The sequence below is a fragment of the Rhinatrema bivittatum genome, chromosome 4 (assembly GCF_901001135.1).
Source record: "Rhinatrema bivittatum chromosome 4, aRhiBiv1.1, whole genome shotgun sequence".
Taxonomy (NCBI): domain Eukaryota; kingdom Metazoa; phylum Chordata; class Amphibia; order Gymnophiona; family Rhinatrematidae; genus Rhinatrema; species Rhinatrema bivittatum.
In genome coordinates this window covers 40854551-40998729 of record NC_042618.1, presented here as the reverse complement: position 1 = coordinate 40998729, position 144179 = coordinate 40854551, and the positions used below count along the sequence as shown (strand labels likewise).

General features: G+C 46.2%; 1 protein-coding gene and 1 long non-coding RNA gene across 6 annotated transcripts; one reads left to right on the top strand and one right to left on the bottom strand.

Moving 5' to 3' along the window:
• Positions 1-30920: 30920 nt before the first annotated feature.
• Positions 30921-141530, bottom strand: EXOC3L4 (exocyst complex component 3 like 4). Of its 5 annotated transcripts, none has more exons than XM_029597999.1 (12): positions 141272-141530; positions 102348-102763; positions 85368-86025; positions 75737-75854; positions 72197-72331; positions 68938-69038; positions 67971-68066; positions 59403-59520; positions 55670-55792; positions 48916-49068; positions 43839-43960; positions 30921-33959 (listed from the first exon to the last, which is right to left on the bottom strand). In XM_029597999.1, the coding sequence occupies exons 2-12, from the start codon at positions 102739-102741 to the stop codon at positions 33776-33778; spliced, it is 2202 nt and encodes a 733-aa protein (XP_029453859.1). In that variant the 5' UTR covers positions 102742-102763; positions 141272-141530; the 3' UTR covers positions 30921-33775. The 5 variants fall into 5 exon arrangements, with proteins under 5 accessions (XP_029453859.1, XP_029453860.1, XP_029453861.1 ...); XM_029598000.1 differs by having other exon boundaries at positions 141279-141530; XM_029598001.1 differs by having other exon boundaries at positions 141287-141530.
• LOC115089748 lies at positions 52015-74973 on the top strand. The gene is made up of 3 exons (XR_003856223.1): positions 52015-52321; positions 72111-72219; positions 74649-74973. It is a non-coding gene; the product is annotated as an uncharacterized LOC115089748 (long non-coding RNA).
• Positions 141531-144179: the final 2649 nt, after the last annotated feature.

The window sequence follows — 144179 nt, the reverse complement described above, 5'->3', positions numbered from 1 at the left end:
GTCCGCATTTGTACATGTTTGTATTTTTCTCTCACTCTTTCTTTCCTTGGCAGCCTTTCTATTGTGTTCACTGAAAACTGTATAGTCTGGCTAGATTTGGTGTTTTCTTTTGTTTCCTTGATGTTGATGTACTCACTTATCTCTTATGCATCCTGAAGCTTCTGTGCAAAGGTCCTGGTTGTAGCATGTATCCATTCTTCCTTGTCAGTGTTCTTCCTTCCTGAGTTTCCTACTAATCTGACTTTAAAAAAATCAAAGTCTATTTTTCCCCAGTGTTTCTTCCACAAGCTATGGGGCGGATTTTAAAAGGAGCGCGAATAGCCTACTTTTGTTTGCGCTCCAGGCGCAAACAAAAGTTCGCTGGATTTTAGTAGATACGCGCGGAGCCGCGCGTATCTACTAAAAACCTGGATCGGCGCGCGCAAGGCTATGGATTTTGTATAGCCGGCGCGCGCCAAGCCGCGCAGCCTACCCCCGTTCCCTCCAAGGCCGCTCCGAAATCGGAGTGGCCTTGGAGGGAATCCTCTAACGCCCTCCCCTCACCTTCCCCTCCCTTCCTCTACCTAACCCACCCGCCCGGCCCTGTCTACACCTCCCCCTTACCTTTCTCCGGGGATTTACGCCTCCCGGAGGGAGGAGTAAATCCCCGCGCGCGAGCGGGCCTCCTGTGTGCCGGGCAGCAACCTGGGGGCGGGTACGGAGGGCACGGCCACGCCCCCGGACCGCCCTGGGCCGTAGCCATGCCCCCGTACCCGCCCCCAAAACGCTGCCGACACGCCCCCTAAACGCCGCGACGACCGGGCCCGCCCCCCGACACGCCCCCCTCGGAGAACCCCGGGACTTACGCGAGTCCCGGGGCTCTGCGCGCGCCGGTAGGCCTATGTAAAATAGGCTTCCCAGCGCGCAGGGCCCTGCTCGCCTAAATCCGCCCGGTTTTGGGCGGATTTAGGCGAGCAGGGCTCTTAAAATCCGCCCCTTTATGTACCCTAATGAGGAATGTCCAACAGCTTGTTGAATTGTTTTACTAGCTATTCAAGAATGCAAAAGATAATTAAATGTCCCTGTCTATGTTTGTTTCCTCTTCTGTGTGGTGAAATTGCACACTCTCTTGCACTTTTATCAAGCATATGTAGGAGGAAGATATGATAAGAGTATTATTTTATAGCTTGCTCCTCTATAGGGGACATTTTAAGAGATAATTTTTATTCTATCAATGAGAATGCACAGTCTCACATACCAACTGAGCCAATCTTTAGACCTAGTCCAGACTGTAGTGTATCTCCCTATATAAAGTTTTTAATAGCAAAAGGGAGGTAAATTTGACCAGTCTGCAGGGAGGACTAGACAAACAATACCAGACTTTCTCCCTTTTTTGATTCGGCTCTCTTGGCAATGATGTTGTGACATTTTCAGAATACCTCAGTTCAGTAATTGCATCTTGAAGTGACCAGCCACCAATATTTAAGGAAGACATTTGCCATTTTATCACTATTTGGGCAGGCTTCCTGTTGTTTTTTTCTTTCTAAGAACAGCTCACTTTCATGAAAATTATGTCTCTCTTATAGTTTTAGGAGATAGACATGTGATAAAGCTCTTTGGATTCACTTCTGCCTTCACTTTCTTTCTCTCACACACTTTTCTATTTGAGTAGGGAAAAGTTTTCCTGCATTCCCACTCTATTTTATATTTAACTATACTGCCTCTTCTCGTTCAAGGATCAGGAACAATTCTATTTCAAATTAGCAAAATCACTTATGCACACCTCATTCTCACATACAAATTAAATCCCAATAATCTTGACATTGTTCCCCAATTTGTAACAGTGTTTTTTTATAACTTTTTTCCCAAATCTCATAGAGCTGTCACATTGAGCTTCGGTCTGCTTCAATTTCCAACTAGTCTCTCTAAACTTTACCAACTGTCATTTGTTTTTCTCAGCAGGATATTCCTGCTTTAGTGATGCATTAAAAAAGTTCTCATATTCCTTATCCATATGTAACCCCATCTTTGGGGCCATAAAAGTATTTGATGTATCTTTGGGACTAGAACCACTCCTGACTAGCTCTTCAGAGTCTCTCTTTTTCCCCAGGGTCGAGATTATTTGTTAGTGAGGAGAAAGACTTACAGTATCTTTCAGGGCTTGGAATGACAGGGTTATTTCTTTGTGTAACTTTTTTCCCTGAAAGAGGGTTATTTTTCCTTCACTATGGGTGCCGTAAGTGCCAAAAAAACCTCTGGAGCCACTGATTTAGTGTCCAAAATTAAAGTCTTTACTGATGGGTAATCAGGTGAAATATGGCACAATAAACTCAGTCCTCAGCACCCCAGCTGCATTTCTAAATTGTAGTTTCTCACTCTATCTGTGCAGGTGTCTCACATACCAGGGCATGGACAAACATTCATCCTTCAGGGCTTGGTTAAGTGGGGTTCCCCAAGAGGACAGGATACCCTTGTTGGGATAGGAAAACCCTTTCAAAACTGGTAAAACCCGGGTAACACACTGTCATTACACAGAGAGTCCACCTCCTCTCTCTTGCTAGAGGTGAAGACTCTAGATGGATGTCCTCAATGGTCTCAAAGGTTCTTGTTCACAGTTAAGTAATATTTCTCTCTCTTTTTTTCTCTCACAGATCCTACAATGGGAGGGATTCTCTATGGAACAGGCAGCTCTCTTTGTTCCACTGCAGGAAGGAAGAGCAGCCAAAGATCTTCCTCCTGGATCTTAAAAAGCAAAGACATTTTTTACCAAACTGAATTAACACTCGAGTTCTTCCCTGCTGCAAGTCATCACCATACTTCCTTCCTCATTGAGGGTATGGAAGGGCAGGTTCCCTACTATGGTCACTCCAGACACAGGGTTACCTGTGCCCTAAGTCCAGGTGATATCCGAGGGTCTCGCAAGGCACCTACCATGAAAATGTAAAATCCCAAAAAATAACCCAGAGGGAAGCCCAAACCAAGCAGTTAGTGGACTGGTAAGAACCACCTTCTGACCTTGCTTAAGATCCCCAGACAAGTTTGCCTGATTCCTTCAAGTAGGCCTGAAAATACAATGAAAAAGACAATGCTTCTCACAGCCACTGTTGTATCTGTGGACCATTGGGCTGAGGCAGGATACAGTCAGTTGTATCAGAGGTCCAGGCAATGGTCAGAGGCAAGAAGCAGTTAGGTGTATCTGAGGTCCAGGTAATGGTCAAAGGCAGGCAGTGGACAGGCGTATCCAAGGTCCAGGCTGGGGTCAAAACCAAGAATCCATCTGAGGGAGGAGAAGAGGGATGGATAGGTAGGGCAGGCAGTGAGGACAAGAATAGGCAGGCAACATAGATGGAGCAGACAAGGATGAAGACAGAAGACAAACCGAAGACAGCAGGACAAGGACAAGAGATAGGTGGTGAAGACTAAAGACAAGGCTGGAATGCTGAAGCAACATGCTGTATGAGAAGTAGCTGGACCTGTTGCTGAGGCGAGGAGAGACAGTCTGGGAGGCCCTTATATAGGACCCAAGCTGGTGATGTCATCATTGGGTGCCACGGCTCCTTTAAATGTTGGGCTGTCAAATATGTGCACACTTAAGGATGTCCGCGGCTACACAGCAGTCACTGCAATGTCCTGCTATGTGGAGTGGAGCAGCAAGGCCCGGTATTGGAGATGAGTAGCATGGCTCATGGGGGCCTCTGCGAGCTGCGAAATGCAACAGTACCTCCCCCATTAACCTCCCTCCCTAAGGCTTTGGGTTTTGATGGAATTCTTTCAACAGGTTGGGGTCCAGTATATTGGATGATGGCTCCCATAAGTTTTCTTCCAGGCCATAGTTTTTCTGTGAGATTAAGTATTCAACCTTTTTCCCCCTCCAGTGGGAGTCCAAGATCTCTTGGACTTCATATGTATCATCTCCTTCGACAGAAACTTCTTGAGGTTTAGGCGAGACCCTAGAGGGCCACAAAAATACCACTGGCTTAAGAAGAGAAACGTGAAACACATTATGGATCTTTAACATGGGTGGTAGCCTTAGCTGGTAAGTGACAGGGCCCACTAGATGAAGCCCCGGAAATGACCCAATAAAGTATGGGGCCAGGCGCATAGAAGGAAGTCATAGGCATAAGTGCTGGGTACTTAACCAAACTTTTTCTTCCACTTTGAACTGAGATGCTGGCCTTCTTCATGCATCTGCCGACTTCTTGGCTCAAGCAGCAGATCTGTCAATCAATAGACTGGTCCATTCCCATAGTTCATGCAATTCCTGGACAGGGAGTTGAGCCGCTGGAGAGGCCGCTGACATTGGTAGTGGCAAAGGAGGCAGAGGTTGTTTTCCATAGACCAGCCAGTGGTGGCATTTATGTGATTATTATGGGAGAATTCGGCCCATGGTAAGAGGGTAGCCTAATTATCCTGATGCTCATTAATAAAGGAGCAGAGGAAGGTTTTAAAAGTATGATCAGTATGCTCCACTTGTCTGTTGCCGTACGGGTGGTAGGCTTTAGTGTAGTCGAGAGTGATACCACATTTTTTACAAAGAGAGTGCCAGTATCTTGCTGTGAACTGGATTCCTCTATCCGATAGTAAATGTTTTGGTAGGCCATGCAGGTGAAAGACGTGAAGGGTGAAGAGATGTGCTAACTCTGGTGTGGAAGGAAGGCCTGATAATGGGACGAAGTGTGCCATCTTTGAGAATCGATTAATTACCACCCAAATTATGGTAGTGCCATTGGAAATAGGGAGGTCTATGATTACTTCCATGGACAAGTGGGTCCAGGGTTCCCTGGGGACTGACAATGGCTGTAACAGTCCTCAGGGTCAGCCATGCAGTGCTTTTTGCCGTGCACAAGTGTTTCATCTAGGGCCACCAGTAGTGTCATTGAAGCAGTTCATGCCTCTCCAGGGTAACCTGTGAGACAGAAGTCATGGGCTTATTTCAACACTTTTTCATGCGATCTGGATGGTCTTCCCTGGAGGTTCTGAAGTGGCCAGGAGTATGTTAGTGGGATCAGTGATGTGCCTGAGAGGATCTGGAACATCCTTGGTCTGGAAGAAGCTAGAGAGGGTATCTGCCATTAGTTCTAAATTGCTGGGCGATACCGTAGATCAAAATAGAAGTGAGCAAAGAAGAAAGATCAATAGAGCTATCTTGTAATACATTGATGAGCTTGATATAGATGTTTGAGGTTCTTGTGGTCCGTGTATATCGTAACAAGATGTTGAGCTCCTTCGAGTAGGTGGCACCTTTCTTTGAGAGCTAATCTGACGGCCAGGAGCTCTTGATCCCCAGTGCTGTAATTGTGTTCAGCTGAGGAGAACTTCTTAGAAAAGAAGGAATGTGGACAGTAGGGATGTGAATCATTTTTTGATGATTTAAAACAATCGTCAGATATATTTTAAATCGTCAAAAATCGTGAATCGGGGGAGGGGGGAGGGGGAGAAAACCAGCACACCAAAACAACCCTAAAACCCACCCCGACCCTTTAAAAGAAATCCCCCACTCTCCCGAACCCCCCCAAAATGTTTTAAATTACCTGGGGTCCAGTGGGGGGGGGGGGGGGGGTGTCCCGGCGCGATCTCCCACTCTCGGGCCACGGCTGCATTACGAGAAATGGCGCCGGTGGCCCTTTGCCCTTACCATATGACAGGGCAAAGGTAGCGCCGGCGCCATTTTGGTTCCTGTGACCCGACGTCACGAGTGCAGGAGATCGCTCCCGGACCCCCGCTGGACCCCCAGGGACTTTTGGCCAGCTTGGGGGGGCCTCCTGACCCCCACAAGACTTGCCAAAAGTCCAGCAGGGGTCCGGGAGCGACCTTCTGCACTCGGGCTGATTTGCCAATATTCAAAATGGCGCCGGTGCTACCTTTGCCCTCACTGTGTCGACATAGTGAGGGCAAAGGTAGCGCCGGCGCCATTTTGAATATTGGCAATACGGCCCGAGTGCAGAAGGTCGCTCCCGGACCCCCGCTGGAATTTTTGGCAAGTCTTGTGGGGGTCAGGAGGCCCCCCCAAGCTGGCCAAAAGTCCCTGGGGGTCCAGCGGGGGTCCGGGAGCGATCTCCTGCACTCGTGACGTTGGGTCACAGGAACCAAAATGGCGCCGGCGCTACCTTTGCCCTGTCATATGATAAGGGCAAAGGGCCACCGCGCCATTTCTCTTAACGCAGCCATGGCCAGAGAGTGGGAGATCGTGCCGGGACCCCCCCACTGGACCCCAGGTAATTTAAAACATTTAGGGGGGGTTCGGGAGGGTGGAGGATTTATTTTAAAGGGTCGGGGTGGGTTTTAGGGTTGTTTTGGTGTGCTGGTTTTCCTGCCCTCCCCCCTCCCCCCTCCCCCGATAAAATGATTTTTTAACCTAAAAAACTAAGACGATCAGATTCCCCCCCCCCCCAGCCAAAATCGATCGTTAAGATGATCGATCACACGATTCACATCCCTAGTGGAAAGCCCCTACTCCCAGGATAGAGGCATCTATCTCTAAGATGAAAAGTCATGTAGAATCTGGGTTACATCAAGGGGTAAAGGACTTATCTTAAATGTAAAGTCTTCCAAAAGTAGTGAAGCACGCTTCCAATAGATCCTCCGATCTTATCTTCCTCATCTATAAACTACAGGTGCTAAAAAGACTTAAGCCTCTTCTGCACTTTCACGATTTCAGAACTGTCCTCCAGGCCATTATATTCTCCAAGATAGACTATTGTAATTCCATCCTGCTAGGCCTTCCCGCCTCCTCCACCAAACCTCTTCAGATGCTCCATAACGCGGGTGCTAGAATCTTAACAAACACCAACAGAAGAGATCACATCACGCCCATCCTCAGAAATCTACACTGGCTTCCAATAAGCTTTAGGATCCTACACAAATCCCTCACCATTATTCATAAAACCATTTACAGCCAAGCCCCCATAGACCTACAATTCCCACTCAGACTCCACACCTCTTCTAGATCGATCAGGAAAGCTTACAAAGGTTCACTACTCGCCCCTTCTGCCAAGTCTACTCATCTTTCAACCACTAGAGATCGGGCCTTCTCGACAGCAGGACCAGCCATTTGGAATGCCATCCCTCCAGATCTCAGACAGGAATCCTGCCAGTTAAAAGAAAAAACTCAAGACCTGGCTGTTTCAGCAAGCCTTCCCCTAACTTAATCCTGTCGCAGAGATGCCACTTTTTACATTCTAAGGCCCCCCCATTCAGTGCTCGCCTTCTAAGACATTGTAATTGACCTGCTATAGTTACTGAGTTACCGCTCTCCTACTGTCTTCTTCTGCTCCCCAGTTCCATTACCCTGTTTTACTGTAACTTTTGCCCCCTCCTCTTTGTTTAGGTTAAGGTTAATGTTATTACCCCCTGTTCCTTGTAAACCGACATGATATGATTTGTATCATGAATGTCGGTATAAAAAAGCACTAAAATAAAATAAATCTGAAAGTGGCTTTTCAGATGAGGAAGAGAAGCGCTTTTCTGATGAGGAAGAGAAGATCGGAGGATCTATTGGAAGTGCGCTTCACTACTTTTGGAAGATTTTACATTTAAGATAAGTCCCTTTCCCCTGTTGCAGGGAAGACCGAAACATCAACTGATGTTGGGGTTTGTCTATGCATTGCAGTGTGTCTTTTTGGTTACATCATATGGGACATACTAGCAAACACTGTTGTTTCTGTTTCAAACATTGATTTTTAAATGCAAAGGCTAAAATATATAAAAAGAATATTTTCTACTATAGTTTCTCACTTTCTCTTTACACCTTTCTCTGGGTGGATGATTGAGAAGACCAGGCAACCACCCTAGAGATGGTCTTACACTGGCTTCCCGGCTTGCTGACATCCTTACTAGAGATATATATTAGACATATATCAGATATACATTTAATTTGGGCTTTTCAACTATTGGTGCTTGTCTTTTGATATTGGTTTAAGCATAGGATTATTGGGAACTGTTGTTTCTTAGTTGAGACCTTAGTTTCAGGCCAGGAACTGGTGCAGCCCCACGAGGTGATGTAAACATCAAGTGGTACCTATGCCAGGGACTACAGAAGCCTAGAAATTTAGCATGGGGTCTATGAGCTAGCTCTGCCCCTTGCATGGGTTTCCTTAGTAAAGGGAAGTCTGTGCAGGAGGAGGGGGTGAGTTCATCGCAGGATCTGTGAGCACACATGCTGGCTCACAGGCTCTGCACTGAATTTCTTGGCTTGGTTTTCCTACAGCCTAAAAAAAATCTTGGGCATCCACCCTAGGTTCATGAGCTGCTGGGGAGGGAGAAATATGGAGTTGGGATGAGGGGGTGGAAGAGAGAGAATGGGGATACTGCTGGGCAGGGAGGTGGGATACTGCTGGTAGAGAAAGGTGGATGCTATGCTGGAGCCACCAACTCTGAAGGAGGCAGCGCTGGGTCAGAGTCAGTTCAGGCAAAATCAGCGGTAGTGTCGGCAGTGGCGGGGGGAGGGCATAACTCTGAATCCCTGCTCTAGGTAAAGAAAAAGCTGGTCTCAGCCCTTCCCCCTCCCCCCTCAATTTCTAATTTTGTTTTCATATGGGATTAAAATTATAATTTAAATACAACCAAAGAAAGCTCAACATAATTTTGTATTGCTCCTTTCATTTGCAAAGCAATACAATGCCTAGATCTTTCCGGATTTATAGTCCAGAACCACCACCTGAAAAATGTCAGTCTTTGGGATTGTAAATCTCACTGGTTGGGATGGACCACACTTGATGCCCCTGCTATTTTTCTTCTCAAGCGAGGGAGGTGGGGATGTAGGGAGGGAGGAGTGAGAGGGTAGGATGTGAATATGGGTAGAAGTGGATGCAAGAGAGTGTAGAAGGGAAGGAATACATATTCACACCCCTATCCCACCCCCCAACTCTCCCCTTGCACCCCTATTCACTCACTGCCCCTCTGACAACCACACCCTATCCCCGGGTGAATTGCAAGTCACACACAATCCCAGAGCTTCTGTAACACACGTGTACAGAAACACACACACACACACAGCTGGAGCTTCTGTCATGCATACACACACTAACATGAGCATACCAAGAGCAACTGTAATACACACATGCAGGTCATGGAATCATAGAAGGGGCCTTTTCAAAGGGAGTTCTGCAGATGGAGCAATGTTTTACACTGGGAAATTGCCTTTTACAAACTTGCTATGCGAGTATTTCATGTTATGTGCTGAAGTTTACTTGGCTTGAGCAGAAGTGTTCTTGAGGATGGGGAGGGATTTGGGCTTAACGCACCTATTCTAGATTTCAAAAAAAAAAAAAAAATGTACATCAATTTTTAAGAAAAAATCTTGCACACATTTTAGCTGGTGTGAGTGTGGGGATTGATTTTCAAAGTGAGCTTATGCTCATTAGTCTGCTTTGAAAATTGCTGTAAACTATGTACATATTTGCTGGCTAACTTATGTGCAGTGTTATAAGATTGCCCTCAAAATGCACTTTAAAAAGTTTCCATGCAATTTTAGCTTTTTTTGTTTGTTTATTTATTTATTTATTTTGAAGGGTTTGAATTCAAAACCAAATTGGCATCAATCAACTACAGAAAATCTTTTATTTAAACAATGTTAAACTTTATTCAGGTCACCGAATGCTAAAACAATAATAAAAATAAATACCTCTTTAAACACACATGAAAATGAATTCAGTTTTTTCGCTATTGGAATGTGCTTTTTTTTGAGATATGGCGAGAATCCACTTATCTGAACATGTGGAAGGCAATTAAAACCTGGCTTTTTAACCAGACTTTTAACAGTTAGTTTGCAATTTATTAATTCTCTTGTCTGGGTTACGTTTTAGGGATACATTTGAAACAGAGTAGTTATATTGTTAATTATTTTTAATCTCACTGTTATCTTTTTATGTTTTATTTGTCTTAATGTTATTAATTTACGGAATTTTAATGTGTCTATGATGTAATTAATGCTTTATGTGTAGAATAGTATTTATGTTAATCACTTAGATTTTGTTTTTTTGAAAAACAGTAAAGTAAATCAAATAAACTGACCTACACTCAGAGTAAAGATGGTGCTTATGGTGAAATTATACTCATTTATAGGAAGAGCTACTTACTAAATAGGGAAGCACTAATTATAAACTTCCAGTTTCCATTGTAATTACAGGAAGCTAAAGCCTAACCACTAAAGATCTCACAATTATGGCATAAATGTTGTAACACCTCACTGCAGAAGATGGAAAGATCCAAGGTTGTGCTAACTTTCTAGAAAACACTCATCCCCCCCCCAAAATGAGAATACATTGAAAGAGGAAAACAAACACACATAAAATATTTCTGAGTGACTCCCTAGGTTCTGCCTCATGCAGTTTGAGAACTTAAACCTCACTGTAACAGTGAGGAGCTGTTAGCTTGTTTCACTTGTTAGCTTGTGGGTTACTTTGTTATCAGTACTCTGTAACCATTCATCCTGTGCATTTTATACAAGGATTGTACTTTGTCATATACTTGTATTAGAACCTTGCAATATGGGGCCTATTTATTTATTTATTTATTTAACACTTTTTTATACCGACCTTCATAGTAAATAAACCATATCGGATCGGTTTACATAAAACAAGGGTATAACAGAAGCAATAAATAAAAGTAATTAACAAGAGAAGAGAATAAGATAAAGTTACATTTAACAAGGAGTAAAAAACTTGGGAAGCTTAAGAGCTGGAAGGAAGTTAAAGGCCAAAAAATAATTAAAGAAGCAATTACTAAACTGTGCTACTGTAGCACCTATAATTGTTGCAGACTGGAGGCCGCTGCTGCTGCCGTTGTTTGCCCCTCTCTCTGCGGCCTGGAGGCCGCCGCCATCACCGCTGCTGCCACCGTCCGCAGCGGGCCAGCCGCCTCCAACCAGGTCTCCATGTGGCCTGGTTGGAGGCGGCTGGGCCGTTCCTTGTGGCTAGGCTGCCGCCGACCACTTCCTCCATGCGGCCTGGAGGCCGCTGCTGACACCGCCGTCTCTTCGCAGCTAAGCCGCCGCCACCGTCTCTTTCATGCGGCCCGGAAGCTGCCACCAACCAAGTCCTCTTCTGTGGCCTGGAGGCCTCCACAGAGCTCCTCTTCTTGCATCAGGGAGCCGCCATAGTCTCCTCTCTTCGCGGCAGGGAGCCATCAACGTCTGGGCCTTGCTTCGCGGCATAGGTGCTGCTGTCGCTATCCCTGGTCCTGCTTCTTCCTAGGTGCGCGGCCGTGCCTCTTCTGAACATTTAAAGGGCCCGCGGTGGGCAGAACCCCACGGCTCCACCTGATGACTTTTCCAAGGCGTCTCCTCTTCAGCCCTATAAGAAGGGCTTCTCTTCAGTCTCTCGTCGCCTTCGCATGGAGCTAGCTGCTCCTGGATTCTCTGTTGTTCCAGCTCATCAATCCAGGAGACTTCTGTGAACCTTCTTCACTTCTTCAAGGCACTCTGTTCCTTGTGGGAATTCCTTGTCTTCATCTGTGGTTCCTGGCCCTTCGTCTCCATCTTCGTTTGTACTTTCTGGTCTCTCATCAGATCCCATGTCCTTGTCTTCAGATGTCTCTGTCTTCAGATGTCTCTGATGTCCTCATCTTCAGATGTCCTTGATGTCCTCATCTCCAGAGGTCCCTGATGTCCAGATGTCCTGGTGTCCAGTGGTCCTGGTGTCATGATGTTCCTGATGTTCAATGTTCCAGTCCTGATCCTGATGTCCTCTTTGCCAGCTCTTCGTCCAGCTTCCAGGTTCCTCTCATCCATCTTTCCTGGTGTGCCTCTGTCATGGTCCGTGACCAGCCCATGGGGGGCTGTGTAGGGCACTTCATGGCACAAGGCCTACCTTCACTTCTGCAGCGCAAGCCTCTGGAAGACCCTTGCTTTTAATGTTTCTTAATCCGAGTTCCAAGTTTTGAATCCTGAGTATTGTATCATGTTCCCGGTCTTCGGAGTACCTCATGCAAGCTTCTGCCCATGACCTAGACTCAAGCCAGATCCTGCTCTGCTTCAGCATGGTCTGTGACCAGCCATGGGTGGCTGTGTAGGATGCGCCTCGGTGCAAGCTTCTCCTGAATCTCTGCTATGTTTCCGGATCCAAGTCTTCACTTCCTCACTGGAGTCTGCCTTGCTTCCGGCATGGTCAGCGACCAGCCATGAGTGGCTGTGTAGGGCACGCTGCAGGGCAGTACTCAACCTGTACTAGTACTCGTCTGACTATCATGAGTCCTCATCTGAGTATCTTGAGTCCTCATCTTCACCTGAGTATTCTGAGTCCTTATACACATCTGAGCATCCTGAATCTTCGTCTACATCTGAACATCCTGAATCCTCGTCCAAGTCTCCAAGTATCCTCGTCTAGTCCAAGTCTCCAAGTTCCTTCATCTCGTCCAAGTCTGAGAGTATCCTCGTCTCGTCTAAGTCTCCAAGTACTTGTTTCTTGTTCCAGTTCCAGTACCATCGCCTGTCCTCACCCTCTGTCCATCCTGTCACATCTGCCGTTCCCAGGTGGCAGGTCCGAAAGGGCTATCGAGTGGCCGAGGGCTACCCCAGAGACCAGCATTGCGTTGTTGGGTCTCTTCCGGAGCGTTCACGTTCGGCAGAGATCAGGGCTCTTGGTCTTCAGCCTGTCCGCCCATGCTTGGACACATCTTGCCTGCCTCGGCGCTTCCTCGGAGCTCCTCTGCAGTCGCGCTGTGGTCCAAGGGCACACCAATCTCCCTGGAATCGGGACCGCTCCCTAGCGCTCTGCAACAATAATGCGTATTAATTGTTGAAATTAACGCAAGTTAAAATATACAAATTATTTCTGGATTTACTAAAGCAAGGGGCATGATTGTGGTAAAGTAACCCAAAAATGCATCTATAAACAAAGCTAAGAATGCACTACCACATATCATAAGCAATGCATCTAAACAATGTGATATGCAATCTGATTTATACAAATTAGTAATCAAAATATTTCACAATCTATTTTAATCCAAAAGTATTAAAAATATTCACAGATAAAATCAATATCTCAGATACCAAGACAACTGTCTGAGACTTAAATGTGTCACACTTTTAACAAAATACACAAACATAAAATATATCATCCCTACTGCATCCAGTACATAAGGGGTGCAAAGTCTGTTATCACATTTAAAAAATATTTTTGAATAAAATGACTATAATCCAAAGTAATCCTAAAGAGAACACATCTTCACCATCTGTTCCGGGAGGACATTCCATGCATTTCCTCATGAAAGAGGCAATGAAGTGAAAACCAGTAATGGAATTCAAAAGGGTGTTGGAGAAACAAAAAGGTGATAATTGTTCTTCTCTTCACCACCTCCTGAAAGAGGTGGTGAAGAGAAGTTCAAAGAGGTGTGGGAGAAACACAGGACCCCTAGTGGCTAGAAAGTGAAAATGAAGAAATGGAGTAACCTCCATACAATTCAAAGTTTACGTTTCTGCATGGAAATAACCTGCATGGAGCAGCCGCACTACCCTTAATAGAAGGCATGTGAGTAACCTGCATGGAGCAGCTGCACTATCCTTAGTAGAAGGTATGGGAGTAACCTGCATGGAGCAGCCGCACTACCCTTAGTAGAAGGTATGGGAGTAACCTGCATGGAGCAGCCGCACTACCCGTAGTAGAAGGCATGGAAATAACCTGCATGGAGCAGCTGCACTACCCTTAATAGAAGGCATGTGAGTAACCTGCATGGAGCAGCTGCACTATCCTTAGAAGGTATGGGAGTAACCGGCATGGAGCAGCCGCACTACCCTTAGTAGAAGGTATGGGAGTAACCTGCATGGAGCAGCCGCACTACCCTTAATAGAAGGTATGGGAGTAACCTGCATGGAGCAGCCGCACTACCCATAGTAGAAGGCATGGAAATAACCTGCATGGAGCAGCTGCACTACCCTTAATAGAAGGCATGTGAGTAACCTGCATGGAGCAGCTGCACTATCCTTAGAAGGTATGGGAGTAACCGGCATGGAGCAGCCGCACTACCCTTAGTAGAAGGTATGGGAGTAACCTGCATGGAGCAGCCGCACTACCCTTAATAGAAGGTATGGGAGTAACCTGCATGGAGCAGCCGCACTACCCATAGTAGAAGGCATGGAAATAACCTGCATGGAGCAGCCGCACTACCCTTAATAGAAGGTATGGGAGTAACCTGCATGGAGCAGCCGCACTACCCTTAGTAGAAGGTATGGGAGTAACCTGAATGGAGCAGCTGCACTACCCTTAGTAGAAGGTATGGGAGTAACCTGCATGGAGCATCCGCACTACCCTTAGTAGAAGGTATGGGAGTAACCTGCATGGAGCAGCCACACTACCCTTAGTAGAAGGCATGGGGGTAACCTGCATGGAGCAGCCACACTACCCTTAGTAGAAGGCATGGGGGTAACCTGCATGGAGCAGCCACACTACCCTTAGTAGAAGGCATGGAGGTAATCTGCATGGAGCAGTCGCACTACCCTTAATAGAAGGCATGGGGGTAACCTGCATGGAGCAGCCGCACTACCCATAGTAGAAGGCATGGAAATAACCTGCATGGAGCAGCCGCACTACCCTTAGTAGAAGGTATGGGAGTAACCTGAATGGAGCAGCCGCACTACCCTTAGTAGAAGGTATGGGAGTAACCTGCATGGAGCATCCGCACTACCCTTAGTAGAAGGTATGGGAGTAACCTGCATGGAGCAGCCGCACTACCCTTAGTAGAAGGCATGGGGGTAACCTGCATGGAGCAGCCACACTACCCTTAGTAGAAGGCATGGAGGTAATCTGCATGGAGCAGTCGCACTACCCTTAATAGAAGGCATGGGGGTAACCTGCATGGAGCAGCCACACTACTCTTAATAGAAGGCATGGGAGTAACCTGCATGGAGCAGCCGCACTACTCTTAATAGAAGGCATGGGGGTAACCTGCATGGAGCAGCCACACTACCCTTAATAGAAGGCATGGGGGTAATCTGCATGGAGCAGCCGCACTACCCTTAATAGAAGGCATGGGGGTAATCTGCATGGAGCAGCCGCACTACCCTTAATAGAAGGCATGGGGGTAACCTGCATGGAGCAGCCGCACTACTCTTAATAGAAGGCATGGGGGTAACCTGCATGGAGCAGCCGCACTACTCTTAATAGAAGGCATGGGGGTAACCTGCATGGAGCAGCCGCACTACTCTTAATAGAAGGCATGGGGGTAATCTGCATGGAGCAGCCACACTACCCTTAATAGAAGGCATGGGAGTAACCTGCATGGAGCAGCCGCACTACTCTTAATAGAAGGCATGGGGGTAACCTGCATGGAGCAGCCACACTACCCTTAATAGAAGGCATGGGGGTAACCTGCATGGAGCAGCCGCACTACCCTTAATAGAAGGCATGGGGGTAACCTGCATGGAGCAGCAGCACTACCCTTAATAGAAGGCATGGGAGTAACCTGCATGGAGCATCCACACTACCCTTAGTAGAAGGTATGGGAGTAACCTGCATGGAGCATCCACACTACCCTTAGTAGAAGGTATGGGAGTAACCTGCATGGAGCAGCCGCACTACCCTTAATAGAAGGCATGGGGGTAACCTGCATGGAGCAGCCGCACTACCCTTAATAGAAGGCATGGGGGTAATCTGCATGGAGCAGCCGCACTACCCTTAATAGAAGGCATGGGGGTAACCTGCATGGAGCAGCAGCACTACCCTTAATAGAAGGCATGGGAGTAACCTGCATGGAGCAGCCACACTACTCTTAATAGAAGGCATGGGGGTAACCTGCATGGAGCAGCCGCACTACTCTTAATAGAAGGCATGGGGGTAACCTGCATGGAGCAGCCGCACTACCCTTAGTAGAAGGTATGGGAGTAACCTGCATGGAGCATCCGCACTACCCTTAGTAGAAGGTATGGGAGTAACCTGCATGGAGCAGCCACACTACCCTTAATAGAAGGCATGGGGGTAACCTGCATGGAGCAGCCGCACTACCCTTAATAGAAGGCATGGGGGTAACCTGCATGGAGCAGCCGCACTACTCTTAATAGAAGGCATGGGGGTAACCTGCATGGAGCAGCCGCACTACTCTTAATAGAAGGCATGAGGGTAACCTGCATGGAGCAGCCGCACTACCCTTAATAGAAGGCATGGGGGTAACCTGCATGGAGCAGCCGCACTACCCTTAATAGAAGGCATGGGGGTAATCTGCATGGAGCAGCCGCACTACCCTTAATAGAAGGCATGGGGGTAACCTGCATGGAGCAGCCGCACTACTCTTAATAGAAGGCATGGGGGTAACCTGCATGGAGCAGCCGCACTACCCTTAATAGAAGGCATGGGGGTAACCTGCATGGAGCAGCCGCACTACTCTTAATAGAAGGCATGGGGGTAATCTGCATGGAGCAGCCAGAAGGCATGGGGGTAATCTGCATGGAGCAGCCGCACTACCCTTAATAGAAGGCATGGGGGTAATCTGCATGGAGCAGCCACACTACTCTTAATAGAAGGCATGGGGGTAACCTGCATGGAGCAGCCGCACTACTCTTAATAGAAGGCATGGGGGTAACCTGCATAGAGTGGCAGACTGGCTGGACGTTTTTGGTCTTTATTTGCCGTCATTAATTATGTTACCATGTTGGTTGTTCCCATGAAAATTTACGGTATATACCAGTTACTTTCCAGTAGCAAAATTCATCAGATTGGATGAAAGTAATATCAGAAATGACTAAAAGTCACTAAGTAATTGTCCAAGGCCAAAACAGTTGAAAAAAGATGACAACTCCAAGAGGAAAACCCAAAAGGAAAGTACAAAGGAAAGATGTTTCACACTGTCCTTATTACTGCCTTCACCCGACTGTCACAACTGAAATCAAATAGAAGTAGAATGTATATGTATAGTGATCATGGATAGAACTGCTTATGAGCATGAAGTGTATAGACAACTTGCAGATACTAATTATTATGTTAAATTGTCATTTGATCCAACACAGGAATTGCTTGGGATGGTATAAAAATTGGTGTCTGAAGGTTGGTCAAGAAAATTTATTAGTGAAAGAGAAGCAGCATTTTTTTATGAAGTCCCCATGTATTCCATTTCTGTGTACTTCCAAAAATACATAAGTGTTTGATGGCACCACCAGGAGACATATAGTCTCTGAAATTGGTTCAGTTCTTGAACCTTTGTCCAAGTTTGTGGGCAAATTTCTTCAGCCTTTTGTTCCTATGGCTCAGTCTTATGTATGTGATTCGCCAAAATGTATTGGGCTTTTAAATACATTTCAGTTGTGTCTGTGGAAGACCTGCTGGTTATCCAGGATATGAAATCATTATATCCTACAAAGGAGAACTACAGAGTTGGTTTGGGGTTGTTTAGTTATGTGCTTAGAGCAGATTAGGATTCTCACTTCCTTTTTAGTCAACAGCAGGATGAATTAGCCAAGCTATTACCTTGCTATATCTTATTAGTTTACTAGACCTTATCTGTTTTTATTTGGTTTTATATGTTTTGATTTTACATGGTAATTGTGTTTGGTAGGAGTAATTTGTTGCAGATTTTAGAATCTAATTCAAAACAAGTGTCAATAAGTTGGGTAACTCGAAAGATATAGGCAGATAAAGACGTAGTATTAATTGTAGTGTTTTGAGTGTTACGAGCGTGCGCGGGCGCGGTCGTCTCGGGTGGGTGGTGAGCCCTTGGGCCACGGCAGGACCCCAGGAGGAGCCCAAGGCCACACCGTGGGAGGTGAGCTGAGCAGGCATGGTGAGCCAGGCAGGCAGGAACAGAAGCAGGAAGTCCGGCCCTCCGCTGGACCTGCATGCCCATGGTAGCCAACACGGGGAAGTTGACTAATGAACGGTCCTCCGACTGTTCCCGGCCCTTTTGGACCTGCCGCAGGGAACGGCAATGGGCAGCAGGCCGGACAGAGGCGAGGGCAGACAGAGTCCTTAAACAGACGACATCAGACAGGGCAGAAGCAGGCTGAAGCAAGACGGAGACATCAGGGCAAGGGCTGAAGCGAGACACTAGAAGGATCCAGGCGAGTAGGAACTCCGATGCTGGGATACTCACATCCGAAGCCCCCTCGGCTGGCAGAGGAAGACATCAGGGTACGGGCTGAAGCAGACACTGTAGACAAGGCTGGACGGGAACATTGCACTGTCCATCAGGGCGCCCTACTCAGCCCACCCGTGGGACTGAGTCACGGACCACCCTGTCCCAGACACGCCCTACACAGCCCTGGGAGGCTGGTCGCGGACCACGCTGAGAAGGAGGGCGCGGGGAAGACCCAGGCGAACAGGACTCCGATGCTGGGAAACTCACATCTGAAGCCCTTACGGCTGGCAGGCACAGGAACAAACATCTAGGCAGGGTCAGAGACAGACATCAAGGCAGAGACACTGGACATCAGGAACATCAAGCAGAGACAGGACAAGGCGCCATCAAACATGGAGGACCTGGATCGGCTAGGTTACAGGCGACTGTAATGCTCAGATCCAAGGCCAAGACACAGTGAACAGAAAGTCCTTAAATACTGGAGGTAGAAGGCAACTCCCTGGGAGGAGCTTGCCAGGACCGCCCACCGCTGGTCCTATAACTAGGGTAGAGAGCTGCGGGCCAGCCCCTAGGGAAGGGCGTCGCCCAACAGGAAGTCCAAACGCTGAGGCATGCAAGCCACAGGCACAGCTAGGCCTCTCAGGCCCTGGAGCAAGTCCTGGATGATGCGCAGGCGAGGCCCAGGCTTCAGAGCGGCCTCTGGAGGAAGGTAAGAGACCTCCTGCAGCGCAGCAGCAGGGGGGATCGCAACAGTACCCCCCCTCAAAGAATCCCCCCCCTCACAGAGGGACCAAAAACAAAAGCCAAGCAAGCAAACAACAACCACACACCACAAGCAAGCAAGCAAGCAAACAACAACCACACACCACAAGCAAGCAAGCAACAACCACACACCACAAGCAAGCAAACACACACCACAGGCAAGCAACCAACACGACGAGAGACCAACCAAACCCAAAGAAACACGGGACCACGCGAACACGGGACCGAGGGAACAAGAGACGACGTGAACACGGGACCGAGGGAACAAGCGACCGAGCGAACGGAGACCGCGGGAGCAGCGACCGAGCGAACGGAGACTGCGGGAGCAGCGACCGAGCGAACGGAGACCGCGCGAGCAGCGACCGAGCGAACGGAGACCGCGCGACCGACACACACAAAAACAAAAGAGGGAGCAAGGGAACGGAGAGCGAGGAAGCGGAGAGCAAGGGAGCAGAGAGCGAGAGAGCAGCGAGCAAGGGAGCGGCGAGCAAGGGAGCGGAGAGCGAAGGAGCAGCGAGCAAGGCAGCGGAGAGCGAAGGAGCGGAGAGCGAAGGAGCAGAGAGCAAGGGAGCGGAGAGCGAAGGAGCCCAGGAGCGAAAGAGCAGAGAGGGAAAGAGCGGAAAGCGAGAGAGCGAAGGGAGAAAGAGCGAAGGGCGAGAGACAGGAAGCAGGGGAAACAACGCGGGAACGAGGAGGACGGGAACCCACAAGCAGGAAACAACAAGCGGGAAAACAGCACAAACGAGCAACACAGGGAAAACAGCACAAACGAGCAACACAGGGCAAACAGACAACAAGCGGGAAAACAGCACAAACGAGCAACACAGGACCAACAGCACAGACGAGCAACACAGGGCCAACAGCACAGACGAGCACGCACGCCGCACACAGCACAGACGAGCAGGCACGCAGCACAGACGAGCACACCCAGGCACACAGCAGAAACAAGCACACCCAGGCACACAGCAGAAACAAGCACCCACGGCAGAAGCAAGCAGAAACAGGCAAAAGCAAGCAGAAGCAAGAGCAAGAACAAGAGGGGGGGAGGGCGGGCAGAAACTACAGCAACATCAGGAGGAGCGCAGGCGCCTCCTGCAGGTCGTGGAACTCCATCCTGGGAACAAGGAAACGATGGTTTGGGCGCAGGCGCCTCCTGCAGGTCGTGGGAACCCAAACAGCTGGCGCCTCCAGCAGGTCGTAAGCAAAAGCAGAAGCTGGCGCCTCCAGCAGGTCGTGAGACGAAAGCAGACAAAGGAAAAAATCCTGGAACTAGACAAGTCCAACACAAGCACAGCTCACCGAGCTCATGGCCTTCGGATTCTGTTACGAGCGCGCGCGGGCGCGGTCGTCTCGGGTGGGTGGTGAGCCCTTGGGCCACGGCAGGACCCCAGGAGGAGCCCAAGGCCACACCGTGGGAGGTGAGCTGAGCAGGCATGGTGAGCCAGGCAGGCAGGAACAGAAGCAGGAAGTCCGGCCCTCCGCTGGACCTGCATGCCCATGGTAGCCAACACGGGGAAGTTGACTAATGAACGGTCCTCCGACTGTTCCCGGCCCTTTCGGACCTGCCGCAGGGAACGGCAATGGGCAGCAGGCCGGACAGAGGCGAGGGCAGACAGAGTCCTTAAACAGACAACATCAGACAGGGCAGAAGCAGGCTGAAGCAGACGGAGACATCAGGACAAGGGCTGAAGCGAGACACTAGAAGGATCCAGGCGAGTAGGAACTCCGATGCTGGGATACTCACATCCGAAGCCCCCTCGGCTGGCAGAGGAAGACATCAGGGTACGGGCTGAAGCAGACACTGTAGACAAGGCTGGACGGGAACATTGCACTGTCCATCAGGGCGCCCTACTCAGCCCACCCGTGGGACTGAGTCACGGACCACCCTGTCCCAGACGCGCCCTACACAGCCCTGGGAGGCTGGTCGCGGACCACGCTGAGAAGGAGGGCGCGGGGAAGACCCAGGCGAACAGGACTCTGATGCTGGGAAACTCACATCCGAAGCCCTTACGGCTGGCAGGCACAGGAACAAACATCTAGGCAGGGTCAGAGACAGACATCAAGGCAGAGACACTGGACATCAGGAACATCAAGCAGAGACAGGACAAGGCACCATCAAACATGGAGGACCTGGATCGGCTAGGTTACAGGCGACTGTAATGCTCAGATCCAAGGCCAAGACACAGTGAACAGAAAGTCCTTAAATACTGGAGGTAGAAGGCAACTCCCTGGGAGGAGCTTGCCAGGACCGCCCACCGCTGGTCCTATAACTAGGGTAGAGAGCTGCGGGCCAGCCCCTAGGGAAGGGCGTCGCCCAACAGGAAGTCCAAACGCTGAGGCATGCAAGCCACAGGCACAGCTAGGCCTCTCAGGCCCTGGAGCAAGTCCTGGATGATGCGCAGGCGAGGCCCAGGCTTCAGAGCGGCCTCTGGAGGAAGGTAAGAGACCTCCTGCAGCACAGCAGCAGGGGGGATCGCAACATTGAGGGTCATTGCCAGACATATATATAATAAATCCATAGACTAAAAATTCTCTATTACATCCTTGCTCCCTTAGAAATTTTAAATCGATATCAAATCTAGAAAATTATGATGCAGGAAGTAGTCCAGCAGTGAGAGGGAAGCTTTCCAGTCTTTTGCACTGAGGGCCACATGTATGATTATCTCCCAGCTGGCAAGAGGTCGTATGTGTGCACTAAGTGTAAAGAGCTCCAAGCCCTCAGAGAATGAGTCCAATCTCTGGAGGCTAGAGTGGCAGACCTGGAGGAGCTAAGGGAGACAGAGAAGTATATAGAGGAGATCTTCAGGGACATAATAGAGAAGTCCCACCTCCAATCTGGTAGCCCCTGTGGTGCTTTGGAGGAGAAAGGTCACCTTGAAGGAGAGCATCAGCTTGATGAGGCAGGAAGCAATCCTGTAGCTAGGACCTGCCCTCAAGATGATGTATTATCCTCTCGCACTGAGGATGGGTCTCCAGGGGCATGTGCCCGGGAGGGAAGGATTAGGACGGCCGTTATAGTTGGTGATTCAATTATTAGGAAGGTTGATAGCTGGGTGGCTGGTGGATGTGAGGATCGCTTGGTAACTTGCTTGCCTGGTGTGAAGGTGGCAGACCTCACGCATCACATAGATAGGATTTTAGATATTGCTGGGGAGAAGCCAGCTGTCTTGGTACATGGGGGTATAGGAAAGTGCAGGAGGGAGGTTCAGGAAGCCAAATTTAGGGTTTTAGGTAGAAAGCTGAAATCCAGAACCTCTAGGGTAGCATTCTCAGAAATGCTCCCCATTCCTCATGCAGGGCCCCAGAGGCAGGCAGAGCTCTAAAGTCTCAATGCGTGGATGAAATGATGGTGCAAGGAAGAGATTTTTAGATTTGTTAGGAACTGGGCTTCATTTTGGGGAAGGAAGGCCTTTTCTGAAATGATGGGCTTCAACTTAACCAGAGTGGAACCAGGTTGCTGGCATTAACCTTTAAAAAGGAGATAGTGCAGCTTTTAAACTAGATGATGGGGGAAAGGAGATAGTCGCTCAGAAATGTATGATTTGGAATGACGTATCTTTGAAGGATACTAAGAGAACAGTGAAACAGGGCAGGAGGAGTAGCCTAGTGGTTAGGGCAGTGGGCTATGAACCAGGAGACCAGAATTCAAGTCCTGCTGTTGCTCCTTGTGACCTTGGGCAAGTCACTTTACCCTCCATTGCCTCAGGTGCAAATTTAGATTGTGAGCCTTCTGGGGATAGGGAAATACCTACAGTACCTGAATGTAATCCCCTGTGAAAAGCAGAATATAAATCTAAATAAATTAATATATGATAAGCGAAATATAAATAAATCCCAGTAGAGAGGTTGCAATAAATGCCAAAGGGAAACAGGTGCCTTTAAGTAAAGTGCAGAAAGATTCCAAATTACCCCTGTCAACTGATAAGAAGATACAAACAAGAAACATAGTTTGAAATTTCTATATACAAATGTTAGAAGTCTAAAATAGAAACATAGAAATGACCACAGAAAAAGACCAATCTGCCCAGCAAGCTTCCATACTTATTTGTTTCACCGACCACCAAGTTCAGGGCCCTTGTTGGTAACTGTTTGATTCAAATTTCCTGCCACCCCCTGCCGTTGATGCAGAGAGTAATGTTGGAGTTGAAACAAAGGTGAGCATAAGGCGTAATGGTTAAGGGTAGTAATCACCTCCTCAAGCAAGTTACCCCGATGCTTATTTACCCAGACTGCACAGATCAATGCCTTGTTGGATGTTGTCTGAATGTAAATCCTCTTTTCCACATTTCCCCCTGCCGTTGAAGCAGAGAGCAATGCTGTATATGCATTCAAAGTGAAGTATCAGGCTTAATTGGTTTAGGGTAGTAACCACCGCAATAAGCAATTTACCCCCATGCTTATTTGTTTGCCCAGACTTTGTAGCAAAGCAAAGATGGGAGAGTTAAGTGTATATAGCACTGGATGAAGAGGAAGATATAATTGGCATCTCAGAGACCTGGTGGAAAGAGGATAACCAATGGGACACTGTGATACCAGGGTACAAATTATCTTGACAGGATAGGATGGATCAAATTGGTGGAGGGATGGCACTGTATGTTAAAGAGATCATTGAGTCAAATGGGATAAAAGTTCTGCAGGAAATAAAATTCAATGTTGAATCTTTATGGATAGAAATTCCAGGTGAAAAAGGGAATTAAATAGTAATGGAGGTGTTTTACCATCCACCTGACCAGAATAAACTAATAGACAATGAAATGCTAAAATAAATTAGAGAAGCTAACAAAATCAGCAGCACTGAAATAATGGCTGATTTCAATTACCCCAGTATTGACTGGGTGAATGTCACCCAGGACATTCTAGGGAGGTAAAGTTCCCAGATGAAATAAATGACTGCTTCATGGAGCAACTGGTACAAGACCCAACAAGAGGGGAAACTACTTTAGACCTAGTCATTAGTGGAACAGAAGATTTGATGCGAGAGGTAACAGTGTTGGAGCCACTTGGCAATACTGATCACAACATTATCAAATTTGACTTAATAACTGGAGGGAGTGCAAAAAAGTAATCTACTATGACAACATTTACTTTCAAAAAGGTGACTATGATAAAATGAAAAAACTGAAAGGAGCAGCTGCAAAGGTTAAGAGTTTAGCTCAGGCATGTCATCTTGGAAGCCCAGAACAGATGTATTCCACACATTAGAAAAGGTGGAAGTAGGCTAAATGACTACCGGTATGGTTGAAGGGTGAGGTGAGAGAGGCTATAATATCTAAAACAACATCATTCAAGAAATGGAAAAGGGATCCGAATGAAGAAAACAGAAATAGCATAAGCACTGGCAAGTCACATGCAAAGCATTGCTAAGGAAGGCAAAGAAAGAACTTGAAAAGAAGCTTGCCATAGAAGCAAAAACTCATAATAAAAACTTTTTAAGGTACATTCATGGTAAAAAGCCTGCAAGGGAGTCAGTTGGACCATTAGATGATCAAGGGGTAAAAGGAGCACTTAAGGATGACAAAGCCATAGCAGAGAGACTAAATGAATTCTTTACTTCAGTATTCACTGAGGAAGATGTAAGAGATATACCCATGCCAGAAATGATATTCAAAGGTGTGTTGCGTGTCCTGCCCGCGGCAGGCCCATGACCGGGCCTACTCACCTCTGGTGCCTGGCTCCCGGACCTGACCCATCTTCACTTGCGGCTGTGGGCAGCCACCTGTGCTTCTGTACCCCGTTTCCTCCTCGGGTGTCCTGGTTCCTCCGGGGACCTCCCCAGCTCCCGGTGGGTCTCCCCACGTGTGCTGCGGGGAGACACCACCGTCCAGCGTCCTGCCTCTCTCTAGGCGTGCACGTGCGTGCGCCTTGCCGGCCTTTAAAGGGGCCGCGGCGGGAAACTAACCCGCAGCCCCGGATGATGACATCATTTGGCCCTGCCTCTTAAGGCAGGGCCCGCCACTCACTCCTTGCCTTGGCAACAGATCTCCACTCTAGTCGTGTGCTTCGTTGCTCGTCCTCGTTCCAGGTTCCTGTTCCTGACTTCATTCCTGATTCCTGTTCCTGACTCCGCTCCTGATTCCTTCCTAGCCATGCCTCGGACTGATTACTGGCTTTGATCCTCGCTACATTGGACCACGCTCGGGACTTGATTACTGGCTTTGACCCTTGCTTCATTGGACTACGCTCAGGACTGATTACTGGCTTTGGCCCTTGCTTCATAGGACCACGCTCAGGACTGACTACTGGCACTGAATCTTGCTCTGCTGCACCTCGCCTAGCTCTGCCGCCTGTCCCGTCTCCAGCCTGTTTTGGATCGCGCCTGTTTTATCTCCTTGGACTTGGCCTTGTCAGGCTTCGGCTTTCTGCTGCTACTCTTGTTCCTGGCCTGTCCTTGCTGCCTGGGCCTCTGGATCTCTGCCTCATCCGGACCTGCCTCAGTCCCTCTGATACCTCCACTGGTTCCTGGCTACCTGCTACAACATCCACTGGGAGTCATCTGACGGAGGCCCTCCTAAGATCAGCTGGCCCTGGCAACCAAGGGTTCAACCTGTGGGGAATGAGGACTGGTATTGGCGAAGCTCCAGTTGGCCTTCGTCTCCTAGTCAGCTCTGCCTCCCGATAGTGGGGACCCATGGGGTTTGCCGACGGGTAGCGTCAACCCCACCTCGGGCCAAGGGTCCACCACAGCGCAACAAGGTGATGATTCAGAGGAACTGAAACAAATCTCAGTGAACCTGGAAGAGTTACTAGGGCAAATTGACAAACTAGAGTAGCAAATCACCTAGACCAGATGGTATGCATCCCAGAGTACTGAAAGAACTGAGAAATGAAATTGCGGACCTGCTATTGGAAATTTGTAAACTATCAATAACATCATTGATGGTACCTTAAGACTGGAGGGTTGCCAATGTAATGACAATTTTTAAAAAGGGATCAAGGGGTAATCCAGGAAATTATAGAACAGTGAGTCTGACGTCAATGCCAGGCAAAATGATAGACACTATCATAAAGAATAAAATTGCTGAACATATAGATAAGCTTAGTTTAAAGGGACAAAGCCAACTTGGATTTAGCCAAGGGAAGTCTTGCCTCACAAATTTGCTACATCTTTTGAGGGCATAAATAATCATTTGGATAAAGGTGAACCAGTTGATATATTGAATTTGGATTTCCGGAAAGCATTTGACAAAATCCCTCATGAGAGACTTCTTCGGAAATTAGAAATCATGGGATATGTGGCAGTGTCCTATTGTGGACTACCAATTAGTTAAAAGTCAGAAAACAGAGAGCAGGGCTAAATGGTAAATTTTCCCAATGGAGAAAGATGAATAGTGGAGTGCCCCAGGGATTTGTCCTGGAATCGATGCTTTTCAAATGACCTGGAAATGGGAACAACAAGTGAGGTGATCAAATTTTCCGATGACATAAAATTATTCAAAGTTGTCAAATCACAAGAGGATTGTGAGAAATTGCAAGAGGATGTTGCAAAACTGGATATTGGGCATGCAAATGGTAAATTAAATTTAATGTAGACATGTGCAAAGTAATGCACTTAGGGAAGATTAACCCCAAATTATAGCTACAAAATGAAAGGTTCCACATTAGGAGTCACCTCTCAGGAAAAGGATCTAGGTGTCATCATTGAAAATACATTGAAATCTTCTGCTCAGTGTGCAGCAGCAGCAGCCAAGAAAGCAAATAGAATTCTACGGATTATTAGGAAAGGAATGGAGAATAAAACAGAGAATATCATAACACCTCTGTATTGCTCCTTGGTGCGACCTCACCTTGAGTATTGTGTTCAGTTCTGGTCAACCCATCTCAAGAAAGTTATAGCAGAATTAGAAAAGGTACAGAGAAGGGTGACCAAGATGATAAAGGTGATAGAACAATTTCCCTATGAAGAAAGGCTAAAGAGTTTAGGGCTTTTCAGTTTGGAGAAGAGACGGCTGAGGGGAGATATGATAGTGGTCTATAAAATAATGAGTGAATTGGAAAGAGTAAATGTTAATCAGTTGTTTACTCTTTCGAAAAGTACAAAAACTAGAGAACATACAATGAAGTTACTGGGAAATACATTTAAAACTAATAAGAGAAAATATTTTTTTTTACTCAACACATAATTAAGCTCTGGAATTTGTTGCCAGAGGATGTGGTGTAAGCTATTAGATTAGCTGCAATTACAAAAGGTTTGGACAAGTTCCTGGAGGAAAAGGTCATTAACAAATATTAAGGTAGAGCTGCAGAAATCCACTGCTTATTCTTGGGATAAGCAGCTTGGAATCTTTCTACCCCTTGGGATCCTGCCATGTACTTGTGACCTGGCTTGGCCACTGTTGGAAACTGTGTACTGGGCTTGATGGATCCTTGGTCTGACCCAGTATGGCAAGTCTTATGTTTTTATGTAACTACCTATCCACCTCCCTGGAGAATCGACTTAGCTATATTATGGACTGAGAGACCATACTAGGCAACGCCCTTGCTAGAATTCCCTCACATGCTCAGTAGAGCAAACGTTCTATGAGCTTAAAGAGAAGGGTCCATTCGGCACCGTCAGATGATGCCATCCGAGTGTCATGGCTGATTCATCCTGCTATTTGCATCCTATAGTAAGCAAACTTGCTTTTTTCAAAGATGTATTTTTATTTTAATTAAACAGGAACTAGGAAACTGGCTATGTGGTAACCATTACATCCCCGTTTTGTGTGATCTCTTATTTTGTGAAACCCTTCAGTCCACCAATTAAACACAATTTGGTAACTGGGGGTAGACATATTGGCCTTTGGGAGTTAGGCAGCCAAACCCAACATCTGAAAAAATGTCCTCTATTTTCACTATGCAGTTATATTTAGTTGCTTTAGAGTAGGAATTGCCGAGGGGCATGATTTCAGGAGAAACCTTGCCAACTAGAGTGAATTTTCACTGCTAGCAGGCTAAACTTGGCTGTCTGGCTCTGAGCACAGGTATAGCAAGCCGAAGTGTAGCCAGTTATTTTATGGCCAGCTATAGTCATGAACATTTTCAACTGTATGTTAGGTTGCACTTGAAAATGTTCCTAAATCTATAGGCAGCTATCTCACTGCTGAATGGTGAATTGAAAATTGACCCTTTTATATTTTATGGTCAGAGTTTAGTCCTTGGCTACAGGGGTGTGTCTCTCAAGTAGAAGGGCAATATTAGTTGGTCAAGTCAGTCTTTGACAGCATTTTCTCTCTGTGTAGGAGTATGGATCCCCGCTTCGTGCCCTACAGCACTACACCTTTCCCATACCTAACTACAAGGTTCTATAAAACACTTTTTTGATTTCCTTCATTTGTTTTCATGTGGGTCACAGACAGAGGAAGCAAATGGCACCTCCCAAGACTGGGAAGAGCCTGATTCACATAAGCTTTATCCCATAGATAAATAAATAAGGTTCTCACGCTTCATTTTTAACTTGTTTTTCTACATCTTTCAAAACTCTGTAATACTTGCACTTCCTCATCAAAACAAGTTCTGCAGCTTATTAGAGGAACTTGGATTTTCAGTTTCAAGATTACTTGCTTTAGAAATGACTACTGTATTGTTGCAGACTTTATCCGAGCTCTCCTTAAGAGGCTAATAAAAATACAATTAATGGGGGAAACAGGAAAATTAAAAATGTTTTTCATTTAATAGACATTATCTAATAGATATTATTTTTTCTATAGATAATTTTTTTTTAAATTTACGTTCATATTTATATCCTGCTTCTCCTGCAAAGGCTATTGAGCGATATACATCAAAACAATATAATTACAAATAATAATTAAAAACATAGAACAAATCTATATATTAACAACACTATAAGTACATCACATAGTAAAACCAAAATAAAATGAATTAAAATTAACTATTCTCAAAAAAGCATATCTCAAAACAAAATCTCAGAAAAGTATCAAATCTGACAGAGTGTGGAAAGGTTACCTATAGGCTGCTTGAAATATTTATTTATTTAAAAGTTTTGTAGCCCTCTCTAGACAAGTGTACATGGCGGGTAACCACTACAATCATACAAATGTAACACATAAATTAACCAGATCATCTGTACACCTTTAGAACTTGTAATACAAGTAACAATTATTCCATTATGGATAGACATCTTCAACATTAGCTTAATCAGCTGAGGAGTTCTATTGGGTTCCTCTGGGAACAAACTATTCCATCAGACTGGGCCTGCCACAGAAAACGCTTTGTCCCAAGTCTAGGCAAGGCATGCAGCCGTTAAGGAGGGAACATCAAGCAAACCCAAATGGGAAATTATCAGAGCATGTGGATGTTTATAGATCTTTAACATGCTGCTTAATCCAAGGAGATTTAATATTCCCTAGGAGGGCAATTTTCAAAAGGATTTGCACATGTAAATGTAACTACTATTGTAGCAGTTTCCAAAAGCCATTTACCCACACTTACCCACTTATACGGGTAAATCCTATTGACAATTCAATGGCATATATTATAGCAGTTTTCAAAAGCCCCCTTGCACTGGTAAAGTGCATATAAAACCAATTTTTAAGCATGTAAATGCTTTTGAAAATCGGGCCCTGTGAATTTATGAATTAGCATGGCTATTTTACATTTTTACCTTCCGTTCGACAGGGAGCCAATGGAAATAGAGTTAATAGTTCTCTGACATCAGATCCAATTGAGATTCGAGCAGCCGCATTTTTGAGTGAGCTGAGGTGCTCTTAGTGGCACTGTTGGGACACCAAGATAACTACCCTAGTCTTACTGAGTGGGAGATTCATCAAGCCACGGTAGAGCACTAACGCGTGTTAAACAGCATATATCTGAGGACTGGACCTCGGCCACATAGGCTGGGTCCAATCCCTAGACCTTGCCCCAGTCACGTGGCTGGGGCGAGATCAGGTCGGCACCATTTTGAAAAATTACGCCAACCGGGCTGAGGGTGAGAGAGCACCCCGGCCACACTGAGGGACCTGCTAAGGATTTTATGGTTTGGAGGGGTTTCCTGGGGATGTGGGGGGCCCAAAATGCCTTTTTGGCAATGCCACCACTTTGCATGGATAAGGGGTGGGACCCCTGAACTCCCAATGAGGTTTCTTGCTACATGTGAAGGGCTGGGCCTGGACTTTTTGTTTTACATCCCTTTGGCGGGAAGGGAGGTGGGGGCCCCTGAACACCAATGAATGCTTTTATCTTGGGGGGGGGAGGGGTTTGGGGGCTATCTCTGCATCGGTGACATCTTCTAATTTTAAATGTTTGGGCAGTCTGGGCTACTTGAAGTGATGGCCCTGGGTTGAGTCGGGGACCATACGTGACGCTCGCTCAGCCTTTTCTCGAGTTGCAGCAATTTTTTAGTGGTCGTCCCTTTAAAGTGATGTGGTCCCTTGAGACTGGGGGCCGCCCTCGTGTTGAAGGGCCACTGGCTACGCTCTTTTGACCCGCGGTGTTTGGCCGTGAGACAAAAGAACGCCCCACAGAGTCATGATGTTTTTTCAGGGGAGGGTTCCCACTATCGCTGCAACCCCCTCCCCCTGCAATAGTGGGACCCCTCCCATGAAAATACATCTCAATTTAATGGCTCTAGGCCAGAGTTTCCTAATGGTGGTAAGGTCTTTTAGAAATTTGAGCTCCTGTGGAGTAGAATTCCAAAAAAATCAGGCCTCACATGTGAAAATGCCTTTCTTAAAAAGTATCTGTGTTCTTTCAATTAACATTACATTTTAACATTCACAATACAAACAAGTGAAATAAAAATACAGTGGGAATAATTTAATTAATAAACAGAAAAACAGAGTTCAGCAAAAGATTTCCCCCTGTAAGTCCACAAAAAAGAAAGTGCAAAATTCAGAGTGAACAATTATACATTACAAAGCGAAGAAAGAAAAAAACCCAACCCAAAAGCCTTAACTATAACCTTGCGTAGTATAAAGACCAGACCAGTGCTTCCCAACCCAGTCCTCTGGACACACCTAGCCAGTCGGGTTTTCCGGATTGCCACAATGCATATGCACGAGATAGATTTGTGTACACTGGGTCTCACGCAGATTTATTGTGGAAATCCTGAGAACCCGACTGGCTAGGTGCGCCTCCAAGACAGGGTCGGGGAAGCATAAAATTTCAAAAGCACCCCCCCCCCCTTCACAGTACACTCCCACCTAAGTCTTCCTCCCCCCCCCCCTTCCTCTTAAGAGCTTCTGGTTGTAAAAGGGCAGGAGCTATCCCCACTCGTTCATGCCCCGCCAGCACTGTCAGTCCAAACGATGCCGGCTTACCCGAGCCTCCCCTTTCAGGAGTTTTTGGTGGGCAGAGCCAGGGTGATAGAGGAGCTGGGGGCTTTACCACTGCCTACTGGGCTGGGACTGGGTCACTTGTACAAGAGGACTTGGAAGGGAGAGAGGCGCTCCCATGGGTATGGGTGGGGGAGCATTTTATCAGCAGGGTTTCTGTGTGTAATTAGGGGAGTGATTAGAGGAACAGTAATTTTAGTTATTTGGTTTTCTTGTCCATCTTACCTACAAGTAACTCAAAACGGATCACATATTGAAAAGCATCAGTCTTATGACTGTACCTCAGCATTCGCTAAATCTTGGTACTCGTTATGGAAGTTTAATGAATACAGAAAACAACTCAGAGGTTTTACTGCAGCCTAGTAAATAGACCCCATAGTGAGCGGAAAATAGGGTGCAGATGCGGTCAAAGGGATCGCCAAAGCTCTTCTCTCAGATAAGATGAGTAGCTGCTGCCTTGTTGATTGTTTGTGGTGGTAGTGCTCTGAGAAAAACGAAAATCAAATGAAGGATTTGCAATGCAGCTCGATGACTCAATAGATAGGCAATGCTTTGGCTGATATACACTGGAGTCTTTGCAGGTTGTGATATATTTTATTGGATCAACATAAGAGTTCTACTTAGTTACTGTCATACATGAGCTTTCAAATCAGGGTAGATCCTTCTTCTAGATGTGCTATTTTGCAAACAGCTGAGGAAATCTATGTCATAACAAATGCCATCACACAGGGGGGGAGAGATCTTCCATGGAAAAATAGCATTTGTGTCTGCACTTTAATGAAGGCCTCCATGAATGACAAACCGAAAGGGTTTGCAAGCAAGCTCAAACGTGACTCAGTGTGATGTAGAGTTTGAAGTAGAAAACCAAATGTCTAATTGGAGAGGTAAGGATAATGAAAGTCATAAAATATTGGCCATCTACATACCACGTTTTCTCCATGCTGTGTGAGGAAATGAGAGCAGATCATCAGAATTTATTTTGTTGACTTGTCCAAGAAAAAGTTCTCTTATATGCATGAGCTGAGAATTAAGATCATTATTTTCTTAAATTTGAAGGAATCAACGTTAGAGATGTGTGAAAGTCTTTAAAAAAGGTTTGTCAAAATTTCAACAAAGCTAGAAAAGATCTGATGGCTCACCCAATTGGTTCAAACTTTCTTCAAGCGAATGTTTCCAAATCTGCTTCGGATTTTGAGAAATTCAAAGCCTGTTTCATTGAACTGGCAGATGAAGATGACTTTTCTAATTCCTTTTGAATTTTCCCAAACTCACTGTCAAAAATCCAACTGATTTCTCCAATATTGCTGGGCAAAATCCAAACGCCATCAAATCTGAATTAGGCTGAAGCCCACTTGGTTTGATTTTGGCCTTGAATTGTTCACACGTCTAGCCAACATACACGGATCTGATCGTTGATAAGGTAAGATACATAAAGCCTCCATAGCTGGCTGATATATTATATTTTGCTATTTCAATACAGTGAATAGAAGAGGAAATATCTCTATAGGACACTAGCTTAGTGTGGTTACAATCACTGGAGATCCACAACAGAATAAGCAGTGACTCAATTTATTGATTTGTTTAATCAAACAAATGTGGAGCCCCCTTGGGTCAGCCACTAGGGCCCTGTTTAGAATCTTCATCTCTGAGAGCCTTCCACCCTTTACAGCCCCTCCCAACCTAGAGGGCTGGGATTGGTTGCCTGATCCTGTTTAGTGAAGCCATTTTAATATTCAGTGTGGTTGTTTTGAGTCAACTTCAGGACAGTGAGGATGCAGTTTTTATACTCCCTGGTGAGGCCTCCCAGCCTCATCATGAACTTTACTTTTGAAGAGGTTCCTCTCTGTACACACCGTGCCAGAGGATTGTCTCCTAATTATTTACAGAGAGATAGATTTTCGCCGGATCCCTTTCAGGACTCCCATGAAGGGGCTGAAGACTTGGGAGCCTCACTCTACTCCCTAGGTGAAGCAAGCATCAGTGACAGTACTCACAGTGTGAGATTTTTCCAGAAGGCAGGTCTGCTTAAACCTTGCACCCTTTGGAGAAGGCTCCCCCCCAGGGTCGATGCAAGGGGATTAAGCGCCCTAGGCACCTTGCACCCAGCCCCCCGCCAAAGCAAGGGTTACACAAACATAAATAGCAGAGTTTTAATGTTATTGTAATGAAAAAGGATAGGGGTATGCATACATTATTTATTTATTTATTTTTAATTTTTATATACCGATGTTCCTGTATAGAATACATATCGCGCCGGTTTACAGAGAACTGAACTGTTGCCTCAGGGGCGGATACATTGGAACAATGGTTGAAACTGAAACTTACAGAGAACCCAGTGGAATGCAATTCAAAACATGATTAGCAAAAAGAAATACAATTCAAAGCATATACAGTTCAAAACATATTTACAGTGGGATTGGTGGACCAGCATCTGTAACACTCTATTCATCGGCTCTTAGCTATCAGGGAACGCTTGGCTAAATAGCCAAGTCTTTAGCTTCTTTTTGAATACCAAAAGGCAGGGTTCTTCACTCAACATTACTGGTTGAGTACTTGGCAGAATACATGCTGTAGCATTTTGGATGGCTAAAAATAAGTACAGTATGTACAAATTAATAAGCACTATTATTCTGCATACCTGAACTCTATGGTTTATTGTCCATATATTGCATCATGCAATGATGCTACACTCCTGCTGATTTCTCTTATGTTCTGTTGATTGCCACAGTCTTCTAAACTGACCATTGTGGAAGCTCATCCCTTGTGTTTTAACCAATAACTGAAAAACAATTAAAAGTGCTGGGGACCTCAATCTCAGCAAAGAGTGTTCTCTTGTCTTCATTTCCCATGTTTGGCCTTTCCTTCTGTAGTCTCTTGAAATATTCAACTATTGACAGTTTTTTTCTTCTGCGTGTTCCTTGAAGATGCAGAATAGCTAAAACATGTTCCTCACTGCAAAACAAAAATAAATGATAATGGGTATTAGCAACATAATAGGGAGAGAAGACCTATAAATCCAGAAAGACGCATTTCTTATCAGTGATGTTAACTGTGAAGTATATGCTTTCAGTACATCCGTCCTGATCATTAAAGACTGGAAAACAACTGAATCATTATGGGTCCTCTTCACACAGTTTGCATGTGCATGTTGGGGTTATTTGACAGCTGTATTGGCCAATTTGATCATTTCTGGCAAATACTGCTTACATAGATTGCTGTTGCTTGGCTGGGTATATATTACAAATCAGCTACCTAATGTGCATATTATCCATTTAAAAATATCCTGGCTTAGACAGACTGTACTGCTGATGATCAATAAGGATTCAAGATTAGCTCCAATATGTATCAAGTGCAAGGTGTTGCATATAGGGAAAAATAACCCTTGCTGTAGTTACACGATGTTAGGTTCCATATTGGGAGCTACCACCCAGGAAAGAGATCTAGGCATCATAGTGAATAATACTTTGAAACTGACTCAGTGTGCTGCAGCAGTCAAAAAAGCAAACAGAATGTTAGGAATTATTAGGAAGGGAATGTTAACAAAATGGAAAATGTCATAATGCCTCTGTATCGCTCCATGGTGAGACCGCACCTTGAATACTGTGTACAGTTCTGGTCGCTGCATCTCAAAAAAGATATAGTTGCGATGGAGAAGGTACAGAGAAGGGCAACCAAAATGATAAAGGGGATGGAACTGCTCCACTATGAGGAAAAGCTGACGAGGTTAGGGCTGTTCAGCTTGGAGAAGAGACGGCTGAGGGGGAATAAGATAGAGGTCTTTAAGATCATGAGAGGTCTTGAACGAGTAGATGTGAATCAGTTATTTACACTTTCAGATAATAGAAGGACTAAGGGGCACTCCATGAAGTTAGCAAGCAGCACATTTAAGACTAATCGGAGAAAATTCTTTTTCACTCAACGCACAATTAAGCTCTGGAATTTGTTGCCAGAGGATATGGTTAGTGCAATTAGGGTTGCTGGGTTCAAAAAAGGTTTGGATAAGTTCTTGGAGGAAATGTCCATTAACTGCTATTAATCAAGTTGACTTAGGGAATAGCCACTGCTATTAATTGCATCAGTAGCATGGGTTCTTCTTAGTGTTTGGGTAATTGCCAGGTTCTTGTGGCCTGGTTTGGCCTCTGTGGAAACAGGATGCCGGGCTTGATGGACCCTTGGTCTGTCCCACCATGGCAATTTATGTTCTTAAGTTCTTACTTGCAAACCTGCTGTCCTTTTGAGTCAGTCTGTGAGAATGCAAGCCCAAAAGGGAAGGGGTACTGAAAGCAATCCTAGCACAGGGGGCTGTTTTGTCAAGGCAGAAGTTTACAATATGACTCACTGACTGCACCTCTTTGCACAAATCCTTCATGCCCCATTTGTTTCAACAAACCAAAGTAATAGAATGCTACAGTGGGGCCCAGAGCTGGATTTAAAATTGAGGCACCCACAGGCAGAGGACTCTGGGTAGAATGATATTTTTCCCCCTAGAGAGTCCCAGTTTTCAGGTGAGATCAGAATTTGACATCCTAGGCACGTGCCTCTGTTGCCTTTGCCTAAATCCGGCACTGATGGGGGGGGGGGGGGGGCCTTATTTTACTCTTTTTCAAACAATTTTCAGATGGCAATCCCACAAGGTTCTCCCTTTCTCTGTCACTTGGAAATTCCCTCTCAGAACTGAAGAGGGAAATTTGGTGACCACATTCTTTAAACTGTGCTATTTCGTGAATCTTTCCAACCCATGGACTTTCACTCTAACATACCCAAAAAATGAAGTTCCTCTTCTGCTAAGCCTCACATAACATTTTGCAACATGCTGTATTCATCTAGAACAAAAAGTCTTGCAAAATGCTATGTAATCCTCAGGGGAGCTCTTCATTTAAAATGTATGTAAGTCTGAGAGGATTCCATGAGTATTATGAACAGAAAAATTGCTGATTGTTGCCATATGTGATTACACACAAATCTAAAAAACCAGCAACGTTTGTATGTGTACTATGACTAAACAGGCCCATATGGCAACTTAGGGCACGCCTTGCCACTGGAATATGGTCTTTCTGTTAAAGTAGAGATTTTAAATCAAAACAGTATTAACCTACCTATTTGTGACTCCGTCCTTCCCATTATCATCTTTTGCTCAACTCTCTTTTCTTTTTAGGATAAAGATAATTGCTTATGCATTTTTCTATTTGTTTGAAATTACAGGTGCACAGTTTCTAATTACAGTCAATGCATTCTCTTCTAAAAATCTTCTTCCCCGAGATTACACTTCAGCTTTGTATACTTAGAGCCAGATGGACTTGCAGGGAACCACTGAGATCCCTAATAAGGAGCTAAAGTGCAGAGTAGATTGGAGAACTGAAATTCTTGCTACAGCGCCCCCCCCCCCCCCCCCCCATTGGAGGTTTCTGCAATGAATTTTCTCCAGGTCCATTTTCAGCTGCTGTGCGGCTCAGTTAGTTAGTTGGATAAACACATCCAGCTAACTTAGCAGGGTATATTCCGTGGCTAACTTTAGACCAGCCCTACGGCCCGACCAGAGTTAACCACATAACTTATGCGGCCAACTCTGCTCCGCCCAGAAATGCCTCCCACCTGGAACGCCCCCAGCTTATGTGGCTATATTCTAACTGCATAACTCGTTATACAGATAGAATTTAGCCACATATGGCTCTTAATAAAGCCAGGTAGCCATTTAGTTCAGATAACTTTTCACTTCTTCGTCTAAAGGGCTTTTGAATATTGACCTCTTCTTGTCTCTGTATCAGTGAATGACCCCCTAATGTGTGTGGATTTTTGAGTTGAGTTTAGAGTTAAAGAGGTAGGAGATTTTCTTTTTAATTACCTAATATTGCATGGTATAGGCTAGGGAAGGGTGAGCAGAAAAACTGGTTTGGTTCATTCGCCTTCATGATGCACTTTGATTGTTTCAAACAAAAATATGTTTTTCGTTTAATAATGTCATTCATCCATTCATTTCCCATTAAACTCAATGGGGGAAGCAATGAATCTTATTTGGGGCTCTAATATTGGGCTTTTCTTTCATTTTAAAGAAACTTGCAGGCAGGCATTAGCAGGAGCATTCCAAAGCACCAATAGCAAGGCAAAGTGTGGCACCAAGAGGGTTAGGGTTAGGCCATCAATAGCTCAGGGCACCATCAGAAGGGCAAAGCAGAATTAACAGCATCATAAACAGACCAAAGCAACCTGAGAGGGGCAAAGGAGCACCAGAAGTGAGAAGAATACCCCAAGGCACCAAACAAGGGATAAACAGCACCAATGATAGTGGTATAAACACCCCAAGGCCAATTAATAAAACCCACATTAAACATCAGAGTTTAATTTTAGGTTTTATTTAACATGTGCGGTAAAGGCAGGAACGCCTACAGGATGCAAGAAGCTAATGATATGCAAATAGACCAGGAGTAGAAAAAAAAAAAAGCTTTTATTTCCACTCATCATGCCATTAACAGAAAATCCCTCCAAGTACGAAATTAACCTGTAGATGAACAGGCCAAGCCCTCTCCCACCTTTAAAATTAACCGGGACGGGATGGACCGGCTGAGCAGTAGAACCCCTCCCTCCCTCCCTCCCCTACCTTCAAAATTAGCTGGGCCCAGCAGGCCAAACCCTCTCCCACCCACAAAAATGAACCAGGGTGGGATTGGCTAAGCTGAGCTGGGCCAGCTGAGTGGGGAACCCCCACCTCTCCCATCCACCTTAAAAAATGAGCTGGCCTGAGCAGGCTGAACGCCCCCCTCCCACCCATCTGCTTGTCTTCAAAAAATGAAAGTAGCCAGGACCCTCCAAAATATCCCAGAACCCCCAGGAAATTAATATTAAGTGTCGGTAATTTACTCACTCCTTCGCTGACTGCGGATTGTCTATTTTTTTATGTTAAAGATTTATTTTACTGCTCTTTCCACAGATCTAGGAGGTTTACAAAATGTGCATCCAGAAGACTGTAGATAAACACATCAAAACACAACCACAAAATCCATAGATAACCTAACCCCAAAAAAACTAGCTGTCGACAAAAGAACCATTCCCCTTTCAGAATTTCAGCATTTTGAAAGAGGATTGGTCTCTACGCTGATAGTGAAGGGACCAATCTGCAGGCATTGAAGGTAGGACCTCTGAGGAGGTGAAGGTCTTCTCTAGCAGGCAAGTGGGTGGGTGGGAGGGAGGGAGTTTGTCCAGCTGGGCCCAGCTAATCTTGAAGATGGATGAGTGGGAGGGGGGAGGGGGGGGGTTTCCACCACTGGGCCTGGCTAATTTCTGAAGGTAGGTGGCTCAGAAGGAGGGCGGGAGGAAGGGTTTTCCTCTGCTTTGGCAGCCCGGCCATTAATTTTTAAGGTGGAAGGGTGATCTTCCCCCTCCAGAGCTGTTGCTTGCTCTTGCCTCAGCTGGCTGCCACCAGTGTAGCATCAGGAAACGTTAGGCATGTATAGCATTCTGGCTGGCCCAGGTATCACTGGTGAAATTACTCTTCTCTATCTAGGTCAGCTGCACTTGCATGTGAGCCCAGCACTGAGTGCATACAGCGGGGATAACCTGTCTACTGAATGTTATTGTCCAGGAGAGCACTTTGTAACTGGGGGATAAGAAGTGCAGCAGCAGCCTGAGATTCTGCATTGTCCATGCTCATCCAAGGCAATCGTTTCCCTGATGCACTCTCGCACCACCTTTGATAATGTTTAGCCCAGCTAATTTTAACTTGGATGAGAATGAGAGGGGGAGGCTGGCCTGGCCAACTGGCTAATTTTTGACTGCGGGAAAGTGGAAGGGGGTTTGGTCAAACTTCCTCTCCACCACGGGAAGTTTAAGTCCTGCTTTTGACCGGGAGTTAAATTTCCCACTGTTGTGAGTGCTTCCCACTGCAAGCATAGTCACGGATCACCGACAGTCGGCAAAGAGGAATTCTTGTTATTAGTATGAAATCTTACGGAGCAATGCATAACCCCAAGGCAGTGCAAGGCACTTACGGGCCCCAGGCTTGCTTTTATTACTCACATCAATAATTCATTTAGGCTATTCATATCTATGAAGTTCATGTTACTCGTATACACAAAGAGTTCTCTGTAAAGCATTAATAAGCTAAGTTTATGTTGCAATGTAAACCGATGTGATACTCACAGTGTATGTTGGTATATAAAAACTTTAAAATAAATTAAAAAAAAATAAAATGTCCTAAAGTGACTGAGTATTGGGGTATGATTCTAGATTTCGTAGCTGAAATTACTGCCATTAACTTACCAAATCCCCGGGGTTACTTTTACTTTCAGTGGGTCTCCTTGATATTGATAAATGGTTTAGGCGTCTTATTGGATGTATTATTGTGGTGTGAGGTGTGAACTTGCCACTTGGTGGCAGAAGGTGGAGGTACCACAGAAGTTCCACTTGGAGACAAGAATGTCTCAGTTTTTCAAATTGTAAAGATTGACCGCACATCTCCACAATGATATTCCGAGGTTTGAGAAAATCTGGAGCTCTTTTATATCTTGGCGGGCTCTCAGGGTTCCAATATGGGAAATATTGGTGAAATAATCTCTATGCAGGGTGTTTCTCTTCACACGAGTCATAATACTGGGGGGGACAGGGAATGGGTTAGGTATGGTGGGTTGTTTATGGGGAAGGTTGGGGAGGTGGATTTGGGGGTGATTGAAACACTGCCATACAGGAAAACAAATTATTGGGGTTGGCAATTTGTGGTTTGATGACGTGGCTTGTTGTTCTGGCTATGTTTTGATATTGTATTTTGTATATGCTATTATGGGTAATAAAAAGTAAATTAAAAAAAATCTCCAATGAGCAATACTTCACTCTTCTTTCCCAACTTTTGCATGTTTTCGATCAGATCTCTGAACAGTTCTTCCATTTGAGTCGGGGGCCTGTAGACCACACCAGTGTAAATGGAAGTACCATCTTCTTCTTTTAGGGCAGCCTATAATGCTTCTTCCCTACCCCAAGTCCCTTGCATTTTAGTTGCTTGGACATTGTTTTTGACATAAAGAGATATTCCTCTTCCTTTTCTGTTCTTTCTGTCCTTCCATAACCCCAGGATGGCTGTATCCCAATCACAAGACTCTGTGAATCATGTTTCTGCAACAGCAACAACATCCAAGTCTGTTTCCACCATTAAAGCCTCCATCTATGGGATTTTATTGCCCAGAGTACAAGCATTTGTGGTCATAGCTTTCCAACTTTTCTCCCTTGGTTTGATGCTCTTCTTAGTCACCTTTTCTGTTTTTTTGAGCTGATTGATTTTGTCATTTTCATCTCCCTCTTAATGGTGACCTTTAACATACTTTAGCATTCTGGCTAATCTTTGGCATACGTTAGCATTCCTACAGCCTTGGCTATTTCCACAAGTCTGATCAGTTCAATCTTATTATGCTGCTATTATCTTAATGCTCCTTCACCATCAAAAACTGGTCTGGTTAATGTTCATGGATAAATTTTAAAATTTAGGTGCCAAATGAGCCATTAATGCTAATGGATTACTTATGGTGGAATATCAAATTGGAAAAGAAAATATTGATTAACCCTTGATGCAGATCCAACTTAGAAACATGGACCTGTGTTGGGACACCATCTTATCGGGACATCATCTTATCGGGACATCATGGATCTTCACCATCTTTAAAGATATAAGATAAGTACTGAAAAAGTGCCTTGAAGAAGGATGTTATTATTTTGGTTGTAAAACTCAAAAAAACAAATTCATAAAAATAAGATTGGATCTATGATTATTTATAAGGCTAAGAAAGCATTTGAATGCAGGTAGAGCCTATTATGAGGTCTTTAATGTTTAGGTGGAGATAAGAATAAACCCTCCCCCCCCCTTAAACATTTCTCAAAAATCAATCAAATATTTCAAAATAGCAGACATATCTAACACTCAATAATTAAAACTAATAAGGATAAAAAGAATTCCCCCCTCTCCATACCTGGAAACTTTTCAATTCCGGTTACCCTGAGATTGTAGTAGATAACTAGGGGGAAGGAGAGGAGGCTACCGACTGACTTCCTCCTTTCTCTCTCATATACACACACGTTCATTAACACACACACACACACTCTCATGCACGCTTCTACCCTCTCTTCTTCTCTTCCCTCGCACTACTTCCTCCCCTTGCCTCTCAATCACTCCACCCCTTCCCTCCTTTCTGTCATTCACTCTCCCACTCAATGCTCTTTCCTCCCCTCTGTCATTCACTCCTTTGCTCCCACTAACTCTCCTTTCCTCTTGGTCACTCAACCCCTCATTCACTTTTGTTTCCTCTCAGTCACTCACTCTTCACCCCCACTCACCCCTCACTTTCCCTCTGTGTCACGTATCCCCTTCTTCCCATTCACTCCCTTCCCACCCCTCAGTCACTCCCTCCCCTTCCCTCTCAGTCAATCCCTCCCTCCATCATTCACTCAATCCCCTTCCTTGTCAGTCACTCCCTTCTCTTTCCTCTCAGTCACTCACAACCCTCACCCTCACCCTCTTCCCTCTCACCATTCCCCCTTTCATTCCCTTAGTCATACCTCTTCCCTTTCAGTTTACTACAGCCATGTGACTCACCCCTTCTGGCCAGGTCGTTGTCGTTTTCTACCTGAAACTAGAAGCCCTCCAGCAGGTCACCATTGCTTGGGGCCTTTCCTTGCTGTCGGGGGTGAGAACCTGCTAGTGCGCCATCATGGGACCACTGCACGGAGCCTCTTCTCACTGGCAGTGGGTGGGAACCCTGTCAGCACGTCATTAAATGGTGCTTGGTGGGAGCACATCCTCTTCATGCTGTTACGCTGACGCTCGGACCTACCTGCCTATGTCATTCAAGGCTGACATCGCACTATTCATCACATCGTTAAGGGCAACAAATTGGCTCTCAGGCAGGCAGGTCTGAGCATCAGTGGGCCAGAAGTAATTCAGCAATGGTAAAATCTAGGTGGGCCAGAAGAAAGGCATTGAAGGGCCGGATTTGACCCTCGGGCCGTAATTTGTCCACCTCTGCTCTATAGAGTTTGAACTGTAGAAATATGCTGGAGGCATTCAAGCTCCTGAAAATGCACGAATAATCCACAGGTGCAAGCTTCATGCAGTGGAAAGGAAGTTCTAGAGCAAGGAGTCACAGGATGAGAATGAAAGGGGTAGATTCAGCAGTAACATAAGGAAAGGTTTCTTCACAGTGGGGATGAGGGGCCAAATCAGTATCAGAATAAAGAAAGCCCAGAAGGACCCATGCAATGGAGAGGCCCCACAGATAACATCAGGGATCAACGAAGCTCTGCAATACTGTAGCAGCTAGGGAGAGTGAGCAAACTAGATGATTTTTGTGTTATTTATATTATGCATGATATTCTGTTTCTCAACAGGGATAAAAACCAAAATATAGAATTCTATGACTTTTTTGGTTCTTGTTTCCAACCGAATTATTGACTTTTTTTATTTTTTTATTACCACTCCTTCACACAGTGGTTCCATATGACCTCAGCTCATGAGAAGTAGAATGAGTCAGCTCTGGGTTAGTTCCTTGTAGGCATTTTTGGTTCCTATTTACTTAGAAAAAAAAAATAAGGCCCTGATTTACGAAAGCTTTTCTCCCATTCTGTGGCTATGGTTAAAAAAAAAAAAAAAAAAAAAAAGCTTTCTAAATCTAAGTGTAGCTCCCTTCCCATTCTGAACCTGAGTCGGGGGAGGATGCGCATGGAGAGGGCCATGGACACTGCAAGGCCCCATGGCCCTCTCGGGGTTCCCATACAGGAGTGAAAACCAAAAGTTGTCCAGGCCCATAGGGTTTACTCACTCACAGGGGCTCATCTGCACCCCTGCCAATCTCTTGGAAAAATAATTTTTTTTACTCGCCAGATGTTGCTCAAATTTAAGTCTTTACTCAAAAACAGCTGGCAGAAACATAAAGTCCAAAATGGTACCCTTACCACCATGCACCAATACCTCAGCAAAAAATCCCATAGTACCAATGCAAAAATCACCGTCTCTTTCCATCTCTCCCGCAAGCTGGTCAGCTCTTCAGGAAAGGCACTCACTTTCTCCCTGGGCCTTCCCAGTACCTGTTTGGAAGCTGGTAATATTTTTTCCTCCCCCTTATCTCTTGGCTCTGTTAACTCGGGAGTCTCAGACTGATGGTAGCTGCTCAATCCAGGACTCTGGTGAACTTTTCCCAAGCAGGACACCCTTTCCCTTGGCACACTCCCCCCCCCCAGTATGTTGGTCCACCAAACTCTGACAGATCTTCTCTTTCTCTTCTATCCAGGATGTTCCACCCTGAGATTCCTCTTTTCCACTCCAGCTCTCTGGGTCCTGTTCAGGGGAGAAAGGCCCTATAGCCTTCTCAGGACTCCAGAGCTTAGAATCCCCAAGCCTTCAGCCTCCTGCTTACCTGGGAGTAGGGGTTGTTTATACTACTTCAGCCCTCCCAGTGGGGAGTGCTGCTTCTCCTTAGCACAATGACATTACTCTGACGTCATCAAAGGGCAGAAATCTGTAGAGACGCCAGACACACACTGAGATTGCACAGACCAGCTGAAGCCACGTCCTGCATGCTCGTGAGGGGCAGGGGCATTTTCTAAGAGGCAGAAAAATGGACATTCCCTCTATATAAGAGTACTTCTCCACAACTGGACATGGTTTAAAACCAGGTCTCTAATGATAATCCCAGCTTTAAATTAACAGCAATGTAAAGGGGGAAGATTAAGTCAACTAAAGAATGCTTCTGGCTGGTAGTGATGTAGGCCAGACTGGCCTTACTTCCATCATGACCCCAAAGCCACCTTATTAGCCATGCTGAAGGTTCATGTAGACATGTTCTGATATGAAAAGTATACCTGATGTCTGGATATTCATGATATATTTTTCCAAGATTTTTCTCAATTTTCTCTTTTCTCTTTATCCCAACTATCTCAGAGATAAGATGAACAGCAAGAAAGGGCCATTCGGAATCCAAATCCTGGAAAATATGGCAGAAGCACAAGCAATCAAGATCTGGAGCTATAAAATGCCTTTTAAAGGTTGACCAAGACTTCCAAATTATGTGGATTATATCATGCTTTGCAACAGCACCTTCTCAGCATTATGAGGCAATTTTCAGACTGCCGGCCTTGGTGCAGCCTTTGCACCAATTTTCATGGAGAAAATATGCGTGCACTTTTACTTCTGAATGTGGCCATGGACAGAAAGCTTGCATGCACTTTACATTTGCACCTGATTTTACAGTGGGTACTTTTTATAGTGGGAAAAAACACACATGGATTTGAAAATGCAATCTTTCCTCCCCCCCCCCCCCCCATCCTAAATACAACCCTGGCAATGCTTCCTTTTAATACAGTTAAAAGCATGCATGCTGTGCAACCTCCAAGAGTGGGCAGCTTTCAGACAGTCCTTTTTCCTGGAAAAAGCATAAGCACTGGCAAGTTAAATGCAAAACACTGATAAGACAGGCTAAGAGAGAATGTGAAAAGAAGTTGACTATAGAGGGAAAAACTCATTAAAAAAACTTTTAGTCATATATCCAAAGCAGGAAGCCTGTAAGGGAGTCGGTTGGATCATTAGATGATCGAGGGGTTAAAGAGGCACTTAGAGAAGATAAGGCCATCACGGAAATATTAAATTAATTCTTTGCTTCTGTGTTTACTAATGAGGTTGTTAGGGAGATACTCATTCCGGACACAGTATTCAAGGGTGATGATTTGGAAGAACTGAACCAAATAACGATGAACTTGGAAGATATAGTAGGCCTTATTGACAAACTGAAGAGTAGCAAATGACCTAGACCAGATGGTATACTCCCCAGGGTTCTGAAAGATATAAAAAATGAAATTTTAAACCTATTACTAGTAATTTGTAACTTAACAATAAAATCGTCCATTGTACTTGAAGACTGGTGGGTGGCCAATATAACCCCAATATTTAACAAGGGCTCCAGGGTGATCCAGGAAAATATAGACTGGTAAGCCTGACTTCAGTGCTGAGAAAAATTGTGGAAACTATTCTAAAGATCAAAATCACAGAACAAAGAGATAGACAGGGTCTAATGGGAGACAACCAGCATGGATTTACCCAAGGGAAGTCTTTCTTCACAATCTGCTACATTTTTCTGAAGGGGTTAATAAACATGTTGATAAAGGTAAACCAGTAGATGTAGTGTATTTGAATTTTCAGAAGGTGTTTGGCAAAGCTCATCATGAGAGTTTTCCAAGAAAACTAAAAAGTCATGGGATAGGAGGCAATGTCGTTTTGTGGGTTGCAAGCTGGTTAAAAGACATGAAACAGAGAGTAGGATTACATGGTCAGTTTTCACAGTGGTAAAAGGTGGAGTGCCTCAGGGACCTGTACTTGGACCGGTGCTTTTTAATATATTTATAAATGATCTGGAAAGGGGAATGACAAGTGAGGTGATCAGATTTGCAGATGATACAAAATTATTCAGAGTAGTTAAATCATAAGACGATTATGATAAATTGCAGGAGTACCTTGTGAGACTTGAAGATTAGGCTTCCGAATGGCAGATGGAATTTAATGTGGACAAGTGCAAGGTGATGCATATAGGGAAAAATATCCCATACTGTAGTTACACGATGTTAGGTTCCATATTAGGAGTTTCTACCCAGGAAAAAGATCTAGGCATTATAGTGGATAATATATTGAAATTGTTAGCTCAGTGTGCTATGGAGTTCAAAAAAGCAACCAGAATGTTAGGAATTATTAGGAAGGGAATGGTGAATAAAATAAAGAATGTCATAATGCCTCTATATCATCCCATGGTTAGATTGCACCTTGAATAATGTGTGCAATTCTGGTCACCGCATCTCAAAAAAGATATATTTACACTGCAAAAGGTACAGAGAAGGGCAACCAAAATGATAAAGGGATGGAAAGACTATGAAGAAAGGCTAAAGAGGTTAGGGCTGTTCAGCTTGGAGAAGAGGCGGCTGAAGTGGATATGATAAAATCATGACAGGTCTTGAATGGGTAAATGTGAATCGGTTATTTACTCTTTCCGATAATACTGGGGCACTCCATGAAGTTAGCAAGTAACACATTTAAAACAAATTAGAGAAAATTCTTTTTCACTCAATGCACCATTATGCTCTGGAATTCATTGCCAGAGGATGTGTTTAAAGCAGTTAGTGTAGATGGGTTTAAAAAATGTTTGGATAAGTTCCTAAAGGAGAAGTCCATAAACAGCTATTAATCATGCTGATTTAGGGAATAGTCATTGCTTATTACCAGCATCAGTAGCATGGGATCTATTTAATGTTTGGGTTCTTGGCAGGTACTTGTAGCCTGGTACTTTTGGAAACAGGAAGCTGGGCCTGATGGACCCCTTGGTCTGACCAAGTAAGGCAGTTTCTTATGTTCTTAATTACCTGGGAAAATGAGTTTTGAGAATTTCCTTCTTAATAACTCACCATTTAATGTTTTGTAAAGGAAATGTAATAAGTAGTGATTCAAAAAAGAAGTCAGGTACAGACAACAAAGGAAGTGTCTGAGCAGAAGAGAAGAGGAGTACACAGAAAACCATGCCAAGACAGGACACATGCTAATGCCTTCCTCATAATAGACTCAAAATGAACCCCCCTTGTGGAGTTGATGTGCCTATACAATCACCCTTGCTAGATCTTTCAGGAAATCTTGAAATGTCGTAAGGGACTGAGATAGTTAGAAGAAGAGCACTTATGGTTTCCTTCGCCTTTCTCTCGGACAGGAACAATATCTTCAGATTCTTTTTTCGTAATAGACTGTCTCTGTTCTATGGACAAAAGGTCTGGATTTACCCAGACCTTACTCAAACTCGCAGAAAAAATGTTCTATCTAGGCGTCCAGATGTGCTTCAGAGAGGGGCACAGTTCACTCTTCGATATCCATGCAAATGTTATGCTAGACCTCAAAATGTAAATTAAAGCTTTTCTGAGCCTTCACAACTCCGAACATTTTTAGACACGCACACCTAAAGGCACACTAGTTGGTTCGGTATAAGAGAATAACTGTTGTCACCCTCGCTCTGCTTTTTCTTTTTGCAGTGCTTCCTTGATTGATAATTTGCTTATATTTCTGAGTCCTCCTACTTTTCCTACAATTTAGTGCATGTTTATTTGGAAGCTGAAATATTGTATTACCTGTATTATGAATACCTGTTTTGCACTATTATTTCTGTACAAGACTTTTTCTTGTGTTAACTTGGAAAGCTTTTGAAAAGAAAAAAAAAGAAAAAGGGAAACCCCCACCAAGAGCTGACTGAAACCTGTTCTGGCCACATGTAGCAGCTTGTCGAGGGAAGCTGCACCAAGGAAGACTGGATTAGACCATCTGACCTGACTGATCAAGCTGTTTCAAGGTTTAGTTTTTAGCTGCTACATATATGTAGACTCTGTTTGAGTATTAACAGCTTTTAACTCTGATACAACTCAAGACATGAACAGTTTTATTGGACAGGATTGCTAATTGGTTATATGATTAAAAATTGCAAGTAAATCTTCAAATGTCTGAAGTGATCTGTGTTGGGAAATGTAGGTCTGATGCTGAACGTATTCCTTGTATTCGGAATGTCACTGTACCTCTAGTGGACACAGTTAAAGTCTCAGGAATGAAACTGGATAGTGCGTTGTCAATGTCAAAACGCGTCATTTTTTTCCCAGATCGTTTTGTTTACAATCTCCAAATGATTCCTAAAATAGCTATGCTTTTATGTAAAGCTGACTTGGCCAGGTGATCTTGTGCACTTGTATTATCTCGAATTGACTATTATAATTTGTTATGTTTGGGTATTAGCAAAGCTAACTTAAAAAGGAATACAATTACTTCTGAATGCGGCAACTAAAATTGCATTCGGCGCCTCTAAGTATGATCCCCTTTATTACAAGATCTGCAGTGGCTGCCTGTCTGTTGCAGGATTATTTTCAAAGTTCTCTGGCTTACATATAAGGGTTTAGCCTGATAATTTAGCCAGTCTTTTGCTCCCATATAAACTAGTGAGAATACGGAAATCACCACACATTTGGTGGCTATTGTCTCTGCTGGTAGGCTATTCCAGGCATCCATCACCCTCTACTCTTCCACGTGATTGGACATATAGAGCTCTAAAACCAGTCCAGCACTCAGGCGCTCCTTCCATTTGTTCTTCCTGCAGCTTCCCACCTGCTGTTAACGCGTGTGCTCTATTTCTGTCCCGAGCATGACTATGCAGAGCACAGTGGTAAGGTCAGGTCAGGTGGGGTGTACCAGCCAGAGGAAATTGGAGGGGGGCAGGGGAGCAGCTACTCAAAAGAGTGAGCAGACGAGTTTTCTCTAACCCGGTTCTCACTGAGGGGATCAGAAATCACCCAAAGCAAGGAGAAAGAGTTAGTTAAAGTCATTTTAAATTTTGTTGTTATTAAAGGACAAAACAGAATTGTTCTAATGGCATATACTGGTACGTAGTAGCACACATTGTGGACATTTTAAAAGTTGCCAAAAATGTTGTTGGCTGTGTTGTCGTGGCCTAGCCACCTTTTTGTGATTTGATGAAAAATCCCAGGCTGCCGAATGCATTCTAAGTTCCAAGACATGAACGGGCGTGTAGTAAGAGAAATTTCAGGGCATACTGCCAGGTCTCTGTGAAGCACGAAGTGAGTCAGTGCCTTCTACCTACCCAGGGAGAGTGCGGCAGAAACCATTTGTCCCTTCTTCCTTTCCCACGTCCAGTGGTAGCTTATTGCACTTATAAAACATGTTCAGCTTTGGAGGGATCAAAACCTCGCTCAACCAGTCCTTTAATATAAAGAGATCCAAAGATGACTTGGTGATATTTGACCCCATGGTCAGGTGAGCTCGCTTGACCTATCGCAGCAGTCCAATTCCCAGGGTAATTTTATAAGGCAACAGAAGAAAAACGACACATCTGACCGAGCAGCAGGTTCTGCTTACCAGTTCTGCGGTTACACGCTTCATTTCCTCCGCCTCTTGCATCATTTTTTGGGCTGCTTTTGCACGATTGGATCTCTTCAGGCTCATTTTCTGGTGCATGATTTGGGCGATGTATTCTTTCACCATGTGCTTGCGAACGCCGTTTACAAATTCCTGCCATGAAAAACCACAGACAATGGCTCACGTTAGTTTCCCTGCACTGGTTTGCTGAATTGGACAATAAATATAATTCTTCCTGGTTTCAGGAGCAGTTATGCAGGTGCTGAAACAAAGCATGCTGAAACCTGTCAGCCGGAAGGATGCTACAGAAATTCCATAATTGACCATGTGACGGGGAGGAAGGGACTATAAAGCTGAGCAGGAGATTTGGATGGGCAGAAAGGATGGCCCGTATGGTCTTTATCTGCTGTCATGTTCTATGTTTCTAATTATTTTAATGTTAATTGATAATTATTTAAACCATATTGTTCAATTATAGAATGTACAGATTATCATGTGGTTTTTAGTGCACTGCAAAATGCTTTCTGCTAAGAAGATATTTGCCTTACATGTTGCCTTGATAGCAAACTGCAAAACTAAATGGGACGTAGTCGGAATAGCCGTGGTCCCGTTTTACATAATGGCTGTCTCTAGCATCTCTTTCCCTAATGTTGACTGCTTTACTTTCAGACCCAGCCCTCACCCACCAAACGCAGACCCCATTGTTCAAACATTTGGGGAACCTGGGTGCAGAGCAAACATGGCGCCAAGGACCAATGGAGTGCAGCTGAGGAAAACATCTTTAGACAAGTTCACACTGAAGACAAGCAAGCGAGGAATGAAACAGGACTGGGGTAACTCAACCCAAGACTCTGTTACTGTACTCCAGAGTCGTTTTAAGCTTTCAAAGAGACCCTGTATTGGAAATGGAGATGATGAGGCCCATGGTGGTGCTAAATCGTAGGCCTTAGCAAGTGTGAGCTAAATACCTTAGGGAGGAAATCATACTATTTAGCACACTCCTGCTAAATCCTATTTTGCATTTGATGTGCCTTCATTTACATGTACATACACAAACAAGCCAATTTTGGCACTTACATGATCATTTGTTTTTAGACCCGCATGGCATGCTATATTTATGAGTGCTAAATGTCCTTAGCATTCAGGTTAAGCTTTGGTGCACAGTTTCATATTTGTGTTTGTGCATGTGGGCATGTATATATCTATCTATATATATATACACAGAGAGAAATATAGATAATAGGTAGATAGTGTTATGTTTGTAGGGTTTGGGTGGACCCTTGGACACTGTGGCAGCTGACCACGCCCACGGGGGGGAAGTCCCGTGAGGGGCCACAGGTCAGGCTCAGCTCCAGATACACAAACACAGATTATATCTTTTATTAGACACTTTATGAAGCCACCAGAGGTGGCGGTAGTGAGTAGAAAATGGAGCCCGGCTGGGCTAGTATTCCTCAGGGTGCTGGAACAGCAGCTTCTCCCGTAGCAGTGCTGTAGGAAGAAGAACTGAGAAAATGAGTACACTGAGATATTCACAGAGTCCCCAGTATGAAGAAGCCCCGAGATAGGGAGAACTGGCCCTCGGAGCGAGTACCAGATCCCTGGGCACAGAAACTCGTTGGCAAGTACTTACGCAGCAGTTCTCCGTGGAAGATGGCACTGGTGCTGGAACGGAGGCAGGCCCTCGAGGAGCAAGTACCTGGTTCCAGGGAAACAGCTCTGAGGAGTGGATGATAGTAGTACTCACTGGTGGTGTCTGTAGCGAATGCTTCCAAGTAGAAGAGGAGATGGACATAGGCAGTGAGTCAGGGAACATGGGCCCTCGAGGAGCGAGTACCGGTTCCTGATAGTGACCTGAAAGGAGCAGAGAGGCCCTCGAGGAGCAGGTACCTCATTAACAGCAAAGAGTCCAAATAGATGTTGGAGGCGGAGTAGCTGGGTACGGAGAGCGAATCCCATCCGTAGGAATTACCCTTGCTAACTCAGAGGCTAGCAATAAACAACAGGCTTAAATATCCGGGCAGCGTGATGTCATCACAGGGGGCCGCCCCTGAGGTTCGCGCCATAGAGGAAATAGGAATGAGGGTCGCGCGTGCCCTAAGGTACCTGAGGGAGCATGGCAGGGAGGCAGCGCCCAAGCCAGTCTGGGGACGCCGGAGAGGACGGTGGGCAGACGCCGCGGCAGCCAGGCGTCCACAGGGAGCAGGAGGAGTCACAGAAAAAGAAAGGTAGGTGCAGTGAAGCCGTCGGGCAGTGACGGTTGCAACAGATAGGTAGACTGATATCTACCTTATAAATGGCCTGTGACCGACGGCCCGCAAATGCGCAGTAGAGCGCAGCTCTACTGCGCATGTGCGGGCAAGGACGTCGGTCAGAAAAAAAAAATGGCGGTGGGGCCGCAGGAGCGGGAGGAGAAGCGGTGGCGCCGCGCGCGCGGTGCCGCTACTTCTCCTCCCGCTCCTGCCGGCAGATCTCGGGGGGGGGGGGGGGGGGGGGTCACTGCCGCGCGCGGCGCCGCTGCTTCTCCTCCCGCTCCTGCCGGCAGATCTCGGGGGGGGGGGGGGGGTGTCACTCCCGCACGCGCGCGCGGTGCCGCTACTTCTCCTCCCCAGATCTGCCGGCAGATCTCGGGGGGGGGTCACTGCCGCGCGCGGGAGTGACACCCCCCTCCCGAGATCTGCCGGCAGGAGCGGGAGGAGTTAATGGAGCCAGGTGAGGGTTGTGGGAAGTCGCGCTTACGGCGCCGGGAGGAAATGGAGGCGGGTGAAGGGAGGGACTGAGTGGGAGGGAGGGAGGGAGAGTGGGAGGGAGTGGGAGGGAGGGAGAGGGGGACTGAGTGGGAGGGAGGGAGAGGGGGACTGAGTGAGTGGGAGGGAGGGAGAGGGGGACTGAGTGAGTGGGAGGGAGGGAGAGGGGGGAGGGAGGGAGGGACTGAGTGAGAGGAGAGGAGTGGGTGGGGGAGGGGGGTGGTGAAGAGTGAGGAGAGAGAATGAGGGGGAGGTGAGAGACAGAGGGATGTAGCCCGTTTTAACGGGCTTAACGGCTTGTATATATATATTTATACAGAGAGAGAGAAATCAAGTATAACATGCCTTCTGAAAGTAAAGAGATAAGTAGATATTCTTAATGATGCTTTCTTTCAGTAATACCAGAAGGAAGTGCCCAAACTGGCTGGACCAGGTACAGTTACAGAAAGCGGCGGTTGGGGGGGTCAGGTTGCCATCAGACAAGGCAGAGGAGGAGGATCCTGAGCTGCCATTGGACGAAGCAAAGGAAAGGGAGCTTGGGACACATCCAGACAAGGCAGAGAAGAAGGCATCTGGAATGTATCTGGAGAAGGTTATGGAGGGAGAGGCCAGGCTGCATCTGGAGAATGCTTAGGATGGGGATCCAGAGCTGCAATTGGGTAAGATGAAGGAGAAAACCTCAGGCGCCTACGAGATATGGCAGAGGATCGGGAAGCTGAGGCACGATCACACATTGTGGAAGAGGGAGATTCAGGGGGGGGGTCTATTTGGACACGGTGAAGAAAGGGCAAGTCTGGGCTGCATTTGGGCATGGCCGAGGAGCAGGGGGCTGAGGCAGTCGCAGAAAGTGGAGGTGGGAGAGACCGGGTTGTTTCCAGATAAGGGGTAGGGGGAGGGAAGCAGGGCTGCATTTGGACAACACAAGAGGAGACCAAGGAATAGACTGACAAGGTGGAGGGTGGAGACCCTGGGGCATGCAAAAAAAAAAAGGGGCAGAGAGGGGAGCTGGGGCACATTTGGATAAAGCAGGGATGGGGAGAAGCCGAAGCACAGTCAGAGAAAGTGGAGGAGGGAGAGTCTCGGGCACAGCCAGACAATGCAGAGGAAGGGTGCTTAGTGTACAGCTCCACAAAGCTAAGGGGGGGCAGCGGAGGCCGCAGCTGGAGAAAGAAGATATAACACAGCTCTGACAGGACCTGCTGGGGGGTGTAGATAAGCAGGGAGCAGGCGGAAAGTGCCAGATCATTCTGAAGGACAGAAGGCACTTTCCTCCTAAAATCGCAGGACTTATTTCTTCAGTGTATTGCTTGTCTTCCCGAGAGGATGGATCACATCGAAATTCACATTTCTGGATGGGCTACTTATGGCTTGTTTTCATTTTTTGATGGTTATGTGTTTGCTTACGGTCTGCATTTCATATTTCTTAGGATGCATTTAGTAAGGGCAATCTTCAAAAGTGCCCACACTGCTGCAAAGTCCGGGAGCACCTTTCCCCCATGGTCGTTGCACCGCTTCTCAAAGTGAAAGCGCACGCTCACTTTCCTTTTGAAAACTGCCTAGGGTAGTGAGATAAGACTGCAATCTGATTTTAAAAGAAACTTAAAAACATGTTCATGTAGCATAGCTTACAAGGAATGTGAAAAAAGGTAGCCCCTTCGATCCTTTCACTACCATTTTCTGTTTACTTTATTCTATTTCACTTTTATGTGCTTTTACGCTAGAATCTTGGTATTTTATCCTTTTATCTATTAACACTACATTTTAAAGTTTACTAATGTGCTTTATGCTTGTGCGTTTTGTACCTTCTATCCACTTATTTATTATTACTAAGACCGAATTCTTTCATTTTATGTAATCCTGTATTTTTACTTTTAAATTGTGAACCGTTGTGTCGGCATGTCTGAACCATGGGATAGAAAAGTTGATAAATAAATAGTGACCCACAAAGATTTGTATCTGCTTTTTCAGTGGAGACGTTTTTTTTTTCCTGAGAAACAACATACATAGTTTTGAAAATGCAAAACCATGTGCTCTATTGCCTCCACCAACCCTAACCTCATCTCTGAGCCCTCCTACGTTCCTGCGGGTAAAAGTACTGGACATGCATTGCGATCCCCGTGCATGCTTTTACCCGCGTACAGGACGGGCGATTTCCCGGCAGCCAATTCACCCAAGTAAATGGCTTTTGAAAATTGCTCTCTGTCTGCCTGATTCACTAAAGCACTTCCTTCCATTTTGTGTCTATGGGAAAATGCCTTGATGAATCAGGCCCTATAACTGTTGTTTTCACATTGATGTACTGAACTGTAACTGTGAATCTGGATCTGTCGTAAGCAGATTTCCTCAGTTTTTTTTCACTGAAATGCAGGGTGCAAAACTAAAACAGAAACAGAGGTAGACAAATAGCTCAGGGCAAAGAATAATATCATAAATCAACAATATTCTAGCATAAATAAAAATATAAAATGTCAACACTATCAAAAACATAAAATAAAGAGCAATAATATAAAGAACATGAAAGAGAGGATAATTTATCTTCTGCTGCAACTGTTGAGGATCTTGAATGTTGTGTTCCATGGGGAAGGCCCAAACTTAGGGCTGGATTTTCTAATATCACAGGGCTTTCTGAATTCCGCGGTAATGGGGGCGGGCCTGCGAAAGCCGGCAGTGATCGCACCACCACGGTGTTATCGCTGCCGGCTTTCGCAACCAATAGCACCATCGTGAAAGGTGACGCTATTGGGCACGCTACTGGCGGCGATAAGGGGTCTTACCTTATCACTGCCTGCGAAGTTACTGCCGCATCCGCCCTGATGCTGCCCCGACTCCTCCTCTTCAGGTCCAGACTCCGCCCCTATCAAGCTAAAGTCCCTTTTTGCGTGTGATACCGATAGAAAATGACCCCCTTAGGTACCTAAATTTTGGCAGATTTTTAGTTCAACTTAGGTGCCGAAATGTTTTGCTTACAATTCATATAAATTAGGACTTTGGACCCTAAATGTAGATCTGCAATTCATTTGCCATAGGTGCCCAAGTGGGTTATTTTTCAAAGCGTTATCGCGTGCGTTAGGGCCTTATCGCACGCGTTAAGGCCCTAACGCACGCGATAAGGCCATATCGCATGCGAAAAGGGCCTTTTCGCATGCGATATAATGAAAATTAGCTGGAGGGGAGGAGTCAGGGTGGGGAGGAGGAGGAGTCGGCAGCAGCGCAGCAAATAGCACAACCTTTTCCGGTGGCGCTATTTGTACGAAAGGCTGCAGCCGTCCACACTGCGGCCAGCGAAATCGCACCGCGAACGGCTGAGGCCTTTCTCAGGCCCGCCGCCCCCCCCCCCCTTCGCTAACTATTTCTCCACCCTAGCTCCACCCCCAGAGTCACCCTAGTCAATTTTCAAAGGACCACTTTAGGTGCCTAACTCCTAAAGGGAGCTTAGGGGAAGGAAATAAATAGGCTTTCTTGAAATGGATTCATATTTCTGTTATTTCTAATTTTAATTAATGCGTAGTATATTTTAAAATTCCTGTACTATTCTGTGCTAGTCACAATTTAGCTAGCACACTCTTTGACTTATTTGTATCAGCTGGTGCCCAAGTCATTCTGGCAGCTTCCAGAGTGAGCATCGGACAGGGTCAGCTGCAGTGCTCTTCCTTAAATCTGACTGCACAGAGAACTCATTTCACGATGGCAGTCACTTACTGGGGGGAGGGCGGCAGGGGAGACCAGTCCAAATACATCAGTACTCTGAAAGGACACGAGCCCCCCGGTCTAGAAGGGACAAAACCAGCATGCACATAGTATCCTATACCTCGCTGTAGAAAAAGAAATGTTTTCAGTTTGTTTAATGTAAAATGAGCAATTCCACTGCGCTTTCGGAAAGGAAATGGTGAGCGCACCAGAGTTTGTCATTGTGAGAAATTACTTGATTTAAAAAACGGTTATGCAGTAGCTCCGTGTAATAGTGTGTTTGACCGTCTTCATTGGCTTCCTACAAAATGGACTCGTACCTTATCAAAAGGCTGCTTTAAATATCTTAGATGCTGGGAAGACATTCTGACAGCCGCTTTCATTTTGTCAAAAGCTTCATTGCTTGAAATCCATTTATGTGTCAGCAGCTGCCTAAAATGTGGCTGAAAAACATTACAAGGTATCAGGATTCAGTCTGTCACTTCTGCTGCACGCCTGGTCACAGACTTGTGACGAGGACACGAGGAGAGAGAGGGAAAGCATGCAAACTGCAGATCACCCACTCAGAACTCACCTTTCCCTAATATTTCCCCAAGTCCATACTGAGTAATCCAGGGAGCAGGAAAGTTATCCGGGTAGTCATTCAGATAACAGGAACTGGATGTTCAGTGGAACTCATCTTCCGCTATTATACTCGGGTAAAGGTATCTGGGTAACTTTGCCGCTCACCCTCTTACTCAGTATCGCCTATAGAAGGGGTCCTGACAGCTCTCTGTGGGACCCCCCCCCCCCGTCCTGCTGCTGGTGCCAAAGCATTATTGCAGTGTGGGGGAGGGGGGGAGGGGCAGGGACCCAACAATCCGCCTTAGAATTTTTCATCTTTTCCATCAAATTGTGCAGTGCCAGGATCCACGTTCCCTCCCACCCAGCCCTCCTATGTTAAGGTAAAAATTTCTGCCCTGATCCTTCTTCTCAGAACTTGTCCTTCATGGCCAAGATACTGAAGTAAAGCAGAAGTGGCTCCAGGCCCCACCCTCCTGACCCCAAAACCCCCAAGCCATATGCCTGCCACCCAGTGTTGCTCTGACAGCGGCCCACACCCCTCCTGGTGGCGTCCAGCATTGAACAGAACTGGACCCAGGACCCATCCCATAGGCAGCCCCCCCCCTGGGAACCGCCCTTTCAATATTTACCACTGATAGGCAGCAGGAATAGTGAGTACAATGCCTGATGTAATTCAATAAAAGATTATTTGTCTTAATTTGGTGTCCTTGATTTACCTTTTTATCTCCAAGGAATACAATATGTGCAGGAAATCCATTGGTACTTATGCTACACATCCAGGTGTAGACACACAGATATCCACACCTGTGTGATAGGTGCAGCATAGATGCAAATATCCCACATGCAAGAAACTTGATAACAAACTGCTTCAAAAGCAATTCACAGGGACGGCAACTTTCAAACAGGTTTGTGGGAGCACATGTACACGTGTATGTGGGTGCCTGGCCAGATAGGAGGCAATTCTATATCCTATATGCACATATGCAAGTATGTTATAAAATAGCCCTAGCGCGTGAATGTGCACTCCTAATTTGACAAGTGCGTGCACACAATCGTGAAATGTCAGCTTTGAGCCACGCAATGAGGGAATTTTATAACAGGTGCATGTCCTCGCCATTACCAGTTTCACCAGTCCATCCACCAGTTTGCCCAATCTACAGCTAGGTCCTCCAAACCTTCCTGGTTCTTTAGCCTGCACACCACCCTCAAACACTTCCTAGATGTCTAGAAATAGTTTTACTGAGACTTACACCTCCTCTATAGCGCGTGCTCAGGCAGGTAGATACTTGTGCACACGTCTCTTGGCCCCGCCCAAGAATGCCCATGTCCCGCCCATGCCCCACCCACATTCCGCCCCTTCCCCCCCCCCCCCGAGGTGAGATCGTCATGAATCAGGACTTGGTGCGCATGTGGGTGGCTTATAAAACCAGATGGATGCTCACATCTCCCGACTCTGTTCCACGCTCGGCTTTTAAAACTCACCTTACAGGGGATAAAATGTATCCTTGATATTTTAACTACCATGCTATAATTTAACTTTACTTCAATATTATAAGTTAATTATACACCTAATGCAGGTACTTAAAAAATCTGCATTAATTGGAAAAAGTGTTCTAAAATGGTAGTAATGTTAATTACTACTGTAAAGTCGGTAGTAAAGTTAACTTTTGCACAAAAAATCAAAAGTAAAGTTAAAAAATACTATGTTAAGAAATTCCCCCAGTGATATGTTGGGTAAAAATATTGTAGAACAGCAACATGTTCTAGGACAGCCATGGAAACATCCCAAGTAATGTAGCAGGTGATGGAAGAAAAGGGCCATCTGGTCCATTCTGTCTGCTCATTTATGCATCCATTATACTAGGGATTAGTCTCAGCTGCCAGTCACAGAGTGTGACTGACCACCTGCAAGATTTCCTCCTATCCAGGACAATCTTTTTTGTCTTCCTCCTTTGCTTTCTACCGTCCTGAGAAGGAGAGCATACAAGATTCCCCACTTAATGTAGTTCCCTCCAGCACTTGCCTCTCCCATGCAGGCCGATTCAGCAAAGTCCGCGGGAGTCTGCTTTTCTGTGCACTTTCCCGGTGCCCGAAGAAATTAGCGCCTACCTTTGGGTAGGCGCTAATTTCTGAAATGTGCGGCTTGGCTGCACATTTTACTTACTGAATCGTGCGGGAATACCTAATAGGGCCATCAACATGCATTTGCATGTTGAGGGCCACTACATTCCAAATAGCCAACAACAACAATGTGGCTACTGCCCGAATATCCAGCCTCCTAGATCCCCTGCTTAATCTGCCACTCAGATATGGTTATGTGAGCACCTGCATTTACACGGACCTCATAGAGACCAATATTCAAAGCCATTTAGCCAGATAACCTATCAGCTAACTTTCAGTGGGATAAGTCATTAACCAGCTAAAAGTTAGCTGAGAAAGCAAGCGGCATTTTTGGAGTGTTCCGTGGCAGGGTTGAGTTAGCCGAATAACTTCTCTGGCTAACTTCGATATTAGGAGTTAGCCAAATAAGGTTTTTGGCTAACTCTAAACTTGCCCAGAAGCAGGTCTAAAATCATCCAGCCTTGTATAGCTGACAACTTTAGCTTTAACTGGCTATGTTAAAAAAAAAAATTCAGCCGGTTAAGTTGCGCTGCTGAGCTTAAAGAAAAAAAAAAGGGAACCTTGTGATCCTGGTGACCGGAATCACTGCCTCCCTCCCCCCCCTCCCAAGCTATATATTATGGGGTCTGCTGGACTGAGTCTCCCCTACCCCACAAAAAGTGGAAGGGGTCCAGGCCGGTCTTCCCCAGATCCATGTCCGCTTCCCAGTTCCACATAATTTTTAAAGACTGACCCTTCCTGTGTCTCCCTCCCGCCCTACCCCCAACCCTAACCCTCCTGGTACATTTGGCAATCTGTATCGTGAGCCAGGATCGGGGCCTGGTACTTTAAACCAGGGATACACAATTCCAGTCCTCAAGTGCCGCAAACTGGTCAGGTTTTCAAGATATTCACACTAAATATTCATGTGGTGTATCTGTGTGCGCTGTTTCCATTACATGAAAACCCGACCGGCTGGAAGGACTCGAGGTCCGAAGTTACCTACCCCTGCTTTAGATGCACTGACTTAAAAACAGAATCTACTTAAGCATGAAGCATGTATGTGCTGACTTGCACAGACTATTGAAAACTACCCTCCCTAAGATCAAACCAGTTATTTAATGCACACTTTAGTGCTATTTATTACGTAGGAAGTAATAGGTAATTTGTGCATTAACCTCATTAGCATCTTCACTTATGTAGGACTGTTGCTAGCACTGGGTTTTAGTGCAATTTTTTTCTGTGCTAAAATCTCAATTACATTGGAAATTATTTTAAGGTGGCAAAAAATTATGGTAAATGGCCAATATTTAACAGCGCAGTTTATTACATTGGCTCCAACGAAAGTAACAAACACATATTGAAAATATTTTGAAAACATATCCTTACCCGAGTTTCCAGCTGTAACCGTTGAAAAAAGTAATCCTTGAAGTTCTGAATTGCCATGGTCAGGACCCCAGTCATGTTCTCTTTTAAATCTGAGGCATCTCCTTTTTCTGTGTCTATCCTGCACAATTAAAGGAATTTCAGAGGTGTACGTATTACACTATAAAACCGTATAGGAGGTGTTAAAACAAAACAAAAATATTGAATATTGGGATAAAGGATTCTAAATCTATTGGACTTTTAGTTGCCTCATGACCAATAAATTTAGAATGTGTGTTCATATTTTTGCTCTTGAGAAAAGTTCCTTGTTACATTTCCCTAAACTGTGCAATTCACTGCTAGTCCTCAGGGTTACCTGCGTGATCTCTTTCCAGGTCTCTTGAGATTTTTTTGACATATGGGGTTAAATGTATTTCACTTTAGCCTATACTTGGCTCTTTGTTGAAGGCAGGCCAGTCACCAAGCACTTCAAGATCATTTCTTTTGCATTTCCAGATGTGGTTCAGTAGTTGTTAATCCTCTGCGTACAAGGTATAATTATGCACTGCACTTCCTACCCATAATCCCTGCTGGTAAGGTCACTTGGAAGGCAGCCTGCACAAAGTTATGCATTTATGTAGTATTCCAAAAGAAGTGGAAAACGACACGCCCACATTGAAATATTAGCCAGGAAGGAGGTGAGGTGCACGCAGATTCAAAGCAGTATCCAAACGCTGGGAGTCCATCCATCAAAAGAAAACTTTTAATCATATCAAATGCAGCAGTCTAATAATAATCTGCTAGTCCTTTCAGTCGAGGCTAGTCTCCCGACATGATCACGTTTCGCGATTGCTTGCAGTCAGTCTTCTGCTTAAGGTCTTGAATTTTCAGCACCCGCTGTCCCTCCTGAAGAAGGGGACTGACCGAGACTGAAAAGACTATCAGATTATTATTGGACGGCTGCATTTGATATGATTAAAAGTTTTCTTTTGAGTAATGAACTCCCAGCATTTGCATACTGCTTTGAATGTGTGTGCACCTCACTTCCTTCTTGGCTAATATATATTTATATACAACAGGCCCTTCCTGACCCGAACCCCGCAAGCTTGGCCAAACAGTAAATTTGTTCTTTTGTCTAATAGTGGTGTGTATGGCTTCTGTCCAAGCAAATGGGAACTTGGGAGAAAGGACTCAGGTTTCTGCAACCAGAGGGGCCGATGCAATATAGCTGGCTAAGTGTCCAAATATTCATTTAGCTGGATAACTTCTGCATTATCCATCTAAATGCTTTTGAATGCGAACCTCTAAAAGCTGCAGCTACAAAAATTGAGTGTACATCAGGTGTGGCCATTGTTTAAAAATGACATCTTGGAAGCCCAGACCAGATGTATTTCACACATTAAAAAAGGTGAAAGGAAGGCCAAACGACTGCTGGCATGCTTAAAAGGGGAAGTGAAAAAGGATATTTTAGCCAAAAGTCTTCTTTCAAAAATTAGAAAAAGGATGCAGCTGAAGAGAACAGGAAAAAGCATTAAGCACTGGCAAGTTAGATGTAAAACATTGATACGGCAGGCAAAAAAAGAATTTATATACAAGCTGGCCATAGAGGTTAAAACTCACAATGAAAACTTTTTAGAATATATACAGAGCAGAAAGCCTGTTAGGGAGTTGGTTTGATTGTTAGATGATCGAGGAATTAAAAAGGGCACTTAGTGAACATAAGAACATAAGAAATTGCCATACTGGGTCAGACCAAGGGTCCATCAATCCCAGCATCCTGTTTCCAACAGTGTTTCCAACAGTGGCCAATCTAAGTCACAAGTATCCAATCATTAAATATATCTCTAGCGATTATTGCTTATTAATTAAAAGCAATTTATGGATTTTTCTTCTAGGAACTTATCCAAATCTCTTTTAAATCAGTTACAATAACTGCAGTAACCATACCCTCTGGCAATGAATTCCAGAGCTTAACTATGCGCTGATTAAAAGAGAATTTTCTTTGATTTGTTTTAAATGAGCTACTTGCTAACTTCATAGTGTGCCCCTCTAGTCCTTCTATTATCTGAGAGACAGGTCGATACAGTAAAGTGCGCTCCGGTGGAGCGCACTGTTAGCCCGTGTTTGGCCGTGTATTTTCAACGCGCTATTTTTACCCCTTATACAGTAAGGGGTAATAGCGCGTCAAACGCGCGGCCAACCCCCCCCCCCATCCCGAAACTAATAGCGCCCGCAACATGCAAATGTATGTTGATGGGCCTATTAGTTATTCCCACGCGATACAGAAAGTAAAATGTGCAGCCAAGCCGCACATTTTACTTTCAGAAATGAATGCCTGCCAAAGGCTGGCGTTAATTTCGGCCGGCACCAAGAAAGTGTACAGAAAAGCAGAAAAAACTGCTTTTCTGTACACCCTCCAACTTAATATCATAGTGATATTAATTCAGAGGCCCCAAAATTAAAAAAAAAATGTAAAAATCTGCCTTCAGTCCGCGGGTTGAAAGACGGACACTCAATTTAGCCGGCGTCCGTTTTCTGAACCCGTGGCTGTCAGCGGGTTCAAGAACCAACGCCGGTAAAATTGAGCGTCGGCTGTCAAACCCGCTGACAGCTGCCACTTCTGTCAAAAAGGAGGCACTAGGGACGCGCTAGTGTCCCTAGCGCCTCCTTTTACCTCAGGCCCTAATTTACATACCTGGGCTTTCTGAATTGTGCGCCCAGATGAGTGGCCTGTGCGCGCGTGTCGTGAGAGCGGGGCTCGCTGTGTCTCCCACGCGTTTTTCTGTATCGTCTGAGAGTAAACAACCGATTTACATTAATCTGTTCAAGTCCTTTCATGATTCTGTAGATCAGGGCTTCCCAAACTTTTAGCCAATATGACCCCATTTCTTACATCTCCCAGCTTCTTCTACCTCCCCAGCCCATCTCTTCTCACCCTCTCCAGCCATTTTCATATCCCCCTAGCTGCTTCTCTCTCGCCCCCAAGTCCTTTCTAACCACCTACTGACTCTCTGTCATCCCCTCTCTCTTGCCCTATCTCCCATTCTCTCTCTCTCAAATCTCCCAGTTTCATTTCCAGTCCTTCTCTCATCCCGCAACTCCTCTTCCCCAGTTGATCTTCTGATATTCCTCTTCTCTCATCCTCCATTGCTAATCCCTCGCTAGCTGATTGAACCCTCAAAACTCTCCTGCATCTGATCCATCCCTTCTCCAAACAGCCTCCCTGCCAGTATCAGCAGCAACATTTTCCTTTGGCCTGGGCCACAGTTGGATGACAACTGATGGGAAAAGAGGGCAGGCAGCTGAAAGGGGCAACATTTTTCTTGTGGGTAAGTTCAGTGGTTGTGCTATGTGGAAAGAGAGGAGCAGTGGCAGTTTCCACGGGCCTATGCACATTCAGTCCTCCCTCATGGCTGCTCCCAAGCCCAGTGGTGATCTGCAGGTGGCAGCAGCATTAGTAATGAAAATCAGCACAAGGCCTGAGCCAGTGCAAGTTTACAGGCTCTGATCCCTCCTCGAGCAGGCCGTTCCCATTACCATGGAAACTCATGGGAGGGTGGGATCACTACAGGGACTGTTAGTGTGTGCTGGCTCACAGGCCTCATGCTTACTTCCACTATTAATGTTGCTGGCACCCGAAGAGCACAGATGTTTGAGGAAACTGTGTCCCTAGCTGAAGGTTTGTGACCCCATTTGGGGTCCCGACCCATAGTTTGGGAAGCCCTGTTGTAGACCTCTATCATATTCCCCCTCAGTCGTCCCTTCTCCAAACTGAACAGTCCTAACTTCTTTAGCCTTTCCTTACAGGGCAGCCATTCCATGCCCCTTATCATTTTAGTCGCCCTTCTCTGCACGTTCTCCAGTGCAACTATATATTTTTGAGATGTGGAGACCAGAACTGCACAAATTATTCAAGGTGCGGTCTCACCATGGAGTGATACACAGGCATGACATCCACCGTTTTATTCACCATTCCCTTCCTAATAATTCCCAACATTCTATTTGCTTTTTTGACTGACACAGCACACTGGGCCGACGATTTCAAAGTAATATCCACTATGACGCCTAGATCTCTTTCCTGCTAAAAAAGCACCAGTCCCAGTACAGATTCCTGAGACACTCCACTGTTTATCTTTTTCCACTGTGAAAACAGACCATTTAATCCTACTCTCTATATTTCCTCTTTTCTAAATTGTATTATGTATATTCGTTCACGTTTTTCTATATGTCGGACATTGTTTTAATTAGTATTTTTGTAATTTCTGTGGAGGAAATTTTGATATTATATCTTGCATGGAGCATCTTTTATCAGGTGTGTAATAAATTAAATAACATATGTGAATGAAAAATGTGATTTGATAAATACACAACCCCATCCTCACCCGATATGCAGATAAAAGTTTGTGGGGGCAGTATCAAAGCTGCCCTCCCCATCTGTCAGGGGAAGAAATATGTTATATAGTTTCAGAGGGGTGAGGCCAGACCTTAATATCCTCTTATATGTTTTTCATGATTTGGTTTTGTACTGCAGCATTGGTGCCATCATTTAACATTATCAAAGAACGATACATGTTTCTGGCTACAGAACATGGCAGAAGAGACATCCCATACAATCTGTATCAGAGGATATGCGCAGCCTACGACAAATGCAAAACTAATATGGTCATTTTATTTGGCAGGTGACCAAGTCATTAATTTCATGCTCGATCAAGTATGACTTTCTAGATAAATGGCTATATACCACCATCTACAGGTCTCAATGGGTATCTTGAATGTATAATAATTTTTTGAGAATGAATAATGATAAGGGGAATGGAACAGCTCCCCTATGAGGAAAGACTAAAGAGGTTAGGACATTTCAGCATGGAGAAGAGACGGTTGAGGGGGGATATGATAGAGGTGTTTAAAATCATGAGAGGTCTAGAACGGGTAAATGTGAATCGGTTATTTACTCTTTCAGATAATAGAAACATAGAAACATAGAAATGACGGCAGAAGAAGACCAAATGGCCCATCCAGTCTGCCCAGCAAGCTTCACACATTTTTTCTCTCATACTTATCTGTTTCTCTTAGCTCTTGGTTCTATTTTCCCTTCCACCCCCAGTTTTAATGTAGAGAGCAGTGATGGAGCTGCATCCAAGTGAAATATCTAGCTTGATTAGTTAGGGGTAGTAGCCGCCGCAATAAGCAAGCTACACCCATGCTTATTTGTTTTACCCAGCCTATGTTATACAGCCCTTATTGGTTGTTTTTCTTCTCCCCTGCCGTTGAAGCAGGGAGCTATGCTGGATACGCGTGAAGTATCAGTCTTCTCCCATGCTGTTGAAGTAGAGAGCCATGCTGGATGTGCATCGAAAGTGAAGTATCAGGCACATTTGGTTTGGGGTAGTAACCGCCGTAACAAGCCAGCTACTCCCCGTTTTGTGAGTGTGAACCCTCATTTTCTCCCCTGCCGTTGAAGCAGAGAGCTCTGCTGGATGTGTGAAGTATCGGTTTTTCTTCTCCCCTGCCGTTGAATCAGAGAACTATGCTGTATATGCATTGAAAGTGAAGTATCAGACTTATTTGATTTGGGGTAGTAACCGCCGTAACAAGCCAGCTACTCCCCTCTTTGTGAGTGTGAATCCTTTTTTCCACATTTCCTCTTGCTGTTGAAGCTTAGAGCGATGTTGGAGTCACAGTAAGCATGTGTATGTTTATTTAATAAGGGTATTGACTCCAGGCAGTAGCCCTCATTCTGGCGAGTCACCCACTCTTCATTGGCGGCCTCTTGACTTTATGGATCCACAGTGTTTATCCCACGCCCCTTTGAAGTCCTTCACAGTTCTGGTCTTCACCACATCCTCAGGAAGGGCATTCCAGGTATCCACCACCCTCTCCGTGAAGAAATACTTCCTGACATTGGTTCTGAATCTTCCTCCCTGGAGCTTCAAATCGTGACCCCTGGTTCTGGTGATTTTTTTCCTACGGAAAAGGTTTGTCGTTGTCTTTTGATCATTAACACCTTTCAAGTATCTGAAAGTCTGTATCATGTCACCTCTGCTCCTCCTTTCCTCCAGGGTGTACATATTTAGATTCTTCAATCTCTCCTCGTACGTCATCCGATGAAGATCCTCCACCTTCCTGGTCGCCCTTCTCTGTACCGCCTCCATCTTGTCTTTGTCTTTTTGAAGATACGGTCTCCAGAACTGAACACAGTACTCCAGGTGAGGCCTCACCAAGGACCTGAACAAGGGAATAATCACTTCCCTTTTCTTACTCGATATTCCTAGGGGGCACTCCATGAAGTTAGCATGTGGCACATTTAAACTAATCGGAGAAAGTTCTTTTTCACTCAATGCACAGTTAAACTCTGGAATTTGTTGTCAGAGGATGTGGTTAGTGCAGTTAGTGTAGCTGTGTTTAAAAAAGGATTGGATAAGTTCTTGGAGGAGAAGTCCATTACCTGCTATTAATTAAGTTGACTTAGAAAATAGCCACTGCTATTACTGGCAACAATAACATGGGATTGACTTAGTTTTTGGGTAATTGCCAGGTTATCATGGCCTGGATTGGCCACTGTTGGAAACAGGATGCTGGGCTTGATGGACCCTTGGTCTGACCCAGTATGGCATGTTCTTAAAAAAATGTGATTGTAAGATGGTAGCCACATGTACTGCACACGTTCAGTGTTCACACTGCTAGTCAGTTGACTTGTTCTTTAGACTGAGACATCTTGGGGGGTGTGGAGGGAATTGGGGACGATTGCCTTGGGCTCTGCACTTTTGGAGGGGGAGCTTTGCAAATGGTTTTCACGCAGAGATCTGCAGTTTTGTACAAATCACCAGGTCCACGGGGAAACACTGGAAATCTCTGGGTGTGTGGCCAGTTGAATCTAGCCACATGGGATGGAGGCAGAGAATGTGTGGGGATAGAGGCCGTGTCATCAGCAACTCAAAAGTAAGAAGGAGGAGAGAGCAGCTGAGGTCAAGCAGATGGCTGGGAGAGTCAGAGGCTGGCGGAGGGAGAGAAGGAGAGAATTCTGGGATCAGGGGAGTGGGAATGGAAGGAAGGGGACAAATGCTGAGGTGGGGCGAGGGAGGAAGGGGAAGGGTGATGGGGTAAGGCCTGGGGGAGGGGGAGGCCTGTATATTTGTGAGAATGTGTGTGTGGGTTTGAGAGAAAGAGATAAAGTGGGGTGGGGAGAAAAAAAGTTTGCACCCCCTCTTCCCCTGCCAATCTAACCTTGGAGGAGGGGAGAGACTGAGAGAAGGGGATGCTGCTGAGGGAAGAGGACAAGAAAGAGAGAGAGAAGGGGGGGATGCTGGCGAGGGTGTCCCGCACCTGCTAATTGTCCCAGGCTCTGCACTTCCCTTGGGCCAGCCTCGACTCAAAGACATCTGAATGAGTAAGGATTCACAAATACAAGATACAAATCAGGGAAACCGGCAGATTTCAGCGGTCAGCCCGGTGTTTTTAAAGAAAGCTGCAGCTTCTGCCTAGCCTGGAGGGTGCAAATCCTAAATCACCATGTTTCGATCACACGTTCTGCTGGAGAAATTTTGTTTTAACTCCTGTGCTGCCCCTGAACCCTGGGAAGCAGTCAACGTTCCGAAAGGTCTCAAACGACATCACACGGACGGGATTTCGTTCAGTCCCATAGGGCCACAGAGAAGGCAGTTTTTAAAGTCCCCCCTGGAGCTCTGCACCCCCCAGCCTTCCAGCTCATTTTCCAAAGAAAGTAAACTGGGGGAATTAAAAATAAACTTTTACCAGAAGGTCTGGGTGCTGCCCCTTTTTTGACTTACTATGTCGAGGGGGGGGGGGGGGTAATTTTAAAAAAGAGGCATTCTCTGCAGTTAAACACCCTTTTACCCACACAGAATCCCCTTGAAAATTTCCCCAGAATGAGCGGGGAAAAAAAAAAAAAGCCTCAGTGAAATCTGGCTCCTGTGTGTATGTGTGTGTGTGTGTGTGTGTGTATATGTGTGTGTGCGTGTGTGTGTATGTGTGTGTGTGTGTGATGCTATGTGAGGACATTTCTGACCCCTGCAAACATGACCGCTTCCGGAGGTGAACGGGAACCCGGGAGAAGGCAGAATACTGACTCAATCCCTCTTACAACTGATAACAGCACCTTTAAAAGAATTTATCAGAGAGTCTAAGTAGTGCCACGCCAGTCTTTGCCACCAGCTTCAGCTTGCCGGTTTCCTTAATAAAGTCACTCGCTCCCAAATATTCTCAGGGCTGTTACAGGTCCCCAGCCTGTGCCAGAACATTCTGGTTCTTCTGCTTTACAGAAGCTGTAAGGATTACGCCCTGGCTGCTCTCTCTCTGATCCCACGTTCCTCCTTCTCCGTGTCTTCTTTCCCACCTTTACGTGTGCCGTTCACTAGCTTCCTCTCTTCCTTTGCTTATGTTATTTTCCTTCTCTTCATCTCTCTGATGTGTGCACACAGCTCTATGCAATTTGGCTAGTGATAGCCGGCATGTAATTGTATTTTTTGGGCTCGGTTATTAATGAAATGAAATGTTTTTTTTTTTAAATAAATCTACCTTCATGCCACAAACTGAGATATCACATACCAACAGCCTGCACACATACAAACCTACCTTAACTCAAGGAAACTGTTAATGTAGACGATCAAATATGGCACAAACTTGGACGATTTTTTTTCTTTGTCCCAGTCCATAAATTCTCTCTCTAACCTGGATGATACATTTGCAAAAAAAAGTTTCTTATAATCAGCATTGATAGGAAGTAAACCATAGAAGTGTATGAAGTAAACCACTCTAAAGTCATGCTAATTTATGCACAGATGCTAGCTCTCTGCAAGGAAAACAATCTACCTTTAATCATTTCAATTAGCAAATAACATATGTTATGTATATTAATATATTTTCACTACTCTACCTCATAAAAAAGTGTTCTTACACAAGCACAGGAATGGCCAACTCCAGTACCCAGGGCCGTAACCACTAAGCAGGTGTGTTTTTCAGGTTATCTACAAAGAATATTCATGAGATGCATTTGCATATATTTTAATAACCTGGCTTTTTTTTGCATACTGATTATCCTGAAAACCAGACCTGTTACATCCAAAGTTGGTCATCCTTGCTTAATTTTAAATGATTTGAAAAGACATACATATACAAAAAGGAGTCAATGAATAAGGTGAATTTAAACTGCTCTGATGCTATATTTAAATTCACCCCCCCATCATATACTGAATATATATAAAACGGCTGCCCATTAGATGGAGACAGCTGGCAGCAGTGGCTGTCTCTTCTGGCTTGCTGCCGTGGCTGCTACCCTGGGGATCCCGGCACCCTAGGCCTGGTGATATCGCATGACATGTCAGGAGCAAGCCTCACCGCAAGAGAAGGAACCTTCAGCAGGGCCATTTCTGACAGGATGGCAAGGGGCAAATACTGGAATCTCCCCCGGGCACAAGAATACTTCCAAACCGTTGCACTGAGGACGCAGCACAAGGTGGGCCGAGTTTGGAGCGCAATTATGGAGTCGTGTTCCAAGAACTGGGGGATTATGGGGAGCATTAAAGCAAAATGTTACATAAACCTTTTTATGAACTGTTGTAGTCCTTCTAAGCATATTTGAAGAGCTGGGCTTTCCAAATCTTTGCAGAGTTTCCCAGATACCCTTACATGCTGTTCAATCATCTGAAAGATACAACAGAACCAGACTTAAAGGCTGCAAGACAATAGTGACCTGAGCTCTTCCATTTCTGCTGGGGGTTTTGTAGTCATGCATTTCTTTATTTGGGTGCATCACATTCTATTGTTCTGTGTGATTATCTTTTTCCCTGTGTAACCGCCCCTCGCCCACCTCCTTCCAAACCCTCATTGGCCAAGGGGGTACATCTGGGAGCTGCTGGGCCATTTTGCAATCCATGAGGCTCCCTGTGGTCCTTCAGGACCCTCTTGTGGTCTTAAAATAATGACAGCTCCATATCAGATAGCGTTGTTCACAATCGAAGAGTTTACTGATGTCTAACTTCTATTCTGATCAGTTGATAAAGAGTACACTTTCTTCTGGTGATATCCAAGCAACAAATTTGAACAGTCACTTCAACAGAGTAGACATGCCGGGGTCTCCCTGACTCTTTCTAGCCTGTTCCAGGCTTCTCCAGGGCTCTATCCTTGTTCCCGTTGGACTCCCCTTTGTACCTGATTCTCCCGGATCCTCTCTGTGTAGCTCCCCACCTCTGAGAACAAACACGGTCGGTCTCCCTGGTCAAGACGATTACTCCTTCCACTCCGGTGGTAAACAGGGCTGCGGAAGCTCATGCCACACCCTTACCCTGCCAGCAGAACATCCTTTCCTCAAGGATGAATCCTAGCAGATCAAGGAGCCTTTCTCTGCTCCCTCTCTCCAGGAGTCCTTCAGATGCACTCCTGAAGCCCTGCATGGGTTTCTCCAGACACTCTCTCTCTCCTTCAGAACCCAGCAGCTCGCTCCTTACATCCTGGATCCATTTCAAACACAGCCTCAGAACTTTCAGCCTCTGCTTTTGTTTCCCCCTACAAAACCTCAGGCACCACTCCCTCCTTCTCTACCTTAGTCATATGTGCTCCCTGGTGGAAAGATACGCTGACCTAGTAAGAGACCTGCGGGTGCCTTTACACCCACGTATGCTCCTCCTTGCCCTGTTTCTTCCCGTCTTCATTGTTAGCCTCGTGCACCAGAGTTTTCTTATTTCACTTTCAGAGATCAGCTATCATGGTGGGTTCCTGATGCTGAGGAGATGGGATACTCCATTCCTTTAGAGCTAAATTCTAATGCTGCTCTGATCTCTTCTCTTTTTCCCCTGTGGAAAGATACTTCTTCTAACCCCCAGCAGTCTGAACATGCGACCCATGACTCTACATTGACACCAAAAGTCACAGACTAATGATGCATCAGACTGGTCATCCCCCCCCGTAACTAGTCTATTGCCAATGTTTCTAGTAGAGTGAATGTCATTTTTGTGTACATTTTAGATTTCTCACATTAGTTTAATATATGCATATGTACATGTCCCAGTCTGCTTCTGTCTGACATCTTAGTTTTGTTATTATCAGTTGTGGAGATTTCACAAAATCTACCATTCTGTGGTCAATAGCATCCAATTAAAACCACTTAGCAACTGTTAAATGGTATAAATACCTACTGCTATTAATCCAGCTGTACCCAATTTACTGCTTATAAACTCACAGCCATCATTATGTATTCACTGCATGGGAGAGACTGTTAAGTATGATTGAAATAAATGATTCACAATATACTTTATCACAATGAAAGGAGACTATTTGGGAGATTTGGGAAGTATGACATTTTGAATGCCCCATGTTTTTCCAAGGGTCTGCATGTAAGATAAAACCACTGTTTGAATCAAAGAAAATAAAAGCATTCTTTGTTTTACAAAACTGCTCATCTGTTCTTGACTTATCCTTAGATTTCACTTTGACAGCGAACCAATGCCATGGACTTTAAGATACTATTTCTAACCAATAATATAATACATTTACCAAGGTTAAAACTGACCTGCTTGAGGTTCCAGAGTGCCATTGTATCTTGATCTCTGTTTGCATTTATCTGGCTATTCAGAAATGTAACACTGAGAGAATGCAATAATTTGTTATGCAGGGAGCCGATATCCCTACTAGGCATAAGGAGACAAGCCCGTTGAGCAAGCCAGAATGAATAAGTGAGATGTGCAATGCTCTGTGCTCTGGCCAACACAGACATTGCAAAGATTTCCCTGCACTAAATCAGACTGTGCCCTACCCCTGCACGCTGCTGTTTTCAGTAGTTTTGGACCTATGGCAAATATGGATATGCTGTCACTTGTAATTACATTGTTTTATATCATTTTATTTTGTTTTTTAAATTATATGATACAAAAACACCCCCAAAATGTTGTTCTTTCTTTCTGTGCACTATTTGCAGTGTGCACTGGTACCCCACAACAAACAAGGCAACCTGGGGATCTCTGGAGACCTCCTTCACACCCTTCTGCCACCCCTGGAGGCAGCCATTTCTACAGAAAATGTAATAGTTATTTAAAATAAACTGCAGTCACAGACCCTGCCCCAACCCTCAGCCCCTCCCCTTTGTTAAAAAATAACACCCCCCCCCCCCTTGGAAGCTAGCCCCACCATCACCCATTCTCCTGACCCCTCCCCAGATTTACCAAATAATCCCTGGTGGTCGAATAGGGGCACGGAACATTCCCTCTGCTTCTGGTCTGCCATTTTGAAAAATGGTGCAGGCCGCCATTTGCCTCTATCATGAGACAGAGGCTACCCAATGGCATCAATAGCTCCTGTCACATGATGGGGCAAAGGCGATCATTTCGGGTCCCCAAGATTCGGTGTGTGGGCGGTCATGAGGGTGGAGTGGGTGATGGAGGGGCCAGCTCGTGTGGGGGTGGTATTTTTTAGCAATGGGGAGTCACTGAGGGTTGGAAGCAGAACCTGTGACCACGATTTATTTTTAATAAATATTACTTTTTCTGAGGAAATGATGGGACAGGAGGTTTTTTGTGCCCTCTTTTTCTTATTTTTGATTTCAGAAAATAGTGCATGCTATTTGCAAATAGTAGCATGCACTAATTTCTGAAACCAAAAACGAAACAAACAAGAAAAACAAAAGTTAAAAAAACGTAAAAATAGTCAAATGAAATGACAGATAAAAAAAGACAAAATTATTTGCTCTGCACACTCCTGATGCAAAATGTTCCCATGGTACAGGGCTCTTCCGAAAGGTCAAGGAAAGGAATGCATTGGTGGTTATCTAGCAAGCTGTCAGAGGATAAAATATCAGTAGACTCCATTACCTCCTGAATATCAATGTATATAGGTAAGTGATAGCTGTCCTGATTCTGACATCTTTCTAGTGCTGGTTCCTCTTCCTTATTCCATTTCTCTGTCTCCATGTTCAGGATATTCTCCCACTGCTTGTTCATCTTTTTCTACACAGAAAATAAAATCCCCAGTCTGTGATCACACTAATGGAAAACCACCTACCTCTTGCCTAGAAAAAGATGACTTATTTTTTTAATTTTTTTGTGCAAGCTTCCCTTATCTTTGCGGGTTCTGCTCAGATGTTTTGTGCGAGACGTGAGATAATTATATGCTTATGGGTGCACAAAGTTGAGAGATCTCTCCACTCGGTGCCACTATAAAAAGTTGAGAATAAAAAATGGAGCATTCTCTGATTCTGATTTTTACATTTTTGGATCAAGCATTTATTTACAAAGCAAAATTAAAAAGAAAGGCGGATAGCTGTTGCTATAAAGGGAGTTCTACTCTTATTCATGTCAGTGGATACAGACTCAGTTTGTCTAGATTACCAATGATGATATTCCATGCTTTACCCATGCAGCAAACCTTTTATAAAGCAGGCTCAGAGGGTTATGTTTCTTAATTTCCTCTCATTGCAAGATGGCCTATACTATGGGAAGACTCCTCCATTGACTTAAAGTGTCATTATTATATTGCATTTTAGAAATACTCAGTTATAATTATTGGAAGTCACAAAAAAGGCACTTCTTAGGGATTCCAAAGGTTGAGATATGTAGTATTTTGGGCAGATTTCATATTGTATGCTCTATGACCTCTAGGCTTCCAGAATTTCACCGCACTAAAAAAAAGAATCCACGTCTCTGAAGGTGGTGAAAGCTACAAGGCGTAAGAGGAGGCCATCTTTGTTTTGCTTGCTACATTTGGTATAAAAATCTCTAACAGAAATAAGGAGTCAATTTTCCCAAAATGAGACAATCACACCCTTAGGGTTTTAATTAGTTCTCTTATGTAGGGGAAGAAACACTTTTAAATTCTGGGAAAAATAACACAGATTCTCCGAAGTCGACCACAAATTGCATGGAGGAAGAGGTAGGGCGAGTGCAGGTGGGATGGGAAGGGGGTTTGGAGGAATAACACAAATGATGAATGATAATCCAAGGGATACAATTATGGCCTCTGTCCTTTTCTAGTGGAAACAATGCAAAATCAGTTTCTGGTACTTTATCTTTAATATTCCTCCAAAGAAATATAAAACAACCGAAAAAAGAAATACATTCAGCATAACATAGAAACGAAATGGCACCCATGTTAATATCAGTGTGAGCCTGTGATGGAACATGAGAGCTTACACTCAGGGGGATTTCTGATATAGAGAGGCACAGGGTTTTAATGGCAACAAAAGGATAGCAATCTACACCAAAACACAACAGTGATTTTAAAAATAACTGAGTGTTTGAAAATGCAATGACAAACAATTATGTTGGTGTGTATTAAGCACAATTCTATGGACAGAAACCCATGTTGCAAGATACAGCAATCGGTTTGTCAGATTTGAATTGCTAAATACCTTTAGTGTTTTCATCCATGCGTTTTGCTAGCACAGGGATCTTCAACAAGGGATCCGTATATCCATAAGGGCACTTGAGAGAGTCGCACTGGGTATGGATAAGATGGCCTCCCCAGGAGTTTGTCCTCTCCCTCCCTTCCCCAGTCTGCCACCACAGGCCTTTCTTCTTGTAGCAGGGGGCGGGTCCTAGGCCCCATGACGTTGGCAACGGTAGCAACTGATCGTGAGGCAACACAGGTGGCTACTAAGACAGCATTTGCACTCCACGTCCAGGCTCCGGTTCCCCTTGGGGAAGCCGGGAGGGAGAGGGGCCTGGAAGAGGAGCCTCCACAGGTATGAAGCCCAATACGTCTTACTAGTGCGTAAAACTAGGACTCTCCTAGAGACGAGAGGCTTAAAAAGGGGTAGCGGTCTTACTGATGTAATAGGGAGGTCTCTCTCCCCTAAAGGGTGGGTCAGTGGTCATCATTATAGAAGAGTGAATGAGTGAGACTGTGTTGGGATTTCCAAGATGGATGTTGACCACTTCACAGGAGCGGATGGAAGGTAGTCGTGGGCTGTGGCTCTCGTTGGACCCCTGCAGGGGGTAAAGGCTGCTTTCCTCTCTCTCTGTTCTCCATCCAGAGTTGAGGGCGTTGTCTGTGGGGATCCACCTGTGCCAGATTAAGGAGGGACTTTTTGTTTCGTCCAAGGACTGAAGGAATAAAGAAGTCATCTAGGAAGTTGAGCACACTGCTACCTTTTCTTTTGCGGAAGAGGTGGAATTTCTGGTTTACAAGGGGGTTTTGGAGAGAGATGACACCTCTTGGGGAAACTTACAGAGTCTTCTAAACCCTGCACCTGTGCTTAATTGGTTTACGGAGCTGATTTCTACTTTTTCTATCCTGGACTGTAATAATTTGTTTTTTTTTCCCCAGCAAACTTCACTCTTGTTGTGGAACATAGCAACTGGAGTGAGAACAGTTTTGGTGCCACGAGTTTGTCATTGCTCAGCAGTCTCTGAAGTATGGCCCCATGTGAAGGGGGGAACACAACACATATGCTTCTTCATGATCGATTGCCGCTATCACCGTGCGGTCCGGCTTCTGCTGCAAGTAGAAAGGCCTGGAGTGGCGGCAGCAGTTTGGCAAAGAGGAAGCAGGGGCTCAGGATTCACCGCCACGACGAGTGAAAACCGGCCATGATGAGGTGGCTTTCAATATGAAGCCCGTGCTGCAGGGGAATAGTGGTCACTGCTGCCGTTGCCACCACAGTGGGTACGCTCGGGGGGGGGGGGGGGGGGAGGATGAGTGAGACTATTGGGTGAGCACTGGGGAAGGCCGAGTAAGGCTGGAGGAGGGGAGCACTGGGCTGGACGAATGAGGCTGGAGGAGGGGGTGCAGTGGCGAGAAAGAGCAAGGCTGGAGGAGGGAGGTGAAAAAGAGGACTGAAAAGGGGAAACGGAGAGAAAGGCAGGGAGCGAGCGAAGGGGAAGATGGAGGGCCGTGCTTCATTGATGGAGGAGAAGACAGAGGGCTTAGATGAAGTTTAAAGCTAGACAGGGTGAGAGGTGAGAGAGGCAATTGAGCGGTTTACAGCAAACATAAGGGGGGAAAGAGAACAGGAGACAGGGAGATGGGGATTAGAGATTGAGTGGGGAGGAAGAAGGGTGCGAGACGAAGACAGACGGGCGAGGCGGGGAGACGTGGAGATGCATTGGGACGGCAGTAAGAGAGGTGAATAAGAGCAAAATGAGAGATGAGAAGAGAGAGAATGTTGGCAAGGGAAGTGAGAAGGGAGAGAAAGATGGAGAAAGAAGAAGAGCCACATGCAGTATGGAAAGGTAAAACCGGAAGGGAGGAAAGATTACTGCACTTTTTACACAGTATTAAAGGAATACATGAGCTGAAAGCCCCAGGGGCTAGGCTTTTCTTTTTAAAGGATGAAAACCCCCTGTGCTGGTACAAAGTGAAGAGGGACACCAGGCTGGCGTTTCCTACTGCGAAGAGCTCGCCGAAGGACTTACCCGTAGTGACTTACAGTAGTCATCTTTTAATCCCTTGAGAACAGGGGGTTCTAGCAAAGGAGGCAGGCTCTCAATGTTTGCTTCTGGCTTCAGCTCTGGATTTCCCATAAGGGCTTCGCTGCAAAGATACACACAAGTGAGCCAAAGGCTGCCTGGATGCACATTGAACAGTCGCTTAGCAATGAGCACTACAATGCGGAAAGAAGGCGTCTTGTGTGCGGCTACACGGTTAACGGCAAGTCCATGCCAGGACGGTCTGGGGTGTGTGGCGGGGGTCATTACGCCCTTGAGAAGCACTTTTCATTAGGCGTACCTTTATAATAGGCAGAGCCCCACGTCTCTCTCGCTCGGCTCCCTTCCCCCGCTCCCACCTGAGCTGTTTTGCAGGCCCACAGCCCGCCAGAACAATGGCAGGAGGAGGAGGCAGAAGGGAAACAGTGTAAAAGAGAGCAGTGGGAGAGCAATTAGAAGCATAAGCTGGGAGCGTGGAGGAGTAGCTACAGCACAGGCAGCGTGAGGAGGAGGATTTCCACAAAGCGGCAGAACAGCTTAATGACGCAGGCGAAAAAAAAAAAAAAAATCAAATGCAAAGATCTTTGGGGAGAAAAAAAAAAGTGCAGGCCGACGATCTCTTGTATGGAGTGCACATTACTGCTTCACTGACAGGACTGAGCTCAGAAAACTGCACAGGCTGGCAGAATGTGCTTTCTCGGCAGGAGAATTAGGAAAGTAATGCTATTGTGCAAATCTGTTTTGCCATTCAACCTGCTGTCGTAATCTGCCACGCTTTTGACTTTGTTTGTGTATAGAGTGTTGGACTTTGAATTAGAGTTAATATTCCCTCCCTTCCTACCTAAACCTGCTTGTCTTAAATTGCCTTCCAATGACATAGGTCAGATATTGCCCAATTCAATGAAGTAATAATCTAAGGGATTTTGGAGCATTAAAAAAATAATTACTGGTGTTCCACTTAAAAACAAATTAACACAATGATTATTACTCAGTGTAATAACTGTGGTGTCTTGGTCCTAAGAGAGACCACTAGAGCTGTACAAACTGTGCAATCTGTCTCCAGCTCTCTGCAATGAAAAAGATGTTGACTCAATTTAGAGATACAGGGGTAGATTTTAAAAAACTGCGCCCGCGCGTACTTTTGTTCGTGCAACCGGCGCAAACAAAAGTACGCCGGATTTTAATAGAAATCCGGGGTCGGTGCCCGCAATATCAGCAGCCTGTGCGCACCGAGCCGCGCAGCCTGCCTCCGTTCCACCCCCCTGCACCTTCCCCTCCCTTCCCCTACCTAACCCACCCCCCCAGCCCTATCTAACCCCCCCCTACCTTTTTTGGAAAAGTTACGCCTGCCCGAGGCAGGCGTAACTTGCACGCACCGGGCCGGCTGCTGGCGCGCCATGTTCCGGTCCAGGGGCTGGTCCGGAGGTCGCGGCCACGCCCCTGGAATGCCCCCAGGCTAGCACCACGCCCTCCGGAACGCCCCCGAACGTCGCACCGCCTCCGACACGCCCCCCCTAGCAAAGCCCTGGGACTTATGCGCGCCGCTGAGCCTATTCAACATAGGCTCGGCGCACGCAGGGGGAGGTTGGGGCAGGTTTTCGGGGGCTACGTGCGTATTTTACGCACGTACCCCTTTGAAAATCTGCCCCAAATTGGTTAACATTAGTGTTCAGCTTGCTGGCCCTGGAGACCTGCGACTGGCCTCACCACCACCGCAGCAGGAGCAAGCCCGGGCTCCCTGGAAGCGGCAGGGAGCTGCTGCCGCTGCATGCCTCTGTCCTAGCCCTCCTCGCGGCTCTGAGCTGCCAGTCTTTGTCCCTCCTGCTCTCCTCCTCGTGGCTGGGATGTTGCCGACCTCGTCGTGCAAGGGACATCCCTAGGCGCGCGCATTTAAAGGGCCCGTGGTGGGAAAACGCTGTCCGCCCTCCCTGATGATGTCAGCCCATCTGGCCTATTTAAGACTGGACCCTGCTTCCAGCCTTTGCCTTGGCAACAGGTCTCCTTTCTCCTGGTAAGCTGTGAGTTGCTTGTTCCTGCATTCCTGCCTTCCTGAGTTCCTTGCCTTCCACCTTGCTTTTTGGACCTCCTTGGCTTGACTCCGGACTGGACACTGACCATGATATACGCTGCCTGCCTCAACCCCTGGCCTGTAATCCAACCACGAGATATGTTGCTCGCCTCCATCATCACAGAGACCCCACGTAAGTCCAGCCGGCCCCGGCACCCTAGGGCTCAACCCAAGGGGAACATGGACTGGTATTGGTGAAGGTCCAGAGGGGTCTCTGCCTGTCTCCAGCCTCGCCTACCGACGGTGGGGACCTATGGCGCTCCTCCCCACAGGTAGCGTCAACTCCCCCTCGGTCCAAGAGTCCACCTACTCAACAATTAGAAGCCCACTCCACTCTACAGATTCCAGCTATCTACATCCACTTTCACAAAGGATCTAAGAAACAGGAATAGATGGGTCACAGCTGTGATACAGACAGCCCTCCTTCCCTACCCCACCCCCACCCCCAACAATACCCATAAAAAATGCCTTCAAAGCTGTGGAAACATAATATTCCAGAAATCGCATCTGATTTGGAATCAGAGTTGAAGAAAGACAGCTAGAAGCTGATGTTCAAATGCATTTATCTGGATAACTTTTGAATCATCTAGATAAACGCCTATTTTTGAATATTCCTGGCACTATCCAGATGCTGTATATCCTGAAAAGTCATTATCCAAATAAAATTTATCCAGATAAGTCAGTGACATTCCAGAGACGTTCCTGGGCAGAGCTGAATTAGCTGTCTAACTTGTTCAATATTTGGAGTTAGCCGAATAATTTATTTGATGATGTAAATTATTCGGCTAACTCCAAATATCACAAATAACTTATTTGGCTAACTCCAAATAAGTTATTCAGCTAACTCAAGACATGGCTGAGAGGGGGGGGGGGGGGGGGGGGGGTGGGGGTGTAAAATTATCTGGGAACGTTTTACCTTTTCTGGCTATAGTCTTTGAATATAGCCAGTTACGAACCTACACATAAGAAAGAGAGGAGCAGGGCAGGCCTGGCAGCCCAACCCCTCACCCCCCCCACCCAAGGCTGGGCCTGGCAGACCAATGTCCCCTCCCCCCCGAGCCCTCCCAAAGAATGCTAGAAAGAGTAAAGGCCAATCATCACTCCTCCTCCAACCCCCACCCCACCCCTTCCCCACAAGGTTTGTCAAAAATACTTACCTTTAGCCCTCCCCCATCAAGTCAACCCTAACTATCCTGTCTCAGCCAACCGCCCTCCCCCCCCCCCCCCCCCCAAACTCCTTACCATGACCAGGAGCTTGAAATAGTCGTCTGACTCCTAGTACGTCTAGTGTTGCTATGGAAAGCAATAGGCTGACAGAGCTGTTAGAGCAAGGAGAGGCACAGCAGGAGTCAAACAATTGTTCTGAGCTCCAGGTCCTAAGAGGTTTGGCGGGTAGGGGTGTCCAGCTGGGCCATAAGGGTTAGAGTTGGCTTGACAGGGATGTGACAGGGGGCGGGTGGAGGGGGGGAGGTCAGAGGTAAGTATTTTTGAACAGCTTGGAGGGGGTGGGGGGGGGGGGATGGAAGAAGGGGTGGTGGTGGTTGGGCCCAAGAGGCCTTCAACTTTACAGCATTGGGACTGCCAGGCCCAACCTTGGATGGTGTAGGGAGATAGGGGTTGCCAGGTCCGCTCTGCCTCTCTTTTGTGTGTGTGTGTGTGTGAGCATGTATGGAAACTTAACTGGCTATATATTTTTTGAATACAGGCGGTTAAGGTGAAGTTATCCGGGTGCATGTATTTGAATAACTTTTGAAACCTAACCAGAAATATTCAACATTAGCTGGTTAGGTCTCAAGGTAATTCTGGTAAGTTTACTCAGATAACTTTATTTGAGGATATTCAGCGGAATTTTTACCTCACTGAATATCTCTAATAAGTTATCTGGCCATCTTTAGCCAGAGAAGTTATCCTTGGAACATTTTTTTTTTTTATATTGACCTTCTAGGTGGCAATTTTCAAAGGGATTTCTACAAGTAAACAAGAGTTTACCTGCGGAACCACCCCACTTTGAAAATTACCTCAGATTCTCAGTGGGGACAAGTATGCGCACGATGAACGAATGAATACTTTTCCCCGTGGGGACAATGGGTGGCACTGGGAATGGGACCAAAGTGGGCCAGCGGAAGTACATAAGGGGATTTCAATTTGAAAACCCCGTTCCAGTTTTGTTCTACTTTTCCCCACATATAGAAGGCAGATGAGCGCTGTGGGCAGATATAATGAAGGTGGAAATGGGGGACTAGAAAGTGGTTGAAAGACAGTGTTGCGAACTCTCCCGTAGACGGAGCCACGGGCAGCCTCTTAACTTCCTCCCTGTGCCGGCCCAATCCTCTGACGCCGCTGCTCTTCAGCCCACGCGGTCAGGAGACCGTCCATTTACTACTCCTGCATGGCGGGCCTTGCCGTCGTGCTCTTCCGCGACAGGATGCTGCCGACCAGGCCACCTTCGCGGCTCAGGAGCCGCCGCGCCATCAAGCTTCGCAGCCCGAAGGCCGCAGTCCTTGGACTCTCCTGTGGCAGGGAAGCCGCTCCAGCGTCATCTCTGTGGCAGCAGGGAGCAGCCTTCTGGCGTCAGGGCCTGTTCCTCGGCCCAGCCCTGCTTCTCCTCTCAGTGGCAGCATGGCCGCTGTCCAAGGTCATGCCCTCTCTGCCCTTAAGGGGCACAGCCGCGTCTTCTCCCTGCATTTAAAGGGCCAGTAGGGAGTAGTCCCTATGAAGCTCCTCCTCCCTGGGCGTAAAGCCATATTTAAGGGCTTTGCAGTCACTCCAGCTTTGCCTTTGCAAGGAGACAGTTCCTATGCTGGACTGCTCCTGGATCCTCCGTTCCAGCTTCTGGTCCAGGAGTCTTCAATGATGTCCTTCCTCGCTTCTGCAAGGCATTCCGTTCCTTGTCATCCTTGTACTGATGTCCGAGTTCCATTCCTGATGTCCGAATCATGTTCCGTGAGTCAAGTCCTGATGCTCCAGTCCTGATGTCCATGATCCAGTCCTGATGTCCGAATCATGTTCCATGAGTCAAGTCCTGATGTTCAAGTCCCGAGATGTTCCCAGTCATGATTTTCCAGGTCCTGAATAACCCGTGCCTCTGGAGCTTCCTTGCTTTTAATCCGAGTTCCTGTTTCCAAGTTCCAAGTTTTATCCTCGTCTGCATCCTGTTCCGACTTCGGAGGATCCGAGGGGTTACTTTGCTCCTGTGCTGTAAGACGTCCTGAGCATGACCCGCTCCAGTGTGGTTCGCAACCAGCCTTTGGGCTATGTAGGGTGCCTTTGGGCCTTGCTCGTCTCCCCTCTGTGTCCACGTTTCTCGTCTGAGTCTCCAGTGTGGTCCGTGACCAGCCCACGGGCTGTGCAGGGCACCTGAGGGACTTTGCTTGTCTCCACGTCTCCTCATCTACGTTCCAAGTCTCCACATCTCCTCGTCTACGTTCCAAGTCTCCACGTCTGAGTCTTCGTTCCAAGTTCCACGTCTGAGTCTTCGTTCCAAGTTCCATGTCTGAGTCTTCAATCCAAGTTCCATGTCTGAGTCTTCAATCCCAGAGTCTCCATCTGCCCTTGTCTCCTGTCTGGCCTGCTGCCTTTGCCGTTCCCAGCGGCAGGTCCGAAAGGGCTTGGAGTGGTCGGAGGACCACTCAGAGACCAACTGTGCATGGTTGGCCTCACTAGGCTGTGCAGGTCGGCGGGGGCCTGGGCTTTCATTCCTAACCTAGATGGGACTTTGTCTCACCTGCCTCAGTGCTTCCGTGGAGCTCCTCTCCTGGTTCGCAGGGGCCCAAGGACACACTTCTCCTGGGGATCGGGAGCGCTCCCTAGTGTTCCTTCCTACGGATCCCCAACAGATAGAGGAAGAACAGGAGGCTGGGGAAGAGGGACAGAGGGGGAATGAAGGTAAGAGGCGAAAAGAGGTAGACTGGACTGGAGGGTGAGAGAAAGAAAGAGTGAGGGGTAAAATCTACCTGTCAGTTGATAGAGAGGCAGAGAAGAGAAAAATGTAGAAAAAGATGAAAGGGGGAGATCAATGTCATAGATGGATGTAGAGAAGGAAGGGAAGAAGACAGGAGAAGAGAGAAGAAATGGAAAATTGAAAGGAAATCCTGGAAAAGAACTTAGGAAAAGACCGAAACCAGGAAAGTGGAAAAGAAAGACTAGGACCACACCAATTAGGGGTAAAAAATGCCCAGACAACAAAGGTAGAAAAGAAAAGATTTTATTTTAAATTTTTAGAGATTGGAATAAGTCAGCTTTTGAGGAAATGTGCATCTCTTCCAGTTTTGTACCTTGCAAAGTAGAGAAGGAAATTAATTTCTGTTTCTCTTTCTATAGTATTATACTGCTCACAGACTCTGGCTTATTGGGGTTTCCATTTCAGTTTTTGTCTGCATGTTTCTGGTTCTATTTTGTGGTCTCTTATTCTGTATTAGGTGAAGGTCTGTCCAAGTTCTGCATGTATGACTAAAATGAAGGATTCTTCTAGCATGTAGTTCCTGTGTAGGTATCTGTAGCAATCCAGCTTGTTCTGTTTTCCAATCTGCACCTCCCGATAAGAGATGCATTGGGGGTCTAGTGCACATTGCATTGTTTACATTTCCACTTTGCCATAGGCCAGTTTGTAGCTGTTTGAATTCTGGGTGTCAGTGCTGGGTATGTATGGAAGGTTTGTTATATATGTGTTTGCGTGTGTACTGTTTCTGCAATAAGAAGTATGTTGGTGTTTTAGGGCCTGGTGTTAATATTTCCAGTGCTGCCTTTTCAAAGGTAGAGTTGTTGCTGTTTGAGTCCTTGAGAGTTATATGATGGGTTTGCTATATAAGTGCCGAGTGTCTTTTTTGCAGAGTTTTGTCTTACTTCATAAAGTATCTGGCACCGGAGGTTTTTGTATGGCTGTTACTGAGGTGACAATGGAATCTGAATATATATTTTTTTCTATAGTAAGTTCAATGTCCTAGGACCATTGTTGGGGAGAATTTCTGTGGATGTGGAGTGTGTTACAGAACTGGAGGTACAGGATTTACATTGAAATTCTGTACCTTCTTGATAGACTCCAGGCTTTGCTCTCAAGTCCATATAGAATTATTGATTGAATGAGATTATCATATAATTGTAATGGTAGTTTTACTGGGAGATGTAAAAGAATGTACATCAGGACCCACTTAAAAGGCCATTTAGCCTGGCCCATCTTAAGCATAGCCCAGAAAGGAATTCTGGTCTCTGGGCAATTCCCTAAGCAGGCCCAGGAAGAAACAGGGAGGATTTAAGGTAAGAGGAGAAGGCAGCTCCTACAGCAAGACTGGCTATTGCTGTAACTTTTGATTTAGAAGTGCTGAGGCAAGCAGACCTCGCCACCTCTTTACTCTTATGCTGTAAATAATAAAAGCTGATCCTTGCAGTACCTGAGAAAAGGCCGGAGTCCAGTCTATTCTGTCCTCTGACACTCTTATAAAGCCAAAGACCGCTGGCGTGTTATCGCAGGAAGTTGAAACTGGCCAGTTTTTAAAAAGATTACACAGAAGGCCCTTGGGACTTTTTCTTATTGTGTCTCTTATACCCAATTTAAAGGCAGGAGGCCATGTTGTGGGGGACAACATGATGTGTGGGTATGTCACTTTGGCTTGCTCCCCTCCAAATAGCTTGTCCCCCTCCCCCTATCATTCCCCCAATTACTTCTATCTAAAGTCACCATTGTACACCCACATGGCCTCTTCCTGGGTCGTCTGGCTCACCCCTCCTGGCCCTTTCCTGTGTTATCTCACTCCTCCATTATGGTCTATTCCTAGCTCCTTACCCTCCCATCCTCCTCATGACACCTTCCAGGTCATCTACCTTTTAACTCTCCCTCCATGGCCCATTCCCTTCCTGTCCCTCCTATTCTTTCCCTTTCCTCCATGGTACATTTCAGAGCCTCTCCTCTCTCAGTTACTCTTGCCTCTTCTATGGTCTATTCCTAGGTCCTCCCCCTCCCCCACCATGATCCATTTGCCAAGTCCTCTCCCTCCAACTCTCCTCCAACTTCCTTCCATGCCCTCTCCTTCCTACCTTATTCTCCCATGGCCCATTTTAGATCCTCTTCCTTCCCCGGTCCAATCCCTCCTAATCTCCCCCACCATGGTTCAGTACCATATTCTCCTCACACCCCCATTGTTGCCCGTAAATTGATGGCCTGACATTTTCAGGCCTCAGAGAAAAGATTCATATTCATTGTGGGGCCAAGTCCTACGTGATCAGTCAAAGGCAGTGGCACTGTGGCTGCAATATTAGAAGAATTCAGCATGGGAGCTGGCGTGCATTCATAGGCCCAATGGCAGCCATGATTTCTTTTCCTGCATGGGTTTACTTTATCATGGAGATCCATGTGAGGGGTGGATCCACCGCAGGGCCTGTGAACACGTGCTGGCTTACAGGTCGCCACACTGAATCTTGCTAATGTTGCAGCCATAGTGACGCTGTCATCAGCGGATTGCTCAGGGGTTGGCTGGTGCTGATCAGCTGACCTGGCCCTGAGCTGAATTTTGCTGAGCCGGTGAGCCTCCATACTATTGGGGCAGTAGGGTAGTAGGGCCACGAGATCCCCCTGCATTATGGGGCCTGCTTGGGCAGAATTTATGTTGTTGTGTGCCACTTAACACAAGGGTCATAAGTGGACTAATGCCATCAACAAGGCATGATACAAGCATGTGTATATGTGGGTGTGGAGGAGGAGGAGGAGCCTACGGGGAAAGCGGCCTAATGTTTAAGCTGCAGGCTGAGTTCTAGGGAAATCAGGGTTTAAATCCTGCTTCTCCCACCGACACTCCTTATGACCATGGGCAAGTCACTTTGCCCTCCATTGCTCCAGATTGTAAACGTAGACTATAAACCCTCTCTAGGTCAGGAAATTGTAACTCTCCTTGAGCATGGATTTAGAAAGATAAGTAATTAAATGCACCCCAAAAAAATTCCATTTTGCTACAGTTCCAGTAGGAACCACTAGGAGAGAAATCCACACTATATTCATGAAGAACAATATCAAGCTCATTTAAAGGTTAATTTTAAAAGCCAGGTTCGGGCGTCCATGTGCGCGTGGTTCCCGGTGCACGCGCACGGATGCGCCGATTTTATAACGAGCACCCATCGCCACGCGCATGTTATAAAATCCGATACCCGCGCGCATGTGCGCTTGAGTGCCGACTCGCGCGCACACAAGGGGGAGGGACGTTTTTAAGAAACACGTGGCGACGGACTAGGCCTTTCCCCAGTTCCCTCCCAGTCTGCTTCAGTAAAGGAGCAGGCTGGGAAGGAACTTTCTAAACCCCCTACCTACCCTGCCTGCCTTTCCCCCTATCCTCCCTGAGGATACGCGCATATCTCCCGGTTTTTACGCTCGCCCGCAAATTAAAAATAGGCCGTTAGACAAGTGCCAAAGGCACGATTTAAAAATCAGAATTTATGTGGCCACTAGTAGATGATCAAATGACTATAAAGCTTCAGAGAGAGATCTGCCATTCTATAGCTCCCCATTACCAATCGTCTCATGAGTCTTTCTAAGTTCAGGCCTTTAGTTTTCTAATAACAACTCACCTGCAGTATGTGTTAAGAACCCAGTCAAGAAGGGCATAAAGTTCTTCAAATTCTAGGCTCTTGTTTACGATGTTTTCTTGCAAATGGGAAGAAATGGCACTGTGAAAGTTTGCTACATAAAGGCAGCATACATTATAGTCTTCTGGGTAATGGTTTTTCACGGAATGCTTGATTTTTAACAAGTCATGATGCACATTCGTTTTAAGATAACCCAAATGTACGGCCAGCCAGGATTTGTTTTCCTTTCTTGGTGGGATGGGAACAGAGTGCACTCTCTTTCTGATGCTCTCACTGACAGATTCTCTCCAGAGAGCTTTCCATTTCTTGGGCATACCAAGGCCATTCGTTTCTGAAGAGGCTGCTTCCCTTCCATGAACACTGTGAGCTCTTTCTTCCTCATTGATCACGTCCACCACAGAAGCTACTAGCTGTCCATCACAGTTGGCCTGACCCAGTGCATCTTCCACAACTGATTTCATTACGTCAAAGAGGCAACTGTACAGCAAATGCACATCCATGGCTCTTCTGGAATATTCTGTGCCATTGTCTTCATGCTTCTTTGAATTGTTTTCAACTAGAAGCTCGTCTTCCAATAGTTTTATGCTTGAAAATGCCTCCTGAAATTTCTTGCTTTGAATAAGCTCATGTATTTGCATTACTATAAAAAATATATTTAAATATTTTAAATTATTCACCAGCAATTAAATACTGCCATGACTGAAGCTATTTATTTTCACAGCTTATTTGCAACAGACAATTCAAAATGGGCATAATGTTTTACTGGAAAGATAGCACCATCAGTCACTGTTAAGATCTAGTAAAGATTTCACATGGTTTATCTTGCATCTGTAATCTGCTATACAATAATAATAAAAATGCTTCTACTTATTTATTACATTTCATAATATTTTTGATATTTCTACACATTGCTCCTGAAGCAAACTGGAATCTTTGTAGGTTATGTTACGTTTTACTGGGCCAATAAAAAAAAAAAAGATGTAGTACAACACCAAGAAGCGAGGAAAGAGATGGTGCCTTCCCAAGTTATGGCACAAGTCACATCATCAAGATTGCAAAGGGTACATCCCCCTTGGAGTCAGTGTTCCTTCTAAGGACCGGGTTGCTGTGTGCACAGTTTTGCTGGTGATCAAAAATTTTGGGTTTCATTACCCTGTGAGCACTACTTTCTTTGATGCAAAAAAAAGCCTATCAATTTTATCCTCACAACAACCCAATCCTTAGAGCCGTGGTTCTCAACCTTTTTCCCATTGTGACACACCTGACGGCAACACTCACATGTGCGATACACTTCTCATTACAATCTATGGGGGTTATTTTCCCAGCCACCTCAGGCCCTTATTGCGGTGGTAAGATTTACATTAGGGGGAGGGAAGGAGTCAGGGCGGAGTTAGGGAGGGAATTATGGTAATCGGTGGCGGCATTGCTGCCGGCGATAATGTTTCGAGCATTATTGCTGGCAGCAGCACGGGGAATAGCACCACCTTTTACGGTGGCGCTATGCCCGCGATAGCCTGCAGCCGGCCGCACAGCAGCAGGCAAAACCACACCGCCATGGTGCGGCCGGCTGCAGGCTATCACCCCCCGTCCTCCTGTAGCACAGGGTTAATCATTCCGCACTAACTTCCAGCACTCAAACAGTAACCACCTTACCTAAGAAAAGGCAACACTGAAAATATTACACCAGGCTTTAAAACTCCAATACTCCTCCTATTAGGAAAATCGAACAAGTCAGGCTGCTATAGAGCCCTACATAGAAATTACACGCCAGCAAAGTACCTAACCTCAATAACATGTGCAGATCCTCACCAAAAAAGAATAAAAAGACCATAAAGCATAAATAGAAACATGCAGACAAAAACTGAACTGGAAACTGCAGCAAGCCAGAGTCTATGTACGCAGTACAACAAAGGAAAAAGAGAAACATCATCAGTCCTCATCAAACAAATCAAGAAATATAAAATCAATAGCAGTAAAACCATACTAACAAAAAGAACAGATTATTTCAAAACAGCTGATGAATGGAATATACAATAATTAAAAACTCATATAAAAAATGTCTAGACACCAATAAAATATTTCAAAACAGCAGACACAAAGACCCAATAATTAAAAATAATAAGGATTAAAAAGTGCTCTGCTCTCCATACCTGGAAACATTCGATTTCCAGGTATCATGAGATTGTTGTGAATTAGGAGAATTGGGGGAGTTGCTTGCAACTTTCTCCTTTCTCAGTCACACACAAGTTCTCCCTCTCTCACAGGCTCTCAATCACACACATATACACATGCGCTCTCTCTCACTTACATGGGCTCTACATCACATAATTACACACATGCTTTGTCTCTTTCTTATACACACAGGCTCTTAATCATTAGGGGTGTGAATCGTGTGATCGATCGTCTTAACGATCGATTTTGGCTGGGGGGGGAGGGAAATCTTATCGTCGTGTTTTTTTTTTTTTTTTTAAATCGTTAAAAATCGTAAATCGGGGGAGGGCGGGAAAACCGGCACACCAAAAAACCCTAAAACCCACCCAGAACCTTTAAAACAAATCCCCCACCCTCCCGAACCCCCCCAAAATGTTTTAAATTACCTGGGGTCCAGTGGGGGGGGGGTCCCGACGCGATCTCCCTCTCTCTGGCCACGACTGCATTGAGAGAAATGGTGCCGGTGGCCCTTTGCCCTTATCATGTGACAGGGCAAAGGTAGCGCCGGCGCCATTTTGGTTCCTGGTTCCTGACGTCACGCGTCCAGGAGATCGCCCCCGGACCCCCGCTGGACCCCCAGGTACTTTTGGCCAGCTTGGGGGTCCTCCTGACCCCCACAAGACATGCCAAAAGTCCAGCGGGGGTCCGGGAGCGACCTCCTGCACGCGGGCCGTATTGCCAATCTTCAAAATGGCGCCGGCGCTACCTTTGCCCTGTCACATGATAAGGGCAAAGGGCCACCGGCGCCATTTCTCTCAACGCAGTCGTGGCCAGAGAGAGGGAGATCGCGTTGGGACCCCCCACTGGACCCCAGGTAATTTAAAACATTTTGGGGGGGTTCAGGAGGGTGGGGGATTTGTTTTAAAGGTTCGGGGTGGGTTTTAGGGTTTTTTTGGTGTGCCGGTTTTCCCGCGCCCTATTTAACGATACAATACAAATGCCCCTGACGATAAATCGGGGGCATTTGTATTGTATCGTGCACTCTAACGATTTTGGACGATTTTAAAATTATCCGATGATAATTTTAATCGTTCAAAAACGATTCACATCCCTATTAATCATACATACACATGATCGCTCTCACTTACATATACAGGTTCTCAATCATACAGCTGCATTCATGCTGTCTCTCTCACACACAAAGGATCTAAGTCACACACAGGCTCTCAATCACACACACACACAGGTTCTTAATCCCACTCTTACATATACAGGCTCTCAAGCATTCACTTACATACATGCTGTCTCATACACACACGCGACGTCAAACACATACGTTCGCTCACTCACTCTCCCCCGCCGAACAACTAGCGGCAGCAACAGCCTCCTCCTCTTCCAGCCCTCGCGGCCTTGAGAAAGGAGTCCCAACGGCCGCAGGGGTATTTACGTTGCTCCTCTTTTTGCTCCGGGCCGTGCTGCTCTTCTTCGGGCCGATGCTGCACGCACTTTATCTAGCATGGTCTCTTCTTCCTGCATGCGCGGCCGTTGCACACCACTTTCTCTTCTGGGCAGCGGGAGGAGGGGGCGCGGCTCGAAGAAGAGACCCTGCTGGTGCCACTGACGCCAGTTCTCCTGCCACATTCCGCCCAGGCTATCAGCATTTTAAGCCCAGGCGGAGGACGAGTTCCCATTTCGCCTGGGCGGAAGGAGCAGCTGGGGCAGCAGGGGACCGGGAAGTGTGGCGACACACCAGCGTGAGCCTGACACCGGTTGAGAACTGCTGCCTCTTAGAGGAAACATTGGCTAAGTCTATCCCTTAAAAAAATTGCCTAATCTAACAGCAGTGACAATAAAATGTGCATGAAAAAATATTTTCTGCAAGAATATTTAAAACCACCTGCTGCATGCAAGTGAAATTAATAAAGAGCAAAGCTCTGTTTAAAATAGAAATGAGGAAGAGGTGACCATAATGCAGTAAAAGCCAGTGACAAGGTCCATCATTTTCACAGCAAGAATTAAAGTTACACAAGAACCGGACCTTTAAATACTGACATACCCTCACCAAATACAGAACAGAAAGACCATAAAGTATAAATAGAAATGTGCCCAAAAAAACTGTAATGGAAATCACAAGCCCAACTATATTATGCAGTGCAACAATGGAAAAACAGAAGCATCATCATTCCTTGCAAAACATCAAGCATAATAATACATCATTCATAATATTAAAACCATACCAATAAAAAGAAAATATCAAAACAGCTGACAAACATCCAATAATTTAAAAAAAACTTGCATAAATTTGTTCTAATATTTCCCAAACACCAATAAAAGTTTTCAAACATCTGATGAATAAAAGCTCCAATAATTAAAAAATGTTCTAATATTTCCCCCAAAAAACAATAAAATATTTCAAAACAGCAGAAACATCAAATTACACCCAATAATTAAAACTAAAAAGGACTAAAAAAATCTCCTGCTCTCCATACCTTGGCTCTTTTGATTTCCAGTCACCTTGAGATTGTTGTGGATCGGGGGCGGTAGGGCCGCACAAACATTATCTTCTCTCTTTCACACACATACACAATAATACATTCATTCTCTCAAACACTCCTTCTATCATATACATGCCTATGCTTTCACATACCTGGGCTCTCCCTCACAGACATTGTGTGCGTGTGCATGCCTGTGAAAGCCTATATTAAACACCCAGGCTTTCACAGATATGCACGCACACACACACACACACACACAGAGGCTCTCATACAGACACACACAATTTCTCTCAGGCTCCCAATCTCTCTTTCTCTCTCAGGCACACACACAAACAGGCTCTAAATCTCTCTCTCTCACACACACAGGCACACACACATACATACATACACACATACAGGCTCCCAATCTCTCTCACAGACACACACACAAGCAGGCTCTAAATCTCTCTCTCTCATAGACACACACACAAGCAGACTCCCAATCTCTCTCTCTCTCTCTCACATGTGCAGACACAAACAGGCTCCCAATCTCTCTCACAGGCACACATACAAGCAGAATACCAATCTGTGTCTCACAGGCACACACACAAGAGCAAGCTCCCAATCTCTCTCTCACAGGCAAACACACATAATCAGGCTCCCAATCTCTCTCTCACAGGCATACACACAATATCAGGCTCCCAATCTCTCTCTCTCTCTCACAGGCATACCCACACAAGCAGGCTCCCAATCTCTCTCACACAAATGTGCCTCTTCTCATTCTTCACCCAGCTGGCTTGGGCTACAGCAATAGCCCAGCACCAGGTCTCTTTTTTTCACTATGGCCTCACTTGCCTGGGTTCAGCTGGCGGTGCACACCTGAATCTCTCTCTCTTTTTTTTGTTTAACGTCAGTGCTGCCGCATCTTTATTTTTTCACTTGGGCCCCTCCGGCCTGGGCTCCGATGGTAGCCCGCAGCTGAGTCTCTCCATTTTTTTCCCCACTTCAGCCCCAACGGCCTTGGCTCCGGTAGTGGCCCGCAGCTAGTTTCTCTTCTTTCATTTCGGGCCGTGGTGGAATGAGCTCCACAACGGCCGCCGGCTTTTCTGCACTGGGAGGGAAAAGTTGTGCGTGCCCGCAGGAAATGTTGTGCTTGGGAGGGCCCATGCGCAGCTTAGAGGGAACACTGCTTGGAGTCTAGCCGTTTGGGTGATTTCAAATGCTGGGGAAGAGGGGAAGCAGGGTCCAGGTTCCTAGAGGTGAGGCAGATAGAGTGCTGGAGATATTTCTAGGAAGCTGGCAACCCTGTCAACTCCCAGAACTCTTACCACCTGCCTCCCACTCTTCTCCAGCATTTGCCCCCTGGGGAAGTAGGAGATGGGTGAATGGTGTCAGTCTGCATATAATGCACTCTTTCAGGGCCAGTGTAAGGGTATTAGGCACTCTAGGCAAACCTTACAGCCTTGTGCTCACCCCCCTTAGCCCTCCCCACACACAATTAAAAATTATGAATTTGTAATAACAGATTTTTCAAAGTACAGTCTTTTGAGGTAAAAACATCACTTACAGCATATTATATTTACATGCACTGTTGTGATGCAAAACCAGAAAATCCTGCAAATAAAGCTAAACAAAGACACTTGGAATACATATGGTATTAGGCCTATTGTAAAGTGCATTAGGTGTGAGCTTGGCCCTCCGAAAGCCATGAGTAAACTGAGTTACATATTACAATATAGTAAACCTCCCATACCAAAACAACACTAACTGCTAGCTCTCAAACAGTAACAACCCTACTTTTGAAAATATTAAATCAGGCAGTAAAACACCAATACACCTTCTATTAGAAAAAGAGAACGAGTCAGGCTGCTACAGAAACCTGCACAGAAAATACAACGTAGCATGTAAAACAGAGAAATACAGATGTAACCCTCATGACAGGGCACATAAAATGTTGAGGGGGGTCTGGCACCTGTGCAGGCCAAGCGCCAGTCTCGTGGTTCTATGGGTTAGCAATACGGATCAAGCAGATGGCGAAATGAACCTGGGCTAGAGGCAGAAGGGATATATATTCTTTTCTTGTGCTGGTACAAGGGAATCAATGCCTTGTCCCCCCTCTGCAAACCTCAATCCCTCTTTTTCTATATAATGGTTGCTGGCAGTCAAGGTGCTCCTCAATCAAGAGCCACACCAACATATTTCTGGGGTTACCAGCCAATAACTATTTGCAAGATTGTAGAGGGAGGGTTTTCTTTTTTCTGAGGACAATACTGTTGACTGGCTGGGAAAGAGAAAAAGAGAGAGGGATTTTGTTTAAATAAAAGCAAAAGGTCCATGTAATTTAAGGAAGGTAGCTAGCTGGTCAGGTTGAGAATCACTGTCCTATATCTTTTTGTTGGCTCAATAAAAGGTATCATAACCTACACAGATTTCATATTTTTTGACAGTAGACTGAGTGATATAAGTTGTAACATCTTTTCAGACTCCTTTTTAAATAAATACATCTCTATCCGCTCTATTCAATGTTTAAAGCGAGGCAGATGAAACAGTCATAAAACATCAAAGACAATGGAAAACTCTTCTAGCTTAAACACTTCCAGGTTAATTTTAAAACGAGCGCGTCAGCATCCATACAAGCGCGTATCGGTGCACGAGTGGAGATATGCTGCAATTTTAAATCGTGCGCGCACATGTACGCATAAGTTTTAAATTATACCTCAGGCTTGTAAGTGTGTGCCTGATCTTAAGAGATTGCTCGAGAAAACGTACTTCGCGTATGTTTCCTAGGACTTTGCCGGCTTTCACAGCGCATATGTAGGCCGATTTTAAAACAAGCTTGCGCGAGCGCCCACCCAGTTTTTCCAATTAGCCCACCAGTTTGCGCAGTTGATATCGAGGTCTTCGCGACCCCTTTGGTTCTTCCTCCTGCACGCCCCGCAGTTGACTCGGACCCCTCAGCGCTAAAACTCGAGATCTACAGAGACTCTCTCCTCATCTGGAGCAGCAGTAAAGTTGTGCGTCAGTTTGTTGTCCGTGTGTATCTGGTTTTAAAATACGGAGTTATGCGCCTAACTGGTGGTCCCGCCCTGGAACGCCCAAGCTCCACCATTTTCCATTCTCTTATTTTTGATGCACGCACGGGTATATATGGGCGTGCTTCACGGCTTTTTAAAATTTGCGTTGCTCGCGCGAGCAACAAAACGTACACACCTCTACACCCGTTCGCGAAGTACTTGCATATATATCCGTGTGCATATCAAGAATAATAGGGTTGAAAAGGGGCAGGGAATGGGAGGAAAATGGACATTCCAGAGTGGGGGGCCAACAATTATGTGCACAACTCCGTATTTTAAAACTGGAGACCGCGGCATGCGTCGGCTTGTTATCCGCATAACTTTACTGCTGTTCCAGATGATGAGCAAGTCTGGAGATCTCGAGTTGTAGGGCTTACAGGACAGGGTGAGGAGTCTGAGCCATCTGCAGGGCGTGCAGGATGAAGAATCAGAGGGGCCTTGAAGACCTTGATATTAAGTGGGCAAACTGATGGACTAACTGGAAGAACTGGGTTGCCCCTCACGCGAGCATGTTTTAAAATCCACCTACATGCATGCGTTGAAGCCGGCAAAGTCAGAGAAAACATACGTGAAGTACGTTTCTCGAGCAATCTTCTAAGATTAGGCGCAGGCTTACACACTTGAGTTGTGATTTAAAACATCTGCACGCAAGTGCATGCACGATTTAAAATCACAGCCTTTCTCTGCTCGCGCACCAATAAATGCATGTATAGGCTCCTGTGTGCTTCTTTTAAAATTAGCCTTACTTATAATATATTGAAATGCACATCTCTGACTTTTCTGGAATATTTCCAGAAATATTGTTACTGTAATTTCCCACCTAGGTTGCACATACCATATTGATAGATGTGTTGAGTCATAGAGTCATATAGTGATGAGAGGAGTTCCCCTATGCTGATGACCTTGTCATGCTTTACTTTTGAAGGGATTTATGCCTGGTCAAAATGGATCTGATCGCATGAGCTGTATGGTAACCCTTACCGATGACAGAGAGGAAAAGCTTTCAGACTCTGAAGGAGGCTTCTCTCTTGTTCATTAAGCGTCCAACACATTATGGATACACCAGCCGTGAATCAAAATGGGGCAGTCGGCACAATTTTCATTGCAGCAAAAGTAGGCCAGCCACAGTATAATTATAGTTTGACCCGGCCCCTGGAAAATGTAGCGACATGTGTTTACCTGACTTCCATCAGAAACTGGAGCTGTACCATCGCTATCTTCCCTCTTGCCCCAAGAAGTTAAGAAATGGAGATACTATCATCTGTTCAGTCCCATTTTCGTATTTGATGACAGACCACTTATAAACGTGCCATTCTGATTCATGGCTACCGTATCCAGAGCATGCAGGAGTGAGCACTGAGAATTGTTTTTCAATGGCCTTAAAAACTCCAGTCCGACATTTGTTTTTTTTAAATCATATGACATGTTTTGTAGGTTTTGGCCTCTGAATTTCTTTTGTGTATCTACCTTATGTTTCACATCCAGGAGTAATACAGAAAGTGAAGAGACTGTGGGCCTGCAGTCTTCTACCCCTCAAGGTGGGAATTATCCTAACTAGAGACTGCAATGTTATGTGCACCCACATGAAAGATGAGGAATCAGGGTTTATTAAGCTTCAGGCTGAAATGTTCTTATGCAATTTAGCATGAAAAAAAAAATGTGTATGGGTGAGCTACCTGGCTTGCCTTTCACATGGCATGCAGCCAAAATTTGCTAACATAGAAAACCTCGTAACAATCCTACACTACAAATGTTTAAGTGAGCCATACTTTTCTTTTTTGGGGGCAGTGGAGAGGGAGAAAGGCATAGAAAGATTAAGGGCCAGATCAGAGTTATGCAAGGGCTGATATTTTTTGTTAATTCTTATTTTGTGGTAGAGGTGGTGGTGAGGGGGGGGGGGGGGGAGGGCTGTTCTAGTTAACTTTTAATTTTTGCTTAGTTTTGTGTTAACAAAAGAAGGCAGAAACAACCAGCCCCAGGCTCCATCCCCTGCTGCAAAAATTGAAATTCTAAAAAAATAAATCAAGGTCTCACCAGGCCTTTTCCCCATCCACCCTGCTCAAACAGTCATTCCCCCTCCAGTTTGCCCACAACCGTAAGTATCTTCATGGGGTAGGAGCAATCCCCAGCACTCCTGCCCTGCCAGCGCTCTATTCAAAATGGCACTGGCGGCAGGCTCCGAGGTTGGCATCATTTTTTTTTGTTGAAAGGAGTTACTTCTGTAGGGCCTCCATACAATAACATGATGCTGGTTTCAGGATCCACCAGAGCCATTTTGAATAGAGCACTGGCAGGGCAGGAGTGTCAGGGGATCCCTTCTGCCCCGTGAAGACACCTGCGATTGCAGGTAAGATAAGGAGGTGCGATAAGGGGATGTCGATAAGGCCTGCTGTGACTTTGCTTAATTGTTTAGAAACACAATTTTTTGCCCTTACTGCCTTCTGTTTTTTTGGGGGGGTTTTTTAAACGAAACAAAAAGAAAATGGGCAACATTTCATTCACGTTTCTTTCGTTTCATTTTTAAAATGAAATTAAATGAAAGCACATCCCTAGGCCAGATATGCTAGAGTTGTTCCCTTTTTGTATCTATGGAAAAAATGCTTCGTACATCTGAGACCTTTATGTCAGGGTTTTTTGTTTTATCAAATTAAATGTTCTGCTTCTAAAAAAGGACTTTCTAAGATTCTTCAAAAATGGTCTTAAACATCGGGCCACATTTCGTCTGCTAATGGGGGAGGAGCGATGCGCTCAGTCCAGCGCACAGCTTAACCCTCACTTGCGTGCACATTTTATTTAATGCACAAACTCTACGGCCAACGCAGCAAGGAGTTTTGTGCCCCAAAAAATTGTGCGTCCAACACTGTGTGTTTACGTTAGCGCCCTCGTATGGAAATTCCATGTTATTGATGGCTTTAGGTATTACTCCCCAATGCAGACAGATGCGATGGATTACCTCCTGTTTTCATAGCGCTGGAAATTGAATTCCTAGTCCAAGGCGGAATAAGGTTTCCAGGGCTGATGTCAGTCTAGGGCAGAAGCTGGAATTCTGCTGCCAGGAGCACTAGTTGGGGGATTTTATGTGCAGAAAACATGCTTTGCACACAAAAAGCATGTTTTCCCATGCATGAAATACGATTTATCAGCACAAAAAATGCTTGCTGCACAAAAAGAATTGTTTGTGTGCACAAGTCTTATTTTAAGCAGAGAAACCATGATTTATACACATAAGCCGTGTTTTCTGTGCATAAACCTCTTTTTTTCTGTGTGCACATTTCCTGGTTTGGGTGCATTTTTAAATTCTGGATGCATTATCATGCTATTAGTTTACTGCATCGGGAATTGAAAAAAAAAGTTAGCTTGTATGTTAGGAAACGGTGCACTGAATTTCAGCACACAGTTTAACCCTCAGCTTTCTGCGTCAGCCCCGGAGGTAGAAAAGGGGATCTGTGGGCAGAACCAATGGTGGCCTCCACTTTCCAGCTACAATGAAAAAAAAAAAAAAAAGGGATCAAATTCAAAAAGGTTCCAAATCAGTGACAAAATGTACAGATCTGTAACCTGGCAAAAAATATCACCACTGACTGTGGGGTAACTCAGCATTGCCAAAAGCTTCCTGGTGCTGATGTTCCATAATCAAAGCCCAGTCCTTCTATAAACACTAGAAGCAGATCACCCCCACATGTAGTGAGAGCTAAACTCCTTTGCACAATCTGTGATGGACAGGCCTGGATTTATTATCAATAGGCACACTAGGCCTGTACCTAGGGCTTAGCAACAGGCTGGCTGAAGATTTGATGCCTTCCAGCTGTGCTGAGTCTTCTCTCAGCAGAGGACAGCCCCCTGCTTCCTGATCCAGCCTCACCCCTCCAGGCAGCAGGCAGAGAACAGGAGAGCCTGCAGCAAATATAGCAAAGTGGGATCATTGGGGGGGGGTACTAGGAGGGGCTGAGCAGAGATCATTGGAGGGCGGGAAGAAAGGCTGGGGGCTGAAAGAGAGATTGACTAGGGGACATATGTCTATGTATGAGGGAGGGGGGGGATTGTGTTTGTGTGTGCGTGAGGGAGAAGGGATTGGTGGAGGTGTGTAGGTGTGTGTGTTTGTCATACTGGGAGGGATATTAGAGAGGGGATGTAAGGAGCAACAGGACCAGGGCATGGTAGGAACACCTCCCTCCTTTCCCCCCCATCCACTGCAATTCAAATCCTTCTTCCCTTGATCCTGGATTCTTTCCCCCCCCAGATCCTAGAACCTCCCTTCCTTCCTACCTCTCCCCCCCCCCCACCTGATTCTGGAAACCACTTCCCAACCCTTTCTACTCCCTCCTCCCCCTGTCTCCCTGCCTCCCCCTGCCGAATCCTCTTCCCTTCTCACACTCCTCCCCCTTTCTCCTCACCCCGTTCCTGATCTTCCTCCCCATCCCAGAAGTCTCCTCCCTGTACTGTCACCTGAGATCACTTTTCTGCACCCAATAAAAATAAAATAAATTATACTGATAATTACAGTGTAAAACGACTTTATTTTTATCCTGTAATATAAAAGATGGGCATGTTTGCCAATTTGCTTCAGAATATTTTCATTTTTGCCGTGGAATCTCCCCCTGAGCTGCCACAGGAAACCGGGGGACTGCGCCTCTGCTTTAGACTCTCTGTGCCCTGTTGTCCCGGGGACAGGGGCGCTAGCTCCAACACTGCCTAGGGGTGCCAAAATCCTAAAATCCGTCACTGGTTATGGGCAAAGAGGCTTTACTCAATAGCTTTTTTTTTTTTGGACGTTTTCCATAATCTCATGTTTTGGAACATATTCTAGGTTTTGCAGGCATTAATGAGCACTGGTTAAGGAAGCCCCCTTGAATCCAACCCCGTGTGAATAAAGGAATCCATGTAGGTTGCATAGTCCCAGCAAGTAACCCTGGAAATGTGTCCAGTGACCGTTTGAACATAATCCATTTTCTTTTCTGCCGTACCTCTTTCCCTGGCAAACTACCTGGGAGTCAAGTACTCATATGAAAAATAGTCTTTTTTATGCAATGGCCACCTTCAAATCCTGCCCTTTTATCTTCTTGCTCACCTCCTTCCAGTCTGCCAAGACACCTGCCAAACAAGCAGGCCGATACAGTAAAGTCCGCGGGAGAGCGGGCGAATGCCCGCTCTCCCGGCGCACGCACCGGCCACTCGCCAGTGTGCGCGATGCAGTATTTAAATTAGGTCCGGCGGTGTCCCTAGCACCTCCTTTTTGACAGGAAAGGCAGCTGTCAGCGAGTTTGACAGCCGACGCTCAATTTTGCCGGCATCGGTTCTCGAGCCCGCTGACAGCCATGGGCTCGGAAACCGGACGCCGGCAAAATTGAGCGTCCGGTTTTCGGCCCGACAGCTGCGGGCCGAATTCAAAATTTTTTTTTTTTAACCTTTTTTTTACGCTTCGGGACCTCCGACTTAATATCGCCATGATATTAAGTCGGAGGGTGCACAGAAAAGCAGTTTTTACTGCTTTTCTGTGCACTTTCCCGGTGCCGGAAGAAATTAGCGCCTACCCAAAGGTCGGCGCTAATTTCTGAAAGTAAAATGTGCGGCTTGGCTGCACATTTTACTTTCTGTATACCGCACGCATACCTAATAGGGCCATACCTAATAGGGCATTTGCATGTTGAGGGCGCTATTAGGTGCCGCGGGTTGCACGCGCGTTTTTCTCCCCTTACTGAATAAGGGGTAAGGGAAAACGCGCGTCCAAGACCAGGCTAACAGTGCGCTCCATAACTGTATAGGCCTGAAGATTATTATGACCATGTGACAAACCCCATACCTCCAACCACCCCACCCCACGTCTCTTTGCCACACACCTTCCTCTTCCAACTGCCTCCGCTTGCCCCTTCGCTCTGATTCTGACTGACTTTTTCCATGATAAGATTCAAAAGCTTAAAACCTGGGCCCCTTCCTCCTTCCCTCACTTCCTTCACCTCCCCTTCATTTGGCCTTTGTCACACTTTCTTCCTTTTCTGAAATCAGAGGGGGGAGTTGCCTGTCTTCTTTCCCCTGACCCCGTTCCTCAGCTCTATCTTTTCTGTAGTCATCCTTCCCCTCCTCAGTCGATCACCTGCCACTGCCACTGTTCCCTCTTCCTTCAAGCAGCTCCTCAAAAAAAACAAAACGTTTATCTGACCCTACCTGTCCTGCTCTCACCCTCCTCCCTTTCATAGCCAAACCTCTTAAACATGCCATTCACCTTCAACGATTTATATTTTGAAGCCATTCTAGATCCACCACAGACCGGCTTTTGCCCTCTACAATCCACAGAAGCTGCTCTTGCCAAAGTGTCTTCCATACGGCCAAGATCAAGGGCCTTTACTCAGTCTTCACCCTCTTTGACCTGTGTCATCAGATCATCCTCAAAACACCTGGATACCTCCTTGTAAAGTGGGTGCTGAATCCAGCTATTGGAGGACCCACATATGCAGTACATCCTATAGGCCAGGGTATCCCAGACAGGCCCGGAGCCACCGGATGTGCAAACCGAGCAACTGAACGGGGCGACACACCCAGGGGGGTAGCGTAGGGAGCAGGGAGAGGCCCATGTGGCCACTGGTGGAGCCGATCCCACAGGTGGCCCGCACTCTACGATTCAGAAAAGGAAGCCCGACTTGCAGCTCCTCCTCATGTGCCTAGCCCCCACGGTATTAAACACTCGTGGTACTAGCACTTCCTGAATGCTCATCTCGCGGTGCAGGAGTTGAGCATACAGGAAGTGCTAGCACTGTGAGTGATGAGTACCACAGAGCTGGCACGGAGGAGGAGCGGAAATGATGTTCTCCTCCAACGATGGAGGCACAGGCTGGCAGCAGCACTGGAGGCCCTGCTTGCCGGGATTGCATGTGTATGATTGGAAGCCCTCCTAGAATGGGTGTTTGTGTGTGAGCGAATGGGAGCCTGTCTGGGGTGGATGGATAGGTGCGGGGTTTTTGTGTGTGTGTGCCCGTGCAAGGGAGCCTGGCTGGATGTGAACAGGAGTCTGCCTGGGATGTGGAGGTGTGAATGGGAGCCTGCCTGGACTGTGTGTGTGAAAAAGAGAGAGCGAATGGGAGGTGGGTGTGTGTGTGTTTGCTAGAGAGAGAGAGAACGGGAGCCTGCCTGGACTGTGTGTGTGAAAAAGAGAGAGCGAATGGGAGGTATGTGTGTGTGTGCTAGAGAGAGAGAGAACGGGAGCCTGCCTGGACTGTGTGTGTGAAAAAGAGAGAGCGAATGGGAGGTGGGTGTGTGTGTGTGTGTGCTAGAGAGAGAGAGAACGGGAGCCTGTCTGGATTTTGTGTGTGAAAGAACGTCAGCAGCTGAAATGAAGAGGAGGGCAGGGGGCTGCTGGTGGATCCCAACCAAAGAAGGGCTGGAGACACACGTGTGTGTGAGAGGGGGAGCATGTGTATGTGTGAGCACATGTTTATGCATGTGTGAGAGGAAGCATATGTGCACAAGTGCAAGGTGATACATATCAGGAAAAATAACCCTTGCTATAGTTACACGATGTTAGATTTCATATTAGGAGCTACCAGCCAGAAAAGAGATCTGGGCATCATAGTGGATAACATATTGAAATCGTCAGTTCAGTGTGCTGCAGCAGTCAAAAAAGCAAACAGAACGTTGGGAATTATTAGGAAGGGAATGGTGAATAAAACGGAAAATGTCATAATGCCTCTGTATCGCTCCATGGTGAGACCACACCTTGAATACTGTGTACAATTCTGGTCACCGCATCTCAAAAAAGATATAGTTGCAGAGGCGTGCTAAGGGGGTGGCGAGGGGGGGTGGTCCGCCCCAGGTGGCAACAGGGGGTGCCATTGCCAACGGCAGGAAGGTCCTGCGGCAGCACAGAATAGTGACGTGGCAGGGGAAACCCCTCCAGCAAAAGCAAGCAGCTGCAGTGGCAGAGGCCAGCGGCGCCGCCGGCATTTCCTGGAGCCGGCACGGCAGCAAAGAACAGGCCCAGCGTTGCCGCCGGCTTTCCAGGAGCTGGCGGCAGAAGAAGAGACCCTGTGGTGCTGCTGGCGGCCGAAGAAGGGAGAGACTGGCCCTTTGAGAGTTAGTGCCAGTGTATGAGAGTGTGTGTGTGTGTGTGTGTGTGTGTATGAATACACTAAATGAGGATGCTGTGTACTATGTAAATTGGGGTTACAATTAGCAATCCCAAAGGATTTACCTCCTGATGTGATTGACAACGTGCATATTACTGCCAGGGATATGCCACCCATTTGTGCAGACTGCTGGGTTATCATGGTCTTGATGGCCCTCTCTCTCATTAGGGAGGTGACACAGGAAGACAACCTTAACACGATTAAACGATTGATTACTAACAGGCCCACTCTCCCGACACGCGCACAGGCCACTCTTCTGGGCGCACGATTGAGAAAGCCCAGGTATGTAAAATAGGGCCCGCGGTAAATGGAGGCACTAGGGACACTAGCGCGTCCCTAGCGCCTCCTTTTTGACAGAAGCGGCGGCTGTCAGCGGGTTTGACAGCCGACGCTCAATTTTACTGGCATCAGTTCTCAAACCCGCTGACAGCCACGGGTTCGGGAAAACGGACGCCGGCTAAATTGAGCGTCCGTCTTCCAACCCGCGGGCCGATTTTTAATTTTTTTTTTTTTTTAATTTTTGATTTTTTTTTAAATTTTGGGGCCTTTGGCAGACGTTAATTTCTGAAAGTAAAATGTGCGGCTTGGCAAGTCTTGGGGGGGGGGTCAGGAGGGTGGGGGTTTATTCGTCAGTGATACGTTGCGGATTGCCAATACGTTGCAAACGAATGCACACCCCTAGATGAGAGTGAGGAGGGACAGATGATCAGTCGGGAGTTGTTAGAAGGGATTGGGAATGAAAGAATCAGCTGGGGGATGCGAAACGAGAGAGAAGTGATAAGAGCGTGGGCTGAGCTGTGGAAGTGAGAGGAGTTTGGGAATGTAAGAGGTTATATTAGCTGGAGGGACAGAGACTGACAGAGGGGGCACGCTGGAGGGGGAAGAGGCTTTCTTGAGCAGCTGGAGGTGGAGAGAGGGGATCACCTGGACTGTGGTGAGGGTGCCAGTGAAATGATTGTTGAAGGGGGACTGCACCTATGCTAACTTGCTTTGGTTGTCCTCTGGGGTCATGTGGATTTTCAGGTGCTGAAAGTTTGGGAAGCCCTGCTATATGCTTCTTATACCTGCAGCTACCATTCACAGTAAGCAACCTGGGAAAACAGTTTACATTTTGTATATGAACTGTATATTATTTTCCCCTCCTACCTGACAATGGTCCTTTTCTCATGGGCACGTCTGCTTTTTCTGCTGATCCTTCAGTTCCTCTTTGTTCAGTGTCAGGTTTTTTCAAGCTTTTAACACTTGCTTTTTGTTTCAAACTGGTTCTGTGACTTTCTGAGGCCTGAGGTTTCTTGTCTGGAAAACTCTGATCTTCTATTTCTTTCTCCGCAGGTGGGTTCCTGATACTTGTCCTGAAATAGGAAAAACGCTCCAGAAGGCTCCTCCTCCTGATTTTCTTTTCCTCGCTTCCCAGCTGCTCTTCCAAAGCCGGGCCATTGGTTTTGCAGGGGGCGCCTTCACTTCCAGGGCTTTTCTCCCCGGACTTCAGCTCTGCTGCAGGCATTGCTTCTCCATCTCTCCTGCTCTCATCCATTCTCATAACCTTGCAGTAAATGACTTATCTGGAAGAAAAGACAAAAATATGCCCACCTGTCCAGTACTGAAAAATAGAAATTACAACACACACAGTGCCCAATATTGGCTTCAAACTGCTTCAGGCTAAAAGAGCCAAATTAAATTATAGTAATGCTACTGCACAACTGCAGATATAGGTAATTTCTCACTGGGCAGCACAATACCGTGGACCCTTGACTTACGAACTCAATTGGTTCCAGAGGGCTGGTTGTAACTCAAGTTGGTTGTAAGTCAAGACTATTTTTTCCAGAAGAAATAATGGAAAAACCCATAATGCGTTCCGCACCTCCCAAAGCAGCCCTTAACCTAACATTTTCATAATTAAAAAGGGTTGTATAATGTGCGTAATTACCAGAAACACCTATGATTTTCCTAGAGTACTCACCAAAAAGTTATAAAATGTGCCTAGCCTACCAGAAACAACAATTTGACATCTTTGGCTTGCAGGAAGGGAGGAGGGGGAGGATTCCTCCCTCAGAGCACATCTCTGGCTCCCAAACACTCATTTCCCCCTCCCAGCATACTCATTCCTCCCCTCCTGATACCTCGCTGTAGCCAGCTGAGTGCTACACTCCCTTTCTGCTGCTGCACAGAAGCTTCCTTGGTCACCAGTGATGCTGTTGCTTACTGCAATGCCTTGCCGGGTCTGCCTATGTGCTCCTGTGAACATTTGCACCTCTGGGTGCGCCTGAGATGGACAGGCCTCATCGGTGGCAGCAGCAGCCAATCACTGCAACAGCAGAGCAGAAGTCCCACCCATCAAGCCCAAAAAACCGCGATTGACGGGAAAAAAACGCCCAATTAGAAGCAACCGCACGCACGAGCGGATACACATGGCCTTGGCCGGCATTCAGGTTGTAACTCAAGACTTTGGTTGTAACTCAAACCTAAAATTTTGGTTGTAACCCAAGTTTGTAAGTCAAGCCGGTTGTAACACGAGGGTCCACTGTAATTAGTTCTGGTTCAACAATTTAAGAATAATAAGGATTGGCCTGAGAACCAAGCCTTCAGAGAGGCAAAGAGCTGGCTGGATATGGAATGTGAGTTCCTAATGACAGGGTACGTTTTTATGTGCTGAAAGTGCACAAGGAGTAGAGTTAGGAGGCAAAACCTAAAACTGATGCTACCTCGTTCTGCAGTGTCCAAACAGAAGAGTATGATCAGCCGTGCACAGAGGGATGCAAAATGTACCCAGAGAGGATGACAGGATGCTGAATCTAAAGCAGCTGCCTGGCTCCAGGTGAAAAAAAAAGGACAGGGCAGACAGTCCTGAAGCTTCACTTCCTCTATTCAAAGCTTCTTTTATCGGTACTGAGAAACTTCCCAAGTGCTCTAAAACAGGAAATGGAAAAGCAGGATTAGTTCCCCTGTTTGGAGGCGGGCGATCACTGTGGACAGTCCCTTGGTTTCCAGAGGTAGAGCCAGCAGTGCTTGCATTGAATATTTTGGTATGATCTCATGCTTACTGTGTTGTTTTCCTAAGGGTTTCCTTATGGACCTTTGCGCCATTTGTTACACATCTCCCTATGGTGTGTTGGATACAGAGACAATATCTGTCTGTGCTCATCTGCATCCTAAATACCCCTTCCGCTCTTGGTAAAAAAAAAAAAAAAAGAATAACAGTGTTGATTTTGAACTCAAAATGTGCAAGTCTCCTTTATTACAATTCACAATAAGCACATTAGATACTGGTACAGGTGGAAAACGGACAAGTTATTCCTTCGATCCAAGCCCATCACCCAATTAACTTCAAAAGTCTGGTGTGATGGGAAAGGTTAGACCCCACCACATGGAACAGGCAGCGAAGGGTTAAAAACCTGTTCTAAAGAAGCTGGCTTAAGGGAAACGCTGTAGGTACTGCACAAGTTGCCCTACTAATAGGTGGGTGCAGGTAAGATTAGGAAAGTTCAATTTAAAAACAGATTCATCTGATTTTGGAATATCTGAGAGAGAGCGTCCAGACAAATCGGGGAGAATACAAGCTCTCGGCAAGCACAGTCAGTGGATTTTGCCCATTTGGAATGCGCAGGATTCTGGGAGTTATTATCTTAAATTTGACACCAAGAGGCTGATGAACAAAGCTGCTTAGAGTTTCCTAATATCCATCTCATGTATAAAAACTGCAAGCTGTGTGTACAAATTATATTTATATGCACCATTCCCCCTTCTTGGGCCTGATTTTCAAAAGAATTTACACACAGATGTGATCCTGTGTGCACTTCTATATGCACTAGAAAGAGGCTTTCCAGGGGGAGGAGCTGGGGCAGGGAAACCATTTACGTGCACACTTTCAATTTTCGAAAGTGTGAACATAAATCTACATGCACGCATTTATACCAGCCAATGAGAAGATGTCATGCTGCAGTCCATGCACACCTGATCAGTTTCAAAGCAGACTTAAGACTGAAAATTGCCCTCTTTATGCACAAAGTGGACTTTTTTGGGCTTCTCAAGTACAAAAGTTATGTGCTTAGTCTCCCTTGCACAAAACTTTATTTAAAATTCATTATTCACGAACTGCTGCGAAGCAAAATCAAGCAAACCAGCCCATGAATGACGATTTCTGTGGAAACCTGCATGCAAAAATGACTTCACAGGTTATAGGAAAATGATGTGCATAACTCTTCTGCAGGGCTCATTTGCATGAGTCCTTGTAGTAAAGTTATGTGTGGAAAATTGCAACTTCTGCATCAAAAACTGAGCAATTTAGTACATCAGCCTCCAAGTAAAGTCTCCGCAGACCTGAGTCTGTATGGAAGGTATAGAACTGATTGTCAAATAAGCTTGATAATAGTTTGTTTATTTATTTAGTCATTTTATATACTGTCGTTCCAAGTGAAGATCACAACAGTTTACAACATGACATACATATTTATAGATCGACATTGTACATTGACTTGATGTGAACATCTAACATACATATTATCGATCGACACATGCTTTGAATAATAATATAATCAGGGGTGGAATATAGTTGCAGGGATGTTCTAGTACTGTTAACTAAAGGTACCAGAGGGAAATAAGGTGGGTGGTTATAAAATATGTTTCAGTTTTATTTACTTGGATGTGGTTGGGATGTGATGAAGTATTTAGTTCAATTGTTAGGGTCTCGATGAATTTGTCCATCTTGGTGCAATCTCTGTGTCCAGAAGATATTAAGTTATGTTATAGGCATTTTGAAATAACCAAGTTTTTAGATCATGCTTGAATTCATTTGTTTCTGAGGTCAGTCATAGAGTCTAAGGAGTTGCGCATGAAGTGGACCCTTGGCCTAGGGCAGGGTTGGTCTGGCCCTCCGGTCAGACCCGGAGGGCACCTGCCATTAGGAAGTGGAGTACAGGCAGAGATGGTCATCGGTGGGCCTCGCAGGATTTCAGCAGAGACAGTTCGGAGTAGGCCCACCACCATAAGGATGCGTGGTCATTGTCCTAGGAAGAAGGCTGGAGGTCACGGGAGGCCAGCAAGAGGTGTCCATATGGAAAGCTGGGGTCGGTACCAAGAGATCAGTCCAGAATAGTTAGCCAAGGCAAGGTCGGGTTCCAGAAGGCAATCAGCGTAGTCAGGTCACAGGCATAGGTCCGGGCAGGCGGCAGACAAGGATGGTCGAGGAACAGGCAAAAGGTCAGTACCAGGAAGACAGTCCGGGGGTACTACCTTGCAAGGCAAGATGTGGAGACGTGGAGCTTGGAAGATGAGGAGACGTGGAGCTTGGAACTGAAGACACAAGGACGCTGGAACTGAGACGTGGAGCTTGGAACTGAAGACACAAGGACGCTGGAACTGAGACGTGGAGCTTGGAACTGAAGATACAAGGACGTTGGAACTGAAGGCATTTGGATCAGTAGCCACCACAGGGATCAACCAGAGTGAGTGTACTCCGGACCTGGGTCACAGCCACCACGGAAGCGGACGCCGGACGGAACGGAAGTCCCAGGAAGTAGTCAACCAGGACATGGGATCCAGAGCAAACAATGAATCAGGAGCAGTGGAACGACCCAATTCCAAGGCGAAGACTGAATGGCAACTGAGCCCTTTTGTAGGGCTAGGAGGTAACTTTCTGGGAAGAGCCTGCGGGAGGAGTCCCAGGGACCGCACCCTCACTGTGCCTTTAAATAGGGAAGAGAGTCACGGGCCTGCCCCTTGGGAGGAGCTGTAGCAGGGAGCACGACCCTGGATAGTGATGTCCCTGCTGTAGATGTGCAGAAGGAGCCAGAGGAGGGCCGTGGACAGGCCCTGAGGTAAGCGGCGGCGTCCAAGCTGCTGAAGATTCACCAAGGCGGCTCCAGCCGCAGGAGAGGTCGCGAAGCGCGAAGCACACCAAGTCACCAGCAGCTTCCTGCCGCGCTAGGGAAGGCCTGGCATGGCTCTTACTGTGCTGGCAAGATGGCGGCCGGGCTGCAAAGTCCCTGGCATCAGCGGCTCTTGCTGCGGGCAGGAGAAGGCAGCTGCAGCCTCACTGGGCCGCGGGATGGCAGCGACGTCAGCACCCCGCCGCAGAGGTAAGAGGCGGCTCGTGGCTCCAGCCACAGGCCACATCGCAACATAAGGTAGACAGTTCCATAATAATGGGTCTGCTATGGAGAACACACAGTCTCTCTTTTTTTTTTTTTTTTTTGAGCATTCTGTAAAGACAGCAAAGCTAGTAATCCTTTGTTTTGAGATCTTAATGATCTCTGTGGCTTGTATGTTTGTAGTGCTACACCTACCAGTCCAGAATTATTAGAATGGATGGAAGTATGTATTAATGTTAAGACTTTGTAATTGATTCAGGAATGTACAGGTAGCCAATGAAGAGCTATCAGTGAATGCGAGATGCGATTGAATTTTCTTGATCCAGTTAAGAGTATTGGGGCATTTTGTAGTAGCTGTAGTTATTTTTAGTAGACAGTTAAGTACTCTGAGTAGAAGTGAGTTACAGTAATCTAACTTTGAGAAAATGAGGGTTTGCAGGACCATGCGAAAGTCTGCATGAGGCAACAATGGTTTCAGTCTATGTAGTAAGCGCAGTTTAGCATAGCTTGATTTGATTAATTTGTTTATGTGCTTTTCCATTGTTAGGTTCTCGTCACTCTGTATTCCTAAGTCCCGTACTTGTCTGAGGATGTAATATTGAAGTTACCGAGGTCAAGTGTCAGCGGTGTCGTTATAGGTTGATTTCTTCTTAAGAGAATGGTTTCAGTTTTTTTTGTGTTTAGAGTTAGTTTAAGTTTGGAAAGTTCAAGTTGTATAGCCTTCATGTGTGTCGTAAGAGTCAGTGTTGTGTTTTCCATGGATTTGGTGCATGGTATGTAGAACTGTAAGTTGTTGGCATATAGGTAGAAGATGATTCCTAGAACAGATAGAACATTACATAGAAGAAGCATATAACTACTGAATAGAGTTGCTGAGAGTGCTGAACCCTGGGGGACACCTGTATCAATTGGGAAGGTGTCAGATATGTGGTTGCCCAGTTTGACTTGGAATGTTAATAACTTAATAACATTGCCGTCAATTCCGATTTTTCTCAGCTGATGGCAAGTAAGGTATGGTCAACAGTGTCAAAGGCTGCTGTTAGGTAAATTAGGACCAGGATATATGATTCATCATTATTAAAACCCCATAGTATGAGGTCCATTAAGGATATGAGTAAAGTCTTGGTTGAGCAATTTTTTTCTGAACCTAAATTGGTTTGGATGTAGAATGTGATGGTCATCTAGAAAGTCTTCTAGTTGAGATAATACAGCTTTCTGAAGAATGTTTTAGAGAAAGGGCAAGTTGGATATAGGTTAAAATTTTCCCAGTTGTCAGAACTGCTGGTATTATTATTAAGGTTAGGTTTTATCACTGCTTGTTTTGCCCTATTTGGGACTAAATCTTCCAAGAGTGATTGATTGATTAAGGATGTGATTGTTGGAGTGATAATGTTATGTATTAATTTTAAGGAGCTAGCTGGAATGGGGTCATGTGGTTGATTTGCAGGTTTTATTTTAGTAATGATTTGATTGATTTGAAGTTTAGATACTCTGTTGAAGGTGGTCCATTTAGCTGGTTCTTCATCATGTTCTATGGTAGGAGAGCAGGTTGAGAATTGAATTTTTAGCCTATTTATTTTTTCTAACAGATGATTGGCGCATTCATTGCAGGCATCCTTGTTTAGGTGTTTAATGACATCAAAGAGTAGTTTTGAGTTTAAAAATACCCCATGAATCTGTTTAGCGCAGTATTCTTTTTTCACATTGTTGATTAACACCTGGTACTGAGAAAGGAGTGATCTGTATTTTCCAAGTAATTCTGGAGTTGGGCTTTTCTGCCAAAGTTTCTCATATTTTTTCAATGATTGTTTAGAGCATCTTAATTCTTCATTGTACCATGGTTTCTTTTGTTTAGAGGTACATTGCTCTAATTGGATTTTTTTTGTTTGGATTGGGCTTAGGTTATCAGCAATTTCTTTAACCATGCTATCCCAGGCATCAAATGAAGCAGAGGCATTAGCATGGTTGAAATCCATTAGTTTGTTTTTTTATTGATTCTGCAAGTAAATTTGGCTCTATCTTATTGCTACTACCAAAAAAGGCAGATTTTATTTCTTTCTTTTCAGGAGTTCACCTAGATGAACACTGCATTAAGACTTGTGTAAGAGATATTTCTGTCCTGACAGCTGGAAAGCCAATCACAGTTAATCAGATTCCAAGCAGAGATAAGTTTCCATATGTGCATATTGTGGTTTTGCTTAAAGGACCAGTACTCAATATTTGGAATTGAGAAAGACTTATAAATGCCTTCAAAATGTAAACAAACTATTCATTGGTCTCTGATTGGGATCTTGAAGAAGCATCATGGCCAGTCGATAAAGGGTAACTTGCTACAACACCTAAAATAAAGTTCTAGCAATATTTAAACCATTGTCTTCTTGTGAATTGTTTATTCCAGTACTGAACACACAGACCCCTGGGAAGCCATGATTGTTAACTTTTCACTGGAATATGGAATGTTTGGGATAAGGATGTGCATGGCAAATGTTTTGTTTCAGTTTATTTTCATTTTTGAGTCATTATTCATATTTTCATTTTGTGGACTTTTTGAAATTTGTTTTATGTTTTTATTTGTTTCAGAAAATAGCATGTACTATTTGCAAATAATGCATACTATTTTCTAAAACGAATGTACTTGAACATTTTGGGGATTTTCAGGGGGTATCGTGAATTCATTTCAGGGTAAAATGAACCAAAATAAAAAATGCTCAGTTCAGTTGAAATTACATTTGTTTTAAAACAAATGCATGTCTATTGTGGGATAAATATTTCCAGAAATATCATTTACAAAATGCTTTTTTAAAAGAAATCATACAAGATAATTCAGCATCAGTATTTAAAGGATCACATGTTTATTTTGATTTTGAAAAGAAGAAAAGTAGAGTCCATAACAAGTATGCAAGATATACTCCTACAGGAAGGATAACTTTAAACATCACATGTGCGCCTTTATACGCGTGTACTTAGGCACATGTATTGTATTTTGTACATGCGTGAATATCTACCCTACATGATTGCGTACCTAAAAATATGCAGCATGTATTTTCAACATAGCCAGATAAGTTGAGAGAGAGAGAGAGAGAGAGAGAGAGAGAGAGAGAGAGAGAGAGAGAGACAGACTTCCTATAATGCCTATGCCCTAGACAGGTATTTGTATCCCTATGGGAGGGCCACCTAGTAACTCGAGGTGGGGATTAGGTATGAGCGTAGGGGGTTGTGGGCCACTTTCACATTCAACATGAGACCTACGGAAAGAACAGTGGTCTCTAGTGAAGATTTGCTGGCCGTTGGAGTGAGGAAACTCACTCCAAGAAGAGATTTGGGCAACGTTCTCTCAACCTAGCTTGTTGTTGCCCAGGTAGAGTGTCCATCAAGCTAGGTTGAGAGAACGTTGCCCAAATCGGCTGTTAGCGCGATTTGCGAATTTATCTCCTGCGGTAACTCCTTAGAAAATGACCCCCTAAGTAAGATAGCCGGATTACTAGCATTTGAAGACTTTTACTGCTACCTTACTTAGGCCTGGATTTATCAAAATGCATTAAATATCGCATGTGATAGGAAAACGGGTGTGTTTATGGTAATAGGCAGTTTATCACAATTTGCGCTAATACCTATGTGCCAGAATTGTTGTATTTCCTACATACAACCACTGGGGGGACCAGTTTAGTTTTAAGCTCCTGGACAGAGACTCTCTACCTGGGTAACATCAAGCTAGGTTGAGAGAACATTGCACAAATCTCATCTTTGGGTGTTTCCTCATTCCGAAGGTCATGAAATCTTCACAAGAGAGCACTGTTCTGTTCGTACGTCTCACTTTGAATGTCAACGTGGCCCCTAACCCCTACACCTCGAGTTACTAGGTGGGCCTCCTATAGAGATATAAATACCTACTTTGGTTTCACTATTGCCCTCATCCTATCACAAAAAAACCACAATCCAATTCATATGACCTTTCAAACCTAAGACCCATTTCTAATTTACCTTTTATTTAAAAAATTCTTGAGAAAGTAATAAACAATCAACTAACAGAGTATCTTGAGAAGCATAGTACCCTGTATCCGGCACAACATGGTTTCCGAAAATATTTTAATACTGAGACCCTTTTAACTTCACTACAAGATATTATTCTTAGAGGAGCCGATAACAGCCAAACTTACTTCCTAATCATGCTAGATATTTCAGCAGCCTTTGACACAGTTAATCATAAAATCCTCCTTGACAGACTAAACGAAATAGGCATCAAAGACTCCGCACTGAAATGGTTTAACTCCTACTTAAAAAATAGAACCTTCAAAGTAAAATTTCTTGATAACGAATCCCAACCAATCGATCTCCACTATGGAGTACCTCAGGGATCCTCACTATCCTTAACCCTTTTTAATATTTATATGCTCCCATTGTGCAGAATGTTATCAGGCCTCGGACTAACTCATTTTATCTATGCTGGCGACATTCAGATTCTAATACAGATCCAAAAATCTATTGACCAAACTCTTAAGCTCTGGGACATATACCAATCTGCCATTGAAAAAGTATTAACCCAAATGAATCTCTCCCATAACACTAATAAAACTGAAATACTATACATCTCACCCAAATTAAGCAAGACTAAAGAGCGTGAAATTCAAGAAGCAGCAAAAAATTAGCCCATCTCCCTGGAAGTACGAGATCTAGGGATCCTCACAGATTGCGAATTCTCTATGAAATTTTGCATTAAAAAAATCATAAACGATGGTTATTTTAATTTAAATATCCTCAAAAGATTAAAACCCCTCCTATTCCCAAAAGATTTTAGAACCGTTTTACAGGCACTTGTCCTGTCAAAATTAGACTACTGCAACTCACTATTTTTAGGCCTACCCGCAAATGTTACTAGACCTTTGCAACTCCTGCAAAATTCAGCAGCCAGACTTTTGACAGGAACTAGAAGATCCGAACATATCACCCCAATATTGAAGGAAATCCATTGGCTATCTGTCAAATACAGGGCCCATAATAAAATCTTGTCCCTAATTCATAAAACCCTTTACAATGAAAAAATTGAATGGCTAACTTCATCACTTCATTTCCACATCCCTTCTAGAATTACTAGATCAACCATTCCTTCCCCTAAAATTGCCCATCTAAATAACATAAGAGAAAGGACTATCTCCATTGCTGGACCCCAACTATGGAACTCTATTCCACAGGAACTACGATTAGAAGCAGATATCAAATTATTTAAAAAGGGCATTAAAACTTGGCTTTTTAAACAAGCCTTCCAAGAACTGTTAACAGAATGAGTTCAAACTACTGATGTTATACCAAGGTAATGAATATATTTTTGACTTTATCATCTTTGCTCTTACTATACTGTCTCTATAATTTATAAAATTTTTGGATTATTTAGCCTACTATTTTAATTTACTATTTTATGTACATTATGAAACTATGTAGCTACTTCCTTTCTTCTTTTGGAAATGCAAATATTTGTAAATGAATATTTGCGAACTACTTGAAGGAGAAGTCCATTACCTGCTATTAATTAAGTTGACTTAGAAATTAGCCACTGCTATTACTAGCAACGGTAACATGGAATAGACTTAGTTTTTGGGTAATTGCCAGGTTCTTGTGGCCTGGATTGGCCACTGTTGGAAACAGGATGCTGGGCTTGATGGACCCTTGGTCTGACCCAGTATGGCATGTTCTTATGTTCTTACTGTAAACTGATTTGATATGCTTGCATGAAAATTCGGTATATAAAATTTATTAAATAAATAAATAATGGCTAGGTGCTCTCTCTCTCTATAAATGACCCCCTTAGCCGGATAGGTAGCGCTATTTAAGACTTGTCTGGCTAAGTGTCAGTTCCCAACCTAAATGACACAGAAAACTAACACAATTTTGTCATGCCATTGTAGTGCACACTATTAGTAAAGTATACACTACTGTGAAAAATTACGAACATTATAAAAATACAGCACACATTAAAATGAATGAACTAAGCGCTATACATGGGAAAATGAATCGATAGAAAGGTCATAAACCCAAAATAAAATGAAATAACACGAAACAAACGTTTTTTTGTTTTCCAAACACACCCCTAGTCTGGGCTGTTCCACACCCATCAGCTTTTCAAACCTGGGCATCCCTTTTGCAAGCTATTTCTGCCTCGATTCTTTCTGGCCTCCCCTCCCCCCCCCTGGGAAGAGTTTGTATTAAGCATGAAGCAGTCGTTGACTGTTGCCAGCTTTGGGAATAGCTTTTCAGTAGTTACAGCTCAATTAAGAAACGACTCCTTGTTTTTCACAAGTCCTCACAGACTTTAATGTTGCCCTGCTTTTCTAAACTGTACTCTGTGGAGCCTGGAAAATGATGGATTTTTATGACAGCTGAAGTGACCTCTGCTGTGTTACTGTTAATAATTTGTTAATATTAAGGGGGAGGGGATGGGAGGAAAGGTAAGGAGAGGACACTATCACATTTTGCCCCGTATCAGTTAACTCTGACAAGACTAGCATTTGTAAATTACATCAATTCGCTGGAATGTCTCAGCGCTTAATTTCAGAGTTAAAAGCAACGGAGTGAATTTTCAAAGGGGTTTATGGGCGTAACATGTACGGGTGTATATTCTATTTTATAAAAGTCGAGAGTGGGTGCGTATTTTCCATGTCATGCGTACATTTTACATTACCGAGCTTATTTGTACATGTTTACACCTGCCAGTTAATTCGCACGGGGGAAATTGGACTTGCCTGTTGCCTGCGGCTATTGGGTGGGAGGTCTGGCTGAACTGGCAGGGGCTTCAGGTTGGACTGCTAGAGGATCTAGAGGAACTGGAGAAGGACTGGGTGAACTGGTGAAGGTATCGGCAAAGTAATGATTTCAAGTACAGGCGCAAGTATTTTCAAAACGTTATACGCGCATATTTTTGTATAAATCAGAATTATTACACACATGCGATATCATTTTTATGCACGTAAAATATATGCACGTATGTTTAATAAGTAAGTAGCAGAAGTATGCATTTTCTTGCATAGGAAGTATTTGTGCATACCAAAACATACACACATACTTTCAGAGCAGAAATATGTGGTATTACCCTTTCCCCTCGATGCTATCAAAAATTATTAGCAGCTAAATCCGAACTCTATAAACTGGACAATGCTCAATTGCTTTATGCTCTAGAACTCACCAAACAGGCCTATTATGAGGGTGGGGATAAGGCGGGGAGATTGTTGGCACGCAGTTTGAAAGCCAAGATGGCCCGTAATAATATTTCTAAAATTAAGAGCGCCCAGGGCACCATGCTGACAGCCTCCAAGGAGATACGGGAAGCGTTTTCTCGATTTTATGGTCACTTGTATCTAGCGGACGAGCAGATTTGTCAAGACCACATCCTACAGTATTTAAACGGGGTGTCCTTGCCAAGTCTCAACTCGGCCCAGCTCCAGGATTTAGACGCTCCCATTCTGGAAGCGGAAATCTTATCGGTTATAAAGACCCTCAAACCGGGTAAAGCCCCGGGCCTAGATGGCCTATCAGGTATCTACTACAAGAAGTGCGCTCATACGATAGCTGGCCCGTTGGCGCAATTCTTCAATAGCTTACGAGTAGAGGGTTCTATTGCTCCCCAGGCTAATGTGGCTGGTATCACAGTTTTACCTAAGCCAGGGAGGGATCCGACCCAATGTGCCTCCTACCGGCCCATCTCATTAATAAATGTTGATCTCAAGATCTTAGCGCGAATCCTGGCCCTCCGTCTCAATAAATATCTACCCTCCCTAATCCATAATGATCAAGTGGGGTTTGTTCCACATCGTATGGCCGCTGATAATATCCGTAAGGTCCTGGATCTCCTGTGGAGGGTCCATAAGACTAAGGAACCTGCAGTGCTGCTTTCCCTAGATGCTGAAAAAGCGTTTGATCTGGTGCACTGGCCCTTTTTATTCACTACCTTACAAACTATGGCATTTGGTCCACATTTTTTACAGTGGATCCAAAAGTTGTATGACCATCCGCAAGCGAGGGTTAAGGTAAATTCTGGGTATGGTCCCCCTTTTAGCATTGGTAGGGGTACTAGGCAGGGATGCCCCCTGTCACCCCTATTATTTGCTTTGTATTTGGAGCCACTTACTACCAGAATTCGCAATTCACCGGCAATTCGGGGAGTTGAAGTGGGGGGCGCTAGGTATAAATTGTCTTTATTCGCAGACGATGTTTTGTTGTTTTTGACAGACCCTCTGTCCTCCCTTCACGGGGTCAAGCAGGAGCTGGACGCCTTTAGTGCTGTGTCTGGCCTTAAGGTCAACCTTGACAAGTCCGAGTTGCTTAATATTAACCTGCCTGCGGAGACTGTGCAGCAGATCAAGGGCCGTTTTCCTTTTAAATGGGCCAAATCCCATATTAAATACTTAGGGGTGCGAATCTCATCTCATATACCGGACCTCTTCCAATTGAATTATTCACCTTTGGTGGATAAGATTACTATTGAAATGAGTCGCTGGAACCGCGGCTCTTATTCATGGCTCGGCAGAATTGCTATTGTTAAGATGACGGTCCTGCCGAAATTCTTATACATGTTTTCTTCCCTACCAGTGTACATCCCTTCGCCCACCCTTCGTCACTGGCAACGTAAGATTTTTGATTTTATATGGCGCCGACGCCCCCCCAGACTGCCCCGTACTCTTCTTCATATACCAAAACAGCAGGGAGGTATGGGAGTCCCACAATTACTGCGATATTACCAGGCGGCACAACTGCGGGCTCTTTTAGATGTTAATCGCACTACTTCCCCAAAGCAGTGGGCACGACTCGAGCAGGCTATGGTGGGCCCGATGGCGATCACTGCCATGCCGTGGCAGCCGCGCGATGTTTGGAGCCCTGTCCATTGCATTCCTTGGGCCTTGGAGACCACGTTGCGAGTCTGGGGGCAGACCCGCAAGTACCTTCTGGGGGATTTTACATATGCTTACCAAACGTCCATGGCTTTCAATAAGGGTTTCCCCTCGGGAAGCACTTCCCCTCATTTTAGCTGTTGGCGGGAGAAAGGGATTTTTACTATTGGACATTTTCTCTCACAAGGATCCTTACTCCCAATGGATCAATTGGCGCTTAAATATAATCTACCCCCTCTAAATTTTTTAGCCCATGCTCAAATTGCTCACTATATTCGTTCCCTGCAAAGGAAGGGCCTGCTTCGACCGGGCCGATCCATCATAGAGTCCTATTTTCTGTATAGTGATATTCTCAAGGGCGCTATTTCTAAACTCTACCAACTTTTTTTTCCTCAAGGCATTGAGCACTGCACCTTTGTCAAACAATGGGAGGTGGATTTACAAACGCAGTTGGGGGTTCCCACCTGGGGCGCCATTTTGAAGTTAGCTGGACAGTGCTCGATCTCTGCTAACCTCCAGGAAAACTGTTACAAAATGATCTACCGGTGGTATCTGACCCCAGACAAATTACATAAATTTTACCCTCATATTGAGGACAAATGTTGGCGTGATTGCGGTGCTGTGGGCACTTATTTGCATATTTGGTGGCACTGCCCTAAATTGGCTCCTTTATGGCGGGAGCTTTTTGCCTGGTTGGGTGGTCTATTGGACATAGTCCTGAGCCCTACTGTTACCACAGCACTGCTACAGGTTTTTCCTGACACTGTGCCCAAGAAGTATCATAGAGTCTGCGCTCAGGTGTTTGTAGCTGCCCGCAGCCTCATAGCGGCCAAATGGAAATCGGGGGACGTCCCCTCCCTTAAGGAGATCAAGGGGAAACTTCACCTGTATTATCGGTTGGCTTACTTGACAGCCTCCAGACACCACCGGCTTCCCTCCTTTACCGTTTCCTGGAAACCTTTTGCGCTTGCATTAGGCTTGACATAATCCTTTTTGACCTCTGGATTCGTTACTGGAAGGTGTTCATCCCAATCTCGGGCTGATTAGCTTCCTGTAGTATATACGTGTTTTGCCCTACTCCATTTTTCAGTGACTGATGCTCTGTACCACTTATGATATTAATTCCATAAATCGTTTTATGTTTGCAGTCTACTTTTTGGTATACTCACCGACCTGTGTAAGGTGCTCTGACGGTCTCTATGTTGAACTTTGCTACTCTGTCAGGGGGGAAGGGGTGGGGGGAGGGGGATAACGCTCAGGGGATTTCGTAGGGGTCAATGTACTCCTACCCTTTTGAGTTGTTCTACTGTTTGCTTCTTATGTGGCTGTGTATTTTGTTATAAATTGAATAAAAATTGTCAAATTCAAAAAAAAGAAATATGTGGTATTTTCACTGCAGTTTATAAAATACTAGCATTAACCTCTGCACATCCACTTATGCATGTAAATGCTGTACTGCAGATAGGTTTGAAAGTTTGGCTCAAAGTGACAATCAGCATACATAACCATTTTCAGAAATGTCGATTATAAATATGAAAAGTCAATAATAAATCAGAATCCAATCTAACTTTTCATTGTTGATGCTTTGTAACCCCCCCAGGGGCCACACTTGAGATGCTGCAGAGAACTCTCCGACTCAGTGCAGCTTCTTGGATCCAGATTCTGCTATGCGGAACAAGCTAACCTGTAGGATCCAAAATGATCACAGTCAGTCACTCCACACCAAATGCTGTGATCTTAAACAAAAAGGAAAGCTTACTGAAGGCAAAAATGTAGTCAGGTAGTACAAAATGCAAAAAAAAAAAAAAAAAAAGCAAACAGTTCACAAGCTCAAAATATAATCCTCATGCACCTTGAGCAAAGTGTAGTAAGAAAGCATGGACTTCCCTATGCTCCCGAAAGGTCTCTTTTCCCTCAGATACTTCCCAGACTCAGGAATCCTCCTGCTTGGATAGAGATTCCCCAAATACCCTGTTGGTAAAACATTGCATCCTCAACAAACTTCCTATTCCGCTGACCTAGGAGTATAAGGCCCCCTGGGAAGAGCTCTCAAAGCCCCTCCTGGAACTGAATCCCAACAGAAGACAGAAATGAGCGTCCCCTCTCCTGCTGGATTAGAAAGGCAGCCGAGCTCTTCATCCCCGGAGCCCTGAAAAGCACAGCCCCTTGGCTAACTCTCCTATGCTCCCTGGAAGAAACATAGAAACATGACAGCAGAAAAAAAGAGACTGTACGGCGCAGCCAGTCTGCCTATCCATCCAATTAATTCAGCCCTGTATTTATCCCCATGCTTTCTTGAATTCAGATACCACCTCCACTGAGAGGCTGTTCCGCCACTGGCCAAATGCAACAAACCTCAGAACAGTGTGTTCGTGAGGAGCTAACTAAATTTAAAGTAGATGGGGAAATGGGGTACGGATAGGATATATCCGAGGGTGCTAAGAGAACTTAGAGATGTCCTGGCAGCTCCACTGGCTGACATTTACAATGATCATTAGAGTCTGGAGTAGTTCCAGAGGACTGGAAAAGGGTGGATGTGGTTTCTATTCATAAAAAGTAGAAGTAAGGAGGAGACTGGGAACTACAAACCGGTTAGTCTGACCTCTGTGGTGAGCAAACTAAAGGATAGTGGATAGTGCAATTTTTGGAATTCAATGGAATTGCAAGATCTGAGGCAGCATGGCTTTACCAGAGGTAAATTTTAGCAGATGAATCTGATCAATTTCTTTGATTGGGTGACCAGAGAGTTGGTTGAAGGGAGGTCGATAGACATCGTGTACTTGGATTTCAGCAATGCCTTTGGTTTGGTTCCACATAGAGGACTTGCAAATTAATTGAATGCACTTGGTATGGATCCTAGAGTTAGAAACTGGGTTAGAAGCTGACTGGGTGGGAGGCAACAAAGGGCAGTGGTAAATGGAGTTTAGTCTGAGGAGGGGGTTGTTACTAGCAGTGTGTCTTAGGGACACACTTTCTATTTTTCTAAGGAGTTTGGGCATCTCTAATCTAAGAAATCCTTTGGCCAGCCCTGAAGAAATGAATTTCCATTCATTTCTGGGAAGAGGAGATGCTCACTGATACCTATCCAGTGTTATTCACTGATATATCATCTGAATATTGAAGAGAAATATGAGGAGATACCATCCAGGTACCATGAAGGAGAATGGATAAGAAGGATAAAGAAAATTATGCACATCAGGATAAAAGGATGGGACTTTAATTTATTACCTCTAAATTGTCCTATCCACTAAATTCTGGGATGGAGCTTAAAACTACCTCTACAATTAGAAAGGAACAACAACACAAGGAGAAATAAAATTATAATGTCACAGATTTATTGAAAACCATAACTGTAAATGGATTGTATTGAACAAGGAATTCATCAACTCTCATTCAATCATCAGTAAAGTTAAGTTGGAACCACCATCAGTGTATTCATTTTATGTGGTCCTGCGTCAAGCCCTTCCAAAGTGATCACTGAACAGAAATATTTGTTAAGCAAATTTGCTTTTTCCTTATCAGCCTCTACATAGTTCTCCTTTTCACCCTCTGAGTCTCACAATGCCTGCCACCTTTGCACTTCCTTATATCACTGACATATCTAAGTACAGTCTTGTTCCCCCATTTTACTGTTTTTGCTATTTTTTCTTCCATTTTAATTTTTCCTTCCTGATTACTTTCCTAACTTCTCTTAACTTTCCAGTTATTGTTGCCTGTCTTCCTCTTTCTGCGATCTTTTGTATTTTATGAACATTAACCTTATCTCCCTTACCTTATCAGCTACTTCTTTAGAAAACCATAGTGGCCTCTTTTTCTTCTTATCTTTTTTACTTTCCTAACAAAAGGTTAATTGGTCTTATAATATCTCCATTTAATTGTGCTCACTGCTCTTCTACTTCCCCTAGATTTTCCCATCCAGCCAACGATTCCTTGAGATACTCTCCCATTCTAACAAAGTTAGTTTTCCTGAGTCTAGGGCCCTTGCCTTGGCATGAACCTTCATCTCCTGCATTCTGAAACTGAGCCATACCATCCAGTGGTCACTGGATCCAATGATGATTGTCCACCACATCATCAGAGATGCTGTCCTCATTGTAAGCACCAGGTCTGGTATCGTCCCCCTCCTATGTGCGTTCCATTACCAGTCGACTGACAAGTTCTCCCTGCAGAGACACCCACAACTGGGATGTGCCAATCAACATCCAAAGGACTGAAATCCCCCAGCAATAGCACCTCTCCTTTCATAGGAATTTTGTGAATATCCTCCAGTAAACCTCTTCCATTTCTTCTGCCTGTGATGGAAGTCAGTATATTACACCATAAGTAATGTTCCATTCCCTCTTTCCAGATTAACCCACAGTGCCTTCTCCTTACCTTTTAAGCCCTGCAAGTCTGTTGCTTTAATATTTTTATTATACATTGCCATGCTTCTGTCCTTCCTTCCTACCCGGTTCTTCCTGAATAGATTATAGCCCAGTATAACTATATCCCTGTCATGGATTTCCATGTACCACATCTCTGTGACAAGCACTACATGTAAATCAGCTTTTTCCATGACTGCCTCTAGATCTAGGACTTTATTTCCCATGCTATGAGTATTATCCACATAGTTTTCCAGATGTTGCCCTTTTTTCCCATTTTTATGCAAGTATTTAATATTTTATTTACCTTAGGGTTTTGTTCGCCCATCCCCAGTGATTCTGGTTTAAAGCCCTCCTCAGTAGGTTTGCCAGTCTGAATTGGAAGATGCTGCGCTCTTCTTCCACATCTCCCCAACAGTCCTTGAAACATCGTTGCATGATCCAGGACACCAAAAGTCTCTAGTCGCTGCCATCTCCAGAATGTGAGTGTAACATGCTACTGCCCCCGGGCTGCTGCCCTCCAGTCGGCATCCTGTAGCTTACAGCCCCGGGCCTGTGGTAATGTCCTGGCATGGTTCCTGGTGTCCTGCTTCAGAGCTGCATCCTGTGCCCTATATTAAGGGCACACAGTACTCACCAGATTTATAGTCCCAGCCTCTAGGACATCCTGTGGCACACACTGATGACATCACTGCTACTCTAAAAAAAAAAAAAAAAAAAAAAAAGAGGCTCAGTTCCCTTGGTGAGTGCCTGATCCTTGAACCTGTGCCATTGTGGTTCCTGATTCTGTTCTTCATCATCATTCTAGGCTTGCCTCACAGCTGCCTCAGGGTTCCAGCCTTGACTTGCTCCTGCCTGTGGACTGTTCTAGATCAGCCTCTTCCTGCTGGATAGCTGCTGCTTATTAGAGTCTAAGCAGTGCTGTATCAATCCAATAGCGGACCCTAGGGTCCACAAAACCTGAGTTGTGACAGTTTGCTCAGGCCATGGATCCTGATGGCATTCCCCTACCTGAGTTTCTGCAGAAACTCTTGCAGACAGTCCAGCCGCAACAGAAGAACCAAGATCACATCATCACATCATTGGTGTTTTGCAAGACCTGTCTCTGTGACTGAATAAACTATGTTTGTCCATACCGGCTGCTATGCCACCTCCAGCTGTACCAAGATTGGTTGCTGGCCCCGCCTCCTCATAGACCACTTCTTCATTACATCTGCCCCTGCCAACCTGGTATGAATACAACCTCAGGACCTGCAAGGGTTTCATTAATCAATGTTTGATCCATTTCAAGCTTCAGCCAGCTAGCTTACATTGGAATGAGCCAAAGTGGCTTTTATAATCTTCCTACTGCCAGGTCAGGCCCTGGCATGGGCCTCGCCCTAATTGGAAAGAAATGATCCCAGTCTTACTGACCTGCAGGCATTCCTGACCCAGTTTAGGAAGCTCTTTGATAAGCCTGCTCGAATGTCCTCTGCAGCCTTTGAACTGCTCCACCTGAAACAAGGATCTATGATAGTAGGACATTACGTGGTACAATTCTGCACCCTCACACGACATCTAAGCTCCCCTGGCATGAATAGACACAGGTGGCTGTGTTTTGGCAAGGTCTATCAGTCTGGATCAAAGATCAATTGGTGGGCCAAGCTGGATGACCTCATATCCATGGCGGTGAAGGCAGACTTCCATTATATAATCTTTAGTAGCCAAGTGTAACCATATAAGAAGATATTTAGAGTTGTTTACTCCAAAAAACTAACTGTTATCAAGTAGGCAAGAAGTAAGCTTATGCATAGGAGAGTTTGCTTTTCTTATGCAGTCTTCCCTGGACTCCTAGCTAATTAGCTTCAATTACTTCAACTCCCATTACAAAGAGGTTCCTTACTGCTCAGATAATAGCAACTTAAACTGTCATATTGCTTGTAAAGATTGGTTTTCATTTTCTACCTGTTAATCTTTACCGCCTAACACAAACACTTTTAGTTATTTCAAATACCTATGAAAAATCTTTGAGAAAGCCTAAATTTTACCTTAACTTATCTATATGAGTTTAAAGAATTAATGATAATTTAACTACATGTCTTTCAATAATTGCAACAATTGTGGTGCTTACCCACCAATGCCTATCATTTGGAGAACCAAAAGCTGTCCCTTTTGCCTTCATCTGTCTGCAATTAAAATGGAGCTGATTCATCTGAAGGAAGAATTGTCTAGGTTTCAATTAACCTTGAACCATCCAGTATCTCTCGCCCATCTCCCACAGAGGTTTCAGAAACCAAGAAATGGTTTACAGTGGGCTCTGGTAGTACAAGACATGTGACAAACAGACACCCACCATCCCCAACTTTGCAGAATCCTGTGCATCAACCCCCACTCCCACAGAAATGTCGGACATCCAAGATCTAAAAACCCAAGAACAACTGGATAACAGTGGGCTCTGGCAGAATAAGGCCTGTGATGAAGAGACACCCACTCTTCCTACTGTTACCCATACATAATGCTTTTTCTGCTTTGGAGAATGAAGAAACCTCAGCAATAGATTTTGAAGTGATTTCTACAAGTGAAGTCACCCAGTGCACCCAGAAGCCCTTCAACAGAATCAAATGTCATAAAAGAAAGCTGCTTCTGCTGGGAGACTCAGTCCTCAGAGGAACCAATCTGAGAGTACATTTTGATGGTGACACAAGAATTAAATGCCTTCCAGGATCCTTGGCTAGTAGAAATGCAAACCAGATAGTCCAAGTCATTGAAGAAGAAAGTAGGAACTTTGATATCAATGTCATCATCCATCTGGGGACCAATGACCTCAATAGAAATGGTATCCATGAAGTACAGAAAGATTTCCGAAATCTACGAAAGATGATAAAGACACACAGCAAAGACTTTTGCCTTTTTCGGAGTATTACCTGTTTATGGAAAGGGAAATGAGAAGCTATGCCATATAAATAATTTCAATTCCTGGCTCAAAACCTGGTGTATAGAAAGTGGTTTTGGATACATTGGAGGCTGGGGTCATGTATGGAGCAGAAAAAGGCTATATGGAAAGGATGGCCTACGTTTGTCTGTAGCAGGAAGGAGGATGCTAAGTTAGAAATTCAGATCATATATTAACAGACAGAATGGGGGGTGGCAGGAGATGGCCAATGAAAGTGGCATGTCACCCCCAAGCAGTACAGGATGTGGAAAGAAAAAAATAATATAACCAATCAGCTCAAAAAAGCAGAAAAGCTGTCTAGGAAGTGCAACAAATCAAGAAAGAAAACTTGGAAAGCTATGACTACAAATGCTCATAGTTTGGGCAATAAAATCCCAGATCTGCAGGCCCTAATGGTGGAGGCAGGCTTGGACATTGTTGCTGTCATGGGGACCTGGTTCACAGAATCTCATGATTGGGATGCAGCCATCTCGGGCTATAACTTGTTAATGAAGGACAGAGTGGACAGAAAAGTGGGAGGGATAGCTCTTTATGTCAAAAACAACATCCAAGCAACCGAACTGCAAGGAATGTGGGGTAAAGAAGAAGAATTATGGGTCATCCTAAAAAAAGATGATGGTGCATCCATTTTTACTGGAGTGGTTTACAGGCCTTCGACTCAAATGGAAGAACTAGACAGAGATCTAGTCAAAGACATCCAAAAGGTGGGAAAGAAGGGAAAAGTGTTGATTGTAGGAGATTTTAATCTGTCGGACATAGACTGGAGAATCCCTTCTGAGGAATCTACCAGAAGTAGAGAGATAGTGGATGCCCTGCAAGGGGCTCTCTTCAAACAAATGGTAATGGAACCCACGAGGGAGGGAGTTATACTCGACCTAGTGCTCCCTAATAGGGATAATATCTCTAATGGCTGAGTGGGTGTCCACCTCAGCACCAGTGATAATCAAACAGTATGGTTTGATACTGCAAATAGGATGCAGAGAAGTCGCATGAAGACCCGAGTTTTGAATTTCAAAAATACAGACTTTGTCAAAATGGGGACGTACCTGCAGGTAGAACTAAAAGACTGGGAGAAAATGAGAGAGATGGAACAGTGGGCCAAACTAAAAGAAGCAATTACAAAGGCAACTAATCTATATGTTAGAAAAGTAAAGAAAAGCAAAAGAAATAAGAAACCAATCTGGTTCTCAAAGGAGGTGGCTGATAAAATAAAAGCAAAAGAACAGCGGTCAAGAAATACAAGGAGGAACACAAGGAAGAATATCTGGTGAAACTGAGGGAGACAAAGAAAGAAATCAAGAAAGCAAAAGGTCAGGCGGAAGAAAGGATTTCCAAAGAGATAAAGAGAGATGACAAAACATTTTTCAGATATATCAGAGAAAAGAGAAAGGTCCCAAGAGATAATAGTGAAATTGAAAGGTGACAAAGGTCAATGTGTGGAGAGAGATGAAGAAATGGCTGATATCACTAGAGAAGACCCTGGAGAAGGACCATCGCTAGTTAACAAGACTGTGGATGGGGGTGGAGTAGACTAAACTCCGTTTACAGAAGAGAAGGTATGGGAAGAGCTAGGAAAACTGAAAGTGGACAAGGCCATGGGGCCAGATGAGGTACATCCCAGGAAATTGCTACCAGTTCTCATTCCAGAACACCTGGTTCACCTCAGAACAGACAGTGAGAAACTTTGGGACGGGACAGCTGCAATTGCTACCATGCTTGTAACATTTTGGCCGGTGTAGGATGTCCTGTGACCGACCATACTTACCCCTGAGTGCAGCCTACACAGCAATGCTGCCAAGATCCCCAAACGCCGCTAGGACCTTGGGCTTCCTTGTGCCACGCGGCACCTCTTAAAAGCTCCACAGTGGGAAACCCTTCTAGCAGCATTCCCGGATGATATTAGCAACCTGGCTACTTAAGCCTCAGCCACACTCCACAGCTTTGCCTCAGCAACATGTCCTCCTGCCTTGCAGAACGTGTTGCTCTCCGTGTTACCTCGCCTTGCCTTTTTTCCTTGTTACCTTGTCTTATCTAGTCTGTTCGTCCTGGCCTGACTTCTGGTTTTGATTTCTCCCCTGTCCCTGCCCCTAGACCGGACCCGAACCTCACCTGCTCACTGCCTGCCTCTGACCCTAGACTGGACTTGGACCTCGCCTGCTCACTGCCTGCCTCTGACCTTTACCTAGACCCGGACTCTGCTTCCTTGCTGCCAGGCCTGAGCTCTGCCCATCACCTGACTCCTTCTGATCACTCCTTACAGGACTCTTGCCTAAGTCCTGCCAGCTCCTGGAACCCAAAGACTCCGCCTGAGGGGAACAGAGCTGGCATAGGTGAAACCCCAGTTTCAGTCCCAGTAAGAGCAAGTCCATCGCTTGTTGGCATGGGCCTAGAAGGTTCGCCTACCAGACTGCGCCAGCCACACCACAACCTGAGGGCTCAATCTGCAACAGTGCTCTTACTTGCTCCAGACCTGATGGCTCATTGACCAGGAGTAATCAGCAGCATACCCAGCACATCACTGACAAAATAGACCCTGCACTGGTCAAGAAACTGTAGCAGATCCACCAAGCTCCATGGAATCTGCTCAAAGTAGCGACCCACAGAAAGTTGTGACCACCATACAGGGACGGTGCTAGGTTTTTTGCTGCCCTGGGCGAACAATTACTGTGCTGCCCCCCCTCCCACCCATGATTTATTCAGTTTCTGTCCCAGCCCATCAAATAAAGCCCAGATCCCTCCTGAAATCTATATTTTTCAAAACTAACACGCCTCCACCCCTCAGCTCAGTCACATATGCAGAACACAGACAGACCCTAACCAAATACAGAATGACGAGATCAGAAAGTATAAACAGAAACGTGCTGAGAACTACTGAACTGGAACCCACAACAAGTCGGCCTCTTCATGCAGAGTAACAATGGAAAACCAGAAACATTACCATTCTTCATAAAACATTAAATAATAAAATCAAGAAATATAAAACATCAATCATAATAGTAAAATCATATTCATAAAAAGAATAAATATTCCAAACCAGTTAATGAAAAAGAGTATCCAAAATGTTCCAAACATCAATAAAATATTTCAAAACATGTGATGAATAAAAAATCCAAAATGTTCTATTCCCCCCCCCAAAAAAATTAAATATTTTAAAAGAGCAGAAAATCAAATTAAACCCATTAATTCAAACTAATAAGTCTGTCACACAGACAGAACACATAGGCTCTCATACAGAGACACAAAACACACACATACACACAGGCTGTCACACAAACACATAAGCTGTCATACAGATGCGCATACACATAGACTCTCACACAGACACACACATAGGGTCTCATACAGAGACACAAAACACACACACATAAGGCCAGAGTGTGTGCCGAGCCCGTGTGCCGAGCCCTATCCGAGTCCCTCTGCCTTCCCTGTTCCCTCCCAGCCTCGGATGGAACGTCCTTACCCCCCCCACCCCACCTTCCCTTCCCCTACCTCCCCCGCCCTTCCCCCCTACCTTTGTTGCTTTCTTTTTTTTGTTTTAAACTTACTTCAGCCTGGGGCTGAAGTAAGTTGCACGCGCCAGCCAACTGCCGGCACACGATCCCCGGCCCAGTGGCCATGCAGAGGCCTCTGGCCCCACCCCCTCCCCGCCCCTTTTGTAAAGCCCCGGGACTTACACGCGTCCCGGGGTTTTACGTGCGTCGCTGGGCCTTTTGAAAATAGGCCAGGCGCGTGTAAGGCCGGTTATGAACAAGCTGGACCTCTACAGAGCAATTACATGCGAGCAGAAATACTGCACTTCAGCCACACACACACAGGCAAAACAGAGACTGACCCTTACCTAATACAGAAATAAGAGACTACAAATTAGAATCAGAAATATGCAGATAAAACCAAAATAGAAAGCCTGAAAAACTAGACTCTGAAGAGTGGAAAGAGCAAAATACAAAAATATAAGAAATGCACATTCCCAAAAATGGCATTTCCAAATTGCTAAAATCTCAAAATATTTTTTTTTACCTTTGTTGTCTGATCTTTGTATTTTGTCCTGGTTTCTTTTCCCATTTTTCCCTTGACACTCATTTCCTAATTCCTTTTCAATGTCTCTCTTCTCCTACTGTCTTCTTCCCTTCCTCCTTCACACACACAAACATGCTTTCTCTCACAGACTCCTGACACACACAAATTCTCATTCTCATATGCTCTCCCCCCAAACACACAAGCTCACATTCTCTACACACACACACACAAGCACTCACTCTATGTGCTCTATCTTACACACACATGCTCTCACTTTCTCACCCCCCCACCCAGGCTCCCATTCTTATACACACAAACGCACACCCAGGCTCCCATTCTCACTCACATCCACACACTTTCAAGCTCCCATTCTCACCCACACACACGCAGGGCCTTTTCATTAGGCACAGCCAAAGTCCTACTTCTGCTGCTGTGAGGGTGGGATCCCATGACGACCTTGCAGTTCCGACTCTCAACTTCACCATCGCGGGGATGGGATCCCACAACAGCTTCCTCTTCGCTGTCGCGGGGATGGGATCCTGTGAGGGCCTTCTCTTCACCATCGCGGGGATGGCTTTCCACGACAGCATCACGGCTCCAGCCCTACTCTTCGCCGTCGCAGGGATGGGATCCTGCGACAGCCTTGCTTTTTCTGAGGCCTCTTCTCTTTGCTGTCATGGGATTGGGATCCCGCAACGGCATTGCTCAAACCGGCCTTTTCTTCAGCTGCCAGCGGCCTTTCTCCTTCAGCTGCCGGCGGATTGAGCTCCACTGGCGGCCTGCGGCCTCTTCTGCTGCCATCGGCCCACCGCCCCGTGCAAATGCACGGTATGCACACCCAGTCGCTCTGGACTTGCCACCAGATCAGTCTGAATAGTAATGCTCAGTTAAAGGCTGTTTTAAATAAAGTTGTTTGCAAAGTTCATGGAGCACCAAGGGGCACCCTGGGAAATAAGAAAGAAGTTGACTGTTCCTTGTCAGACTGTGTGGGAGTTTCTTTGGCACAGATCCTAGTAGGGATGTGAATCGTTTTTTGACGATTTAAAATATCGTCTGATATATTTTAAATCGTCAAAAATCGTTAGAGGCGATATTTAATAGGAATTCCCCCGATTTATCGTCAAAAATCGTAAATCGGGGGAAGGGGGAGGGGAAGGGGGAGGGCGGGAAAACTGGCACACTAAAACAACCCTAAAACCCACCCCGACCCTTTAAAATAAATCCCCCACCCTCCCGAACCCCCCCCCCCCCGAAATCTGCTTCACTTTTTTGAAGGAGTTAATAAACATGTGGATAAAGGTGAACCGGTAGATATAGTATACTTGGATTTTCAGAAGGCGTTTGACAAAGTTCCTCATGAGAGGCTTCTAGGAAAAGTAAAAAGTCATGGGATAGGTGGCGATGTCCTTTCGTGGATTGCAAACTGGCTAAAAGACAGGAAACAGAGAGTAGGATTAAATGGGCAATTTTTCTCAGTGGAAGGGAGTGGACAGTGGAGTGCCTCAGGGATCTGTATTGGGACCCTTACTGTTCAATATATTTATAAATGATCTGGAAAGAAATACGACGAGTGAGATAATCAAATTTGCAGATGACACAAAATTGTTCAGAGTAGTTAAATCACAAGCAGATTGTGATAAATTGCAGGAAGACCTTGTGAGACTGGAAAATTGGGCATCCAAATGGCAGATGAAATTTAATGTGGATAAGTGCAAGGTGATGCATATAGGGAAAAATAACCCATGCTATAATTACACGATGTTGGGTTCCATATTAGGTGCTACAACCCAAGAAAGAGATCTAGGTGTCATAGTGGATAACACATTGAAATCGTCGGTTCAGTGTGCTGCGGCAGTCAAAAAAGCAAACAGAATGTTGGGAATTATTAGAAAAGGAATGATGAATAAAACGGAAAATGTCATAATGCCTCTGTATCGCTCCATGGTGAGACCGCACCTTGAATACTGTGTACAATTCTGGTCGCCGCATCTCAAAAAAGATATAATTGCGATGGAGAAGGTACAGAGAAGGGCTACCAAAATGATAAGGGGAATGGAACAACTCCCCTATGAGGAAAGACTAAAGAGGTTAGGACTTTTCAGCTTGGAGAAGAGACGACTGAGGGGGGATATGATAGAGGTGTTTAAAATCATGAGAGGACTAGAACGGGTAGATGTGAATCGGTTATTTACTCTTTCGGATAGTAGAAGGACTAGGGGACACTCCATGAAGTTAGCATGGGGCACATTTAAAACTAATCGGAGAAAGTTCTTTTTTACTCAACGCACAATTAAACTCTGGAATTTGTTGCCAGAGAATGTGGTTCGTGCAGTTAGTATAGCTGTGTTTAAAAAAGGATTGGATAAGTTCTTGGAGGAGAAGTCCATTACCTGCTATTAAGTTCACTTAGAGAATAGCCACTGCCATTAGCAATGGTTACATGGAATAGACTTAGTTTTTGGGTACTTGCCAGGTTCTTATGGCCTGGATTGGCCACTGTTGGAAACAGGATGCTGGGCTTGATGGACCCTTGGTCTGACCCAGTATGGCATTTTCTTATGTTCTTATGTTCTTACCTGGGGTCCAGTGGGGGGGTCCCGGTGTGATCTTTTACTCTCGGGCCTCCGGTACGTTGTAGAAATGGCCCTGGCGCCATTTTGTTTTTTGTCCCCCGACGTCAGGAGTGTAGGAGATCGCTCCCGGACCCCCAGGGACTCCCAGGGACTTTTGGCCAGCTTCGGGGGCCTCCTGACCCCCACAAGACTTGCCAAATGTCCAGCGGGGTCCGGGAGCGACCTCCTACGCTCCTGACGTCGGACTTTTGGCAAGTCTTGTGGGGGTCAGGAGGCCCCCCCCAAGCTGGCCAAAAGTCCCTGGGGGTCCAGCGGGGGTCCAGGAGCGATCTCCTGCGCTCCTGACGTCGTTTTGCCGTACAAAATGTTACCGGCCATACGGTGTATGGCCGGCGCCATTTTGTACGGCAAAATGATTCGAATGCAGGAGGTCGCTCCCGGACCCCCGCTGGACTTTTGGCAAGTCTTGTGGGGGTCAGGAGGCCCCCCCAAGCTGGCCAAAAGTCCCTGGGGGTCCAGCGGGGGTCCGGGAGCGATCTCCTACGCTCCTGACGTCGGGGGACAAAAAACAAAATGGCGCCGGCGCCATTTCTACAACGCACCGGAGGCCCGAGAGTAAAAGATCACACCGGGACCTCCCCTCTGGACCCCAGGTAATTTAAGGCATTTTGGGGGGGTTCGGGAGGGTGGGGGATTTATTTTAAAGGGTCGGGGTGGGTTTTAGGGATGTTTTAGTGTGCCGGTTTTCCCGCCCTCCCCCGATTTACGATTTACACGATATTTAAAAAAACAAAACCGCGACGATCTGATTCCCTCCCCCCCCAGCCGAAATCGATCGTTAAGACGATCGATCACACGATTCACATCTCTAGATCCTAGTTCTACCTAAATAGCCAGCACATACCTGTCCACTCCAGTCTCTCAGTCCCCAGTCTCCTTCCCCACCCATTCATGGGTTTAATTTTCCCCATTCAATGTCAGAGCCTCTGCTCTCTCTCCCCCCTTGATCTGCTCAGACTCTGAGCCTTCATTCTCTCTCTCCCCCCCCCCCCCCCCGATTCTGCCTGCTCCCCAATGCTCTCTCCTCACACTACCTCATTGCCCTCTTGTTCTCCCCACCAAATCTCAGAGTCCTTGCTCTCTCTCCCATCCCCAAGTCCCCTTGCACCTTTTTCCTTCACCTCTTTCTCTTATTAGTTTTAAATGTATTACCCAGTAACTTCATTGTGTGTCCTCTGGTCTTTGAACTTTTCGAAAGACTAAACAACTGATTAATGTTTACTCGTTCTATTCCACTCATTTTAAAGACTTCCATCATATCCCCCCTCAGCCGTCTCTTCTTCAAGCTGAACAGCCTTTCTTCATAGGGGAGTTGTTCCATCCCCTTTTTCATTTTGTTCACCCTTCTCTGTACCTTTTCTATTTCTGCGGTGACCAGAACTGCACACAATACTCAAGATGAGATCGCACCGAGGAGCAATACAGAGGCATTATGATATTCTCTGTTTTATTCTCTGCTCCTTTCCTAATAATCCCTAGCTTTCTATTTGCTTTCTTGGCTGCTGCTGCTGCTGCACACTGAGCAAAAGATTTCAACGTATTTTCAACGATGACATCTAGATCCTTTTCCCGAGTGGTGACCCCTAATATGGAACCTTGCATTTTATAGCCATAATTTGGGTTACACTCTTCCTAAGTGCATCACTTTGTACTTGTCTAAATTAAATTTCATTTGCCATTTGCATGTCCTCTCTCCCATTTTTGCAATGTCCTCTTGCAATTTCTCACAGTCCTCTTGTGATTTAACAACTTTGAATAATTTTGTCATCTGCAAATCTGATCACCTCACTTGTTCTCATTTCCAGGTCGTTTATAAATAAATTAAAAAGCAGCAGTTCCAGAACAGATCCCTGGGGCTCTCCACTATTCACCTTTATCTATTGGGAAAATGTACTATTTACAGTATTTAGCCCTACTCTTGGTTTTTTTATCTTTTAACCAGTTGGCAATCCAGAATAGGACACTGCCCCCCATCTCATGACTTTTTAATTTCCTGAGAAGTCTCTCATGAGGCACTTTGTCAAATGCTTTCTAGAAATCCAGATCCACTATATCAACTGGCTCACCTTTACATACATGTTAATTTACGTCCTCAAAAAAAGTAGCACATTTGTGAGACAAGACTTCCCTTGGCTAAATCCATGTTGGCTTTGTCCCAATAAAACTATGCTTATCTGTATGTTCAGCAATTTTGTCATGGCACCAGTGCCTTTGGTCTTCCTTCTTCAGCTTGCCCAGTTTACTGGTCATCTATTTCAAGTGTTGCATCCCGCGCCTGTGGCCGTCCACGGGCGCGGCCCCCTACCTCCATGGCAACCTCTGAAACGCTCCCCGGGGCCGGTGCCCATCACCTCGGGGATGCTCCGCAGTCTGGCTGCCCGCTGGGGAACCGTCCCTGCTCCTCCCTCACGGCGCTCTGCTGGCTTTCCTCCTCCTCGGAAATCCAAGATGGCCGCCGTCATCTTTAGGCGTGAGGCCACGCCCCCCTGCTGGATTTAAAGGGACCTGATCCCTATAATGATACTCACCTGCTTCCAATGATCCAGAGCAGAGGAAGTATTTAAGGAGGCTTCCTCTGCTCATTCCTCGACTTGGCAATGTCTCCTGTGAGCTTTGTCCAGTCTGCTTGCTTCGGTGAGTTCCTTGAGCTTGGCTTCTGGTTCCTGCTTCGTCTTCCTGGTTCCTGACTTCGGATTGGCTTACGGTGATTCTCTGGTTCCTGACTTCGGATTGGCTGACGGTGATTCTCTGGTTCCTGACTTCTGATTGGCAAGTGGTGATCCTCTGGCGTACAACTTTGGACTGGTGAGCGACGACCCTCTGGCACTCGACCTAGGACTTCTTCTAGACTACCGTCTCCAAGGGCCCGCCTAAGTCCCAGCGGCCCGGGTCCCTACGGGCTCCTCCTGGGGGGACCGCAGACCACCAGTGGTGAAGACACAGCACCTCATCTCGTCTCTTCATCGCCTCCGTGTTCGCCTCAGCTTCCAGTGCCAAGGGTCAGCTGGTCCCGCCTCCTGTTCTGCCTCGCCACCCGACGAGAGAGCCTACGGACTCTCGTCGGCCAAGGGTCCACAAGCCTGAGCATAACATGAAGAAGGAGGCACTTAGCATTTATGAAGCCCTGAGAGGTTCAAACTTCACGGGCCACAGTAGGGGGGTGGAGAGGCCTGGATTTAGAAATAGGCAATGTAGGCAACTACCTCCTGGCACCAAATTTACATAGGCAGCACAGCAGCCGCCACCACCATGCTTCCGTTTGGTCCTGCTGATGCCCTCAGCAGCAACAAACAGCAACGGATGGGGTGTGTGAGCTAGTACATGCTCACAGGCCCTGCGGCTGCCCTGGCCCCTCCTCCTACACAGGGCTTCCTGTTACCACGGAAACCTGTGTGAGGGGTGGGGAGCCAGGACTCTGGGGAGCCAGGCCGCAGGGCCTTTGAAGGCACTCTGGTGGACAGGATCCCCCGATGATTTCTACAAGCACGGTTGCTGCTGTGGGCATCCAATGAAGAAGTCCCAAGGTGAAGGGGGACGCAACGCTGGGAGAAGGGAGAATCTGGGCAGGGAGCCTGCTGCATACTCTGATGATTTTGAAGAGGTTATCCCCCTTACATTGCACAGTTCGGTGATTTCGGTGGTAGGTCTCCCTCCTCCCCAGCCCACCTGCCTATGGGCACCCGCATTTTTAATCTGGACCTTGGAGAGAAGAGGTGCCAGTAGCAGAGGGGTGCTGCCCTTCTATCTCGGCACCCTCCTCTCCCTCGCCTGCTTGGCATCCCAGAATTATCGTCTGACTTACTTGCCCCCTGGTGACAGCCCTGCACAGACACACAGACACACACACTAACTCACACCGGGAGCAATTGTAAGACACATGCATGAAATTCCTCACTTCTTTTGTGGGTTGCAATCAAGAACAGGAAGTGCAATTTTCCTGTGATTTCCATGGGCAAAAAGTGTTTATTTGCATAAATCAGTTGCTGAAAATTGCCCACTCTGTTTGTGGGTAAAATTACATGCATACTTCCATAAGGAGGGTGCTTTTACCCACATTCGGGCCGATACAGTAAAAATCGCAGGAGAGTGGGTGAGCGCCCGCTCTCCCGGCGCGCGCACAGGAGAGTGTCCTGTGCGCGCGATACAGTAAATTAATTAATTTAAATTAGGGTCCGCGGTAAAAAGAGGTGCTAGGGACACTAGCACGTCCCTAGCGCCTCTTTTTGGACAGGAGCAGCAGCTGTCAGCGGGTTTGACTGTCAGCTTCGTGGACCCTTGGGCCGATCGGAACCAGGAGATGGAATACCTTAGAGAGGTTGTGACACCGGTTCCAACCGGGAGGCGGCGAAGACAGGCTCGCGGACAGCTGAGAGGAGGACACGAAGGGCCCTATGCGACCAAGGGCCAGGAGGAGAGGCTGACCCGGTGGAAGAGGATCTTCGCCCTGGAAGCCGGTACTCCCCCGAGAGGAGCTCGTAGGAGTCCGGCCGCTGGGACTTAGGCGATTCACCCTGGAAGCCGGTGTCCCCCAGGGAGGAGCCCGTAGGAACCCGGCCGCTGGGACTTAGGAGATCTCTACCGACGGAGTCGAGCTCACCAGGCCAGGGTCAGGTGCCGGAGAATCGCCGTCAGCCAGTCCGCGTCTAGAGCCAGAGGATCGTCGTTAGCCAGTCCAAGTCAAGAGCCAGAGAAGTACCGAAAGCCAAGCCGAGTCGAGAGCCAGAAGTCACCGAAGCCAAACCAGAGTCAGAAGCCAGGAAGAACCACAAGCCAATCCGAAGTCGAAAACCAGGAGATCAAGCGATGAGCAGGAACACAGCAACTGGGAGCAGGACGAACCTGGGAACCTCGTTGCAAGGCGATGTCCTGGTCCAGCTGCAGGGTTTAAGTACCCTGCAGCATCTGATGTCATCAGGGGGCGTCCCTGAGGTTTCCCGCGCTGGCCCCTTTAAATACTAGCCGAGGCGCCGGCTGCTCCGGCGAAGCGAAGGAGCAGGAACTGAAGGCGCTGCAGGCCCGGGCGAGGTAGGGAGACGCCGGGCCTGCGGCGGCAGAGATCCCCGGAGGCCCGGGGAGCACGGGGCCCAAGCGGACGCGCGACCAGGTGGGTGGCGATTCCGGGGGCGGCCCGGAATCGCAACAGTACCCCCCCTCCTACGCCCCCTCCCGGGGGGTCGCGGCTTATCAGGATGCGCCATATGGAATCGATGAAGGAGGTCCTTATCCAGAATGTGGGCGGAGGGCTCCCATGAGTTCTCTTCAGGGCCGTATCCTTCCCAGGAGAGAAGATACTCCCAGCGATGACGACGGAACCGAACGTCCAAGACTTCTTTCACCGTGTACGTGGTCCCAGGATCAGAAGCAACCTCGGAAGGCTCCGGAGGCAGAGGCCGAAAGCGAGAGAGGACCACTGGTTTGAGGAGAGAAACGTGGAAGACGTCGTGTATCCGAAGGGTAGATGGGAGACGTAAGCGGTAGGAAACCGCGCCAACCCGTTCGGCTACCCGAAAAGGTCCGATGTAGCGGGGAGCTAATCTCATGGAGGGAATCCTGAGCTGGATGTTCCTGGTAGAGAGCCACACCCTGGAACCGGGCAGAAATACCGGAGCAGGTCGCCGAGACTTGTCCGCGTAAGTCTTGAAGCGTGCGGCGGTATGGCGGAGCTGCTCTTGCGTGGAGTGCCAAAGCTGCTGAATCTGGCTGGCCGTCAGTTGCGCTGCTGGCGAGGAGGTGGAGACAGGCAACGGTAATGGTGGTTTAGGGACCTTTCCATATACCATCTTGAAGGGAGACTGTTGCGTAGCAGAGTGTCGATGCCGGTTTGTACGAGAATTCGGCCCAGGGGAGGAGAGCCACCCAGTTGTCCTGCTGCTCCCCTACAAAAGCGCGGAGAAACGTTTTCAGGGTTCGGTTCGTGCGTTCCACTTGACCATTGCCCTGGGGGTGGAACGCCGTAGTCAGGTCTACCTGAATCCCAAACTTCTTGCAGAGCGCCCGCCAGTACTTGGCCGTAAACTGGGGCCCACGGTCTGAGGTGATATGCTGAGGCAGACCGTGTAGGCGGAAGACATGATGGACGAAGAGGTCTGCCAACTCAGGAGCCGAGGGTAGCTTCGCTAATGGCACAAAATGAGCCATTTTAGAAAAGCGGTCAACCGTGACCCAGACAACCGTTTTCCCTTGTGAGGGAGGCAACTCGACGATGAAGTCTGTGGAGATGTGGGTCCACGGCTCCGCGGGTACAGGGAGAGGCTGAAGGAGTCCCCAGGGGCGACCAGGCAACGGTTTCTGCTGCGCACATGTGGGGCATGACTGGACGTAAAGGCGGACATCCTCCTTTACCTTCGGCCACCAGTAAAACTCAGTCAGGAGCTGGAGAGTCCGGGCTACCCCGGGGTGCCCCGCCGTCAAAGAATCGTGTGCCCACGCCAGGACCCTCCTTCGGGCACGTACGGGAACCACCGTAGTCCCTGCCGGTGCTAGTTCGGTGGCCGCCAGTTGGACCTTTGCCGGATCCAGAATGTATTGCGGAGGGTTGGGACCATCTTCACTCTCCGAAACACGTGAGAGGGCATCTGCCCTGGTATTCTTGGCTGCTGGCCGATATTGGAGAACAAAATTGAACCTGCTGAAAAAGAGGGACCAGCGTGCTTGCCGTGGATTGAGCCTCTGAGCATGGGACAAGTACTCGAGGTTCTTGTGGTCCGTGTACACCACGATGGGATGTTGGGCCCCCTCTAACCACTGACGCCAAGTTTCGAAGGCCAGCTTAATGGCCAATAGCTCCTTGTCTCCTATTCCGTAATTTTTCTCAGCAGGTGAAAACTTTCGGGAGAAGTAGGAGCATGGTCGGGTTTTCCCGTCTTTGGAGGCTTGGGACAGGACGGCTCCCACGGCCACGTTGGAGGCATCCACTTCCAAAACGAATGGACGTAAGGGATCCGGGTGTCGGAGGCAAGTGTCCTGCAGAAAGGCCTCTTTAAGGTCCTGGAAGGCCTGGATGGCGGCGGAAGACCAGTTTCGTGCGTCGGCGCCTTTGCGTGTGAGGGCCGTTAATGGCGCCACCAGGGAGGAGTAGTGTGGAATAAAGTGACGGTAGAAGTTGGCGAAGCCTAAGAACCGTTGGATCGCCTTCACTCCCACCGGTTGGGGCCAGTTCCGGATGGCAGCAACCTTCTCAGGGTCCATGCGGAAGCCGGTGGAGGATACGATGTATCCCAGAAAGGGCAGAGATTCTTCCTCAAACTGGCATTTCTCCAACTTCGCATACAGTTGGTTTTCCCTCAGTTTTTGCAGAACCTGTCGTACATGCTGCCGATGTTCCTCGAGGTTCCGGGAGTAGATCAACACATCGTCAAGGTACACAATGACGGATGTGTACAAGAGGTCCCGTAGCACCTCGTTCATTAAGTTTTGGAACACCGCTGGGGCGTTGCAGAGACCGAAGGGCATGACGAGGTACTCGTAATGGCCGTCCCTGGTATTAAAGGCGGTCTTCCACTCGTCGCCTGGTCGAATTCGTACGAGGTTGTATGCCCCCCTAAGGTCCAACTTGGTGAAAATGCGAGCTCCTTGCAGGCGATCCAGGAGCTCCGGAATCAGAGGCAATGGATAGCGGTCTCGCCGGGTAATCTGGTTCAAGCCCCGGTAATCAATACAGGGCCGGAGAGACCCATCCTTTTTGGCCACGAAGAAGAAGCCGGCTCCAGCCGGGGAGTTAGACGGTCTGATGAACCCTCGGTCCAGGTTTTCTTTAATGTAGGCGGACATAGCCTTGGTCTCTGGTAAGGACAGAGGATATACTCTCCCACGGGGGGGCGTGGTGTCCGGGAGCAAGTCGATTGCGCAATCGAACGGGCGATGCTCTGGGAGTAACTCTGCCTTCTCTTTGGAGAAAACATCCTGAAAGGCATGGTACTGTGGAGGTACTGTTAACGAGGCCGTGCAGAGCGAAATGGGTTGTAGCGGGCGTGCAGGAAGGCAATGACGGTGGCACGCAGAACTCCAGGAGGTAATCTGTAGAGACCTCCAATCGATCACCGGAGAGTGCTCCCTAAGCCAGGGTAAGCCCAGGATGACTGGGTGGATGGATTTTTCCAGGATAAGAAACGAGATTTCCTCCTGGTGGAGGGCTCCCACCTGAAGCTTCAGAGGGCTGGTGCGAGTGGATATGATACCAGGAAGAGGGCTCCCTTGAATGGAGGAAACCCGCACAGGCGGTTCTTGCGGGCAAACCTCGAGCTGTAGCTGTTGTACCAGCTCCTGGAGGACGAAATTCCCCCCCGGACCCAGAATCAAGTAAGGCTAGGGTGTCGAAGCCTCCCTCCGGAAGACACAGGCGTACCGGAACGGTACATGGGGAGCTAGGTGAAATGTTGCCTAGAGTCAACTCCCCGCTGAGCTCTAGGTTCGGGCGTTTCCCGGACGCTCGGTACAGCGGGCCAGAAAATGCCCCTGGCCCCCGCAGTAGACACAGTCCTTGGGTACGGCGGCGTCGGCGTTCCTCAGAAGATAGGGGACCACGACCCAACTGCATGGGTTCCTCGGTAGATGGAGTGGTAGCTGCAGGCGGAGACGTCCGGACTCGAGGCGGAGTGATCCTGCGTGTGGTTTGGCCCTGAGTAGGCCGTCGCTCTCGGAACCGACGCTGAATTCGTCGGTCTACGCGCCCAGCTAGTTCAATGAGCTCTTGAAGGTCGTCGGGGAGGTCACGGCCGGCGAGCTCATCCTGAAGACGAGGAGAGATGCCTTCCATGAAGATGCCGTGCAAGCTGTCGGTCCCCCAGGCCAGCTCAGTGGCCAGGGTCTGGAACTCTGTGGCGTACTCCTCTAGGGGCCGATTGCCCTGCCGGAGCTGAAGCAGTTCGGAAGCGGCCATGGAGGCCCGGGAAGGCTCGTCGAAGACTCTGCGGAAGGCTTTGACAAACTGAACCAGATTATTCAGTCGGGAATCCTGTCGTTCCCAAAGAGCTGAAGCCCAAGACAGAGGTCTCCCCTCCAGGAGGGAGATTATAAAGGTCGTTTTGACTCGGTCCGTAGGGAATTGGGCGGGTAGTAGATCGAAGCGGATGTAGCATTGATTGAGGAACCCCCGGCATGCCTTCGGATCCCCTGAATATCGGGATGGAGCGGGCATCTGTACGGGAGCGGCGAAGTTGGGACTGGCCTGGGACATGGACGCCCGGGAACTTGCTGCGGAGGCTCCATCAACGCGATCTGCCAGACGTTGTACTGTCGACATGAGCGTGTCGAGGCAGCTCTGTTGTTGCTGCAACTTCTGGGCCAGGCCTGGAATAGCCTTGAGACCGGCAAGGTCCGCCGGGTCCATGGCCTTGCAATCTGTCAGCTTCGTGGACCCTTGGGCCGATCGGAACCAGGAGATGGAATACCTTAGAGAGGTAGAGACACCGGTTCCAACCGGGAGGCGGCGAAGACAGGCTCGCGGACAGCTGAGAGGAGGACACGAAGGGCCCTATGCGACCAAGGGCCAGGAGGAGAGGCTGACCCGGTGGAAGAGGATCTTCACCCTGGAAGCCGGTACTCCCCCGAGAGGAGCTCGTAGGAGTCCGGCCGCTGGGACTTAGGCGATTCACCCTGGAAGCCGGTGTCCCCCCGGGAGGAGCCCGTAGGAACCCGGCCGCTGGGACTTAGGAGATCTCTACCGACGGAGTCGAGCTCACCAGGCCAGGGTCAGGTGCCGGAGAATCGCCGTCAGCCAGTCCGCGTCTAGAGCCAGAGGATCGTCGTTAGCCAGTCCAAGTCAAGAGCCAGAGAAGTACCGAAAGCCAAGCCGAGTCGAGAGCCAGAAGTCACCGAAGCCAAACCAGAGTCAGAAGCCAGGAAGAACCACAAGCCAATCCGAAGTCGAAAACCAGGAGATCAAGCGATGAGCAGGAACACAGCAACTGGGAGCAGGACGAACCTGGGAACCTCGTTGCAAGGCGATGTCCTGGTCCAGCTGCAGGGTTTAAGTACCCTGCAGCGTCTGATGTCATCAGGGGGCGTCCCTGAGGTTTCCCGCGCTGGCCCCTTTAAATACTAGCCCTAGACGCGCGCGTCTAGGGGGCGGGGCTTAGCACCGCGAGGCGCCGGCTGCTCCGGCGAAGCGAAGGAGCAGGAACTGAAGGCACTGCAGGCCCGGGCGAGGTAGGGAGACGCCGGGCCTGCGGCGGCAGAGATCCCCGGAGGCCCGGGGAGCACGGGGCCCGAGCGGACGCGCGACCAGGTGGGTGGCGATTCCGGGGGCGGCCCGGAATCGCAACATTGACAGCCGACGCTCAATTTTGCCGGCGTCAGTTCTCGAGCCCGCTGACAACCACGGGCTCAGAAACCGGATGCCGGCAAAATTGAGCGTCCGGTTTTTGACCCTACAGCTGCTGGCCGACTTCAAATTTTTTATTTATTTATTTATTTTACTTTTTTTTACCCTTCAGGACCTCCAACTTAATATCGCCAATTTTTACTGCTTTTCTGTGCACTTTCCCGGTGCCCAAAGAAATTAGCGCCTACCTTTAGGTAGGCGCTAATTTCTGAAATAAAATGTGCGGCTTGGCTGCACATTTTACTTACTGAATTGCGCGGGAATACCTAATAGGGCCATCAACATGCATTTGCATGTTGAGGGCGCTATTAGGTTCGGCGGGTTGGACGTGCGTTTTCCACCCCTTACTGAATAAGGGGTAAGGGAAAAAGCACGTTCAATGGCGGCTTAACAGTGCGCTCCATACTGTATTGGCCTGACAGTTTGGTTGGAAAAGGTATCCTCAGGAAAAGAAAGTGCAGAATCTCTTTGGATACTTTTTATTGGGGCAATTTCAATTTTATATTGCTTTGCTTTCCCGTTTTTCTTTCTAGCACTCACTGGGGGGGGGGCCTTCAAACAATGCTTTCTCCCAGACCCAGAATGTGCGCGCAGTCTGAGAAGAAAGAGAAGCAGACCGTGCGTATAGTACACACAGTCTGGGAGTCTCTTATAATTTCGTTTTACTGGCTTTCAGTTTCCTTTCAGTATGTGTCTGAGTAAAACATGTCCAGGTCGCTACTTAAACTGAACAACCAGTGGATTACAGGTACATTCAATTAGCCCACACTTCAATTTCTCACCTTATTCTGCTGCATAATTCGATACCCATTCTGCAAATAAATATTCGCATTTCAGATCGCACCTGTTACCTGAATACCTGGCAGGCGATGCTCCTCCTCCTCCTAGGGACTTTCCAAGCCTCGGTTAGGAAATGACCGAGAATGTGCTTGGATGATTTCCCCTGTGTCAGAAAGTTTAAATCCCGTCTCTTTGTAACGCCGAGGAGGGATGCCGTCTCATTGCTGCCGTCACCTCGGTGACATACGGGAAGGACGAGACTTTGCAGTTTAACCCTCTTGCCTGAGAGCGGCGGGAGCTGGCTTCCTTTCGCTTTCGGACTCTGCAGCCAGGAATGCAGCTCACCTGAGCGCCCCCAGGCGGAATAAAGGGGGAGAGCAGCGGCAAACCGCGTGGGGGGGGGGGGGGGGGGGAGCTTGTGCTCTGGTTAAGGCCCTGTGGCCATCAGACTCCGAAGCAGCGGCGCAGAGGGACTGCATCGCCCCCAGGACTTCCTTGCCCCCCCCCCGTGTCAAGCCTGGCTTTCGTGGAGGACAATAGCAGCTCTTCGGCCCGCTTTTCCTGGCCGGGTGCTGAAGTCACTCCAGAGGCTGATGTGCTTGGAAGGGAGGTTGCCCTGTCTGACCCTCCGGCTGAGGGTGGGGATCATGTACAGTGCTGTGGCTGCCCTTTTGTCAGCTTTCTGAACTTTCGGAGTCAGCAGTTCTGTTCCCTTGTGCCGGAGGGCCCTGAAAAAGTCCCCCAGTGCTGGTAATTAATTACAACAACATACCTTGCCAGCAAAATACTGCACCTTGGTCACACACCCAAAACGTAGACATGCCCTTGCTAAATACGGAATAAGTGATCACAAATTAGAAATAAAAACAGAGAGGCAAAAAAAATTAAACTTGAAACCTCCAGGCAGCCAGCACCTGCATGGAATGGAGAAATACAAATGCACTTGTTCCTGTACCGTGCAAAATACAAAGCTATAAAGCTATATGACTTTCCTGCAATAAAACAAGCAGGAAAAACTCTGCATTATAATCTCCAGTCACATTGGTGTAAGGCCACTTTTGCCTCAATTAAGAGCATATGCAGGAGGCTGTAGAGTTGCAAATCACATGAGCACTTTTAATGCATGCACTTCAGAGCTCATTTTCAGCGAGAAAATTGCCTGGCTAGGTCCTCTTTGACAAGGAGCTCATGTAAAGTCTGCTCATTAAAAGTGCCTGCGGGCTTTCCAGTTGATCTGGAGTCAAACAGCGGCCATAGATTTGAAAATCCAATGCACTTGCACTGCTTTCCTCCCTGGCCTAACCGCCCCCCGAGAATTGCCTCTTTATAACCCAGCTAAAAACATACACACCATGGACCCCCGGACCGAGAAGCACAATTCTGAGCCGGGCCCATTTACCCAGGTAAGTCCCTTTGATAACTGCCTTCCCCAAATAAGTCCCTACCCTCACACAGGCAGCACATAAAAAAACAAAACACAATATTTCTAATGGGCCTGCCCATAATTTAGGCGAGGCTGTTCCATAAATCTGTTTTCTGGCTCTTCCTCCTGGCCTGCAGTGAAAAGCATGGCTGCAACTCGACTGCACATCACTTCCGGCTCCCCCCGACATCCAGGCTGATGCATTATAGCGGGCTCAGCCGAGCGCACGGCTCTATACGCGCTTGGACACTGTAATATTAAGTCGGAGGAGCTGAAAAAGGAGTAAGTGAAAAAAATAAAAAAAAGTAACTGGCAGTCAGGTTAGGAAAACGGATGCTCAATTAACGAGCGTCCGTTTTCCTAACCTGAACGGTCAGTCGCCTCTCCTGAGCGCCTGATCCCAAGTAGGCGCTAGGGACGCATGCATTTCCCCCTAGCGCCTCCTTTTTTTTTTTTTTTTTTTTACCGCGGCAGCCCATTTAAATATTAAATTGGACGCCTGAGAGAGGTGGATGGGCGCGCATTAGGAGAGCGGGCGCTCAATCATGAGCACCTGTTTTACACGCGCCGATATTGCATCGGCCTCCTCATTTGAAAAGGGGTCGCAGCCGGAGAGGAAGAAAGGCCCTGGAGAGACCTCAAGTTCGGTTAAGTTTCTTTTTGAAATTAGCAAAGAGTACACGTACTAGAAGCACCCACTTAATTTGCACTTGGTAATTTTTGCAGGCAGTGAGGAGGGTAAAACAGTGTGCGTGCGTAGGCTTGCCATCTGGCCACTAGTCAGTCAGCCGAGCGGTTTTTTTTATCCTCCCAGGCCAGCTATTGATGTAGCACCTAATCGGGTTTTAGATGGAGTTGTTAGCAAGTTCAATCTCAGGCATGCAAATTAAATTAAAATATAGTTTTATTAAACACTCGAGGGGAGGGGGGAGTGCAACAGTTATCAGCTCTCTCTCTCTCTCATAAATTTCCAATGATTTTTGCTTTTATTTTTGCAGAAAAATGGGTAACAAACTCAGTTATGGGGTAGGCATGAGGTAGCAGTTCAAAATCACCAATACTCACAGAAGATATCTGATCATCTTGATGTAAGATGACCCCCTTTAAGGTGTATTTAAGTAATAAAGAGTATGACTTTAGAAGTCTGGAGAAGCAAACGCCAGTCCTTGAGTGCAACAAACAGGTCTGGTTTTCAGGATGTCCATAATGAATATGCATGAGATATTTTCATCCCCTGCCTCTATTGTAAGCACATCTGTCTCCTGCATATTCATTGTTTAAAACCATGCCAGTTTGCAGCACTCGAGGACCAGAGTTGCCTGCTCCTGTAATAGACCAACGCATTCACTTTCTGGAGACACGTCAGAATCCTCCAACATTTCTGGAACTTGTGTCCATGCTATACAATTTCCTGCTATCACTGGTTGGTCAACTGAGAACTCAGCTAATGAGGCAGGATTCCATCTCTTTCTCTTTCTACTGAAGGTCTCCAAATACACACAACACATGCCAATACAGCACAATACAGGAGATAGCATGATTCAGTCCA

Bases quoted from the DNA above. Each gene is read 5' to 3' on its own strand.
- EXOC3L4 (XM_029597999.1), bottom strand. From the start codon at position 102,741: ATGAGAATGGATGAGAGCAGGAGAGATGGAGAAGCAATGCCTGCAGCA. The intron at 75,855-85,367 runs GTGAGTTGTTAT...GTATCTTTGCAG, and splicing joins GTTCTTAACACATACTGCAG to CGAAGCCCTTATGGGAAATC. The intron at 49,069-55,669 runs GTACGAGTCCAT...TTTTCATGGCAG, and splicing joins TAAAGCAGCCTTTTGATAAG to GAATTTGTAAACGGCGTTCG.